Genomic DNA, 144,179 nt, shown 5'->3' with positions numbered 1-144,179 from the left:
ACTTGCAAGGATGATACATCTAAGGATACATACTACCATACTTGCTTCGGATGCTGAATCTGAACTACATTTTCTGGACGAGTGAACAGGTTAAAGTTTTTGGTGGAGGATCCATTTCCAAGTAACATTGAGCCCTATAATGACCAAACTTGCATGGATAGTGCATCTAAGGATGCATTCTACTAGGCTGCCTTCGGATGGTGAATCTGACTTACATTTTCTGGATTAGTGAAAAGGTTAGTTTTTTATACAGGTTTCATTTCCAAGTAACTTTGAGCTCTATGTTGAGCAAACTTGCATGGATGATACATTTAGGATGCACACTAATGGACTTGCTTCAGATGCTGAATTCGACATACATTTTCCAGATAATGGACCTCGTAAAAGTTATGGGTGCAGGTCTATTAACAAGAAACAATAAGGCTTATTTAAACCAAACTTGCACAAATGATGCATCAAGGGATGAAAACTCTCAAACTTGCTTCAGATGCTGGATTTTAATTACGTTTTCATGATGAAGAACTACTTTGAAGTTTTTATATAGGTCTATTCCAAAGTATAAAATCAAAATTGCATAAATTTTGCATTTTTGAATATACACTTTTTGTTGGTAATTGTGTGACTTTGCCTTACTTAAAGACAACATTCGTTGAGATGAGTGAGCTCTGTAATCTCTGATTACCTATGTTTATATTGTATTTGAAGTTTAGAAATCCTCAACAGAGTAGGAGATAAGGTAAAATGTTAAGCTGTTCCTGTAAATACCTTGTGTTCTTTGAAATACTGTGATAGATCTTCACAGGCGACGTCGTGGCACTCTGATATACTGTACAGGTTAATGAACCTGATCCAGGGTAACAAACTGATACATCTCTGCATCAACGCAGTCGTCACAACTTCTCCACAGAACCAAATCTGTCTGAAAATCAGTACAAGTAATGTAATTAATAAAACACTTTAGAATTTTCATTCAAACACTCCTCTACAAACTTCTTTCCCCTTAGTTTTTAAAGATTTTTCTAAACATATAAAGAATGTCCTTTAATAAATATCACATTTTTCTTACTTGAATGACTTGAACATATCCTGGAGCTGAAGTCCTGGTGAGTTTAGGATGGCCTCCAGAAGAGAGGGGGTGAACAACATTCGAGTGATGGCATGATCCTTAATGAACTGACACAAGAGGGGTGGATCATATATTACTGTGTTTGGAATTATATACATTGAAATTCCTGCCAAGAAAAGAAGCATATTAAAATCTATAAATATCAAAATATGCTAATTATTAAAATCTTTCTAAATTTCAGTTGCAATAATATCCTCCAGTATCTTCAGTTTCTTAAACTTAGAACTGCAGATTTTGACCTAAGTTACCTTTGAGGAGGGGTCGTAACATTTCCCAGGTGAAGAAGATGTTGGACGCTTCTCTGTCTTCCGTAGCATAAGGGAAAGTCATGTGTCTGTGATGATAGGAAAATACAGCCCCTCTGTGTGGACACATGATACCTGTCAGCAAAGCAAGGTTATTTCTCACGTGTGTATATGTATTCTTCTTTTAAAGTCAGTTTTTAAACATTTCTAAAATTATAATAAACTAGAAATATGTCCATAGGACATGAATGCCCCGCCAAGGTTATATCAGTAATGCAACATGAAAATTCGAATCTGTGTATGAAATTTCAGAATATCTTGCATAGTGATGCAGTTGAATTGCTTACCGTACATCAGTATATATTTCCATTTCTAATTTTTTTCTCTGTGATAACTCTTTGAAAGTTAGGGGTAGTTAATTTCTTGATAATTCTGCCGGAATGTAAATTAGGCAGGTCGATAGGTCGGGAGCTAAGGAGGCCTAATACACATGCAATTCTCGTGCGCATCTGTTTCTGTGTCTGACGCTAAGGAGGCCAAATATGCATGTAAATCTCGTGCGGCTGCCTTTGTGTTTGACGTCGGTTGGCGAGGACTATTGAAATTGGCATGGAAGTCATCATGTGATTTAAATCTATTTATCTACATTTTTAAAGTCTAAATCTACAATTTTATTTCACAATGAAATGGAAATATAAGGAATCACTGTCTAGTTAGGAGGGTATGTCAACATCAACAATAGTGGGAAACATGGGATAATTTAAGCATAACGGGCTTCGCCCGTTATGCAAATTATCCCATGTTTCCCACTATTGTTGATGCCCTGACATACCCTCCTAACTAGACAGTGATTCCTTAAGTATCAGCATATGAAGTTTGACACTAATTCAAGAAAAGTGAGGTCAAGGTCAAAGGTAAAGTCAAGGTAAAAAAAAATGTTGATGCAGTTGAAAAGCTCTCATCAGTATGTATCAGCATATTAAGCTTAAAAAATATTAATGGTTTCTTTAAAACTGACTTAATAACAATTTGAAAAAAAAGTGGGGTACGTCAAGGTCAAATGAAAGGTCAAAGTCAAAAATGTTGGTGCAGATGAATTGCTTACATCAGTATGTATCAGCATTAATTAGTTTGACACTAATTTATGAAGTGAGGTCAAGGTCAAAGGAAAGGTCAAGGTCAAATGTTGATGCAGTTTAATAGCTCTCTTCAGTGTGTATCAGCATATAAAGCTTGATAACACTATCTTGAATGGTATATTTAAAACTGAGCTAAACACTCATTTAAGAAAAGTAATGTAAAGGTTAGAGGAAAGATCAAGGTCAAAAATGTCGAAACAGTTGAATAGTTCTCATCAGTATGTATCAGCATATGAAGCTTGATAATACTATCTTGAATGGTATCTTTAAAACTGAGCTAAACACTCATTTAAGAAAAGTAATGTCAAGGTCAAAGGAAAGTCAAGGTCAAAAAATGTTGAAGCAGTTGCATAGCTCTCATCAATGTCTATCATCCTGTGAAGTTTGATGAAAATATCTTGGATAGTTTCTTTGAAACCGAGCTTTGAACTGAGCTAAATGCAAAGTGTAACAAAAGGACAGATGGAAGGACAGAAGGACGGAAAGATGGAAGGATGGAAGATGGATATGACAAACACTATATGCCCCGGCCATATTCATGGCGGGGCATAAAAATGAAACTGAAAATGTATCCATTGTACATGAATGCCCCAGGCAAGTTATATATATGAAATTCTTCAAATGGAGCCTTACATATGACACATACCGGTAATATTATATTTGAAAACAAGAGGCCCATGGGCCTTATAGGTCACCTGAGTATTGTGTAACAACTTTCAAACAAATAAATCTGGTTTGTGTTTTAAACCAGAGACCATGAAATTCATAATTCACAATTTTGAAAGAGGCACCATTACTTATTATAATTATTAACTTAGCATGCTTACTCTATTTACTTAATACCCAGAGGTAGATCAAAGTAACAAAGAGAAAATGCACTTCCACTTTATACCCAGTTGTGCCCCTCCTCCCAAAGGAACCACTGACCCAGGGGCCACATATTTCAAAATTTTGCAAATTTTATCATAAAATGGTTGATTAATACCAAAGAGCAGATTTCAAAGCATTACTTTATTTTCAGACTATGTAATCCCCCCCTCCTCTGACCCAGGGGGCATAAAACAACCACTTTGCTAAATGCACCTTTCTTCATCATAAATATATATACTTGGATCATTGGCATAAAACCCAGAAGCAAAGGAAAATATTTTCAAAGAATTAATGTATTTTTTTATATAATCAATAGAGCCCCGCCCTAACACCAGAACCCCTGACCCTGGGGACATAAAATTCACAATTTTTGAAGAGGCACTCTTGCTCATCATAACGATGTGCATAGTTAGTTTATTTAATTCCCAGAAGAAGATTTTCAAAGAATTGATGCATTTTCACTATATGATCAATAGAGCCCCGCCCTAACACCAGAACCCCTGACCCTGGGGCCATAAAATTCACAATTTTGGAAAAGGCACTCTTGCTCATCATAACTATGTACTTAGTTAGTTTATTTAATACCCAGAAGCAGAGAAGAAGATTTTCAAAGAAATAATGCATTTTCACTATATAATCAATAGAGCCCCGCCTTAACACCAGAACCCCTGATCCTGGGGCCATAAAATTCATAATTTTGGAAAAACCACTCTTGCTTATCATAACTATGTGCTTATTTGGTTTATTTAACACTCAGAAGCAGAGATTTTCAAAGAATAAATGCATTTTCACTATATAATCAATAGAGCCCCGCCCTAACACCAGAACCCCTGACCCTGGGGCCATAAAATTCATAATTTATGAAGAGGCACTCTTTCTCATCATAACTATGTGCTTAGTTAGTTTATCTAATACCCAGAAGCAGAGAAGATTTTCAAAGAATTAATGCATTTTCACTATATAATCAATAGAGCCCCGCCTTAACACCAGAACCCCTGATCCTGGGGCCATAAAATTCATAATTTTGGAAAAACCACTCTTGCTTATCATAACTATGTGCTTATTTGGTTTATTTAACACTCAGAAGCAGAGAAGATTTTCAAAGACTATATAGTCAATTGAGCCCCACCCTAACACCAGAATCCCTGACCCTGGGGCCATAAAATTCACAATTTTGGTAGAGGCACTCTTGCTCATCATAACTATGTACTTAGTTAGTTTATTTAATACCCAGAAGCAGAGAAGAAGATTTTCAAAGAAATAATGCATTTTCACTATATAATCAATAGAGCCCCGCCCTAACACCAGAACCCCTGACCCTGGGGCCATTAAATTCATAATTTTGGAAAAGGCACTCTTGCTCATCATATCTATGTACTTAGTTACTTTATTTAATACCCAGGAGCAGAGAAGAAGATTTTCTAAGAAATAATGCATTTTCTCTATATAATCTATATAGCCCCACCCTAGCACTAGAACCCCTGACCCTGGGGCCATGAATTTCACAATTTTGGTAGAGGACTCAATGCTCATTACATTCATGCCAACAGTTTGCCTGCTTGATGTCCAGGAGTAAAGAAGAAGATTTTTAAAGATTGCAATAATTTTAGTGGTTTTGGCCCCACCCCTCAGGCCCCAGGGGGGCGGGGACCATGAAATTCACAATTATTGTTCCCCTTCCCCCATATATGCTGTATACCAAATTTGGTTAAAATTGGTCACGTGGTTTCAGAGAAGAAGCTGAAAATGTTCAAATGTTAACACACGACACACGACGCACGACGATGGACGAAAACGGATAGCAATAGGTCACCTGAGTTACTCAGGTGACCTAAAAAGATGACATTAAAGTTTTCAACATTTGGTATACATGAATTCTGCATTCCAACTTAATTCAGTGAAGGGAATGGATAGTAATTTTTCTCATTTAATCTACGATCTCAGCATCCTCACCTTTTGGACGACCAGTGGTTCCAGATGAGTACACTATATATGCAAGATTGTCCAAGGTCAAATCAAAATTTTTGCATTCCTTGTCTTTATTTTCTTTTTCTTGTCTCTTCTGCCACCCTTCATCTAGTAAGATGACATTCTTCACACCTGAAATATCATGGAGAAAAGAGACATATCCTTTACTTGCTTAGAATCACTGAACTATCCCCTGGAAAGACAGCAATGCAATACACAAATGTTAAACTGTATGCCTTCAATGAGGTTGACCAGGTCAGGGGAGGTAACTACAGCCACTGGTTCAGCGTCGTTAAGGACGGAGCCCATTAATGAAGCGGGGTAGGACACATCCAGCGGTAAATACGCACCACCTACAATAAAAATTTTAAAAAATGTCTTTTACAAAATCAATTAGACATTTGTTGGACATGTTTTCACAATCAATGCTGGGTCTGAGGTACTTACCAGCTTTCAAAATAGCAATATAGGTAACAGAAAACTCAATGCTTTTGTTGAGGTATATCCCTACACAGGAGTCAGGCTTGACCCCTTTTCCTCTGAGAGATTTGGCCAGTATGTTAGAATCTCCATGTAGATCTCGAAAAGTAATTTGTCTGCCCCCAGCTTCCACAATGGCGATTTTGTCAGGGGTCTTGTCAGCCTGCCTGATGAACATCTCATGGAGGAGGCCCTCTTTTTCATAGTCCATTTTTGGTTTCTTATCAATTGCATAAATAAGAAAAAATCCTAAATCAACTTTTAAGAGAATGGACAGGTCAATGAATAAAAAGAGAGTGTGAATTTTTAAGTCTTTTTTTTTTTTTAATTTGAATACATCATTACATGCATGTATGATTCCTTGATTTTCAATTTCTGTATTTACTTCTGGATGGACATTATATAGTCATAATCTGAGTGTATGTGACATATCTATAGAAAATAATTATGAGATGCAATTTCCCCCCCAAAAAAGTTTTAATTTTTAAATACTACCAAGCAGAAGCATATATAGTCATAAATACCTTCACTGTCTTCTGATAAACATATGTAGATTCAGAGTATTCAGAAGCTGGAATTAACAAATCTAAAAACTTTGTCCCACGTGTTGTTTATTTGTGAAGAGACAAACTTTGTCCTCAACCAAGGTTGATATTTTTCATCAATCAAACCTTTACTATACATGATGAAACTGATTCAGGGCAAAGTCTAAGGATAATGAGATAAAAGATTAAGTGCTACAATTATAGACAAGTATGTGACATCAGCTTACACCTATGGTCATGTCGATGACTTATTTATCTACAACCGTTCATAATACCCATATCAGTGTTTACAGTGCTTCTGTATCGTGCAGGTTCCTCCTGTACAACAATGTGGTTAAAAAAAAATCACTTGAGGTATCTGTAAGAAATGTTTTAAAGGATTTTCATATCTATATGCAAAATTTAAAGTAATCATTTCTCTGGCTTAGAATCAATTAAGTCATTGTCATAATGAATTACTATTTGGGGCCAGGTGAGCCAAAAAAATTGTGTCATCCATGAAGGGGATTTTTAATGAAGTTTTGCAGCTATTTAGAGAAAAAAAATTATATTTACGTATGCTAATAAGTTTTCAATGAGGATCATATCTATATATAGGCATTTTACAAGTACGTAATTTTCAGCTAAATATAATCACAACAGTATTATCTTAAAAACAAATGCACATAATTCATGCCAGAAACAAATAAAAAATACAAACAGGCCCATTGGTTACAATGCTCACTTTCTTTCTCTTTCTGCAAAATAAACACATTACCTGAATTTTACAATTTACCTGTATTACCTATATAAAATACCTGTATTTTATAATTTTTCAGGTTCATTAAACATAAATAATCACATATATGTGGAAACAACATATGCATACATGCAAATTACCATAAAATATTGTAACTGTACTAGACATTCCCCCCTACGTTTTCAAATGCAAAACCTCTGTGGGTAAATGATTTAAGATCACAAAGGTCAAACTCATTTGGGAAAGAATCAAGAAATTAAAAAAAACCATTGCCTGGTTTCATAGGTTCAATTACACTACAACTATTTGTGTATTTTAAATAAGAAAATACTAAACTGACTTCAACTTCCAATTAGCTCTAGGCCCCAGTGTTTAAAAATTGAAACCCCCTTTACCCAAGGATTCTTTGTACCCAGTTTGGTTAAAATTGGCCCAGTGAGAATGTGAAAAGTTTACAGACGGATAGACGGAGGACAGTTGATCAAAAAAGCTCACTTGAGCTTTCAGCTCAGGTGTTTATGATACAGTGTTTTTCTTTTAGTTGTTTTTCATGAACCTTGCATGAAAACTTTTTATTTGATATTGTAAACAATGACTTTGTTATTCTTTCTGTTCAGATACAGTATGAAATGAGAGAATTTTGCCATTCTTTTTTTTTTTTTTTTGTATACAAGTTTCATAACACTCAACAGCTCAAGAAAGTGTGGTCCATCATAAACCCTTTCTCATCCTTTCAGACAGGTGAGCTAAAATAATTTTTGAAAACCAGGAAATTCTAACATTTTTCAAGTTCTAAAATAACTTAACTTCCTTATATAAATCTTAATCTTCATGCATTTTACTTGAAACAGCACTTCTAAATTTATCTCATGTGAAGAAAAAAAATCAAGGCTTATTTTTTGTTTTCATTTATTTGTGAACAAATGTCAAATATTTTATCCTTCCCAGATGTAATATTGCAATGCCTTCATCACTTTCACTTTAACAAGAACAATATGATCATTCCATCATATAAAGACATCTTTTCAAGCATAACATATGCAGCTTACACTATTCACATTCCAGTGATATGCTTCTCAGCAAGTAATTTGTCCCATACACAAAATGTTATGCAAACTGGTGTTTCTTTACAGTAAAAAAAAATTTTAAAACATGCACAGAAACGCATTTGTATGGATTTTGCTTAAATAATTCTTTTTATGTACACTTGCTACAAATGTTTTGCTCCAAGTGCCTTTCAATATACACTATTTAAAATCCTAACAATTTCACACCACAACTTTCTGTTGTAAAATTCCTTTTAAAATTGTTGTAATTTTTCTGAAAAAAGAAATGGAAGTTAAATCAAGAATGGCATACAGGTATCTGATTCCTTAAAAGCAACAACAACGACAAATCATTTCCTTTATAAAGAGTCAAGAAAATGAGTTAATTTAATCTGCCAGTTTTCATGTATCAACCTTCTCACACCAGAGTCAAAATTCCAGACGCTGTTCATTCACTGTTCTAATCTTTTTTTTACTGGCAACAGCTGGATATCAAATTTCTGACAGTAGTTTGCTTCTGTTCATAGTAAAAAGAAAATATCTAATAAGATTCTGCAACATTAATTCCACCAGTACTCTCACTTTAGGTATATATACTGTCTATGTGCAAAATCTTACTAAATTGTTTTCTGAACATTATAATTTAGCTGTCTCTTAGGTTCAATACCGTATTGCAAAGACATTTCTGAAAGTCATTTTTCTCTCTCCTCAATGACTTTTTCAACTATTTAAAACAATTCATCCTTTACTATTTATAAGAGATGTAAGACTAAATGTTTTTCTAAAACCTGAATTGACAGAAAAGAAAACTCGGTGGGAACAGATCAATAAAAAATCTTTAACATCACCCCTTTCTGGTATTGTCTGCAACTTCAAAAAGATAAAACATGCAGTGTAAGACTGCCCTTCAATATTTTTTTATATATATCAAATATTTCAAAAATCCACCATTTGCTACAGTGCAGGAATTTTCCCGATTTCAATATTTTCAACACATTGCCTTCAAAACACCTTTCTTTTTAACAAAGATGAACCACCTAAAAGCGTATTTGAAATAATTTAGAAAAATGGCTTTGCCTTCATTTATACTTTGGATTTCACAATTCTTTGCAACTGTCATATCGATGCAGGCTTACAGTGCATTTATGTCGTAAATTTAACATACATCAGGACCTTGTACCAGGCTACTTATCCAAACGAAATTGTGCGACTTCTTGTATTTACTTTTCATTTATACAAAATTGAGTACAGAAATGAACATTCTAACCCTACATTATAACATTATGCAATTTACCCTTTACAAATACACTGCATACAACAAACTTCAATGTATGAACTGTTCATACATAGATTCTTCAAGTGTTTGCTCAAATTGCTTTTTGGAGAAAAAAATTCAATATGCAACTTACATTCTGCCAACAGTGATTGGTCATTTAATATTTACTTGGTAATTCTATCAATATTTAATAAACCTCTTCAAAAAATACACTTATTATGTGTGTGTGTAAGGGAAAAGTATATAAGATCAGTATTTCTAATATAACCTGAGTTCTCTTGGTACACAAGTCATAAATGTGACAAATATATCAATTCCAGATGTTTTTATTGTAGACTAATATAGTATACAAACAAACAGTCATTAACTGACATAAACTTGTACATGTATGTGTGTTTACACATAAACAGATTCTAAATATTCACATTCACTTTCCGACAGCAATATCCTACCTACAGCACATATTTAAATTACGTCACATGCTTCCAAGCAATATCATGCTTTACAAACTTTTAAAAAATGCTCCTTCACAACTTATAAACAATAATTTAAATTTGAATCCAAAAATAAAGATGGTTTTCAGAAATTAATATCTGTGATCTACAAGAACACAATTGTTTTCATGAAGAAAAAAAAAAGTGATGAAATACAATAAAATGAGAGGATTTTATTTCACGATGCCAATACATGTAGCACTTGATGAAAGCAATCGCTGGGTATAGCTACAAAATAAATAACTTGGCTTAATTTTCACCCTCCTCAATCCACCTCCATCTCTTGCTTGGATCCACCCTCTGCGGAATTATTTGTTTGATCCCCAGAAGCTGGGGCAGAGTCTTTGTTATTGTCTTTTTTCTCCTCCTTTTTCTCCTCTTTCTTTTCCTCCTTGGGAGGTTCTACTTTTGGTTTCGGTTTGTTCATAATGGGATGACACGTGGTGTCTAATGACTGTATAATTGAAAAATTTGATTAAAATTTTTCCATAATTTCATCATTTTTAATATCTTACAAAATTTTAAAAAATATTAATGAAAAGAATGTTTTTCTTATTGGATAAGAGGGTAAGCAAAGATTTTTTTAAAGATTGTCTCTGTGTTTTCCAGAAAAGAGTTTTGACCTATTAAAACTTTTTAACAAATTAAAAATAAAGAAATGGCATGAAAGGATAGATAAAATTTATATTCATTACTAGAAATTGTTTATTTTGACCATTATAAATCATGTGCATCCTCATAACTGACCAAATGAAGTCGTAATACATGTATTACAGAAGAGGAAACATGTGCTAATTTGTTTTTCTCACCTTCTTTGATGACAGAATTTGAGATGCTAACACTGCTGGTTTATCATATGGTTTTAGTTGGTTCTGGGCATTTAAATTTTTCTCATACCAGTCTGTCATTTCACCCAAACATTTCTTCACTTTTTCTATGTCCGCTGAATCTATATGATCATATTTTTCATCCTGTAAAATATCATTTTAAGCTTTTAGCTCCCATTCATACATATGCTAATCTTTTATAGTTTGATGCTAGATAGACAAAAGACTGGAAATAGGTTTTATAATTGTGATTAGATTTAAGCAGACTTTATTAATTAAAATATCTTATAAAACCAGTAAATCTCATCCAAGTTCCTAGAGCGTGTGCACAGTCTTATTGCCTTACCTTCTGCGCCACGAGATCCAGGAATTTGCGGGTGTGTGTGATGGATTTGGCCAACTCCTCAAATGCCGCTGGTCTCTCTGCGTGTTCCCTGTGTCTGTCCTGTACAGGTCTGCCAATTTTCTACAAAGAAAAGATCAACAGTTACTTTAATAATAGTAAAAAGTTTACTCTGATTACTCTTGACTACATAAAGTCTACGAGGACATGACGGCATACCCATGTTCTTTGGTGTGTTGTTTGTATGAGAGAAGAGTGAGGAGAGTTCCATAAAGCTAACCTCCCCAAAAGCTCTCTGTATTTATCTAGCACACTTGGTGAATGTTTACCTCACATAATATGAGTAACAGCAGGAAGGTGCCTCTGTATGCTTTAGAAATAATCAACCTCTGAATTTTTTTCTTTCATGACTTATCAATTAGGAAGGACAACAGTTTTGGTTATCAAAAAGGCTCTTCCCTTTTTCGATGTACAGTATTTTAACATTTTATAGCTTACACTTGAAAATGACTAATCCTGACTTTCCTGTTTCTTCAAAATTTTTTAAACACTTCTGCAAAATCCTATAAATTCTATCCCATCCCTCACCTAGAATGTTGATTTGAACAATCTTAAATTTACACTACCTGAGGATGCTTCTATAACAATATGACTATTCTTTATGCATGTCTGAGTAAATTTCATGATGGGAGATTTGCTTGGCGGTGTTTACTTGTAGATAAACCACAGTGGTTTTCTTAGAAAATAAAGAAGAAAACGTTCTATGGATGTAGATGTAAACTTGTATCACTACAAAATGCCACTGACATATTTCTTTCACTTATAAATCATTTCATTACTTGTTTGTATGAGAGAAGAGTGAGGAGAGTTCCAAACAGCTAACCTCCCCAAAAGCTCTCTGTATTTATCTAGCACACTTGGTGAATGTTTACCTCACACAATATGAGTAACAGCAGGAAGGTGCATAAAAATTGATGCTATCTTATCTTGTCAATGATGCAAATACATGTATTTGAAATACAGTAAAACCAAGTTATCTCAAACTTAAAATTGATATCTGAGGTTGTTTTCCAATGAACAATCTGCATGCTAAAAATTTGAGAAAGAAACAAGCTTATTCTCTCTATATATACTGTACATGTATTCCAATATACCTCAGATAGGGGAGTGTTTACAGTTATTTTGGGAAGCCATTCAGACACTGAAAATAAATCATAAATGGCAGTGACAATGAACTTGTCTAAATGAACTTTGGTCAAGGTCATAACATGCAAGTCGACTGGTTATGTTTCTCTATTACACAGATACTGGTAGGATATGATTTGTCGGACAAGGTATGGATACAATATTTATGATATATCCTCTTACATTCAATTCATCCAGTTTTTCTACGTAGACATGTTTCATCTGATCGTCTCCTTCATCATATAACCAGTCCTCTGTGTCCATTAACTGCTGGTGGAACTTGTCTGCATCCTGAAAAAAACAACATCACTTTTTAAATTTTTCCAATTAATATGTTTGAGTTTATGCTCTAGATAAAATACTTTCAAATGAAAAATACAGAGCCTTCCATATTTAATATGAGATTTTTAAGATCCAGCAAACTTTGCAGCTCTAGCATTTTATTCAAGAAAGGTACACAATGGAATATGTTATCTTCCAGCAGAATCACTGTAATTTGAACTTAATATCAAGTTAATTTTATTAATATATAATCATTCCTTAAGACTCGCAGTCTAATTTAGCATACTGTATAGGGGGAAAATAACTCGCGGTGTTAATATTCGCTATATTCACGATGTTAATGGATCCGTGAATTCAAGAAACAGTGAATAAGTTTTCAGTAGGTATAGATAAGGGAGGAAACTTTTATCATATTCCAATTCTGCGAATTCAAGAAACCGTGATTGTGTCAAAGAAGAGAAAAACGTGAAAATTACAACCCGTGAAATTAATCCCCTATACAGTATTTAGGCACGGCAAGAAACTGCCATCTCCTCTCCTTTTCAACCTGATATCTCATTGTTTTGATCTAAAATTTGTCCTTTATATCATTAAGACTTACCTCCTCCTTCATGAACTGGGCGTAATCACTCCTGATCTTGTCCCTCATATCATACACATACTCCTCCACCGCGTTCTTAGCATCACTGCGTTCCTTCTCCATCTTATCCTGCATCTTCATCTCATTCTATACAGGCGAAAATATAAATCAGTGTCTCACGTAAACATACTAATGAAATAGTGATGCCTTACTTGACATTCTAAACCAGTGAAGATACACATATAAACATTAAGCTTAAATCAATTTAGTAGAACACGACTTTTATCTCACCTCGCGTTCCACTAGTTTGAGAATCTCCTCAGGTGGCAGTTGAGGTACCAGCTGCTCCACAGGAAGGTCTGTTTTCTTTACCTTCTTCTTTACGGCTTTCTTGGTGTCTTTTTCATCTTTACCCTAGTAGAGGCAAAAATAATGTTCACTGTTATTCAACACATATTCAATATGCAAGGCACACGTACACATTTTCTCACAGGTTACCAAAAATTTTGTGACATTGTTCCTTAGACTCCTAAACCAACATCTGAATAATTTACTTTTTACTAATTAGTCTACTAAGAATCAATCATCATTTTTTAACTATCGATCCTGTTTACCTCTTCCTTTTTCTCTTCTCCACCTTCAGTTTTCTCGGCAGGTTTTTCTCCTGCTTGGTCAGTTTGCATTGGTGTCTACAATTCAAATATAACACTATAATTAAAGCTTTTTTTTTTAATTTGGTTTACTAGTTTATAACCATTGACTATCCTCCAGGACTGTTGCAAATTTGTCTGATTGAATCAAGTAGAGAATGCTAATCACATTTCAGTACATGAAGGGTTAATTAAAATAAACATTGGTCCTCCTTTTTTTTGGCTGTCCATTTTAAGTCTTAAATAAATTAACGCTACAGACACAGGTGACTAACTGCAAATGATTTCACCTTCAATTTCTGTAAATATAGTTTCACTGAAGAGTTGAAATTTTGCCAATTACAGTATATCAGATTCATGTGGGATACACAAATCATACCTCTCCATTAACTTGGGCTTCTGCCTTTTTCTCTCCATCAACATCCATGTTTTCCTCCTCTTTTCCATCCTCCTCTAATTGTTCTGTCTGTGTGGCTGACATTACAGAGAATATACCATGATTATTGATTCGAACTTTTACTTTCACTTTTGCACTTTCCCCATTTGCAGCAGGTGTGACCTTTTGTATATTAAAGCACCCTGAAACAATAAAATTCATGAAATATTAAAATGTAAGTATGCTATGTACTGGATATCTTCCTCAAATAATTCTCACACATTCTTAAGAACTTTTCTCAAGCTTTATATAGCTGTGCAAAGTTTACTTAATTAACCCTCTATGTGGGACAGCGGACTTGAAAACATTACCTAAATATGATTCTTTATGTGGGACAATCTCTGGTGATGTGTATCTTGCCTCAAGTTGGAATGGTTCCTTACGGTAGAAGGTCAACATTTTTGAGAATGGGATTTGATGAAATCTTGGGAAAACCTCCAAAGAGCTGCAAATTCAATACATGAACTTTACCATTAAAATAATGGAACTCCTTCCATTACATTCCTTTAAATTTACCAAGCTGAAAGATTTTAATTCTAATCTAGCTCCAACCTCAGTATTAAAAATTCACCCTCCATTTCCCACTACTTCGAACACTTCTAATGTAAATATAGATTTAAGTTCTTTTTATCCTCATTATTCCATAAAATCTAACTTTAGGCTGAGTATTTTAAATATACAGCAGTTTTGTCCTTACGAGTCACTTTCTGTTCCCCCCTGCCAACAGAGTGTGATAGGGTAGGGCTGTGTATCTATGATGTTGAAATCTCGAACACGGAAAGTTGGAGACAAGATAGCACACTGCAGAGCACAGCCACGAGCAACAGCTTCATCTGCATTCAGAGTTGTGCTTGGTTCCTTGCCAAATATTTCCTGCACCAAGTTCTTCACTGCTGGGATACGTGAAGAGCCACCCACAATCTCAACAGAGTATATGTCTTCTGTAAGCAAAATTTTAAGGTTTTTTTTTATTAACTATACAACAAAGGTGTCAGTTTCTCAAAATAATCATGCTCAACTCTGATCAAGAACTTTTTGATTTTAAAAGTAGAAAAAATTTAAAATGTAGACATTGTGACGTCTCATCTCTATTTTCTTCATCATATCCCAAGGTAGCTAAATTACCCCAAAATAATCCTCCAACACTCTACTTCTGCCTTGTTTACACAAGAATTACATACATTCACATATAAAACACTTTCCCATCTTATAAAACAGTACTTACTACATTCATTCTTGATTTTTGTGAATAATGTTCTTGCTTTTGCCAACAACTGTTCTGACAGCTCTTCAAATTTGGTCCTATAAAATAAAAACTTTGTAATTTGAAGTTATCTTTTAGTGCATTCTTTACTATGAAAATGGATAAATTACTGAACTGGAATGTCTTTAGCAACAATAAACATTGCAAGCCCTCTGATGTTGGTGAGATGCACATTGATTTGAATGAGGGAGATATTTCTGTCCCATAACAAAATATCTCCATTTTATTTTAACTTTGTCTCCAGTTCATCTGGCATACATAATTTCACAGAGAGCACTACAGCTCTTTATACACATGTATAAATAAATATTAGAAATTTCTACCTGTCCATTTTCCCTGACACATCCTTGTCATTCATGAAACACTCAATGTTTATAGGAATGTTTGTGGAATTTGCACTCATCAACTTTTTCAGTTTTTCACATTCTTGAGTCAACCTCACATAAGCCTTAGGATTAGTGTGGGCATCAACTTTGTATCTTGTTTTGAAATCTTCGGCGAAATACTCCACAAGTACTTTATCAAAATCTCTCCCTCCTAAACAAGGATCAGATTCTACTGCCAGCATCTGGAATATACATGTACTTCAGCTATCAGAATAATCAGATCCTATATTTTTCAATATTTTAAACCTACCGTTATTTGTTCATCCACATCTACATCCTTTCAAAAACCTTGAAATCACAAAATTTTAAGCAAATTATCCTCATAATTAATAAAATTTTCATAATATCTTCAATATAAGCATGAAATATCATACAATACTCCAATACATATTTAGATGAAATTCTGTTAAATTTCTGTGCACTTTGCCATACAATAAAACAACAATTTTCCTCATTTGGAGATAATGAACATCTTTAAGAATAAAGTTAGTAGTGCAAATAGCAAACAAAGAGCCTGTACACCTTACCTTTAGTTTTCCCTTATTAAATGCCACAGCTGCAACCTGGGTGGTGGAATACCCCATGTCCACAATGATAACATTCCTTGGTTTTTCATTCTCTCCAGGTAGGTCTTGCTTGTATATACCATATGCCAGTGAAGCTAAAAACAATGTGATGAAAACATTTACTTCACACAGCAGAGGAAAATTAATTTCCAAAACATTCCTATATTCACAATCTTTAAAGAAACAATTCATTGCAGTACATTTCAAGTGACCGAGGAATCATTAGATTTCACAATGGCCCAGTATTTGTGGAATTTATGAATACCCTCCATCAACCCAGTGTTTCCTTTTATTTCAAAGTAAAGGGTTAGAGATCAGTTGTAAAACTCTAGGGTATAAGGTTTATGAACAAAATCTCTGTGGACCTTACAACAAATTGTTATTTCAAAGCGGCATTTTTGTCAATGGAAGCGGTCAATTTGGCTGGTTGCCGGTTCTTAGGGAAAACACTTTCAACAAATTCACATCCCCAATGAATCAATTCTTGGGGTTTTCAAAGGCTATTTTTCCTTTTGTAGATACAAGCTAATGCATAAAATTATGTCTACTTGAACCTGTAATATCAACGCAATCCACAACAATTGCCCCCCCCCCCCATAAATTTCAATGATTCATCAATATCACTATTTTTTTTTTTTCAAATCATGTATACCCTCAATATGAAATAATGTCACTGACTAGACTAGTGGCATTGACTTGAAGTAAATGCTGGTGTTCCCAAATAGACATTACCTGCAGTGGAATCATTCATAAGTCGGAGACAATTTAATCCACTGATCTCGCAGCAATCTAGCATGGCTCTCCTCTCGACATCCGTGAAATAGCTGGGTACCTGAATAATAGAGATCATATAAACATTATATAGTACTCCACGACAACAATCTACAGCAAAGCTTCAGTATGACTTTGTTCTAAGTACTTACAGACACAACAATGTCAACAACTTTGGTTTTAAGACCATTCTCTGCCGTTTCTTTTATCTTGGTCAGTAACATGGCCGTCACTTGTTCTGGTGTCCATGATTGCAACTCACCCATGTATCTGGCCTGTAGAAAGAAAGTTTGTTTTTTAGTTTCACTTCCCACGTAGAATTTGCTAAATAACTAGAACATATTTTCAAATGAGAACAATGTAAATGAAAACTACAGAAATGAATTTAAATTTAAACTGAAAACATATTTATTTGTAAGGTTACCTGTAGTAAAATGCCTCCTGTTGGACTCTTAGTAACCAAAAATGGTTTAGGATGATCCTGCAACTCTTTTTGCACCAAGGGATCATCATATTGTCTACCAATAAATCTTTTAAAACAGGAGAATGTATTTTTCACATTTGTGATACACTGATTTTTGGCTGAGGTTCCAATGGATCTTGTTTTCTCATTCAACGATACATAAGCTCTGAAAAAATGAAATGAACACATAAATTATTTAACATAAATGCAAGTCTAAAGAACATTTTTCTCTATGATTTTTTAGTATTTTACATAAAAGTTTAATTTTGCCACTGGTTTAGGACAGCTGAATCAGAATTTATAGTTTGCATTTCCCAGGTTTGGAAAAATTTCAATACTGGATTTAATCATGTGCAAATGAATACACAAATTTCACATTCCTAAGAGTTATCTCCCGTTGTCGGTGTAAAACTCATTTTTCCCACTTTGTCCTTTGCAAGTTACCTGTTAATATTTTTAAATTTCAAACGTTATAGGACAATTTTAATCTGTACCTGTATATGCCAGAGTATGGGGAAACATGAAAAACACGATGAGCATATTCATGTAGATTTTATTTAGGGCTGTGTATTGAGCAAAATTTTTCCACTGTAGATCACAAAATTTTCAGGACACCTTATTTTCGCAAGAAAGTAATTGACTCTTAATTACTGAGACAAAATTTTCGCGAATTCTGATTATTGCTCTATATAATCTTAAGGAATACTATTACATGCGAGAATTAAATTTTCACGAGCACACTGTCTCATGTAATTATGCGAAAATAAAGTTCTTGTGATTAAAAAGTGATTTACAGTATACGATACAATATTTTATAAAGCGATATGTGATATATTGGATTATTTATTAAGTAAATCAAAAATGTCTTGTAAATGACATTTAATGCATAAATTTGGTAAAAACTGGTTGAGTCTAATATAACATTTTAAAATATAGTTGTCCATGTATTTTGTAATAGTATTTAAGATGTGCTATCTCCTTTAATGTTTCTTTCATTGTTGACCAGTTTTAATTCAAAACAGTTAAAAATAATCTTTGATAACTGAAATTCCCAACTTTTTAACAGAATATAAAGAAAAACTTCCTGTCCGATACTTATTAGAAGTTATTTTTTCAATACGATACATTCCTAAATATCGATACATATTGAATATTTGTTATATATTGACACAGTGAATGAGGTTACTGCAAGATTTTCCCTGTATGAAACAACAGCATTTTTTAAATCAACTAAATCATTCTGGACAGAATATGGTTCCTTTTTTGTATATTTATGTGATTACCATTATATACAAAATCACATGGCCCTTGTGAGTTGAACAACCCGGTCCTTTTTTTTCCTGATCCAGAACATTCCGCTCCAATTTTTCTTCAATATAACTTTGAATTCTTTGTTATGACTACTATTAGACGAAAACTCTTTGTACTTACGGTGTGCAACGATCACTGTACTCGTTTGCTATGGTCTCAATGCCCCCCGTCCTAGCTACAGCTGTGAAGCACGTGAGACTACCCACATCAACTCCAACGACCGACATATCTGTCACTGTACGACTTTGTTTCAATTATGAGAAGATATTCAGTAGACTTTTTGTTCAAATACTCGTATTTTCTAGAAGACACGTGAAATGCAGTCGGCTAAAACGCCTCAATGGCTGTTGTTGAATCAGTCCCGCAGAAATTTCCAGAAAATTCAAGGAAATGACGTCATTGGATAAAATTATATCAAACTGTCTAGAGCAAAGAAAATCGGTAATATTCACAACTTTTCTAAACAAATAGTACGAGGAAACAAAAAAATTTTGGAAATATTGTCCACTATAAATATATTTTTATAAGATAAAGGAAAAATAAGAGACCCTTAGGCTACAAGGCTCACAATATGACCTCATGGTCATGGTAAAGACAGACCCAATCATAAGTGAAAATTGTGTTTTAGCTTATAGTATGGATTTTCGTTCCACTTGATACTTGTATGGTATTTCATAGAATATCATCTTTGCTCGATCAATTCCGACTTATACGTAGTCGGGAGCCAGGGACGTAGCAACAGGGGGGCAGGAGGGGCCTGCCCCCCACTTTTTTTTCCAACCTTACTTTTACTATTGGAAATGTCTATGGAAAGGCTGGTTCCCCCCCCCCCCACACACACACACTTTTTACTACAAGCTAATGATATCAAGGAAATGTAGTATTGAATGCCCAAAAAATTGGTACGTATTTTTAGAATATTTTTTTTAGAATATTTATTCAATCAATTTTGGCCCACAGTGATGTCCAAAATCATCACAGTTATACAACAAAAATAGAACAAAACAAACATGGTATAATGAACAGAGAGTTAGCTATCTTCTTTTAGGATGTATAAAATGTACATTATAATTGGCCTTTGTATAATATCTGCAATATGCCTATATTGAACTAGGTACTGAAAAAAGTTGGCGTAGAAAAATTTTCTCCGGCTTCCCCCCCCCCCCCACTTTCAAAAACGATGCTACGTGGCTGGGAGCATTCGATCTGAAAATGATTGACCCATTTCTAGCTAATGATCTAAAGAAGAAATTAAGAATGCATAGTGGAACATGTTTTTAATAATCATTTAGGGTCAAAATGGAAATTCTCCCCAAAAGTGCGCAAAAAAACTTCGCGCCGTAAATTGCTCCTTTTTTGCCTTTCGGGATCTGTAGCGTTATGGTCAAAGACAAATATATAAAACCATAACGCTATTCAGATCTGCGGCTATAGTTTTGTGTGCCGAATTAAAATTAATTACAGAATATACAACGCTTATTATACCCCCGCTTGAAAAACATAGTAATCGGTATGTCCGTCCGTCCGTCTGTTTGTACGTCTGTCCGTCTGTTACGCTTTGGGGGTACCCATCTCTTATCCGCAACTCCTCTTATACCACTAAATGAAACTTGATGAAACTTTCACAGAATCTTTATTACTTATTGCTATTGTGCACCTCCTATTTTACTTTTTGATCCGACACATATTTTGGGTTTCCCATAGCAAGACATGGACACCGCCATTATATTCATATGGGAGGTGGGGGTTTCATTTAGTGAGCTCATTGCTCACAGTACCTATAGTTTTAATCCAAACAGTTTACATTGACTGAGACAATAACTTAAGAAAGGGAGTCGAATCACATTCTTTGTTCAAAATACAAGAAGAAAAGCTCAACTTACCTCGGAAGCAACTGCAAAAAGTATCTCAAAAGTATAGATGTCCTTATTACGAAATAAATACTGTTCATATCATATCGAACACTCGCAAATCCAACATTTAGTAAGTAGAAAGTACAAGAATAAGAGCCCCCAATCGAAATAGGATTTTAATGTTTGAATGGTCACTTTTTTCCCTAAATTTGATTGTTTCATTCATTTATTTTTTTGCTTGTCAGATTTTTTTTTGAAGAGTTTGTCTTCTACTTTTAATACGCTAAAACCACTGCTGCTGACCTAATAATATTTAATGTAATGATCCTCCTTCACCATCAATGTCATCATTGGCCAATACACTTTGTGGTGTGTGGCAGGGACGTAGCAACCGGGGGGGCCAGGGGGGGCCTGCCCCCCCCCCCCCCACTTTTTTGGCCAACATTACCTTTACTATAGGAAATGTTCACTAAAAGGAAGGTTGGCCCCCCCACATTTTACAACAGTATAGGAATTGTGGAAAAAAATTGGAAGTGAAAGTAATTTGGCTTAGGAAAAGTTGGCCACTACCCCCCCCCCCCCCCCCCCCCCCCCCCCCCCCCCACGAAATAGGATTTTCGACTTTGGGCGACATTTAACTTTCGTTTTTTTTTGTGCTTGTCAACTTTTTTCAGGTAAGTAAAAAAAATTTTCTCTGGTTGGCCCCCCCACTTTCAAAAACGATGCTACGTGCCTGTGTGGGGCAAGTCTTTGTCCCTCCGCTGTCTTTGACCAGCCTCGTCAGCAATCACCAAGATTGCATGTCTCACGTCCCATTCTCTCCGTCCCTTCGTCGTGTTGTTCTTGTCATAGGCCTAAAAGAGCTGTTCTTGTGAATGATTAAGGCTCTCTCTGAAGAACATACCCTTAATTTCCATCTCCATCTTCTCCTGGTAATGATTGTTTCCATTACCTACTAGTATTTTCCAGTGGCGCACTGACTCTAGAGTCGCGAAGTAAGGAGTTGAGCGTTACGTCGCAGGTTCGAATCCCACTGTGGGACATGAAGACCGGTCCTTCGGTTGATACCGTATAGACCGACTTTCCGTGTCGCAATACCGGTAGGTGCTGGCACAAAAAAGATCCCTCCCAGCTCAATGGCCCTAAGATTCGAGTATAGGACAAAATTTGCAGCTGTCCACCGGCAAGAAGTGGCGTCTCCATATGAGTGAAAATTTTTTGAGAGGGAGGTTAAACAATATACAATTAATCCATTATTTAGACAACGTTATAAATAACATCTTAGAAAACAATATGTATTTGTGAAACACCACGTGCCCGGCGACAACAAAGTTCGAAAAAATTATTATTAGCATATAAGTCAAGGTCACAAGGTCATTGACCTTGGTGTCATTCGAAAGAGCTTAATTAGTGGAATATGCACACAAATATGAAGTTTCTATCTCCTATGGTTCAAAAGTTATGGTGAAAATTATAAATAACATCTTAGTACAAAATGAATATCTCTTTAAAACAAAATCTTACAGAATTGTGGAATTTTTATCTTAGTCGTAAGAGTTTTTGTGAAAAGGGCCATTGAATATTCGTAAGATTTTGCGAGGTTATGTGATATGGAATGAGCACAGCTTGGTAAGATAAGCTTCTATCATCCTCCAGCATTCGGATTAATTAACACAGAAATGTAGATATGGTGCAGCTCTAATACTAGTATACTAAGCAACTTGAGCTTGGTGTTGATGGCATATTTCGCCGATCTCCATTTGTTGTTCATGTTCCTGAAAACACCCCGGCCTTTCCTAGTCTGTAGCACCACCCTCCGTCTTCGCTAGTCAAGGGTTTTCGGGCCACTTTTGGGGGGCAGATCGAACCGAAAATCCTTGACTAGCGAAGATAACCACTGTCAGGTTTGATAATGCTTCCAAAGTTTGTAAATAAGAATACTCGGTGAAAATATTTTTCATCCACTTTCAAAGAAGCAGCGTCCAATTCGTTTACTCTCATTTCACGAGGATAAACGAATCGGACTCCTGGCTAGAGAAGATGGGGCATCAACGTTTGGTACCAATCTTGCTGTAATTTTTGATGTTGATTGTTAACCCTACTGCCGTCTTTGCAGACATGCACCGGTGGGTAAAGGTGGGTGACAGGGTGTTCGAAATAGTCCCAAATCGGCTACAAAGTCCAGGTCTAGCGTTGAGAAGAGGATTCAGTGGATTCCTCTTGAAATAGTTTCTGTTGTTCTTCTTATGAATCAGTCCTTGACCAAGTTGGAAAGAACGGCTGAAATTAACCATTCTTGCCTGACGCCGGTCCTGGGATCAAAGAACTTGTTACTTCTCCCTGCCACTCTGTGCAGTGTTCAATGATGTTAAGATGTTAAGGGAAGATCAGAGCAGTACGTTAAATTGCAAGCATGAAACCAGCTTGTTCTTTCCTCGATGACTTTTCCACAACGCCTGATATTCTCTTGATAATCATGTTAGCCAAGACCTTACTTAGCAAGGAAAGCAAGCTGGTCTTTCTCTAGTTGTTACAGTCATTCAAGACACATTTCTTGGTGATCTTGACTATCATTCCCTTGGTCCAGTCATACTGGTTCTTTCTCCCTCTCCCATTTGGCTGTGAACATTGACTGGGGAATGGTGGCTGCTAGCCAAGAGTCCACCTCGAAAATGTCTGTATGAAGGTAGCTGCTATCCTGTTCTTGGGAGTCCTTATGGTAGCCACTTTCTTTCCTTTCCCTGCTAGATCCATACTGTATATAATTCAAGGTCCTCGGTGACCTCTGGAATGTCTGCTGTTTTCTTGGAGGGGGTTGGTTGGGTACTGCCTAGAAATGTTCTTTGGCTATTTTTATCATGTTTTTTCTCAGTTGTCATTATTTTTTCCTTTTTCTTGAGAGGCCCATCTGTACTCCCTTGAACTTCCGAACACAACGTGGATGATCTTGCAAAGTTTCCCATGTTTTCTTTGTTGCTGCCTGTTCTGCATCCACCTCTCCGTTCAATGCCCCTCTCTTGTCATTGTCTTGTTTTCACTTTCTTGTTTGCTTCTATGTATAATGCATTCTGGCATCCTCTCAACGTCAGGGGTCTTGAGTCAACACGTTGCCGTCTAACGGCATCCTCACGACGCCAGGGGTCTTGAGTCAACGCGCTGCCGTCTAACGGCATCCTCACGACGTCAGGGGTCTTGAGTCAACACGTTGCCGTCTAACGGCATCCTCACAACGTCAGGGGTCTTGAGTCAACACTTGTCGTCTAACGGCATCCTCACGACGTCAGGGGTCTTGCGTCAACACGTAACCGAATAATATTTACATTCAGTGTAATTTTCTTTATAAAATCCATTAGAAATCCATGACGTTCAAATCTATTACACACGCGAAACCTTATAACTGCGCGTTAGAATACACAGTAGGAAATATTTGCATGTTCAATACTTTATGAACACCAAAAGGTACATTGTTTGACACAATTCAATAAAAAAATAAGCGTTAAATTAACGTTGAAATACAACAAAAGTGCATTTAAAATTAATTTGTCACTTTTTCCCTCGCAACGTTCGTTTGCGTTATTTAAATTTACGACGTCACAAACGGCTCTTACGTCTATAAAGCACAACAGTTTTGAAGGGCGCTAGATTCACAATAAAGATTACTGAAATAAACAATTATGAAGAGGAAAAATTAAAGAATGTAAATATAAGTATTGAATTCATATTTTGGTATGTCTTCGGTCCTATAACACACCTGGCCGTGCCGACAAAGTATCAGTCCGCGCTAACGCGCGGTATTCAATTTGTCGGCACGGCCAGGTGTGTTATAGGACCGACGACATCCCAAAATCTGAATTCAATGCTTAAACAGCAACGTGTTGACTCAAGACCCCTTACGTTGTGAGGATGCCCCTAATGGTACATAGCCGAAACCTCATATGTACCCCTTTACAGGGTAAACATTGGTGTCTAGGGTAGATTGAAAGAAAATTGATCTTTCTAAAAAAAATGTGTTTATTTTTGTACTTTATACTTTATTGGGTTTATATATCAACATTTTGCAAGGTCGTTTCCAAGACTTCAAAAATCTTGTATTGCTCGAAAAGATCTCAATTCTAAGCTTCATTCTGAGGTTTTGTTTTTTAAATAATTTTTAGAGTTATCCTTCCTGGATGAGATTCGGATAACCTTAAACTGCATATGTGTAATTTTTCCTACCAACTTATCAGCTTTAGGGGGTCCGAGTTTACTAGGGGTCCCATGTCATCTTTTTAAATTTGCTTTAGCACAATATACATACATTAATAATTACGGTTTTCTTCAAATCCTAGGGGGATCTGATCAGACCTCTCAATCATCTCCTCGATCCCTTGATCCGCACATATTATAGAAAACTGTTTCTGCAATAAAAAGAAAAGAAAAGATATAATAAAACAAACACAGTAGATGCATGCATGTTTACAGGTATAAAAAGTCAAACACCCAAGGCCAGGCACTCAGAATATAGAATGCCGTGTTTTACGGTGACTATACACAATTTGATTATCATCAGCCATGTACATGTCTTTGGTTCCGTTTTCTGCTAATCACACAACAGCACCACCAAAGTATGGCATAGCATATACTGTGTTCGTCGCCAAGGATGCACGCCTTAGATTTGTACATGTAGTTGATTCTGATCACATTGTCTTAATTGCACTATTCGGGTTGTGTGATCTTTAATGTGGCTAAATTCATGTCAAAGAGGAATTTACATGTACATTGATTCAAAGAATGTCCCGCGTCTCCTGCGATGGGAGTATATTCATAAAAGTATCATATTATAGCAGATTTTTAATTTAATGGTTGAAAAAGTTATCATACTGTAAATTTTACATTTACCTTCACCTAAGTAAATAAAAAGTTCACGAGTGGTAACTTTGTGAGGAACAGAGGTTAACGGAAAGCGAATTACTCTGCAATCTCAGAATAAATTATAAAACCAACTTTACATTTTCAATTTGCCAAATTGAGCCAAAATTTCGGGTATCAACCTTTGTTTCTGAAATTACAATGTCATAAAATGTATTTTAAATGCCATTCTAAAAAAAAAAAATACATGATTCATTTATATATCTCAGGGGTAAATGTCAGTTTCATTATACGAGCATATCAAAGGTAAATTTCAAACTCATTTGCAAGCTCACATTTGCTTGCAAGAACAGGTTATTTTGTTTTTCCCTGTTTGAACTGAAAAGATGATACTCAGAATAAAATTTAATTCACCAATTACAATCTAGATGGCTGAGAAAATTATGTCTTAAGTCTTAACTTTTGATGTTGATACGAATATGGGAAGGGGGAGTAAACGCAGGCACGGATCCAGGAATTTTTGTCAGGGAGATCCGCCCCAGTGCAAATCTAGTCCTGAATTTTGTTGCAATGAAAAAAGTAAAGAAAAACAAATAAAAATAAACTAAACTACTTGCCCAAATGTGAAAAACCTATTTCTGGGGCGTTTTCTTTCATTTATACTGACTTAAAAGCGTCCGTGTTCTCTTGGGAGGGGGCCCAAGGTTATCTTTACTTATTTTACTATAAGATATACATATATTGACTCCACAAATTCATGAAACGTGCATCATGTTGTACAAATGAACATAAAGAGGAATTGATCAATTTTTTCGTTAGTTTAAAGGTCCCTGAATTTCTTAATAAAAGCCATTTTAGCAATATTGATATGTTGTAAATGTTGTTTAACCAGAGACCTGTATACTAAATTCTTTCTTTAGTATATAGGTCCCTGGTTTAACAAATTAATCTTGCCTTAAAGTTTTACATAAACCGAATCTAAATAAATGAAGTGGAGAAACAATCCGAGAGAATCGGGAATTGCGGTACTAGTGTTACCCCCGCCCTAAAAAAAATCCGTAATATCCGTTTTTAATTTTTTTTCAGTTTAATAAAAAATATATTATAATTTAATGTAAAAAATAAGAAAAAACATCACTATCAGTTTAGTTATTAATTAGTCAATTATCATAACTACATATCCCACTTTTGTTATTCGAAACTGCAAATTTTGTATTTGGTGCGGACCTAATGTTTTCAAGTTGAAGCGCGTTCGTAAACTATTTCAAATCAACAAACGTGGGGCAATATGTGAAACTTGACTTTGTCATGAAATGTGTAGAAGTGTGTACCAATTTTCACATTTTGGTTGTAAAGGGCGTTTTGGTGCTATATAAGGATGGCTGATGCGTTCAGCATGGGGGAATCTATAGACGTAAGTAAATTCATGTCTGATTCATTCACTCATTCAGCGTGTCTGGTCCTGTCATGTTGCAGATCAGTCCTTAAGTTGTCATCTTCATACTTTATTTATATGAAAGTTAGTGTGTTAACCAAGATTATGTAGAAATGTATACTTCAATGATGTCTCATCCTTATTGATTTTGTGCAAAACGCCAAAAGCACGCTGTGAGCTACCCCTCCCCCTTTATTTCAGGAACTTGCTATACGTTTATGTTTTACATATGTGGTATTACTTCACAGGAAAATTTTTGTATATAATAAAAATAACCAAGTACATTAAACATACTGTTATTATTGATACTTTTTGATATCCATGATGGTATGATAAATTTTTGCAATTAAAAATACTGTAGATCAGTTAATTTTTGCGACACCTTATTTTCGCGAGATAGTCATTGACTCTTGATTAGCGAGACAAAATTTTCACGAATTCTGGTTATTGCTCTATATAATCTTAAGGAATAATTCTATTATGTGCGAGTTTTTCAATTTTCGCAGATGTTGCAATTACGCATATTGATAATGAAATTTCGCAGAATAAAAAGTGATTTACACTATAAGAAGACTTCAAGTTATAAAGTAAACAGATACATTGTCTATTTACAGGCACTGTGACTGAGGGATACCTACTTATTTATAGCACAAAGTACCTAACTCTCTTTTAGTTTTAGCCACACCCTACTTTCATCTTCGCTAGCCAAGGGTTTCCGATCTGAAATCTACAACTGTAGTAGGGTAGATTTTGGATCGGAAACCCTTGGCTAGCGAAGATGCCCTACTTCAAACTCATATTTTATTTACAATCAGTAATGTACATAAACAAGACATTGTTATGCCCTACTTCAAACTCATATTTTATTTACAATCAATAACGTACATAAACAAGACGTTGTTCAGGGCTCTATATTAACTTTTTTTCCTACTTGTCAATTATTTGGAGAGGGAGGGCAAGTGACCAAGATCTCTTGTTATTTACTTTCCTGACCTTCAACTTCACTTGCCCGAAAATTTTTCAATAAATTTTGATTGATTCATGATATTATCATGATTATTGGTAGGGCTGGGACGATACAACTTTTTGTATTTCGATATGTATCACGATATTTGAGCCACTATACGATATGTATCACGATATGTTTAATTGCTTATAAAATCTTTTTTTGCATTGAAATAAACAAATTATTTCTTTGCAAATAAGAATAATTTATTCAAAATAGTTGTTTATATGTTGTAAAACAAAAATATTTTACTCAAGTGGTGTTAATTATTATTTATTTCATAACTATATTTATAGTTAGCTAATTTATTTTAGATATTAAATCCCAAATGTTAAGTAAACAAAGAAAAACAAAAGTCAGTTTTTGGGGGCGATATTTCTTCATATTTATCGATATACGTATCATCCTCACAGATATCTCGATATATCGATATCTCGATATATTGTCCCAGCCCTAATCATTGGTTAATACAACAAACACATAAAACAAAATTTTATCTAGGCTTTCTGTCCTGACAACATAAATACTGTCAACATCAAACAGAATCTAAACTTGGAAAATTTCATGTCTTTCCAATAGTATGCAACTAGTGAACTTCAATCCCGATCAAATGTGAACTTAATTGATAGCAATTCCTATCGGGATTGAAGTCGGGTTTTATGTACAGCTTTCGTCATGAAACTACCAATTAACTTTCAACAGTCATTCTTTTTATTATTTAGAGACTCCTTTACATTAAAATGCACTTGTCCAATATTCTTTTCAGTGGTACTGGACAAGCGTTAATGTCGAGCCCTGCTGTTTGCTTTGAGATACTTTCTCTTTTCTTATTAAATCTTTCTAGGCGTCCTAACTCCTTGCTTGATGCAAAAAAAAAAAAATTTTCAATGAAAATTGTTTCATCACATTTTAAATTTTAAGAATTTAAACAAGATACAACAACTTCCAATGAGGCTTATAAGGTTGTCTTGAATAAAACCAGAAACCTCCAAGCTTGTCATTCTGAAGTCTCTGGTTTTATCGTATAAACTAAGGTTGATGTATCATGTTTAAAATTTTAAAATATTCTGGATTAGTTTTTGAGGAATAAATTTGTAGAAGTGACCTATAGATGTTTTTTTGAAGTAGATTTATCATTGATTAGTAAATTGAACAAATACAGTACTGACTTGGGGTGGTGGTGGTGTTGAATTAGGTACTTTGTGGTAAATATAAATGGGTGTATTCTGTGTATGAAACAAGTACCTGTAGTCTGTATAGCACCTGTAATGCAAAATGTAATGCAATTTACTTAATTTCGATAGTTTATCAAGGATGTGATAGTCTATGTGAATGTTTGTGGGATCACACAGGACATTTAGTTCTCTGTAATCAATAAACACATTGAACAGAACTAAATTTTGTCCGAAAATGTTTTGTTAAAAAAAATGAAACGCATGACAATGCAAAAAAAGAATATCTTATTACTTTAAACAGTCCATTCAATACCAATTTTTTGGCAATCCCTAGTCTCTATATAACATGATATTATGTATAAAAGTAGTTGCATAACAGTATATAAACCTGTAATAAAAAATTAGTTTCATATGATGTATAAAATCAATTGTTTTTATAACAATATAAGGCCCAACACTTTCAAAATATTTGAAATTGGTAGAACTTTTACAAAAATAGGAGGTTTGCTTTATGATTAAAATGTCCATTTCCCTCATATTTTTTGGCCAGTACAATTCTGATTTCATTCTGATAAAAGTACTAGGTAGCTGCAGATTTATAAAGACCTAAAGGCCACAGAAAATTCTTATTCATATTTTTCATTCTGCTCTTTTTTAATTGTAGGAGGGTGACAATATTTTATATCTGACACACAAGAAAAGAAATTCTGAGAAGGAAAATATTTGAATTGCAAATGGTTTTTCTTTACCTCATGTTAAAACTAAATGTAGAAACTGGTGGATTCTGTTAAAGGCTACAAAATTTCATAACCTTTACATATAAAACTTTACAATTAGGAAATTGTTTATACCTTGTCATTACAGTCATGTAAAGGAGTGTATTGTAAGATCACAGGCCTTAGTTTGTTTGTTTAAAAAAAAAATTTACTCTCAGACCAATACTTTTAAATCAAATGCTATACAATTTTACTTTCTACATATCTATTCATATATACAATCTTCATTACTACAAAGTTCATTCCGTAATTCCTTATACTTCTCGAGGACAATAATTTTTTTACTCGAGAGTAGTGTTCACTAATTGTAAAGCAAATAAGAAAATAGTTACTGAATGAATATTTGCTCATTTGCATTCAAGCTTTACAAGGTTTTTCTTTAATTTGATCATATGGTGTAACTAATTCATAAACAACATTTTAGCGGTCTAATTGTTTTGAAAATCAACATATAATGTGATGGACATGGCTTCATTCACATTTATAATCAACATGGCGGTAGTTGTTGATGTAGACGTTTTCAAATTAATTTTTCGAAAGGAATATTATTACGGACTTAACATTCCACTCTGGAGTAAGGAATCAACTTTAACTTGTTGAAAGATATTGCGAATACTATGCAACTCTTCGCCGCACTTCAAACACCATCTGTTTACATGTGAATGGCCTTCATTTCATTTTTGAAATTGATTTCAGAATATCTTAAGAAATACATGGAATTTCGGAAATTGGTAGAATGAAGAATGTTTATCTATGCCAGATTTAAATAAAAAGTAGAATTTTAGAGCATTCGAATAAAAAATATTTTATTAGCGAAATTAGGTACCCAGTGTAAGAGTTCAGTACCTTTATTTTTTTTTACACACACAATTTTTTTTAAGCGATCCAAAGGCCTGTGACCTAGGTAGATATTATTAAACCAAAGAAAGAAATATAATTCTTTGTGGAATTTCATTTATTATGTTATGTTCATTATTCAAATATATTTGGTATTGTTTTGTCCTTAGTAAAGCTTTAAAATTTAACAAAACATAATGCATGTATGAAATATACTTTTAACAATTTTAAAAACTTTAAAAAGGAAAGAAGGTTGGAGACCAAGAAAAGAACCCGGTCAATATTGATTGACCAATCTGAGATAATCAGCTGATAAAACAAAAATGATTGACATACTGTATATGACAATATCTGTGTTGTTATCATACAAAGCATGATGAATATTGGTATATATTTTGTCTTGCTTTTATAATTTATGTAGTACACGTTTTCATTTAGGTGGAGATTTTTCTAATAAACATGATAAACTATTAATGTTCAGTTGAGCTTAGTTGACTTGATTGTACCTACAAGTTGTGTATTATAAAATATTGAATTATATTTGCATATGTTGTGTACTTCATATAAATTTATTAGTGCTTAGATTTAGAAATGAGTGAACCATTACATTTGTACTCAGAAAAGAATTGTGGGTGAAATATTGTCAATGTCCAAATTTAGTGTATAGACAACAGGTAGTTAAGCAAGGTAGATTTGTGGGAATTTAGCAAGAAAATGACCACTTAAATAAAATTGAATAATATACATTGAACCACAAATCTGGTGTTTAAATCATTAAATCCTCTCAATTGAAATAATCTGAATCCTCAAAAATAAAAAAGACTATGAAGAATGTATTAAAACAAGGTGTATTGTGAGCAAGAAGCTCTATCTCCCCTAAGGTTTTATACTCTTTGTTTGAAATTTATTCAGGTAAAGAAGTACATTCTATGGGGGAAAATAATTAAGGAAACTGATCTCACCACATGTTTTTCCAGAACCCATTTTTAAAAATTAAAAAAGAAGAAGAAGAAGAAGAACGAAATCAATTCAGAAATGTTAACAAGTTCATTAAAATAAATTTTATAGTCATCTAAAATACAACTTTTTAATTTGTTAGGTTGAGAATTCCAAATTTATGTTTGATGCAAATGAAAAAATAGAGGTATGGTAATTTGTGATAAAGTGTTTTGTGGAATAAAATAATGTAATATGTGAATGTGTACAATAAATGTAATTATTAGTTGTAATTTCACATTTTATTAAGTTCAGCAACATATTCTAATTAATTAAACAAATAATTAATTAATTATGAATTGAATGCAGGATTAAGTACTTAATTGACTTAAGTTGTTTACTAACTGTGGCACATTGTAATTAAGTGATTATTGCTTTAATTGATTCCTGCACAAACTAGGACTGGACACATTTTCTTAATCCCTTCACTGTAACAGGCAGTGACCTGTAGGTCAGATTACAGGGAGATAATCCGCTCTCTTAACTGTATAAATATACAACTATTGACTTTAAAAGTTCACTTATTATTTTGTGGTCTCAATGAAACAAACATGTGTCAGTTAAATTATACAGGTGACCCCTGTCCTTGTAAAGTTTTGTGTCAAAATGACACAGAAGTTATTTGTCCACACAGTGAAGAACTTGACCCCTTTACTGAAAAGGCAATAGGAACAATTGAGGTTAAGATTTGTTTTAAAATTATTAATAGACCTAACACAATTTTACATTCTATTAGGTATAACCCATAAATGATTTTTTTTCACATACATCATTTCAATATTAACTGAGTATTCTAACAAAATAAAACTCCTTCATTGTAATTATCAATTGCTGTAGACACAGTAGAGTAGTATTGAACATTATACAAAAAATTTACAAAGAAACAATTTTCAATGTTTCACATCAAATTTTGTAAAAGTCCTATTAGTATGACAATGATGATAAAAAAAATGTCTGTGCTGTATTACAGGATTACCAAGTGCTGAACCTCCTGGGGAAGGGAGGTTTTGCCTGTGTCTACAGAGCCAGGTCCAACAAGACAGGCATGGAAGTGGCCATTAAAATGGTAAATATATAACATGTCAGAAGTGAATTAATTTTTAACAAACAATTTTTACTCTAATCAATTTAATGGACATTTATCTACTTTGTGTGCATTGGAAATTTCTTTTCTTTTTAACAGATTGACAAAAAGTTAATGAAGGCACATGGAATGGTAGCTAGGGTACGCAAAGAAGTTGAAATTCACTCTCGACTGAAACATCCATCCATTTTAGAGGTATGCCTTTTACACAGTTGTTTTTGATTGATTCAGAACTGTAGTTTCCTTGAAATGTTTTATTGTTTTAATGTTCTAATGTTTTATATCAATTTATATTACAGCTGTATAACTACTTTGAAGATAGCAATTATGTATATCTGGTGCTAGAAATCTGCCTGAATGGAGAACTCAACAGATACCTGAAGGCAAACTGCAAGGTTTTGACAGAAGATGAAGGTGAGTAGAGTTACAATGTCAAACAGATCAGAATTAGAGAGGAAAAAATCAATATGTCTGAACATTTATGCAAAGTGTCTTTGTTTTATTAAGCTTTACTGCACACTGAAACTTTTCCTTGCAGCTCAACACTTTATGAGACAGATAGTGGAGGGAATGCTCTATCTCCACTCCCATGGCATTCTTCATCGAGATTTAACTTTGGCCAACCTTCTTCTCACAAGAAATATGAATGTGGTAAATATTTTTAATTAAAAAATTTAATTAAAACATTCTAAAGAAGAACTAATGAATTAAAAAAAAAAAGAATTTCAAGAGAAATTATTCAAAGATGACACATATTTCTGAAGTTATATAAATGTTCTTTGCAGAAAATTGCTGATTTTGGCCTGGCAACTCAGCTCACAGTTCCAGATGAGAAACATTTCACCATGTGTGGTACACCAAACTACATATCTCCGTAAGTAATTAAATACACACAATTACATGATGTAGAGATTAAATTGTTTATTCAATGATTAATTAGTAAACTTTAGATGGTGAAATGGTGTACTGCATTTATAGTCTGTTTGAACATGCACAAACTTGTATAATTGATTTCATTGCATTGTTTTTTAGGTAAATTTAGCAATTGTTTTCCAAAATTAATCAATGTTTGTTAATTAGTATAATTATTTTTACAGTGAGATTGCCATGCGGTCTGCCCATGGTTTGGAGGCAGATGTTTGGTCTCTGGGTTGCATGTTGTACACATTCCTGGTTGGCAAGCCTCCCTTTGACACAGAGGCAGTAAAGAGCACACTAAACAGAGTGATCCATGCTGAGTTTGATCTCCCAAGTCATTTGTCTGAAGATGCCAAAAACCTCATCCAGTCTCTTCTGAAGAAGAACCCCAAAGAGAGGCTACCTCTCCCTGGTATGTCTTCAAAAAAAAATAAAAAAATACACAGTACACCAAGTCATATCAAAAATATTGCATGAATGTTAGGGTCACTGTTTACAGACTATAAGTGTATGATTTATAATTTCAGATATATTGAAGCATCCTTTTATGACCTATGACAAAGAGGCCTACAGAAAAGTTTCTAAGGTATGCTGTCTGCAATTTTTTTTCTATTTCCATTAGTAGATAAAAATATATGGTGAAACATTCTAAGCTTGAATTTTACAAATAGTTAAAATTAATTACAAATACTGCTTTACAGAACTTTGGTGACACATCAATTGACAGTGGAAGGGATACCATGGCAACTATGACAACTTCCACCTCCTCCAGAATGACCAATGTCCTGAAGCCTCGCCCCTTTCAGGCATTTCCTCTGGAGTCACATATTTCTGAGGATGCTGAAAAGATCTTCCAGAACAAGAAGTTCAGCTATGAGGAGAATGAAGTGGCTAACCTGAATCAGAGAATTCCTCCAAGTACTGCCGTGTCGCGTCATCCACCCTCCCCTCCAGTTCGTCTGCGGGATAGGTGAGGCTCTCTTTCTCTTCTTTACAAGTTTGTTATTTGTACCATAAACATACTTATTTTTGTGGCAGTTATATTGCACTGCTTCATGTGTGCTAATTTGCATTAATATTAATAGATTTTCTAAAACAAATACTTGTCATTTTCAAGACATAGATGGTGAAATGTTCAAAAATTCATTAGTATGCTAATCAGTTGAAATGGTAGGCTTGCAATAAAATTTTATTACACTAATCTTTATTTGCATTTTTGTAAATTAGTAGATCTTTAGTTGAGGAGGATGACTTATCAATCAAAGTAGATTATCTAAATTGATGTTGTATTTGATTTTTAGTGACAGAAGCACTGAGAGACAACAGTTCCTAAGAAGTAACAGTCAAGACAAAGGTAGAAATATGGAGCTTTACTCTGTAGAGCGTAGCCTAGAGGAAATCCATGGAGTCAAGCAGAACAACAGGCCCCCGCCCCAGTTTGATCCTGCCAAGTACCAGGATAACAGGTCCAACACACCCAGCAACTCCTCGGGGTGGTCCTGTAGCCTGTCACTCCATAGCAACGACCCAAAAGCCGTGGCCAGTCCCGCCATGCATGGATACAGTGACACTAGCAGCCACGGAATGACCAGGCCTTCTGCCAGTGATCTGTCCTCACACAGCAGTGAATTCAGTCTGTACAACACCAAGAAAGTGCTCAACTTTGAGAGTGACAGTCTGCACGTTAAAAAAAGTTTTGATTATCAGAATGAACAGGAATATTTTTATGGCTTACGAAAGCCATATAGCTCCCAGTGTGTCTTTACGGCAAAGAGTTCACTGTGTATTCTAGTAAACATGACTGTAAAATTCCTCGTCACACTGTAGTGCCAGTGCCAAGCAATATAAACCAAATATAAAAACTCAAACTCAGCAGCGGGACTACGTGTAAACAGCGCCACAGTTTGGGAGAACTCTGAGTAAGTCTGTGATTAAATGTATTTTGCCTTACAAACTGTTCAGCTTGTGGTTTCCTAAGATTTTTGCAGTGATATAGACACTAATGCCAGCAGCAAATCAGAACAGTTCAGTAAGCCAGAGGTGACTAAAAGTGTAAAGGGTGCTGCTTAAAAAAAAGTTTCATTATTTAATCACAGAACATTTGAGACAATTTTTTGCATTAATGAAAAATGGGCAACAAAGGTGTTACCCCACTCTCTGCTGTCAGACTGTGTCCCATTCGCCAAAAAACCAGGAATGCTGTGGTAAGTAAATCAATATGGAAATCATGGGAATTTTTTTCAGCCATTGTTAAAAAAAGTTTTGATTATCAGAATGAACAGGAATATTTTTTTCATTAGCAATCACCCAATTTTTTATTCCTGCAGGTGAACATCATGGAGAATGGAGAGGTGTGTCTGGAGTTTGTGAAACAGAAGCAGAAGGTAGACAAAGTGATGGAGGTCTTTGTCATCTCACCAGACGGCCTGAACATCAAAGTCTACCAGCCAAACTCCGGGAAAGGGGAACCAGTCTCTGACCACCCAGTGCCCCTCCCAGAGACTCCCTCAAAGCAGTTCTCTTTTGAGGAGCTCCCAGAGAAATACTTCAAAAAGTACCAGTATGCTGGAAGGTTAGTCATTATACATTTTTATTTTATTTCATGAAAGGGCAACTTGTAGAAGGTAAATTTAAATGACATCTAAATGTAACAACATCGTAATGTTTGTATTTATCTCTTCAGGTTTGTGAAGCTTGTGAGATCCAAGACACCCAAAGTGACAATCTACACCAGTAAAGCCAAGTGTATGTTGATGGAGAATTCACCGAACCATGACTTTGAGGCGGTGTTTTATGATGGTAGGTGTTTAGAGTCACCCTTTCATTTTCTTTCAGACTTGCAGATTTTTTCTCTTACCCAAAAAGCCTTTTGATAATACATTCAGCCAGAGTGAATAACTTTTTTTTTTACTTGATCAATTTTTTGTTATTTCTACTGAGTGCATTTTTTCTATACATCACACAGTGTGATACTATTTTTTCAATCTTTTTTACATTCCCTTGGAAAAATATTGAATAATTTTGAAAAATTAAATTGAATTACAAAGAAACTCATTATGTGAATTTTATAACAAGGCAATTTTCCTGGAGATGACCATACTAATTACTGTGATGAGTGTTTCCCGTGGAGTAAGTTTGTCTTGTAGCAAGTTTCTGTCACCCTTGAGCACTCATACTTTTTGTGTAGCATAATAACACCTTTTGCTGTGGATCTAAAAAATATATATTTATCATATATTGAATAATCCATAAACCAAGAAATAATTAGAAATCTTCAATCCTTTATAAAACCATGTAATTTTACATATTCAGTCTTTTCTTTTTTATTGATTTTATTGAAGTAATTTGGTGAACTTTATTTTTTCCTTGTAGAAAATGTAAAAAAGAATTTTTTAAATCTGTTATTATTATTTTATATAGTGTTTGCTTAAAATTGGTTTCAGATTTGTTTTTATATTTTTTTTTTTTACTTTTGTGGAATATAATAGTGTTGTGAAGGTGTTTTTTGCACTTTACTCAGTTTACTGCATGCTGCTTGAAAAGTGAAATGTGCATTTTGAGGAGGATAATTTCTTAACAGAATCAATTTTTTCATTGCAGGTGCTAAGTTTACAATGAACTCCACAAACATTCGGATCATTGAGAAGACTGGTACCTCGCTGGTCCTGGACTCTGGGGATACCCAGCAGAGGCTGGCCGAGGAGACACAGCAGCTGCTGGAGTACGTCAAACAATGTCGGCAGCAGTGCCTAGAGCTGGAGTCTGTCATCGAGGCCGTACAACAGAGGTGCAGCACCAAGGGCCAGCAGTTCTTCCCCGTCATCATCGGACGACGACCAAATGTGAACCTGAATGACTCTCAGAGATCTCACTCTACAAGTGACCCTCCTAGTTCCCTCGGGATGGACAATATCAGCACCCCCTCTTCTGGATCAGGAAGGCCCCCTACAGTAAGTACAGAACATTGCTTTCTGTATTCTATTACTTCCTTTTCCCTGTTTATTCCTTGAAGCTGGATAATATTATTGTTCCTCTTTTACAGATGTCTTCTTTTGATGGAACAGTGGTCAGCACTGTAACAGAGCTAGTGGATCCCTCCTCTGCCTCACGACTGACGGATGACTCTCATGACCAGACACTGAGGGCTCAACAGATAGCGGAGCGCCTGGGAAACATCAGCCCCACCTCTACTCTACAGAGTGAGAGAGTCACCAATACCAGTCCTACCTCTAGTCACAGTAGCAGCACACAGTTACGCAAAGCCACCGTCATACGCAGTGTTTTTGTCAAAGATATTGGATGGGCATCACAGGTAATTTTTTGATTTCTGAATTGGAATTCATGTTTTGAAATGATTTGATGTCTGAAACGTATTGAAGTCACAGAGGACAAATTATTTAGGTTATCTATAATGTGAATGCTATTTGCTTTCAGTTGTCTAATGGAGAGATATGGGTGAAGTTTGATGATGGGACCCAGATAGGGGTGAAACCAACCACTACCACAGTTAAATATGTGGATGTACAAGGGAAACTTTTTAGGTAAGATAGAGAAAACTTTTTAAAAAAAATATAATTGTTGATTTCAAATTAGTTATAAGCTGCTCTCTTAATCTTGGAAAAAATTAAATGTTGTTTCATTTTAAACAAAAATGAATAATATTTATGTCAATCGAAATGAAAATATTTTAAACTATAATGATAATGTTATTTCTCTTTTAACAGATTTCAGAGAACTGACATTCTTCCAGAAGCAGTGAAGGTGAGATTGGGGAAGGTCCCTGTGGTGCTGGAGGCCCTCATGCAGGACACCCCGCCCACCTCCGCCCCCTCAAGTACCTTCCGATAGGATGAGACTCCCCCTCACCTAGAAATCTCAACCTTTACCTGTCTGTGATAGTGCCATAATTGACCCATTACTCATTTCTCCTTAGTGCTGTGATATTCTGTAGGCAGCTAATGTCATTGTACATATCTCTCAAGATATAATTAACAAAGAATTAGGAAGAAGATTGACGCTTTTAGTCAGTTTGTACAGGGTTATACATAATGTACATATCAGAAGATAAAAGAAATATTAGTTTTCCAGATTGTACATGACAGAGATGTATATATCATAGATTTTTTCTGGTTCAGTATAAATTGTTGCTGTTATTTATAGCTTAAGTCTGTAGTTTAGTGCTATTGGCTATGGTAGGATGGATTGTTTGTGCTGGTTCAAGTTTTATTTATTTTTAATATAGTACAACTGTATTGTGTTCATTTCTTTATTTTTGATTTTTTAAGCATAAATAATGTTCATTAAGCATTGGAGTTTCTCCTTACACATTTTATTATTTTAACAGAATTTTATTTTTCACACAAGCTAGATTTTTATTATCACAGTTTTTTCTCTTACACATTCACAAATGGACATTTTTTTCTCACCTTGATGTCAATTTTAAAAGGAAAAAAGCTAGCAGGTTATTTTTAAAGTTTTCGATTTGTTTTAAATGGTGTTTTACTAATAAACTATTTGAAGGAATTCTTAAATTCTCATTGTTTAGATCAAATAAGATATTTGTTATATTGAATTATATGATTATTTATTGTTGAATACCATAGCCAATCCCATGCTTATATTGTTACATATTTAACTAGTCTTCATATATATTATAGTTATATGATATGAATAAACTGAAAAAAGAATATAATTCATGTTTTCACCCTGTTGAGACTTAGTTGATATTCAGATGAAGGTGAGATGTTAATATAAACTAGAAATATATACATAGGACAGGAATGCCCTGCTGAGTGTATTTTACTAATGCAGTATGAAAATTTGTATTAGTGTATGATGTCTGGTGAGAATCTTGAACAGTTTCTTCAAAACTGAAATCTAAAAAATAGGATATAAATTTTCACCAAGTTATGTATAACTGCATGCTTACATAACCAGTAGTCTCTGTTGAGGCTGAAGCTCTATTGGTTTGTACTTATAGCAAAGGAAGAGAAAAGTACTTAAGCAGTTGGAAATTGAACCTTTTCAACAGCAATAAATAGAATAATGATCCTTGATTAAGTCTCTTTTTGTTCTTAGTGCAGTCTACTTGCATGCCACATTTATATTATAATCAGACTAAAATTGTATTTGGAGTAGCATTTTGAAAGAATTTCACAGAAATTTCTATTTTTAGTAACCACGGCAACACCGTTCATTGAAATCAGACTAAAACTGTAGAAGGAGTAGCATTTTGAAAGAATTTCATAGAAATTTCTATTTTTAGTAACCAAGGCAACACCGTTCATCGAAATCAAAAACCGATACACAGAATTGTGTATCTTAGTGTAGTCTACTTGAGTGCCAAGTTATATTGAAATCAGACCAAAACTGTAGGAGGAGTAGCATTTTGAAAGAATTTCACAGAAATTTCTATTTTTAGTAACCACGGCAACACCGTTCATTGAAATCAAAAACCCACAGACAGAATTATGTATCTTAGTGTACCAAGTTACTAAGTATATTGAAATCAGACCAAAACTGTAGGAGGAGTAGCATTTTGAAAAATTGTTTACAGACAGACAGACAGACGGACGCATTACTATCGCATAAGCTCTTCTGGTCTCTGACCAGTAGAGCTAAAAATATCTTAAATGGTTTCTTTAAAACTAAGCAAAATACAAATTAAAGAGAAGGGGGTCAAGGTCACAGGAAAGTGCTGTTGAATAGCTCTCGTACTGATCGGCATATGTTAAAGAATGAATTTAATAGCAACCCAAGTTATACTGTATAACCTGGGTTGAGGAAGTTTACTCTTTATATACCGCAAAGCAAACATCCAGATAAACTTTCCTGTTATGAAGGAATTCTGTACCAATACTGTATTAATTTAGGGATGAGTTTATGAAATTTTTTTCATTTAAGAGAAAACTGAAAAATTGTTTTATTTTTTTGCTCCCTTTGCAAAAAAAAAAAAGCAAGGCTGGTATTTATTCAATTTTCTTTTGTAGCTCCTCTGAACCAAAGGCTCAAAGAGTTAATGCAATGGCCATTTGTACAGTATGTAGTATCTGTGCGACTGTCCCGTGGTACGACCTACTGACAAGGTGACGTCAGATGGCGGGACAGTCGCACGGGCCTCTTTCTCCCTGACGATGGCCAAGAGAGAAGACGCAACTAGAAGTTGGTGAGTCTAACCCCCGGGCCAGGACCCACCCGGCATAGAGTTGTATATTGTAGCATATATATAATAAACCGTTGTCACATTATTTTGGGGTTTACTTTACTGGCGCGCCCAATTCGCGGGGCCCGGTGCTATAGATTCCCGTACTTCTGTCAAAGTTAGTTTTTTTTTTTGGCCATCACCCCAGCCGCCATTTTTGTTGCAGAATGCGCGGGTGATTTTTGTGTACTTTTTTTTTGCAATCGAATTTTGATTTGAATCAATTGTAACTAGTGCTAATTGTAACGGGGACCGTTACAGATGTTCCCCAAACGCTCCCCAACTCCCTTTTATAGTCATATTCGCTGTAAGCGTAATTAAATAAGACAAACTCTATGCATTTGAGACTTTAACAACGTTTACCCAAAAGTGTACCATGTTCATTCAGATTTTATTATTGCACACTTGCGCATGTAAATGCATGTGCGTAATGACCATATCATATTGTCTACACAATCTATATATTTTAATACGCTAAATATTAAAGTATTTAATCCAAAAGTTTTTAAAAAAAACGCTCATTCAAGTGTATTTTTTATTTTACCGATTTCACGTGCACGCACGTGCATACATGAGCATGATGACCATACCTTCTTGTAGAAGTCCATTACATCTATCTATGTTCTAAATCTCACCCCGTTTGGTTGAAAACCAAGGGAGTTATAGCTATTTAAAGTTTCAGCCAATCAGATTGCAGCGCACATACACGCACATGTATGCATGTGCATGGTGACCATACCTTCTTGTAGAAGTCCATTATATATATCTATGCTCCAAATCCCATCCTGTTTGGTTGAAAACCAAAGGAGTTATAGCTGTTTAAAGTTTCAGCCAATCAGATTTCAGGGCACGTACAAGCACGTGCATGCATGTGCATTGTGACCATACCTTCTTGTAGAAGTCCATTATATATATCTATGTTCCAAATCCCATCCTGTTTTAGCCAATCAGATTGCAGCGCACGTGCATACACGTGTTTTCATGATAATTGCTATATATCATGTTGTAGGATATCGTAATGCATGGCTATGTTCAAAATTTCAAAGGATTTCGTCAAAAAACAAGAAAGATATTGAGACTTTAGTTTCAGCCAATCAGAGCAAAGCGCACGTGCATGCGCGTGAGATCTTGCTATTTTGACCATGTCGTCTTGTCTATTCTACTAATATATCCTTACATTATGAGTTTCAAAGCATTTCATCAAAAAATAGAAAAGTTAAGGCAATATACATTATATTGGCCATTTAACGTGTTGCACGTGCGCGCTCTTGCAAGCACGTGCGCGCAAAATGACCTTTGTTCGGCAAATCTACATAACATGTCTACTGACCCTAAAAACATTTTACCTTAGTCAGATGTGTAGTTTACAAGATCACTCAAGGACAAAATTTTCCCAGGAATAATAATAATAATAATAATAATAATAATAATAAGAAACAGAGTAAAAACAATATGTTCCCCAACTTCGTTTGGGGAACATAATTAATTTGTATCTGCATTTATAGCAAGTGATTATTATTGCTGTGATTTATTTGACATTTATTTTTTGCATTTTCACATTGTATGGATATGTCTTTGGAGGAAGCCGCGTCGGCCTTAGGTCTGGGAAGTATCCCGGCGGTCACGCGGGCAAATGTCATTCCTCACACCCCGGGTAGGGTGGGGGGATACCCCGGGGAAGGGGGTTATTCACCTTATGTATATAGCGGGAGCTTTACATCCCGTCACACATCTCCATTTGCTCAGTTAAGGTCAGGCCGTGTGGGAGGGGGGTTGCCCTGGGGGGGTCCCTCTGTACTTACGCCCGGTCTGAACTCGGGCATTCCCAGGGGGGAGGAGAGTGTGTCACGGAAGGAGGTACGGTTTTCCCAGCCCCAATTTAGCTCACCAGGGATGATGTCCACTGATTCTCTGGAGTCCTCTTTAGGTAGCCTGTGTAGGTGTAGCTCACCTGGCAGCACTGTGGGTAGTACCCCACCTAAGTATGAATGCAGTGAGGTTCCTCGGACTTCCGGCATTGAACCGTATTCTTTAGGTTATGTGCGGCCGGCTAGTAGCCAGCCTGTCCTTGTAGGAGACACAGCTAACCTGGGGGGTCCTGCCACTAGGGGATTCCGACCAAGCCGCTTAAGTGGGGGTGTATACCCCACTCCTGACCCCGCCCTTCCACCCTACACACCATTTGAGGATCGACAGCCTGAGAGGCCCATGTGGCCTGAACCGCTCACCTACAAATGCGATTGGACGACCGAGCGGCCTATGAGGCCTACACCACTTACCTCCAAACACGACCAACAGTCTCAGAGGCCTATGAGGCCTGAACAGCTCATTTCTGAGTTTGATCCTGTTCGCGCTACAGAGCTCACCTGGAACCCTACGCCTGTACAGACTCAGCCTAAACTCGCAGACTTCAGTGTGCCCTTTTTCCCCGGGGATGATTTGCAACCCCGGACCTCCATGTCTCACACTATGCCTGCTCCAGTCCCTATAAATGCGGGAGTGTCCCCTGTGTTGATGCAGTCGGAATCACCAAGCAACCTAGCTTCGTGGCCTTTGGATACCGGCATGTCTGCACCATTATACGCAAACTCCACAAGCACGCCTTACCAAGTGCCCCCATCTGCTCACATCAACCATGGGGGTGGGCATGCCCAACCCCCAATCCTAGATCCAAGTTGAAGGTCAGCTTTGAGTTGCCGCCCTCACCAGAGCTGTTCTCGGCTGAGGAGGAAGAGGTCGAGGAAGTGGGGATACATGTGACCCCCCACTCAACGTCGGAGCCTCTTGAACCAGCCCAGGAGAGGACAGGAAAGTTAAAGGGTTTTGGGCGAACCAACCCTGGTAATCTTAAGTTGGAGACGCCATTGGATGAGGGGGTCGAGTCGACGGTGCCCATAGGACAGTTGCGCCCATCTACAGGCTTCTCAGTCAGTCTATATGTGCAAGGCTTGCGGGTAAATGCTGTGGTGGATACGGGGGCAGAGGTTAGTGTCCTGTCGACGAAGGTGTACGACCGCTTGGATCCGAAGCCCCCCATCTGGAGACATGTAACTATGACGCAGGCTGGTGAAGATACCAAGCTCAAGGGTTTCATAGTGGGGCCCGTGACTTTGAGTTTAGGGAGTCAAACTTACGAGGTTGACCTTTATGTAGCCCCCTTGCAGGACCCTATGTTGCTGGGCATGGAGTTCCTTCACGCCAGGAAGGCCCGTCTAGATTTAGAGCATGGGACCTTGACCTTGGGAGGAGAGGCCATTAGGATGAATTTTGGCAGAGCTGAGGAGATTCCGGAGGCGAGAGTGACCTTAGCCCGGAAGGTACGGGTCCCGGCTGGCTCTGTTGTTTTATGCCCCAGTCATCTGGATCGGAAGCTGAAGGATTTTGTGGTGGTCCCTGGCATTGATATGCAGTCGGATGTGCTCCTTATGCCCCATACATATCACGAGGGAGGGGACAGTGCAATAGTTTGCATAGTGAATGCTTCAGATCGGGGAGTGACATTGACTGAGGGCAGTTACATAGGTATGGCGGTGGAAGCTGATCCTCACCAGCCAGTGCCTTACCTGGTTAGGACCGTGGGCAGCGAAGATGTAGGGGACCTGGGGGTGACAGCCCCCACCCAAGAGGTGCCAGAATTCCTACAGGACTTGTTGGAGCGCTCCTCTGTAGAACTCAGCCCAGAGGAGAGGGCTATGTTGGCCAGTCTGCTGACAGAGTTTCAAGATGTCTTTGCTCGCAGTGAGTTTGACTTTGGGAACTTCACCGCACTAGAACACGAGATAGACACTGGAGACGCACCCCCAGTGAAGGAGCGGATGAGACGCACTCCCATGTTCTTTGCTGGTGAGGAGGAATCCCACCTTAAGAAAATGCTGGAGGCCGGAGTGATACAGCCCTCCATGTCGGAGTGGGCCTCTGCCCCCGTCCTGATCCGGAAAAAAGACGGCCAGGTAAGGTGGTGCCTGGACTACCGCCGCCTAAACAAGGTGACCCGGAAGGATGTTTTCCCCTTACCCCTGATAGACGAGTGCCTGGACACCCTCACTGGGAATGTTTGGTTTTCCAAGCTCGACGCCAATTCTGCCTTTCACCAGATTAAGATCCGCCCCCAGGACAGGAAAAAGACTGCCTTTTCGACTAAGTATGGTCTGTTTGAGTTTGTGCACATGGGGTTTGGTCTATGTAATGCCCCAGCTACCTTCTCCAGGGCGATGAACCTTGTACTCAGAGGCCTTACTTGGAGTATTGTTCTGGCCTTCTTAGATGATGCCCTGGTTTTAGGCCGAGATTTCCAGGATCACCTTGAGAACTTGCGTGCTGTGTTCATGCGCTTCCGGGAGTTTGACTTGAAGTTTAAGCCGAAAAAGTGTGAACTTTTCCAGACCAAGGTGGAATTCCTGGGGCGCCTTGTGAGTAAGGAGGGCATCGAGATGGGGGATGACTACATCGCCGCAGTCCGGAACTGGGCCGTTCCTAGAAATACTAAGGAGGTGGAGAGGTTCCTTGGGTTCGCCAACTATCATCGAGGGTTCATTGCGGGTTATGCGGAGTGGGCACTGCCCCTCTATAAGATAACAGGCAAGAAACCATTCATATGGGGCCCAGATCAACAGTCAGCTTTTGATGGTTTAAAGGGGGCCCTCACATCTCCGCCAGTCTTGGCCCTGCCGATTCCCGATGGAGAGTTCATACTTGACACTGACACTTCCAATGAGGCCATAGGGGCAGAGCTCTCACAGATACAGGATGGCCAGGAGAGGCCCATATCTTATGGAAGCCTCAGTCTATCCCCAGAGCAGCGCAAATACTGCACGACCTGGAGCTGTTAGCAGTTATCCGCTTCACTCGACTGTTCCGCCATTACTTGCTGGGGAGGAGATTTATTGTCAGGACTGACCATCATAGCCTTATTTGGTTGTTGAACTTTAGGAACCCGCAGGACCAGCTCGCCAGATGGATGGAGGAACTTAGTCAGCACGACATGGAGATACAGCACCGCCCTGGGCGACGCCATGTTAATGCAGACGCCTTGTCTAGGTTACCTCCTCAGGCCCTCTGTGCCGGATCAGATGTCACCATACATCCTAGTGACCTGCCTTGTGGAGGATGCCCAAAATGTGTTAAGGCCCACCAATCTTGGAACGCCTTTGCCGAGGAAGTGGACAATGTTGCACCCTTAGCTAGTCCCGGAAGTTGGACGTATACACCCAGTTCGGAGGTGGAAGCTGTAGAGGAGTCAGTTTTAGACCCAGAGGGCAAAACCAGTGATTCGCCCTCTCCCCTAGGACTAGCATAGCCTTCTGTTAGTGAGGTGGCCTTCGGTTATGTTTCTGGGGGATTGCTAGGACGTATTGGTCGCTTTGTTCCCCCAGAAGTGGACTTCGATGATGATGAGTCAGTGGATGGCCCCCTCCAGACCCAGGTTCGTCTCACGAAACATCCCCACTTTGTGGCAGTGGTGGGGGTACCCCCCGAGGATTCAGGTGGTTCTTTGTCGTTAGTGGGTCTAACACCAGAGGAAATGAGCTTATGCCAGTTAAGGGACTCGGAGATCAGTCAGTTTCTTGATTGGGTAGAGGGTGATGCAGGTCCAGAGGAGGGAGTGATTTTCCTTGCCAGCCCAGCAGTGAAGAACTATTGGTTGAATAGGGCGGCCTTCACCTTAGACCAGGACAAAGTCCTTTGGAAGGAGGTGGGGGAGGGGAATGTAAAGAACAGGCTATTGGTTGTCCCCGAGGAGCTGAGGAAAGAGGTGCTACGCCTGTGCCATGATGTCCCAGCAGCTGGCCACCAGGGCATTGATAGAACCAAGGCTCGCTTGCGGGATAGATATTTCTGGTATGGGATGATGAGGGAGGCTGAACAGTTTGTGAGCACTTGCGGTCCATGCAGTAGAAACAAGCACCCCCAGCGCCATGCAAGAGCAGAGATGATCAAGTACCACGCAGGTTCCCCTATGGAGAGAGTCCACCTTGATTTTCTTGGGCCCTTGCCCCGGACCAAACAGGGTAACGAGTATGTCCTTGTCATGGTGGACCAGTTCACCAAATGGGTGGAATGTATCCCCCTGCCAACCCAGACTGCGGAGGTCACTGCTACCGCAGCGGTTGACGGATTCTTCGCTCGCTTTGGCTGCCCCTTCCAGATCTTCACGGACCAGGGTAGGAACTTTGAGAATAAGCTCTTCACCGCAGTGTGCTACCTGTTGCAGATCCATAAGGCCCGTACTACCCCTTATCGTCCCTCGGCTAATGGCCAGGTAGAAAGGTATAACAGAACCTTGATGGATGCTGTGCGCTGTTACATCGACAAGGCTCAGAACTGCTGGGATGAACATCTTGCCCAGATAGCAGGTGCTTTGCGCTCAGCTGTTAACAGGAACACCGGATTTACGGCCAACAAGCTCATGTTGGGCAGGGAGGTGAATATCCCTGCTGACCTGATGTTTGCCCCACCCCAGAAGGATCCAGCCGTTGACCTTGAGGGCTATGTGGTCAATCTTGAGAAGTCTATCCAGTCAGCTCATGAGACAGCCAGGCGTCGTCTCCAGACCTCTGAGGAGCGTATGAAGAGAGATTATGACCTCAGGGTTTCTGCTCGCTCTTATAACGAGGGAGATCTGGTTTATGTCCTGGACACAGCCACTGTAAAGGGGAAGTGCAGAAAGTTGAGCCCCTCATGGAAGGGACCAGGTATAATCTTGAAGAAGTTAAGCTCCCACCTTTACCGAGTCAAGACCAAGCTCACTGTGATGGTTGTCAACCATGATCGCTTGAAGAAGTGTGTAGATCGGGACATACCCTTGTGGTTGTCCCAGTATCAAGAGAAGTTCAGAGCCCAGTCCCAGGAAGGTAGTGATGTGAGTGGTGCCCCATTGCTAGAGGGGGATGCTCCCTTGAGTGAGGCCACTGGGCCTTCCTACCCGAGTTCGTCCTCCGACAGCCCTCCCCGTGCACCGAGAAAGCGGGGGCGCCCGCGCAAGGTACGGTCGCCCTCCTCTGAGTCTGCCAAGTCATCAGATGGGGAGCTAACTGACTCGGAACTGTACTGTTTCTGTCGTAAACCGGATGATGGGGGACTCATGATCCAGTGTGATCAGTGTGACAGTTGGTTTCATGGGGTTTGTGTGGGGGTTACTTCCCAGGAGGCTTCCTCCCTGGATCAGTACATATGTCCAGATTGTATGGGGGGGCCCCGGGTAGCTAATGTGGGGTCTGCTTTCTTTTGCAGTTCACCTGTGGAAGGTCAGTTTTCTGACCTGTCATCTGACGAAGCAGAGTCGCCTGTGAGAGGCTGGAGGAGGGAGCGTTCTCCCTCCCAGTACAACCAAAGGGTCCCAGAATGGGAGATGAGGCCCCCAGAGTCGTCCCCTGAGAGGAGGGTACCCTCACCCCCAGAGCGCCAGGAGTGTCCAGAACCAGTGTTCCAGCCATATCCTAGGGACACCCCTTGGCCCACATCGCCACCACCATCCGGAGGGACTGATGGATCCAACCGGGCCCCGGACAGGATTCCCGGACCCCAACCTACTTCCCGTAGGAGCAGAGATAGAGGAGCTAGGAGGGAGCATCCTCCCTCTCCCTGCCCCCTTCTGTGTGGGGCATTGACTAGGAAGCTGAGGGACCACATGTTGCGGCACCACCTCCCCGCCGTATTTCGACGCGGGGTGCCCCCTACCCCGGAAGTCTCCGCCCTTCATATGGAAGCCCTCAGATGGTTAGCCCGCCAGGTCCTGGGCGAGGATGGGGACGTTCAAACTCTGGCGGATGGTATTCGGGGGGAGGCCGTTTTTCCTGACAGGAACAGCCTCGCCACTCAGGACCTCGTTCAGGCCATGGACGCCCTATGTTATCACGTTGGGGAGTCCCCCCCAGCTGTGTACATCATGACAGGGCCGCTACATCCCGCCTTGCTGCTGCACTGGAGGGTCCACGCCCACGTCTTGCAGCGCGTGTCCCCCCGGCTCTGATGGGCATACCTTACTGCCTTCAACGGGCGTAGGATTGGAAGTCGGCGGGTGACGAGCTTCAGCATGAGTTTGCCCACCGGTGTTCCTGGAGGACCATCCGACAGATGCGTGTGGCGTCAGCCCACTCCCTCAGGAGCCCTTGTTCCTGTCCGCCGTCATGAGTATGATCCCCAGGAGGACACCGACAGCGAGGAGACCTCCTCCACTGAAGAGATTCCCCATCCCGAGGAAGACTCTGCCCCCGGCCGACCTCCACCTGGAACCATCACTGGGGGCATTATCACCGCGGAGATGCCGTGGCCTGGGGCTAGGAGGGTGACCCTCGCCGTGGTGCAGGAGTGGTGAGCAGGTCAGAGACCTGGACTCACCCCTGTATTCTGTATTCTCAGTATCCGGGAATTATCCCGGACTTAGGACTTTGAGTGCAACTGGGAGCAATCCCGGACCCTCTTTACTCAGGAATCTTCCTGAGTTTGCATTATCTGGGGCTTGCCCCGGCCTTATTGTTCCTGGGCAGCCTGCCCGGGCGGGCGTTAATAGCGCCCCATCGCTGGAGATGGTACCGGACCCTCCCCCCAGTGAGGACCGACGCCTGTTAAAGAAAACGGGGGGGAGTGTAGTATCTGTGCGACTGTCCCGTGGTACGACCTACTGACAAGGTGACGTCAGATGGCGGGACAGTCGTACGGGCCTCTTTCTCCCTGACGATGGCCAAGAGAGAAGACGCAACTAGAAGTTGGTGAGTCTAACCCCCGGGCCAGGACCCACCCGGCATAGAGTTGTATATTGTAGCATATATATAATAAACCGTTGTCACATTATTTTGGGGTTTACTTTAAGTATATGTCAACTTTTTGAAATATGCGCCACATCTCAAGAACCCACTGGACAATTTTGTCACATTTGTTTCAGAGTATCCCTGCCCCAGAGTTTTTATTAGCTCACCTGAGCCGAAGGCTCAAGTGAGCTTTTCTGATCACATTTTGTCCGGCGTCCGTCTGTCTGTCTGTAAACTTTTCACATTTTCGACTTCTTCTCAAGAACCGCTGGGCCAATTTCAACCAAACTTGCCACAAAGTATCCTTGGGTGAAGGGGATTCAAGTTTGTTCAAATGAAGGGCCACGCCCTTATTCAAGGGGAGATAATTGGGAATTAATGAAAATTTAGTGGTATATTTTAAAAATCTTCTTCTCAAGAACCACTGTGCCAGGAAAGATTAAACTCATGGGGAAACATCCTCAGGTAGTGTAGATTCAAGTTTGTTCAAATCATGACCCCCCGGGTAAGGGCGGGGCCAAAATGGCTGACCAATGTTTTACATAGAAATATATAGGAAAATTCTTTAAAAATCTTCTTCTCAAGAATGACAAAGCCATTATTCATCATATTTATATGGAAGCATGTTCAGGTAGTGTAGATTCAATTTTGTTCAAATCATGACCCCAGGGGGTAGAGCAGGGCCAAAATGGCCAACCAAAGTTTTACATAGAAATATATAGGAAAATTCTTTAAAAATCTTCTTCTCAAGAATGACAAAGCCATAATTCATCATATATATATGGAAGCATGCTCAGGTAGTGTAGATTCAAGTTTGTTCAAATCATGACCCCCGGGGGTAGGGCGGGGCCAAAATGGCCGACCAAAGTTTTACATAGAAATATATAGGAAAATTCTTTAAAAATCTTCTTCTCAAGAATGACAAAGCCATAATTCATCATTTTTATATGGAAACATGCTCAGGTAGTGTAGATTCAAGTTTGTTCAAATCATGACCCCCGGGGGTAGGGCGGGGCCAAAATGGCCGACCAAAGTTTTACATAGAAATATATAGGAAAATTCTTTAAAAATCTTCTTCTCAAGAATGACAAAGCCATAATTCATCATATTTATATGGAAGCATGCTCAGGTAGTGTAGATTCAAGTTTGTTCAAATCATGACCCCCGGGGGTAGGGCGGGGCCAAAATGGCCGACCAAAGTTTTACATAGAAATATATAGGAAAATTCTTTAAAAATCTTCTTCTCAAGAATGACAAAGCCATAATTCATCATATTTATATGGAAGCATGCTCAGGTAGTGTAGATTCAAGTTTGTTCAAATCATGACCCCGGGGGGTAGGGCGGGGCCAAAATGGCCGACCAATGTTTTACATAGAAATATATAGGAAAATTCTTTAAAAATCTTCTTCTCAAGAATGACAAAGCCATTTTTCATCATATATATATGGAAGCATGCTCAGGTAGTGTAGATTCAAGTTTGTTCAAATCATGACCCCAGGGGGTAGGGCGGGGCCAAAATGGCCGACCAAGGTTTTACATAGAGATATATAGGAAAATTCTTTAAAAATCTTTTTCTCAAGAATGATAAAGCCATTATTCATCATATTTACAGTGAACCTTCAGATATTCGGACGCCAGATATCCGGATGCTTCAGTATCCGGACGATTTTTCATTGGAACGAAATTTTTAAATGTTATTTTGTCTTGTTTAACTGGTGATTCAGATATCCGGATGCTTCACATATCCGGACAAATTGACTGGGAACCAAAGCGTCCGGATAAATGAGGGGCCACTGTATATGGAAGCATGTTCAGGTAGTGTAGATTCAATTTTGTCCAAATCATGACCCCTGGGGGTAGGGCGGGGCCAAAATGGCCGACCAAAGTTTGACATAGAAATATATAGGAAAATTCTTTAAAAATTTACTTCTAAGAATGACAAAGCCATTATTCATCATATATATATGGAAGCATGCTCAGGTAGTGTAGATTCAAGTTTGTTCAAATCATGACCCCAGGGGGTAGGGCGGGGCCAAAATGGCCGACCAAGGTTTTACATAGAGATATATAGGAAAATTCTTTAAAAATCTTTTTCTCAAGAATGACAAAGCCATTATTCATCATATTTATATGGAAGCATGTTCAGGTACTGTAGATTCAATTTTGTTCAAATCATGACCCCCGGGGGTAGGGCGGGGCCAAAATGGCCGACCAAAGTTTTACATAGAAATATTTAGGAAAATTCTTTAAAAATCTTCTTCTCAATCATTTTCTAAAAAAAGCAAATCCATGATTGGTCATGGGACTACTTTTGGATTTAAACTTTACAATAAAAAGCCATTTTATACTAGTCCTACCCTTGGTGCTCAGGTGAGCGATGTGGCCCATGGGCCTCTTGTTTATACAAAAAATAGGGGTGTGACTCGAACAAGGGGAAAGAATTAGAGAAATAAATTAGAAAGTAACCACTGTGGAAATTATAATCAATTGTTACGCATAAGGATGAGAATATGTTGTTGATAACAATTTGTTCCCAGAACCCCTGACCCTAGGGCAATGAAATTCACAATTTTTGAATAGGCACTTTTCCTCATCATAACTATGTAAATGCATTTTCACTAAATAATCAATAGAGCCCTGCCCTAACACCAGAAGCCCTGATCCTGGGGCAATGAAATTCACAATTCTAGAAGAGGCACCCTCTCTCATCATAACTAGGTACATAGTCAATTTGTTTACTACCAAGGAGCAGAGAAGATTTTTAAAGAATTCCTGCATGTTCACTATATAATCAATTGAGCCCCACCCTAACACCAGAACTGCTGATCCTGGGGCCATGAAATTCACAATTTTAGAAGAGGCACCCTTCCTCATCATAACTATGTATGAAGTTAGTTTGTTAATACCCAATAGCAGTTGCAGAGAAGAAGATTTTCAAAGAATTAATGCATTTTCACTTTACTATCAACAGAGCCCCGCCTTAACACCAGAACCCCTGACCCTGGGCCATGAAATTCACAATTTTGGAAGAGACAACCTTCCTCATCATAACTATATACATTAAGTTTGTTTAATGCCCAGGAGCAGAGAAGAAGATTTTCAAAGAAATTATGCATTTTCACTATATAATCTATGCAGCCCTGCCCTAGCACTAGAACCCCTGACCCTGGGGCCATGAAATTGACAATTTTGGTAGAGGACTCAATACTTATTACATTCATGCCAACAGTTGGACTCCTTGATGTCCAGGAGTAAAGAAGATTTTTAAAGATTACATTTATTTTAGTGGTTTTGGCCCCATCCCTCAGGCCCTAAGGGGGTGGGGACTGTCAAATTCACAAATTTTGTTCCCCTTCACCCATATTTGCTTTATACCAAAATTGGTTGAAATTGGTTGAGCAGTTGCAAAGAAGAAGCTGAAAATGTTCAAATGTTAACGAATGACGGACAAAAATGGATAGCCATAGGTCACCTGAGTGACTCAGGTGACGTAATAAAGTGATCTAGGACATGATTTTTATAGGTTAATGCAACCAAATAAACTGTATTTTCAATGAAAAATGAAGAAAAGAAGTTAATAAAAAGTGTTTTTCCACATATCTGACATAGGAAACATATCCAGATTGCCTATAGTCTCTTTAAACCAGAAGTCTCTGTCGAGACTGAAGCTCTACTGGTTTGTACTTATAGCAAAGGAAGAGAAAAGTACTTAAGCAATTGGGAATTGAAACTTTACAACAGCAATAAATAGAACAATGATCCTTGATAAAGTCTCTTTATGTTCTTAGTGTAGTCTACTTGTGTGCCAAGTTATATTGAAACCAGACCAAAACTGTAGGAGGAGTAGCATTTTGAAACAATTTTACAGAAATTTCTATTTTTAGTAACCACGACAACACCGTTCATGGAAATCAAAAACCGATAAACCTAATTATGTATCTTAGTGCAGTCTACTTGTGTGCCAAGTTATATTGAAATCAGACCAAAACTGTAGGAGGAGTAGCATTTTGAAACCATTTTAATGAAATTTCTATTTTTAGTAACCATGACAACACCGTTTATCGAAATTAAAAACCGATATAAATAATTATGTATCTTAGTGTAGTCTACTTGTGTGCCAAGTTATATTGAAATCAGACCAAAACTGTAGGAGAAGTAGCATTTTGAAAGAATTTCACAGAAATTTCTATTTTTAGTAACCACGGCAACACTGTTCCTCGAAATAAAAAAAAATCGATACACAGAAATATGTATCTTAGTGCAGTCTACTTGTATGCCAAATTATACTGAAATCAGACAAAAACTGTAGGAGGAGTAGCATTTTGAAACAATTTTACAGAAATTTCTTTTTTTAGTAACCACGACAACACTGTTTATCGCAATCAAAAATCGATACACAGAATTATGTATCTTAGTGTAGTCTACTTGTGTGCCAAGTTATTCTGAAATCAGAGCAAAACTGTAGGAGGAGTAGGATCATTTTGAAAGAATTTCACAGCAATTTCTATTTTTAGTTACCATGGCAACACCGTTTATCGAAATCAAAAACCGATATACAGAATTATGTATCTTAGTGTAGTCTACTTGTGTGTCAAATTATATTGAAATCAGACCAAAACTGTAGGAGAAGTAGCATTTTGAAAGAATTTCACAGCAATTTCTATTTTTAGTTACCATGGCAACACCGTTTATCGAAATCAAAAACCGATACACAGAATTATGTATCTTAGTATAATCTACTTGTGTGCCAAGTTATATTGAAATCAGAGCAAAACTGTAGGAGGAGTAGCATTTTGAAAAATTGTTTACAGACAGATGGACAGACAGACAGACAGACGGACGGACGACGGACGCATTACTATCGCATAAGCTCTTCTGGTCTCTGATCAGTAGAGCTAAAAATCAACACTTATATTTTCTTGTCATATCTTCTTTAAATATAGGTATTTGGATTACTTTTGACACGATTTCAAACTAAATGCCGCAAAAATCTTCACAATATTTACATTATTCACTTGTATATACGAGGGTTGATCCAAAAGTTCGTGGAATTTCTTTCTAAAATTTTATGTGATTTGATAAAATCAATCAACAGGCATATTCATAATATACAGTCATAATACAACAATATTGGAAAATTTCACCTCATTCTAATTACCAGTAAGGTCACACGAGCTTTCTGAAAATGGATAGTTGGAAAACCCGGGGGAGACTTCGACGTAACGTCAAGTTAGATATGTCACGTCACGTTATAGAAGCATCTGGCCCAATTCCAGTTTTAATACGTAATTCTACAAAATGCTGCCTTTTTTCTCCATTTTTTTTCTTAAGAAAAGCCTGGGTATCCTCTTGCACCAACTTATCTTCATTTTTTACTCATATTTCAAAATACATGTACTACCAATCTTTCTCACTCAAAGGTCTAGAAAAGATCAAGCAATCGTAATAATGACGTAGTTTTGTTTTACATACCACATAGGGCAGTTTAATTCTTATTTCACACATTAAGAATTAAAATGATAATAAACATGTTAATGTCTCCCCCGCATTTCCAAACAACCGCTTCTATGGCAACTGCCATAAAGTTACCATCAGAGATATCTAAAAAGTTTTTTTAATTAAAAAAATTCATCAAGTGTCTATATTTTCATTTGTAATTTTCAACCAATTCCACTTAAAAATAAATAAAATATGAAGAAATTCCACGAACTTTTGGATCAACCCTCGTATAGTAAGGAAAAATAAAGTTTAAATAAATTAATGACATCAGAATGAATCTAGCAGCAAATGACAGCCCTACTCAACATTTTAACCTTACTTGAGTTGAAATTGTATGATGTAAACATTAGTATTTCTGCAAATACACCTGTAAGAAAATTCTTTGTGGGTGAATCTGCCTTTAATATTCCATTAGCAGTTAATTAGTAGAAATATCAGGCAAACTGTAAATTGTCTGAATTGTCTGACGCTGCATTTGCATCAACAAGTCAGTATCCTTTTGAAATCCTGTCCATTGCACTTTTAAAAATGCAATATTCTTGAGGTATAGACACCTAAATTTTCCTTATCAATCATTCAAACTCCTGAATAAATTATTAGAGCATGTACTTCTTGTATCTTATCCCCAAATGTATTGTTCACTAAAGGGGGATAACTTATTAATATACCTTGCGCGATTTATTTCACCGTTTTATATTGTGTATCATAAATTAGTTCATTAGGTTAATGAATACAGTAAAACTCGGTTATAATGAAGTCACAGGGACCTATGAAATTACTTCGCTATATCCGTAATTCATTATACCCGTATAAGAAATTCATTAAATTTATATAGTTGGGGATCCAAGATGACTTCGCTATATCCGTAAATTTGCTATATCCGTGTTCGTACTAAACGAGTTTTGTATATTGTTTTAGTCAATCTAGTAATTTTAACAATAACAAGAGGCCCATCGCCCACATTGTTCATCTGAGCACTGTGGCTAGGAAAAAAACAGAAATCAGTTTATTATTGAAAAGCTTAAACCCAATAGTGGTCCCAACCAATCCTTAAAGGGGAGAGGGTGTGATCTGAACAAACTTGAATCTACACTAAGGATGCTTGCATATTTCCTTGACTACCTGTGGCTTTATTGCCCTTTGCATTTGAACTTACATTGTGGCCCTGCCCTACCCCCAGGGGTCATGACTTGAACAAACTTAAATCTACACTACCTGAGAATGCTTCCATATACATATCACTAATCATGGCTTTGCCATTCTTGAGAAGAAGAGTTTTAAAGAGTATTTCCATATATTTCAATGTAAAACTTGGATTCCCTGTTGTGACCCCACCCTACCCCATGGGGCATGATTTGAACAGATTTGAATCTACACTATCTGAGAATGCTTCCATATGAATATGACTAATCATGGCTTCGCAATTCTTGAAAAGAAGATTTTTAAAGAATCTTTCTATATATTTCAATGTAAAACTTGGATTCCCTGTTGTGGCCCCACCCTACCTCCAGGGTCATGATTTGAACAAACTTAAATCTACACTACCTGAGGATGCTTCCATATAAATATGACTAATCATGGATTTGCTATTCTTGAGAAGATTTTTAAAAGAATTTCCCTATATATTTCTATGTAAAACTTTGACGGGCCATTGTGGCCCCGCTCTACCCCCGGGGGTCATGATTTGAACAAACTTGAATCTACACCCTGAGGATGCTTCCATATGAATATGATCATTCATGCCTTCGCTATCCTCGAGAAGAAGATTTTAAAGAATTTCCCTAAATATTTCTATGTAAAAATTTGACCAGCCATTGTGGCCCCGCCCTATCCCCGGGGGTCATGAATTGAACAAACTTGAATCTACACTACCTAAGAATGCTTTCCTATAAGTTTCATCTTTCCTGGCACAGTGGTTCTTGAGAAGATTTTTAAATGTACCACCAAATTTTCACTATTTCTGAATTATTTCCCCTTGAATAAGGGCATGGCCCTTCATTTGAATAAACTTGAATCTCCTTCACCCAAGGATATTTTGTGCCAAGTTTGGTTGAATTATTAGCCCAGTGGTTTTAGAGCAGAAGTCAAAAATGTGAAAAGTTTACAGACAGACGGACGGACACCGGACAAAATGTGATCAGAAAAGCTCACTTGAGCTTTCAGCTCAGGTGAGACAGTGAGACCAGAATAAAAAGTGAAAATCCAGGTTATGTGCCATAAAACTGAGACAAGCTCTATTTTGATCTCAGTCTTACATTTTCAAAAGGGATAAATAGTGGTAAAGTGAGACTTAGATCAAAAGTGAGCTCATCTCATTTTTATGGCCCGAGAGCCTGGATTTGAGATATCAATGAGATATACAAAAAGAAAACTTGGTTGGAAATTTAAACTCACTTCAACATATCCATGATATTTAAGATATTGGAGTTCAAGATATGGGAGTTAAACTGTAGTCCTTAAATTTTAATCTGGGTAGGATTTATAATGACTTGGGAGTAACTCGGATATAGAGCATACAGATACCAAGAATTTTGAAACAAAACTGCCCAAAAACGAAGGGTGCCAAATAGTATAGTACAAGCTACCCGACTTTGTCAAGCTTAACCAAAGAGATGTGTGCTTAGGAAGTCAGTTTGTATCCTGTGTAACAAAAAGCATTCTAATCCAACTGTTTTGTCAAATGCATTTGGACTCGTTAATGCAACTATGTTTGAAGCAGTAAAACAAGCATAAACAACAGTGAAAGTTTTTGATTGTGACGTCAAAATAGAGCGATGTAAAAACCCAACACTTCATGATGTATTTCAAATAATAAAGATGTAAATATCAAGCAGTGTGCATGAACTGAAATAGAATGGGAAAAACTCATTTCTCATTTGGTATTTGGTGTTAATGCTGATTTAATTAAAGGTCACAACCATCTGTTTTACCAGAGAAGGTAAAACTCAGTGTGTGACCTTCTAAATCAGCAATTACCAAATGAAATAATATTTATTCTCTAATTTTAAAACATTTCTCCCAATGCCATCACAGTAGCCTAGTCGTAAAAGCTCTCGCTTTGTGATCAGAAAGTACTAAGTTAAAATCTCACCCACTACAGTGAAATGACCTATGTTAATAAAAAATAGGTAGCAACTGTTCCTTCACCAAGCACTCGACACTTTGAAGTGAAAATTGCGAGTCCTTTGGAAGAGACCTTAAATTCAAGGTCCCGTGTCACAGCAGGCATTGGCACAATAGAGATCCCTCACTGATCAACGGCCCTGAGTGATGAGTTTCAAAATTTGAAACCCTTCACCAGCATATAGTAACGTCTCTATTTGAGTAAAAAATTCTTGAATGGGATGTAAAACAACTTACAATCAATCAATCAATTTCCTCCCACAATGACATCTATCATCAATTATTTATATTTAAATTCATAATAATCATTTTCATATATCGCTGTTTGAATATTTGATTTCTTTACACATCATATACATACATGTATTACATAATTTATTAATTTTACATATCATTGACACAAAGCATATAACTAACATAATATCATATGAACATTAAGGCAGTGTAACAATATTAAAATAAACAAATCATAAAACTCTATATAAACAAAGGGTTATTGCAAAAGCAAAATAATGTCAAATAATGTATAATGCCAGACAACCTTTCTTTGTAGTCATAATGGATTTCTTATGAAGGAAGACAGTAACAAAAAATATGAATAAGCAGATAAAACTGTATGATAGACAAGGAAAAATTTGTAGGATTTAATTGTGATTAGGTTTTAAAAGGTTTTCTTTATCCATTTTGTAATCCCTCAATATTATGGCCTAGGCAATGAACTGATCACTTCCTTGACAGTACATTTTCTTTGTTATTAGTTCTATATTGCACATCTACTTCCCTGGTTTCTTCTTTCCGGATCTACAAATATTAATCATGTATATACAAAGCACAATTTATTTGGTAAGGTCAAATGCACATTGTAAGTTAGTCATTTTCATCTATTGTGATTATTCATATAAAAGTGGTCATATTATGTATAGAGATGTTGAATTCTTAGTACAGGTGACATTAGATTTTGCAATGTTCAAGGGACCTTAAAAAATTTAAAAGATTGAGAGGGGAAAAAAATAGGGGTGGGACGATATACTGATACACCGATACATATCGATATTTTCCTCTAAGATACGGTTTAAGATACAAGCATTCAAATATCGGTACGAAACGATACACGAACGACCTATCAAAAATTGAAAATGAAAGTACCTGTCCTTGGAAAATGGCGGCTTGTACGAAGCAAAGAGACGCTGATGATATTGAAAACATAGTGTAGAACTAATAAGTCGTTGATTAGGGGTAAAACGTTTTCACTTTTAAGCAGCCTCGGAAGATTGGACAAGAAAAGTTCAGTATGTAAAGCGTGCTATACACAGAAAGAAATGTAATTGTTAGGTTACTCCATCTCGTGCTTTTTTGTAATCTCAACTAGGCTACAGGCTTTCAGCAATTGATTATAATGTAAATGTGCTGTTTTTTTTTATATGAAATTTTAATCAGTGTTCTTTGATGAACTACACAGCTGTTTGTAGACAACTTGTTTACAGAAATTTGGTAACAAAAATATGTACATGTATTATTGTTTTTGTAAAGTTTTAGTCAATGAAATTCATGAACTTCAAGTATTAATTTCAAAGCACACATGATTTTATATAGTCTAAGAATAATGTTGATTTAATGTCAAGACAAAAAAAAATAAAATAAAATAAAATACTAATTCTTTTGCATAGTTTTAAAATTCATCATGTAACAGTTGATTTAATGTCAAGACAGAAAATGAAATAAAATACTTTTTAAAAATAGTTTTATAATTTATCAAAATATTGAGATACGTATCGTATCGTGCTAATATATCGAGATACGTATCGTATCGCAAGATCTGTGTATCGTCCCACCCCTAGAAAAAAATATGGAATATTCAGGTCCAATCACTTATCGCAGTTATCTCAACTTGCCAGTATATCACATTTTCATTTATTGTCAAACCTTGATTCATGTTACCATAATTATGAATTAATTTACTTAAATTTGAAGTTGTTGCATATTTAACACCAGTGTACTATAAGACTGTCAAACTAACTTGCTCAAAATTATTCAATAATTGGCTAAATTAAAGTACCGGTATTAGAAAAATACATTTTATTCTTATATATTCAAAATCAAAGAAAGGATTTAATTTCTTTGCCTCTCAAAGTGCCAAGTAAATACAAGAAGCCCATGGGCCACATCGCTCACCTGAGCACTGTGGCTAGGAAAAGTAGAAATTGGTTTATTATTGAAAAATTTAAATCCAAAAGTAGTCCCATGACCAATCATGGATTTGCTATTCTTGAGAAGAAGATTTTTGAAGAATTTTCCTATATATTTCTATGTAAAACTTTGGTCGGCCATTTTGGCCCCGCCCTACCCCCGGGGGTCATGATTTGAACAAACTTGAATCTACACTACCTGGGGATGCTTCCATATAAATATGATGAAATATGGCTTTGTCATTCTTGAGAAGATTTTTAAAGAATTTTCCTATATATTTCTATGTAAAACTTTGGTCGGCCATTTTGGCCCCGCCCTACCCCCGGGGGTCATGATTTGAACAAACTTGAATCTACACTATCCGAGAATGCTTCCATATAAATATGATGAATTTTGTCTTTGTCATTCTTGAGAAGAAGATTTTTAAAGAATTTTCCTATATATTTCTATGTAAAACTTTGGTCGGCCATTTTGGCCCCGCCCTACCCCCGGTGGTCATGATTTGAACAAACTTGAATCTACACTACCCAAGGATGCTTCCACATAAGTTTCAGCTTTCCTGGCACAGTGGTTCTTGAGAAGAAGATTTTTAAAACATGCCACCAAATTTTTATTAATTCCTTATTATCTCCCCTGGAATGAGGGCGTGGCCCTTCATTTGAACAAACTTAAATCCCCTTCACTCAAGGATGCTTTGTGGCAAGTTTGGTTGAAATTGGCCCAGCGGTTCTTGAGAAGAAGTCAAAAATGTGAAAAGTTTACAGACAGACAGACGGACCGACAGACGGACAGACAGACGGACGCCGGACAAAATGTGATCAGAAAAGCTCGAGCTTTCGGCTCAGGTGAGCTAAAAATTCAATTTGTAAATTTTATAATATCAAATCTCTTAACCATTCTTGCAATAATTATTTTCAGATAAAGCAAGTAATGTAATGAAATGGGTGTAGAAAGTATCCTACTTTTTCTTTGACTTTGCATCAGTAGACTGGAAAACGCTGCTTGCTGTCATTAAGTTCTCTATGTATTGTCCTAAAACTTGGTTCTCAGATTTCAGCTTCAGATTTTCTTCCTTTACCGAGTCAACCCTTGAGGACAGATCTACGGTGGAAATATAAAGCTTGATTAAAGAAGCTGTTCATTTGCTACAATACACACCTGAGGCACATTTCTCTGTCTAATCAATGAATATAAAGAATGTTAAATTCAATCTCTTATCATAGCGCTGACCTAAGCAACTAGGTCTGATGATAAACAATTTTAATTAGTAAATCATACACAAGTACACCAATGCTTGCAATTAAAAAGTCTTGTTGTTGATAAAACTATATTTTGAGTCGGACCACCTTAGACACATTGCCACACTTCTGAACTTCAATGCAATGACTATAAATATTAGAAGCTCTCAAAAAATGATATCTTTTTTTAAAGACATATTCATACAACACTGTCCATCTCATACCATCAAGGGTGTTCTGCAGTTCCATGACTTGATTTATCAGTCTTTGTTTTTCTTCCAGCTCATCTGGATTAGCATCAGGATCTAAACCTGCATATGTAATACAAAGTCCAGTTAAGAAAACAATGAAATTATTCTCTGAATGTACAAATTTCTTTAAGGACATTTTACAGACCAATGTATTCAACGAAATTGACTGTGGAATTGTTATAATTCATAAAGGGGCAATGTTCATGGGCAAGGAAAATTTTATTGGTTTGTGTGAACAAAATTTCAATGGTAAACTGTATCAATCCGACAAAAGCTAGACCTCTGTTTATGCTACATATGTATCACACAGAGGTATGCAATAGTGTAAAAAAAAGGTCTGGCTTTAGTTGGATTGAAACTGTATCTACAGGAAATTCAATGCATAAATATGTTCACAATATTGTTCATATAAAGGATGTAAACTTGTGGATGAAGGTGACCCACAAAAAAATCAAACATTGATGATCCCACAGTATTACACTGTGTATCTTTTCAAAATGTAAGTTACTTCCCCCTTACTTAAATCCTCACCCAATGTCCTCATTTGAGAAACACTCTGGTTACTGTTAGTTGATTAGTATTTGTTTGACTCAAAAAATATTTCAGATTTTATTAGATTGACTTTTAATGAGTTGTGATGAGCAGCAACTTACTGTTGTATCCTTCAATGGACAGTCCTGTCTGGTTGAGGAAATTTTTATTTGAGACTTCACCTGCCATGAAAACAAGAAAGCTTCTATTCACAGATGTCAAAATATAAAACAAAATACCTCCTGTCCAATATTTTAGTTTTAAAGTTTAAAAGGTGCAGTTCTCAGGGATTAATCTAAAGTATATTTATTTCCCAAAGAGAAAATATCCCTTGAATATCCCCCCCCCCTTTGAGGAAACTTCCCCTTACAATTCCGAAAAGCTCAAATATTTTCTTCCTTTATAAACCTGGATATTTACACAATAATTATCAAAATTATCAGATGTGAAAAACGGTTTACTCCACTATTTTATGCACTCAATATGCTAAATGGTCATCATAAAAAGCTGAAATCATTTCCCCCCACCCAACCCCACTTTTCCTGCAACCTCTGGGGATTTGTACTGGTATCGAGACCCAGTCACCCTCAGCTGATTTCACCAATTTCTTCAGACCTAGATTAATCCCAGGCTGTATGGAAAATACATGCACAGTAAATTAAGTGAGTGGGATAGTATTGGGGGGGGGGGTCAAAGCTACTTTATTTTTGGAGACGTACCATTGTCACTATCACTTGACAGCGGTATACTGTACAAACTGTCTCGATTAATGTCCGTCATTGGGATTACTGTAGATGATCGGCGAACTGGCTACTAGTGGATACTGGACAATGTAAACAGTGACTGAGCAGTCTAGACGAACTCCAAAAACGGCGTGAACTCCAAAAAAGAAGTCTTTGGCTCCGTCATGCATTGCGGCAAAATGGCTTCCGATGTAAACAAACGATGGATTGTCGTTCGCTTTCTCCACAAATACGACTGAATAATGGCTGTATTTAGTAAACTGTGACTGGATTTCAATTTTTGTTGAATAAATAATTGTACCCATTAAATTATTTAGTGGTTATTGACTTATTTATCACTCTGTACTCTTGCAAAATAGTGATTTGAGATATACGTACGACACCGGGATTCAATAAAGTCGGTAAGAATAAATTTTCTAACTTGTCCCCTTGATTTAAATTTTATGCCATAATTCCTACTGTAAAGATGCTTAAATTTTACTTCTAAGACACTTATATATATCGTTTTTTTTTTAATGAAAAACCGCACAATTTTGGCGGCGGAGCAGAGATATTAACAGGTTCGATTTGAGAAGACTTTTTTACCGTAATTTTAAAAGAATGATTTTTTTAAGTTCTTAAACTCATAGATTATAATTCTAAAAATGTTTTCATGATTATATCTATTCATATGTGAAAACATTAGGTATATATATAGCGATGGTGATAACTAACGCTCTCAATATTCAGATGTCATACAGGATTATATGACGAAATAATATTACAAATAGGTAAAAATTCGGTCAATGTTTAACAGTTACAACATATATATTACATGTTCAATTTTACATATTTTTCCCTTTTATTATATATTTAATTCCCAAACGTTTATTTTTCTTTGTATTTGATCTAACTTGAAACGTGAACTTTCTTCAAAAAAGCCTCGGAGGAAATGTGGAAACTGATTGGATTCTCATGTAACTGTCACCTGATCGACTCTTATTTATGATTAAAACCATCAATTCAGTACTTTTTTAATTATTGGTAAGATGTATTTACAATGCAGTTGCTCATTGCTGATCTAAACATCCTGAAATTCATTCGTACACGATAGACATGAAAGACAGAGGAAATTCGAACTGAAAATTCGCTAGCGTTCCTTACTTACAAAAAAAAACTTCTAAATTCAGTAAAAGTAGTTCTAAAATGACTAACTTAGTCACTACAAACAAATTATCAACCACAGAGATGTTTTCATAAGATTACGACTGTTTAATTTGTATTTTGTATCCTACTTGTACGATGTCTGGCTGAACCTCGAAGTTGGTCAACTTTGACTTGAAATTAAAAACTATTTGCACATGAAATCAAAATTCTAACAAATACGTTCTCTAAAACCATTTATTATTAATCATTTCTGAGTACTTACATTATTGTAAGGTAATCCAATTTTTTGCAAAAACACTTTTTATAAGAGCCCACTTTTCACGATTTTTCACCGTTTTTTTATATAACTGCGCATGCGTTGGACTCGTTTTTTGGAGTCTTTTCTGGACTGAAATTCTCACTTCCGGTAACGCCGTTTTTGGAGTTCGTCTAGACTGCTGAGTGAGCTGTCAGTTGATGGGTCGAGATGCCTCGATGAACGTATTTACATCCCGTTTCTCATTTAGCTATCCTATAAAAATAAAAGAATTCGTGTAAAAGACGCAGGATCCACTAATTAAATGTCTTAATTGCCTTAAATACTTGATAATCAAGCCTTATATACAAAAATCATAATTGCATACTTATTTTCCGGTGTCCATAATATCTCGCCAAATCACGTGATTGTGACGTCACGGTAAGGTGCTCGTTCACACACGACTTCATTCAAGTTGTCAACATAGAGGCAAGGTGTATGAGACAACTGCCAATTACTTGTCCACTGCAGAGTGTTTGATCAATTGAAATGCGACGAAAGTGTACAGATATATCAGCAGTTATGTAAAAAGTAAGTTTTTAAAGTTATTTCTGCTGTCTCTTTAATTTTGAAAGTTTAATTTCACCTGATTTCTTTTTAACATGTACCACTGCTGGTAAAGTGCGAATCGAGAAAATCTTGGTTTCGGACACCAGCTACTATTGGTTTACATCATTGAGGCAGTTTATGTCAACTTAACTATCAGAAATGATAGAACATTTGATTATGACGTAATTATTAATATACAGTATGGTTTCATGCAGTAGCATTGCTTGTTGGTTGAATACAAATAAGGAGCAATCCAGGAACTGCTTTAGATTACACCCGTTCAATGTATTTTACTAGATTATTCATATTTGCTTTTAACGTGTTAAACTCGATTAACGCTACGTTATTTGTGTTAAAAGTGATATGAGTATATACTATATGAATCATTTATGATTTCCTGTTTCTTTTATGTTTCACAAGATTAAAACTTTTGATGTAATATAAAGTTTTCTGATAACATTGCGAATATGGTTGCTGTATGTGCGACTCTTGACACGTGTAGTTGCTACGACTGGCTTCTGTTCTGTTTCAAGAGGTGCGACGTTTTACTGCTGTATCATAAATTTATTGTTATCCGAGAAATACGTTTAAATTCAATATCGACACATCAGATAGTGCAAATTTCTTGAATAACCCCCCAAATATATACCTCCAATTCGAGGATTGGTTGCTTCTATTAAATATTTAAAATGCATCGCATATATAACCCCCCCCCCCCCCCCCCAACATAAATTGTGAAAAAAAATAAAGGATTGAAAAATGCAAAATTCACTCTGGTTAGTTTATATTGGATAACATTCTTAAAAATCATGAACTTGCTTTACTAAAAATATGTTACTGGAGTATTTATGTTCATTAAGGCTCTAATCCAAAAGTTGTATTCAAGTCATCTTCGATTGACTATCTAGAACTTCAAAGTTACAAACTTTCTATGCATGCAGAAGAAACAAAAAAGACCTTGGAACCCCATACCCCCCAAGGAAAAAAGATTGACCTCTCTTTAATAAGAATGGGAGTCATGACCCTTCATGTATTTGAAGGGAATAGACGTTGATACATGTAAGAGTGTTTTACTTTTACATCTCCTCCATGGATAGTTTTATCCTTTGACTTGGAAAGATGGCATTAAGTATTTCAGATAATTAACTTGTATGGAATATTTTAATATCTCAACAAAATATTCTCATATTTGAATGACATAAAGACACCGGTCTATTTATTAAACATACAGACCCGTGATATTATTTTTCAATGTATATGTAGGAAGGATAAGGGCCGCAGGTGATTGACAACCCAACAAAAAATGTCCAATCTCGGGAGAACACAGCTCCAGAACTGTAGTGTTAACTTATGGTTTCATGTTTTCATCTTTGACTATATAAAGACTTAAATAGAAAACCATAACGCTTCCGTTCTGCAGCTAGGAAGAACAGTCCTATTTTATCCTGTGTTGGGGACCTTTCTCTAACTATTCCATTTTTCCACAACGGCCATCTTTGCTATCGAAGGGTTTCTCATACGCTACTTTCCGCATAAACTGAGGAGAGTAGCGTATTAGAAACCCTTGGCCAGCGAAGATGACAACGGCTGGGTTTGCAAATCTTACGGTTAGCTGCAGAACTGTATCTGTCCGAAGACGGGAGAGCTGGAAAAAATGTATACCGGTATTTATTGTGCATGAAAGTGTGCTGCTTCTCGGATTCAAACTGTCATATTCTAAAAAATATTTCTAACTGTTTTTCCACTTACTATTTCCACAACAAATAACTGTTGTAAATAACCCTCCATGAAATTGAGACCAGCCAATTTCGCTTTTTTCTGCAGATGAGAAGAGACAAATCGTATCAATTGCAACACACTTCGTGAAGAATTCTAGAGGTCATGATTTTTTTTTTTTAGCTTTTGTGCAGTTGAGATAAGAATTTGGAGGAATTAATCAAGTATCAATCGCAGCTTTTGGGCGCAATTTTTTAACAGATTTTTGTTTGGGTGGCACTGTAGCACTTCAGTAGTCTATCTCATTTTTTTTCTCAGACCAGCGAGTTACAGAAATGCAGCTACCTTACGGTTACAAAAAAGTTGGGGGGCATGTCTACATGAAAAATTATAAACATGAATCAAAACTAAGCCAAAAGACTATTTTCAGAAAATAAAGTACACCCCAACTTGCATACTTCGTGCCTGAGATGTAACTGGATAAATGTAGACTACATGCAACACAGTTCTAAGGATGCAAACATCATGCTTTGAATAAATATAAATTGCAAGGAAAAATATTACCATTATGCATTCGTTTACTGCTTCAAAAAGTTTGATCGCTTCATCACGACATTCGTATATGTATACCTGGTGCAGTTCTAAATTATTTGGTGTCATTATCTTGCTCATTTATACCATATCATTCCATTTAAAAGTAACAAAAGAATATAACAAAAAAACACAATATCCGTAACAAGAATTGATGGAACATTTCCTATTGCTGCAAGAAATGGTCAGAGATGACTATAAACTACAAAAACTATTATTCTTTTCATGCAATTTTGAATAATTTCATAATATTTACTTTAAGTAACATAAACCAACAGTCTCAGAGACATAAACCAGTTGTCGCATTTACACAAATAAAAAGTCGCCTGGGTCAAAATTTTACAGAAACCAGTTGTAGCACCTACAAAATGAATTTGCTAGTAATTGACTAATTCCATGAAAATAATTAATTTAAAACAAATTGTCTGTGTTCACGGCATTAAATAACGCTGAATCAAAGTTAAATTTACCCTCTTAACTGTCCAATCAGTCCTGTAGCACTTAATGCATCATTCGAATGAGAGTACATGAAAAACACGACGTAAACAGCCACTTACATGTAATGTTTCGATATTGAGCATTTTGGGGTATTAAAGCAATCCAACCGCTTAACATTTTAATAAATTTGCTTTCTAGAAAGTGATTTTATTGTTTTATATCAAAAAACATGTATTTAACTAGATATTTCACAGGAGCCAATAGTAGCTGGTGTCCGAAACCAAGATTTTCTCGATTCGCACTTTACCAGCAGTGTGTACAGCGTCGTACTCCAATGAATAACTTCATACACATTTGAAGTTTTGATACCTAGTTCTTGGAATGTTCAGATATATAGCAGTATTATATAGTCATGTAAAACGGTAATGATAGTTCTATTATTTCTCAAATTGTGTATGTAATAGTCAATAATTTTTGCAATTTTTGAAATTTTTAAAATTGTTAATGGAGATATAAAACCCTTGGAATTGACCTGTTCTCAAGATAATTTAGATAAGAAAAACGCACATGAATGCATAATAAATAAATATTTGAAATGTATATGAGTTCAATTCTATTGATCCAAAAATTCTGCCCAAAAATTATAATTATGTCTATTGATAATGAGCACATTTAATTCATTAAATGATGAAATTGATGAAATTTTGTATTTCTATTTATGAACTGCAATGTTATTAGTTTGCTTCTAAAATGTCAGTATTTCGAATTTCTACTGAATAGCCATATATAAGCATATAATTAATTGAAAGGACATTAATGGGACATAAAATTGTAATTCTTCAATTAGAGGGTATGAAATCTGATCAGTGAACAGATGACCCAAAGTTAATTTCATCTTTGACAGATTGGGCAGGGTGTCCTCCCCTTCCAACTCTCTCTCTCTCTCCCCCCCCCCCCCATCCCCAAAGAAGACAGCAGAAATTATTTAACAATTAATGTTTGCATGAGTTGGTATAGCTAGTTGACATGATGACACAAGAGTTTAACAATAAGTTATCTAGTAAAACTTTATTCAGAGCAATCAGAAAATATTCAAGACAATCTTACAATACATACCTAAATAATTTATATATTATGACCGATCTTTGATACCATTATTTTTTTTTAATGATTTCAGCATATTTTCAACAAGAACAGGAATTCTTAGGGATATATATATTTAGGAATTTTCTGTGATTTGTCTTGGATTATAAGTGGCACAGATTCCCATCTACATGTGGAGTTACCTCTTTAGGCCAGGAGTTGGGAGGTGATGTAGAACCTCAACCATGACTGAGGTGCACAGTAATCACCTCCAGCGCCTCAATGCTGCACTGCCTGAGGGATGGGAGGCTCGCCTGGCAGCAGAGCAGGGCAGAATATATTACCTCAAGTAAGTCACCAAAAATATTTATATTTATTCCTTGTTGATCTTCATGATTACATGCACTACCATATTGGGAAATTATGGAACAGAATTTGCTGAAAGTCTGTTAGTGTTAAACAAATTAAATTTAATTATGAGTTATTCATTTTTCTTTTTCACTTATTCATTAGTTATCAATGCATGCTGTTTATTTTATTAACTTGAACAGTTCACATTATTGTTTAAATCATCAGCTTGTACTGGGCTTTAAGGTTATTTTAATAATAAGAATTAAATTAGATCAATTGTTTGTTGAATATAAGACTCAATTAATATGATTAATGTTAAGCAATATGTGGCATAATTTCATTATTGATATTTCTAACATCTGTCACTTTGTTTCATTGGAACAAAAACTGAATTGAAAGGTTTTTCATGTCCATATATAGAGTAAAATATACAAACAATTACACATGTTCTATGTACTTAATGTACCCATATTCTCAAAGCAGGTTGGAAAATTGTTGTGTATATATACCCTTGGAGCAATACAAAAATTGAATGATATCTAGTCCTCATAATCATGATAATGGCATACAACTACGTCATTTCTAATAGATGAATAAGGACACATTTCATTTGAGTATCCCCATGTAATAATATTTATGAAGATAATATTTTTGTTTATTCATAGAGACCAAAAAATCCACAGGACTTCTCAAAAGATACATTGCGCATTTTATTTCCTACTTTAAAATTTAACCCATGATAGTCTTTTCTCTGCATGCATTCCTTTATTATGTTTAAAGGAGTTTGAAGGAAAATTCAATGGCTTTTCATAGACAACTGTCAATAGAGATATGGTCTACAGGATGTTTTATTGCTCATTTTTTTTAATGTACATTAATGAAATCTATTGAAAAACAGTGATAGAATGTAAAATTGACCCTCTGCCCTGCTGTTTAAAAAAGAAATCAAGCTACAAGTTATTTACAGTGTTCCTTTCATGTCAAGAAGCCAGCCACACCATTATGGCCCCTATTGTACAGTGAACAATGTCAACAATTTCATTTTAATCCATTTTAATATTACTTTTAGTTATTTAACATTAAGATATGCAAGCTCTCCCATTGAAATCAGGCTTAGGGAATGTTTAGATATGGACAACTAATATTCTGGCATTCATATACAGCATTGTTTGGATATCCAAGTTAGGTCAATAGAAATGGACCTTTGGAAAAACTGATTTAAGCTGGTCATGGTTGTAAACTTTTGAATTTCAATAAAGAGGGATCATGTAGATTATTGGTATGATCTTGAAAAGGTGATAGTTCGGAAGAAGGACAGGGCATTCCATTAGTGTCCGCTTGTCTGTTGAACAGTGAAATATTTCTATAAAAGATTTCACCCCCCACTAGCCACTCGCTGCAAGACATTGTGAATTTCAGAAGTGAATGTAAATATCTTGTGCAAATATTTTAGGCAGCTATAGTATGAATATATCATTTGTGCACAAACAATGTTAAAATCTTTGCACGCTTGTTGAGAAATTATTCTGAATTGCTTATTACATAGAATTAGATTTAAAGTAAGATTTAAAAAGTTTGTAATTATACGGTATGTCAGGTGGAATTGCCCCTTTACTAAACAGTAACTTAACACTTAGCTCTTTCATAAAGGAGCATAATAGCGAATATAGTAAGTTACTGTATTATGACCTTAACTATCCTCTTTGCTCCCAGTAGAGCAATATATATGTCAATTATTAAGTCAATACTTATTTCAATTAATAAATGTTAGCTAGTCTGTCTTTGAAGAATCATTATTTTAAAAAACTTAATAAAAACATTTTATGTCACAAACTATCTATCAAATGTCAAACATCATTAAATTACCTGTATAATTTTGTACTTATGACAGTCAATTTCTTCACTCATTGAAGGTCAAGGTCACAGTAAAGGTCAATGTCATAACAAACAACTAGTATAAAACAACATATCATAATTGTTGCACAAGATTTTCTGTCAATATAGATTTATTTTTATGAGATAAATAACTGTAAGATATTTGTCAAAAAAAAAAAACCGTTAAAACAGCAGAGCATCGATCCCCTCACAAAGAGCATATCTAAATCAAGCCAGCATTAGACATTGATCCCAATGCAAATTTTGTCACTTCTGTTTTGCACATGCAAAGAACAAACTCCCCCTCCTCTCTCCCCTCACTCCCACCCCACACATATAAGTGCATAACTATATCCCTTCCTTATCTGTTGCAAGGGGATAAAAAAAGAGGAGAGTTTTATTTGCTTTTAAACTTTTCTAACCCAAATTAACACTATGTGTAATGTTGAAATAGACAGTGATTTGATTTGTACGACCATTCATCTTAATATTGACCAGTCTGTGGTCATTACATGTCAAATAAATGTATGTACAACCATTACATATAAAGGTAACAAATATTTAGAGATTAACATTGTAAGTACCTGTTCATCAGGTGTGTGCTGTTTTGTTTCTAGACTAAATATCCCGAAGCAGTTTTTATTTGATTGCAGTTCAAATGTTCACAGTATATAATTGTTTTTAATGGAGAGATACTCGTACTTTCCCATCAGATAAAATATCCTTGCCCCAAACCATGAAGATGTTAACATTTATACAGTGGAATGTTAAAGAAAACACCTGACAATAGAAATACACCTGAGTGTCATTGCACATATTTTATCAAAGATTCTTAATTAGTTTTGTAGGGCCAGGTGAATATTCATTGTTTTCATTATTGTCATGGTTGGATAAAGTGGATTCTCTCTCACATATGCAAGCAGCATGCAAAATTTCACTTGTGCATAAGTTAAATTATATAATAGTGTCAAATGTCATGTTTGGAGCTTTGATAAAAATCAAATACTTGTTTACAGTATTCATTGTTTTGGCCTGTTGAAATCAAACACCATGTTTTAAGCAGTGAAAGAAAGCACAAAAAACTTCACCGTTTTGTATTTGACAATTATCGGAAGGAGGTATTCAGTTTTGCCGGATTGTCGAGGTGTTGGAGACGTGTGTATCCATCTTTTAGTCAATTTAGTCCGGTAGTCTTTCAGAATGAAGCCTGGGTTTTAACAGCTTTTTGTTCAATTATTTATTTAACATTCTTTTTAGGTTAAGATAACTTAAGATAACAGGGGACTCCACATTCCATTGTTGAGCTATAACCAGAGACAGTAATAATAGGGTTTTATGTCTGCTAATTACCAAAAGTACATCAATTGGATTTCTTCCTTTGGTCCTCCTGAGCTTTGTTTATTTAGAAAATATTTTGAAAGGTGATGTTTAAGATAATTGAAATTTTAAAAAAATGTACTGTTCTATATGTTTTATGTAAACATGCTAGAGTTGTAAAAAAAATAAAGTGGGTTTGTGACCATGCATTAAAAGGTGCATTGATTATAGACCATCCTCATTCCGAACCTGCTGTCAATTGAATTTCACAATATGAAATCTTGTCTACCAAAAATTCTTGCTGTATGAATCAGTGATATGTTTCGAATTGATCAACATGTAAAGTGCATGCTTTTTTTTGTTTGTATTTACACCTGTATGTCAATAAAATTCCAGGTGCATGCATACAAGAGGGACATTTGATAATTTAAAGATAACTGTTCTTTACCTTTTTTACCCTGTTTATTTGGAATTCTCCCAGGGTTCTGTTTGAACACCATCATATTTTATAGATAAGGACCCTAGAAAAAGCCCTAGAAAGACAAGATGAGGGTCCCTGAGACTCACTTTGCCTATCAGTGTCTGGGGGTTTTGAGATCTGCGGGATACACACTGTTCCCTTTATTGCAGTTTAGTATCTATCTCTTTATTTTGGGTAAATGATTATATTTCACTTTGAAGTGGTCAGGAGAGTATAGGTTTGTCAGCAGTGATAAACTTGGGGCCTGTACTGTCATATGAAATCATTAATTTTACCTGTCATCTCAGGTATGCCTCGGTCTACCAGGTGAGAGAGAGACAGTCAAATGTGCAGGCCTTAATGTGCATCTGTCACAGTGATATAAACAACCAATTATATCTAGTTATTGGTCCATTTTGAGACCATTTCAAGGTAAAACATATGTTTTGACCTAACTGCCGTGTCAGTATGCCTGTTTACTGGGGGATGTCACAATCTTTCATGACAATTCTCTAGACTTCCACTATCAAATTCTTCACACTGTAAGATAATGCCCTAGAGATTGATATCTATAATTTACTTCTGCCTTTCTTGTTAGGTTTGGCTACCACCCATTGTACCACACAGTAATTTTCTTGTAGGTGTTCAGTTGAAAGAACATAGGAGTGACACATTATGCTATTAAATGTACTTGAATATGTTTTAAACAGACCCCCATATATAATGGTGAAGTTTACAATTATATATAATGCTTCCCCAAGATTTCATCAAGGAAATGGCATGGTTTTAAAAAAAGTAGCATTCAGTGCAGTACTGATTACGTATTGATTTCTTTCTGCATTTTTTTTACTTGTCCGTCTGCAGAGTTTAAACTTGAACTTAAAACTTACTATGCAATGACTTTTTCCTCATGGACCTCAACCCCCTGCCCCCCTCAAAAAAAGTCCATCAATTAATGTATTCCATTCAGTCTTTTCATGATCTACGGAGTGTGTGTGTGATCAAGTGTCATTGCTTGCAGTTTGCATATGAAATTCTTACCAATCAAAAAACATGGAATGAAGTAAAAAAAAAAATTGATTCTATAATAAACCTTTTTTTCCTTTGAAAAGTGCTAGAACTTTGGCTGACGTACACCTCATAATCAGTTTTAAGACTGGATTAGGATACAACAGTCAAGTTTATACAGAATTTTTATTCCACTGTCCCATTTCTTTTTGAAAGCTTATTTGGAAGACATTGAGTAACACGCCGCCATTCATTATTTCTGGCAATTCTATGTTGAGCTGGTTTTGACATAATAAAGGATTTGACCTGATATTTTTTTTCGTTTTAAACAAGGAAAGGCTTTAACTGGGTCTATATAAATATATATATTGGTCCTGACACCTTTTTATTTTGAACTTATTTATAGACAATTAATTCATATTTTTTAAAGGGGAGATAAATTATCTTAAAATTTAATTTTCAATTCAATTTATTTTATTTATTGATTCACCAAAAATGTTGGCATACAACCAAGCTACATACAGTGTGTTTTCACATTACTAAAATACTAACCAAAAGTATATACATACATACATGCAAGTGTACAGATCAGTGAAGTCAACTATGCAGTAGTTTACAACTTTAAATTATAATTATCATAATAATGTACTACTGGCTAATAGAAAGAGAAATTAGCAACAATTGTATCTAGCTGAAAGAGACAGAAGTTGATACTAAATTAGTAATTATGTAGCTGCAATTATTTCATCTGGGGAATTAAAAAAGTAAAAAAGTAGTAATTTTCCCGAAAAGTAAGATGAATAAATTCTCCTTGCTCTGAAACTTGTCATTGAGAAGGATAAAAAAGCATTAAGGTTGGCCTCTTTAGCTGTTAAGATCCCTGATTTTTCTCCGGGAGTCCGAGATAATACTTTTTTTCTCCCATATTGTGAACAGATAAATCAAGTGAATGCAAAAGGGGGCTTAGTTGTCTTCAAGTTGTACATATGGCCAAAATACTTTTGTCTATTGATTTTCCTGTAAAATAGTCTGATTTTGGTTGGATAATGAAGTTGTTGACAAGATGATCAATTTTAGAAGTTACGCTAGCAGATACAAGCTTATAATTGACCAATTTACATGTAATGATTGAGACTATATCCCAAAGGAGATCCTTTCTCAGTGATATTGCCTGTCTTAGTCACAGCTAGGCTACATAATTTAAAAGATTGCCTTTTGCAGCCATTTGTATAGAAATTCGGAATTAACCGTTCATACTCCATTTCCTTCATGGAAACTTGTGAACCTTTTGGTTTCATATATACAGATGAACTCAGAAAAGAGTAGCATGAGTCGTCAATCTCTTAAAGTTTTAAAATCACAGCATGTTTATTATAAAAGGGATCATGAAAGTATTTAAAATTGGTATCTTCTTGAATTTTGAACCCTGTCCAAGTCATACATAGGTGATAAGAAGCATATAAAGGTTACACTAATTCAATGTATGGCCAACTTTTCTTTAGAGCATGTTTAAAATAAATCTTTTAAAGTTTTAAGTCTTGTTTTCTTGAAATATTAAATGCATTCCATGCTATGGAGTCTATTGATGTTGTATGTAGTATAAATGCCTGTTTATGTTGGTATTTTTCCGATTACCATCAGCACAGTTTGGAGTCTTCATGCCTTATCAAATATTGGTATAAAGCAGAATAACAAATTCTCAAAACAAGTCTGTTAAACGTTTTACAGTATGCTATTAAATGAAGTTTTTGTAGGGAGGCTATGGTAATAAATCATTTAACGAAAAGCCATTTCAGAGTACATGAACTTGGTGCTACATGCATTCAGACTATTTTTTAATGAAATGAAGGGTAGAGAATACATGTGAAATATTGCTCTTTGAAGATGATAAATGCAAGTCTTTTTAAAATTTTACAAACTCATTAAAATTATTCATGTTTTATGAATTTGATGAGTTTAAGATGAAAAGGCTGCTCATTCTGAAAGACTTTATCTAAAACACCATCATTAAAGGTGATCAGGAGCATCAACCAGGGTGACTGTCATCTATTAACACATCATAAGAAATCAACATTGTTTAATAGCAGTTATCTCAAAATTTTGTCAATAACTAAAATTGTATACCATTTCAACTCTTAAGATAATGAAAATGTTAATCACACAGTATAGATATCATTTATTATACCCGTGCTTGAAAACTGAAAAGTGGGAGGTTATACATGTGTAGTGATCAGGATGTCCGTTCATCTGTCTGTACATGAGTCTGTAAGGATTTGGTACCAATCTCTTATCTGCATTACTCCTCTTATACCACTGAATGAAATTCAATGAGACTTTCACAGATTGTTTGTTACATAATGCCTTGTATTACTTATTTCGAGTCTCCCAGAGCAAAAACATGGACTTTGTCATTATAATCATATGGGAGGTGGGTGGTAAAATTTAGTGAGCTCATTTCTCACAATACCTCTAGTTTACAGCTGCGTCCCATATTAAATGTGCAGTGAATAATATAGAACCAAATTAAGCTTGTCATCTCCAGTGGAGATGGCTAAACAATTATAAGGAAATGTTCCTATAGTTTTCAGACCTATCGCAAGAATTGGTGGACCAAAAATAATTGCAATGTATAATGAGACATTTGTTGACTTTAAATGTCATGAATCTTAAAGTAACTATGATTTTATGGATTAGGGAATATTTATATCCCAGCCCTGCTTTAGGCCATCATGATAGTTCTATAATCTATTCCAAATAGTCCTTGGAGGGCAAATAATCATCAGGAATCAGAAAGTGTGCAAATACAGTATCTTTTTATTTATCAAAAAATTTCACATCAATGTATATAAAAAAATAAGTAGTTTGGACTTCCAACTCACTTTGACAATCAATGACATTCAAATCTCGATGTTTTAAAGATCCTGGCCAGGGGATCTTTTTAACTCTTACATAATTAAACTTTTTGGTCTTTTGGGGATATTAGCTGATTTTGACCAGATGAAATTTTTAATACTTTTAGTATTGACAATAACTCTCGGTAGCCTATTGATGTTTTGAGATAATACAGTGTCATCAATCGATGGGAAGAATGTATATACATGTATGCTGAAGTTTAAGAGGTGGACATTTTGAACTTTCCTTAGGGATATTTATTTAGTAAATAGAAGCCTACATCTCATTTAATGAGATGGAGAAGCCAGGCTAAGCTGTTACAATGATGAATGCCTGCGAGACATATTCTCTCTTGTTCTCTAAGTGAGTTTTAAGTGCGATATTTCCTAAGTTTAGTCCTTGGGTAAACAGCGGGCACATCAAGACACGTTGATATTGAGACACTCGAATGACAAGTCTATATCGAATATGTGCCAGACCAAAGTTTAAATAACAGAAATTTAAGAATGCAATGGTGTTCAAACTTATTCATTTTCGAGATAATAATTGAGGATAGGGTTTCAAGTTTTGAAGCATTTAGAATTTATATACTTTACCTTATTAGAAACTTGATACAATTTCAATAAAAGAAATATGTATAATTTAGTAAACCATATGTAAGCACTGCAATTTTAATAGCTATTTGTATGAATAAAATGGTAATCTATCAATATTTCTAATAATGTGATTTTGACTTCTGGTTGGTATATGTACTGGGACAAGGGGCACTTGCTGTTGGTGTGACAAATTTAGGGTGGTTGGAGACAAAGAAATGATATTTATATGTTGGCTACAAGATAAGCCTAGGGATTGCACCCCACCCACACTCTCATGCAATAACAAATCGTGGAATCTTAGGTAGAGCCAGGTCAAAGGGCAACGAAGGTTTCTACCTGGCCATACCTTCAGATGAGGTAGAGAGAAATGTTCTCATGCCCAGAAAGACACAAACATCACCAAACAGAGCTTTTTTGCTGTTGTATCTCCCATTCTGTGTTGTCAAAGTTAGAAGTCCTTCTATGAAGCAAGAGAGTGTTCAGTTGGGAAATCTCATTAGAGTTGGTCTGATGCTTCGATTCATGGTTAGGATATTTACAAAGAAAAAACACAAATCTGAGGAAAGGTAAATTTCTTTGGAATCATCTTGTATCACATGATTTGATTTTATGCAGCTTGAGCCCGAATTATTGTAAGTCAAGTAATTTCTGATGATGGCTTCCTGTAGTATAATGCTTGGACTGTAATCTATTGAAACCTTATAAAATTTGGATAAATTCCTCAAAGTCAATGATGCACTTCATGCTTTGCCTTTTAACTTTTCACCCACAAAAGAGACATATTTGTTATTAAAAATGATGAATTATGGTGTACTTATGTGATCTCACATTAGATATTGTTGTAATATCAGATTAATTCTTCCCATTTAAACTTTAAGATGAATGAATTATTGGCATAATTTGGTTAATGTATTTTATGTAAACACTTCAACTGAATACATTAAATTTTCAAACATAACGGTTAGGTGTAAGATTAGTCTTGTCGTTAAATTACAAAATCAGAAATTTTGGTATTGTAAAACCATAGTGAGATCAAATATTTCAGCAAGCTTATATACTGTACTATAAGACTACTTTAAGATATTAAAAATACTAGAAAATTGAGGATTGCGGTATTTATTATAACCCCCTGGCCTTAAGTTGGGATATATAGTGATGGAGGTATCTGTCAATGCATCCTTCCATTCTTTCTTGGGGGTAGTCATCCCTTATCTGTAATTCCTCTTATAACCACTGAAAATAATGTAACAAAAATGTCACAGAATTGTGAGTATATAGCAGCATTATGTTCATCTCCAATTTTTATCAGGTACATTTCAATCAGACAGTTTTTTCCCCATTGCAAAACATGGAGTTTACCATGGTACCTTGGTACATTTTGGGGTAGCCATCATTTATCTACAACTTTTCTTACACCACTGAATCCATTACACAGTGGCATTGTTCACTACTCTTTTATGTTTTGATCAGACAGATATTTGGAGTTTCCTACAGCAATGCATGGACTTTGCCATTCTTAATTGGTACACTTTGGGGATAGATGTACCTATATATCTTTCATTTCAACTCCTTCTATATACCACTTAATGAAATTTAATGGGACTTTCACAGAATCTTAATGTCATAGTGGCATTGTGCACCTATTTTACATTCTGGTTGGCTATGTATTTGGTGTTTCCTATAATAATAATAAAAAAAACATGGGCTAAGCCATTATACTAAATAAAGGAGGTACTAATTTTTTTAGCATCATCTAAACCACTGAATGAAATTCAATGAAACTTTTACATAATCTTATTTATATATATACTGGCAAAAAATGCACTTTTCCATTATTCACATGTGGAAGTTGGGGTATCATTCTTTGAGCTCAGGGTATCCATTAAGTTATGCTGAAATTTTGTTGGCTCAATCTTTTGAGTTAATATAACTAGATATTTTAATTTTTTTTCGTGTTGCCTTTCGATTTGATAATTCAGGGTACCTTTTATTCACATCAGATTCATAATTATGATAAATAAAAAAAAATAAACAAAACCTATACAGAATTCCAGCAACAGGAAACATACAAGCACTAAAATGCAGCTTTTTTTATGTTTTGGTATCGAAAACGAAAAGTTTGCCAAAACCATTTAGTACCCTGTCTTCCGTAGAGAGACACACGTACCGGCCGGTATGTCACACCAAGCCTTCTTGATCCCCAGTCAAGATATCAGATTTCAAACCCCAGGGTGAACACAGAGTGACATCATCTTGTCATAAAACTGTGATAACATGAAAAAGCCTGGGCGATAGGAAAGATAATTTACAATAGACTTGACATCTCCGTCTATTGGAGTTATCTATCCTCCTATCTACGCTAAGCTTTGTATGGAATACACAATCAATATATGGACCTCCACACCTAGTGTTCAGTTAAAATATTATAAAATAAAGTAGGGGGGAGAATATGAAAGGACAAAGTTGTACTGAAGAATTTAAAGGAAAAAATCTTCAAAAATCTTCTCTAAGAACAGGAAAGCTGCATGCTTAATCATTTATCTATGGAGGCATCCTTAGGTATTGTGGATTCAGATATTGTGTTCAAATAATGATTGAGCCTTACCGGTAGATCAAAGTTTTATTTAAGAATAAATGAAAGAATCTGCAGATCGAAGTACAACACTTAAGAAAGGCAATAGTAACCCAGGGTATTTGGGTGAACATTGTGGCCAATAGGCTAATTTTTAAAATTACCTGCATTATTTGATTGAAATGAAAACTAAAAGACAGAATACTTTGAAAAAGTTGGACAGAATTGAGAATATTGAGAAACTAAAGAACTAAAGAATTAAATTTTATGTTGGTTCAAAGGTTACTGGGTAAGTCTGGTCTTATAAAATATGAATAATGATGTACCTAGATATTGTCATATTTATACATAAAAAAATACATAAATTATAACATATTGTATACAAAATTTGTTTGAAAAATATTTGTTGGATTAAACATTTCTTTTAAAAGTTCATGAATTTAAACAAGTGAGTTTGTGGGTAGCGAATGAGGTGGGAGTATAAGTCATTTAATATCTATATGTGGAATCATGTAAATCTTAATGTTGAAGCATTACTTGATGACATCAGTTGATGAATCTGTTAATTATCCCTAGTTCAGTGACCAATACAAATCTTCATACTTTTTCCAATACAAATTCTGAATAAACCGATCGAAAGGGTGTTGCAGAGCTTTCTATTAATATTAAGGCTCTTGAATCAGAGATGTGTTGTGTTTAGATAAAAAAGGATTCAATACTGCTTGTGTATTCCTAGAATTGTGTTTAAAGTGAGCATCTGAAAAATAGAAATTTGATTGCTGCATTAAAAAGTATGGGAAATAAGCATGCATCTGGAAAAGGAATATCTAAGCACTGCAACTGCATGTCAGCTGCTCAGGTTAAAGCATATCCAAGTGAACAAATGTGAGTACATTGTTTTGATGTGTCACATCAAAGTTTACTTAATTGAGCATTGTATGCAGTAATGTAATAACTGAAATCCTTAGCTGAAATATGGTAAATTAAAATGGACAGCTTGTGATAAAACTTTAGAAGTAAAATTACACTTCAAAATTTCAAAGCAAACCAAAATACAACTGCACTTTTCAAAAGCAAATTGATAAGATTTTTTTAAAAATTTAAATTAATAAAAGGTCAGAAATCTGTTCTAGAAAAAGTCTAACCACTTTTATCTTTCTTGAAGCACCCCCTGTCCCCCCCCCCCCAAAAAAAAGATTGTTTTACCTGAATGTGTTGTAATTTTGTTTTGTTTGCCAGTGATTGAAATGAATTTCATGCTGATTATTTACCACTAACAATCCTGGTTAACTTAAATAAAGAAAGCAAAAAATAAAATTTGGAATTCAAATTGTCAGGGTTTTTTTTTCTTATGCTTCTGGGTTTAATTTCTCACTTTATAAAAAGACCTGAAATATTTCAGTGATTCCTTAAATAATTTTGCTCCTGGCTTCATGCCACTGCTTAATTCTATTTTAAATTTGCTGTGTATCGTGTCAGCCTAGGAATCTTTGATTTCACATGTAGCATGCAACCTCTTCATGAACATACATTGATTTACTGTGGAAAGAGATTATGGAACATTAATCAACTTATTGGAAAATGAAAGTTCTTAGGAAGATTGGAAGTAAATGAAATGAAGTGGCAAAAATCTTTTTACGGAAATTAATCAGAAAGTGATGGATGCTACACACATCCAAGACAAATACTTCTCATCATTCTCTTCCCCTAGTGTTCCCTCATGGCAAACCCCATGCAGAATTCAAGTTGTTTAAATAAAGTACAGTGCTCTGTCTGTCAGACAGACCTTCCATGATGATTTTTAGACGGAGGCTGTATGACAGCCTCCGTGTATAGGGATTGTCTTGCCCATGGAATGTAAACAGGAAAGATTTCCCAAGCACCATCTATCGGTGGAATTGTTTTCATTACCTTGAGAATTCCATTTTTAGAGCGACTCTGCATTACACCGACCTGTTTTCATTACCTTGAGAATTTTATTTTTAGTGCGACTCTGCATTACACCGACCACAAGGATAGGCATAGTCTAAAACAAAGATCGCGTCACATACAAGTATAAACAAACAGTTCTACTTTTTCTAAATAAACAGGATTTGTCAAATATTTTTTTTAAAATGACGTGTGTATAAATACATTTCCTACGGAATATGTAAAAAAAAGTGTGATTTACTATTAATTTTTTAATTATATTAGAATATTAGGAGATTTTTTTCCAACAGACGATGAGAAAGCATGTTTTACAATATGCTGAGCCTTTTCCCGCCGGTTCTCACACCAAAACAAGAATGAGAAGAAATGAAGTGGCGGATCTAGAGGGAGTTAGGGGTGGGACGGGGGGCTTAAACATCCGCGGAGAGTGAGCGAGGAACCCCACTTATCAACTGCTTCTTTTATTAAAGTAAAAACTATCTCTAGTTACAGATAAGATTAAACTTTAGTTTTATATTTAATTGTAAAAACTTCCACCTGAATTCGCCTGTGTATCAAACAAAGTGCGGAGACGCAAATGTACCTGTATTATGTATTGAAGAAAATCCCGCTATGTCGCATGCAAATGTTTTATGTCGCAGGTATAAATATAAGATATTTTAATAATAGATCAAGCATTTCAGTTTTAATGGAATTTTTTGTGCTTGATTGTTGTTTGTAATCTCATTTTCATTCCTTTTCTAATTTCTTTTTATTGAAAGGACCGATCAATTGGTTTGCGGCCGATTTTTGACGCTTGCATCAATAGGTTTCAAGGAGTTTTTTAATCTGACAAGGATTGATGAATAAAGAAATGCATAGTATTTTTATATGTAGGAATATTAACAGTCTAGTTTTGAATTGTTTATTTGATACTATGTATAATTTCAGGAAACACATGAAAATAGATTTACACTTTTTACAAGCGGTTTGAGTGTTTGGGGTACCCTCACATTTAATAGATAAGAGAGAAACAAACGGCAACTCTTATATTGAGATCAAAATGCATTTGTAACGTTTGACCCTTGGGTACATACAACCCAAATCTTGGTTCAGAGGATTTACATGATTTATCACATAATATCCTAATTAATAATTAAAAATCATATCTTCTGAAATAAGTTGTCTTATTGTCATATCGTTGATCCTTATTTGCATTTGATACTTGTGTTTTTCCTCTTTCACATCCCAAACTTTAATTATTTTTAATATACAAGATTACATGTATTTCTGATCATTGGTATTCATGTCAATTTCTTTTCACCTACAGCATAGGTAAAGTGATTGTTTTAACAGAGTTACTGAAAAGCAGAAATCATAGTTATATATTTATAACTTTTCTCTACGTAATTTGTAATAATGTCTCATTGTTAATGATTGTTTTAAACAGATAAACTGAAAAGGACAACCATTTCCACTGGTATACGAATAAAGAAAGACATTTTTGGGTTAATCTGTCATATGATAAAGTACTACATTTAATAATTCCAGAAATATTGGTTGTCAAATTTGTCAAGATATACCGGGGTATCTTTGTTATTGTAAGCAATACTCCAGTTCTCCAAAAACAATTTAAACCTGTGAAATAGCGAGTCTTATGAACTTAATTGTTCTGTTTACATAAAGTAAGAAAGTATATTTTATTCCACTCAAAAAATTGTGTTCTGGCACGATCATTTATTGCATGTTAACGAAGTTGTATTACTTAAAGAAAATTCTGTGTTGCTTTCATGCTAGTTCACCCCATTTTGTATCACAAAGGTTTAAGACAAACTGTACTATATTATTTTGTTTATGTCCAATTACCTCAATACCTGGCTGCTTCTATCATAACATTATTAAAATAAGGCCCAGAAATTTTAATATTAGTAGCTGTTACATGTCATAATTATGTTAACAGTAGGTCTCTGTGACCTATAAATAAGATATCTTGAAACCTGGAAACTCCTGACTGGCTGAGGCTTAGTGCTGGATCCAGAAAATCTGAAATAGGGAGGGGGGGGCAGTTTGAGGTCAGAGAAGGGGCCTACAACCACAATTAAAACACTCATTTATCAAATATTGGATATTTTTTGGACTCAAAAGGGAGGGGGCCAATTTTAGTCCGCCAGTGGGCTCATGACTAGAACATACTAAACCTACATTCATCAAACCGGGCATGGGGGCATACAACTTAGACAAGCTCACTTTTGATCTCAGTCTCACTTTTTCACTATATATTCCTTAAGTGAGACTGGGATAAAAAGTTATAAGGTTATGTCAACCAGGCCTAGTCAATTAATGTTTCTTACGTTGAAATTAGGTTCAATATTGAAACTATCTCATCTAAATAACAGTGAACTTTAATCAAGGCGACCTGGCGAAGTTTACATTACAAAGTTGAAATTATAATATCCCCAAAACCTCATGAATATTGGAGTATCCTTTGAAAAATGTGTTGAATTGAAATAAAAAAAACTACACATTATTTCTCATAATATTCTTTACAGCAATGTATGACATATATATTTCTTTTGTGTTCTCTCATACATGAAGCCTCCGTCTAACAGTACTTTCAGTACTTTGATTAAATATCCCACAGTTCTTGGATTCCCAGGAGACAGGAAAGGGACAGTAATTAAAGTATTAATGTTTATAAAACTATGGATAGGAAAACCATTTAATGGCATATCAGTAAAAAAAAAGTTTATATCTTGTCAACTTTGAAAACATGTAAAAAAAACATTCTTGTGTGCTGTTGAATTGTAGACAGTACATCAACCCCCCCCCCCCCCAAGGAAGTGTTTTAGATCTAGGTGCTGCTTTTCTTTTCAGGGCATAAGACCAGTAGAGCTACATTCTTATCAGGAACCACTGGTTAATTTATTAAAAGAATGCAATTGTAGCCTCCAGTTGCTTACATGCATTTATCATTTTATGATGGAATCATCAAAACTCATGTAATATCATATTAAAGAATTCGTAAGTCTGTGTCTTTAGATTAATTTAGATTAGAGAAATAATGACAATAATTTGGAACTTTGTAGCCTATGGTTCATTTGTTTGTTTGTATTATTAATGAATGTACTCTTGTATTTTCAGTCACAACAGTCAGGTCTCTTCCTGGATTCCTCCCCTGGAGCACTGGGACCCTGGGACAGGGGGACAACCTTATGGATGGGAAAGTGCAATAGACAAGAACGACAAGCAGTACTACATCAAGTAGGTACCTCAAATATACCAAAACAAGGTTACATGTAAATGTCCCCAGACAACCTTATAACCTTATAAAGCACTGGGACCCTGGTACAGGGGGGCAATCATATGGACAGGAAAGTGCAATAGACAAGAACGACAAGCAGTACTACATCAAGTAGGTACCTCAAATATACAGAGGCAATATAATTTTCATCAAGAACAAACCTTATAAATTAAAGATTGGAAAGTGCAATAGACAAAAATGACAAGCTCTACTACATCAAGTAGGTACCTCAATATTTTTGCTTTCATGGAAGGATATTCAGTGTAAGACATTATAGTCTACCCCACAGTATCACATGACAACACTTTCTATCTGAACTTTTCTGAACCTTCTGCTTTGATAGGAACCCTTAAATTCAACTAAATGATATTGATATGGCAGCAAATTCAAGGTTTACAGAGATTTAACATTATGTAGATGGCTGCTACTATGGAAAGGGATACATCATTATTCCTGATTTTCCATTGCTTGTCATCAATAACTTAATGATGTAGAACACATTCAGGATCAATTAGCTGCAATAATGTAGCCCTCTCCGATTTTTTTTATCTGCATGATGTTTTCTCCCAAAAAAAAAAAAAAAAAAAAAAAAAAGAGGGAGAGGGCTACATTATTGCAGCTAAGGATCAATCGATACATCACTCTCAAAAAATATGTAGAAATAAGGACATCTCCCTCTCTTGCTTGCAAGCAGTGGCCAACATTTACATTGTATACCTGTAAACTTTGTAAAAATCTTGTAGTACTCAGGATTGTTCTTAAGTACTGAAATTAACAGGGGACATTTGAAAGTAGAAGGGTTCTGGGTTCCAACCCTGTGGCGATTACATTTTATAAGCAGGAAAATTCCTTGGCTTGGGGACAACCCTCTACTTGTTTGTTTCCATTTGTAAGTATCTTTGCAATCTAAAACTGGTTTGGATATGTCCAAGCTAATGATATCTTCTTTGAAAACAAGTCAAAATTTATTATCTTTTTTTATGTGGTTGAAGTATTTACAGTCAATTCTAGAATTATCGCCATTCGATTCATCACCATTTTCGAAATACCGCCATGATTTCCCCCGAATGTTTTTCGTGGTTTGTTCCCGTTTTGCACACATTTGAATTACAGGTAATTAAAAAATGTGTGCAATACGGGAATTTGACCAGGTGAGATAATCACTTAATTGCTATAGTCTATACCCTACAAAGTAAAGTAGGTGAAAGGTGAACTTATAGTGAAAAAATAAGAGAATAAATACAAAGTTATTTACAATTTACTAACATTGAAAGACACAAATTTTTAATAATTAAAATTTTTTGTAAATACTTTGATCTTCGAATTATCTGATGATCTTAACATCTTCTTGGCTTAGGCATTATTTTTCAAATTAATTTTAATTCCCTTTTTTCTAAATTATTTGTTATATCTTTAATTCATTTAGAATTTTATCAAGATTGAAAAGTTTTCCGGTAAATATATATAGAATTTTAATAAAATGCTTATAAAATTGTGTTAAACCTCTCAAGAATACATTAAGCTAAATCAGGTATTCACAGGTAAATCCAGGTAAATCCAAACCAAAAAATCAGACTATAATTGCTATCAAAACACACTTCTCGCCTATTGTTCTATACTTAATTATCCGAACTGTTATAATAATTTTGTTTTCTGTGTTTAATAAAAATCATTTAGTCACACAAAGTGGTCGTTTTTGAGTAATAACATATTATGTTGTTCTCTGCTTTAAGCAATAATTGCTTAAAAAATAATTATACAGTATAAATGGTGAACGTTTCATTAACAATGATCCCATAAACAATGAATTTATTTAAGAATTCATTTTACAATGTATATTATATGGCATGATATTTCACATACACATGTACATTCAATTTTAAGAAATTTACATAAAAAAATTACTTGAAGTATTTTCAAATTTAGAAATATGTTTTTATATGTGTATGTACATGTATAATAGAATGAAGAAATGGTATTTCGAAATATTCTTGAAAATGGGATATTCAATTCATCACTAATTTGCACTGTACAAAATGTCAAAATTGAACAAAATTGCTGCATTTTTCTCTCTTTTTATCAAATAGAGAGTATAATGAAGGAAAAAACAAATCACAATTATAGTTTGTGATGTCACACAAACTATCACATGTACAACAAAAATGTTGATGTTTTCTCTCAATCATGATACAATTTAAAATTTTTTTTTAACATAGATATATTGTGTTTGACTATTATGGGTGCAGGGATAGGCAATTATGTCTCTGAAAGAGATTTCTTTTGGTACATCCTGAATATATGTGTAAATTTGCTCTGCCTAAGACTTGCCTTTTGTTGACAGATTTAAATTCAAACTAGATTTCTTGTTTTGATTTTTCTTATTTTATACTTGACAACTTAACACCAACATTTCACATCAGGATTTAAGATTTCGTAGAAGCCAGAGATTCAGTATTATCATTTCATGGCGTGTAAATGTTTTCAATGAAATGGACATATCCTTTTCAATCTTCGAAACGTCAATATGGCTCTCTAGTTTTACCATGGGTATTAGGCCTGTCCAGTCCAATTTAATGGGAAAACGGGGGCCACTGCCCTCTAACGTCTTGTTTGATTAGTTTCTCTTGGCCAATCAATGCAAAAGCTTCACTTATCTCAATCATATTTTTCCTGTGCTGCTTCAAACTCCAAATCCAGTGATTTTGGTGAAGGAAGAAGGGGGGTGGATGATGGAGAAAAAATACCATAGAACACTAAAGACAGCTCAAATTATGTTTAATTTATATCTGTTTTCTGAGAGCCCTAGTAGGTGGTAAGGTAGAACAAATAAAGAGCCCTTTGGTACCATGAGCCAGGCTCATTAGAACACGATATCATAATTAATGTCAGAGAGGTGAGATGTATGTCTCTTCTATACCTATGATAGAGAACATTAGAGGCCCATAGTTGACAAGTCTACTTATGAGACTGTTCATCGAGTAAGATATCCACAAACCTAAGTCAATTTGAATCGGTTATATGACATTTAAGTCTATATTTGACTTACAGTCAAACCTTGTTATCTCAAAGTCAATGGGGCTGATGAAAAACAGGGATAATGAAGTATTTGATATATCAAAGATTAGAACATTGATATAGGTATACCTGGTAAATATGTTCTAACATATGTTCTATACCTCTAAGTTTCTTTTTAAGCGCTAAGCGCGCATGCGCAAGCGATTACTAGGGTGTCTTCAGATTCCGTGATGATTTGCATGATCTTTTTATCAACGACCTCTACCGGCCGTATATATGGCTGCGTTCAGTACCATAGTCTTTATCTGTATTAAAATATTTTGATGCAGAAAATTCCTTTAGACTGAACGCTTGGGTGTTGTGGCTATTTCATTCTTGTCAGCATGTTTTACATAGTGAAGAAAAAAAACTGAAGCATTTTAAAGTAAATCCGCCAAATTGAGTCAAAGGAAAATACTCACGAATTTTAAAATGATATATTTTTATTTCTAAGTAGAAGAGTACTAGTATTTAATTTAACATTTTTATTTTAAAAAGAAATATTGAGCTTCAAATATTACACGAGAAAAATAATGGTCAAACGTTTTTAATTTTCGGTACAAATAAATTATAATTCATGTGCGTGAGAGTCAGAGATGAAGGATGAAGGATAAGAATGTTTTTTTTCTTATCAAAAAGACAAAATTTAATGCAATATCCTTATACCCAAAACTGATATTATAGCAATGTAATGAAAAAAAAGAAGTAAAGTCTTCGGGGATTTTTGTTACATGTTGATATCAAGAAATATTGAAAAAAAAAAGTATTGTTGTGTTATTCAACTGTAGCATATTCAATACAAAATTTAAAAGTTCAATTTCTTTTCATTATTTGTATACGCAGTAACTTTTATTGATTGCATTTATATATTACAAGTTGCCATGCTATGATTTTTTTTTAAATTTTGATATATTTTTGGCAAACACACCTGATTACCGTGCTTATATTTACATTCTCTAATTTTCCTTCTTCATAATTGCTTATTACGTTAACATTTAATGTGAATTTAGCGCCCTTCAAAACTATCGTGGTTAATAGACGTAAAAGCCGTTTGTGACGTCAGATGACGTTAAGTGACGTTGCAGAGTTAAATTACGCAAACAAACATTGCGATTAAAAAAGTGACAAATTAATTCTTAACGCACATTACGTTAATTTCTACGTTAATTTTTCAGGGTTGTAGTTTTTCATTAAATTGAAATAAAACATTTTACATTTTGGTGTTTCTAGAGTATTGAAAATGCATATAGTTCCTACTGTGTATTCTAACGCGCGGTGACAAGGTTTCGCGTGTGTTATAGAAATATATTTACATTCGCTGTGTTTTTCTCCTAAGCCAACTGTGAAATTGAAAAAAAGTGACAAATTAATTTTAAACGCACTTTTGTAGTAATTTTACATTAATTTAACAGGATGATATACTTTGATTAAATTAAGTCAACACATTGTACATTTTGGTGTTCCTAGATTAAAGAAAATGCATGTAGTACCTACTGTGTATTCTAACGCGCAGTGACAAGGTTTCGCGTGTGTTATAGAAATTTGAACGTCGTGGATTTCAAATGGATTTGATCCATGTAATGTAAATATTTTCAAGGGAAATATACACTCTACAATGAGACTGCAGTGAATTCAGTAAAAATGCAACAATATAGAAGGGAAATTCAAATTTGGTATTTTTTGTTGCTTCCAAACATGTAAAGTGTAAATATAAGGAGTTTTGTGTGAATTATTGGCGCGCAAATATGCCTACGTGGTTGTGTGATTCACACACCAATAGCTTTTCCTTAATTGTGTGGATTTCTAATGGATTTGATAAGGAAAATTATACTGAATGTAAAAATAACCGTTTATATAAAAATTATAACTTTATAAATATCTATGACTAAATAAAAACAGTTCAAACAAAATTTTAAGGCATTTTAAAAATCTTTTATTCATAATCCTAATTCTATTTTATCATTAAGGATGTTTTAAATGGACCAAATAAAAAATAATATCTCATTTCTCCTCGTGCGCTTTCAAAAACAACAGCCAATAGATCGATTACCTATGCAGCCGATAATAACAATGGCAGACATGGTCGTCGACCGTCAATTTTGAATTTTAGTAAGTACAATTTTTTTGAGAGAAAATTTATTGTTCAAAATTTCACTAGAAGGTTTTCAGCAACATCTTTGGTATTCAAAATTTGCCCCCCCCCCCCCCCCCCAAAAAAAAACTCCAGCTTTCCAGCTAATGTAGAGCTATATACATAATCTGAATGAGATGAGTCAGAAGAAAAAAATCGTACTGTAACATTGATATAAATTTAATTTTATCGCAGAAACCTTGCAACACAAGTAATCTTGTTGTCCGGACGGGTAACTGTGTTACTGCCCTATGGTGTGACAAACAAAGAAAAGTTATAAAAGTAACTCACTTGCGTTAAAAAATTGCACAGAGATAGTAAATTAGATTCTCTTTGTTAATTTTTTTTTGCATGTTTAAAAACGTTGTTATTGTAATACAACTTACATTCGATGTTATTTAATGTAACAGTCAAGTCAATCAAGAGCTGGGTTAATTTCAATTAAACAATTGAGTTCTCCGCCCCCCCCCCTTCCTTTACAGCTGCACCGTCAAAATATTACATGTACCTATTCCAATGCGATAAGGAATTTAAATTCTGATGAATTTCAAATTAAAACCATGCTTAGCGCTTCCCAGTACTCTCAGTACTTTGATTATTTTTTGCAGTCATTTAGAAAAATATACAACACGAGATGACCCACGAGATGATCCAGATTATGTGGAACCTCCCAAACCAAGGGAGATAACTCTAAATAGGGACCCTCAGAAGGGCTTTGGTTTTGTGGCAGGGAGTGAGAAACCAGTGGTTGTGCGCTTTGTGACAGATGGTCAGTACATGTACATGTTCAAAGCTTAACTAACCCCACCCCATCCCCACTATTTGGGTTTCTTTTTCTATACATTTTTTAGAGAAAATGTTTTCATCAGCAGTCTCATATTCAGATTTTTTAAAAAATGCTTATTAAATGATTACGAAATATTTTAAAAGTATTTGACCATCTAAATGTAAGCTTTTGATTGTTTTATATGTTGAAAGTTTATAAGGTCATATTATGTGTGTAAATTTGAAAAAAACAGATACAGTGTATGGAAATTTTCCATATCGTACTTTATTATTTATTAAATATTTGTTCTAATTTTTAATTCATTTATTTTTTTCAGGGGGTCCTAGTGTAGACAAACTTTTGCCAGGAGATCAAATTATCAAAATCAATGGCGAGGATGTGAAAAACTCACCCAGAGAATATGTTATAGATCTAGTCAGGTACAGACAAGAAAACGAGTGAGAGTTGGCACCCCCTGTCCTGTTTTAAAAGAGTTGATCTTGAGCATTTTTTTTGGCGATTTTGTTCATACTTTCTTCAAGTGTTGTGACAATAGGCATCTACTATCGAAAAATTGACTCTGAAGGCAACACATGGGTGACATTGATAGAAAACTTAAAACCATTCAATACCCTTGGCATCAGCATTGCTTTAAGCATCTCAGAGTAGTGGGCTATAGTGTTTTTCCTAAGAACAAGTCTTCTGACCAAGTTGACTTCAATTGACAAAAATGCCTCTTTGAAATAAAAAATTGTTGCAAGGTCTACAGAGATTTTGTTCTTAAACTTCAGCCCTTAGCCTATTAAAACTGGATTTACTGAAATCTTACTAACTGATACTCTAACTCTTATTCTTTACTCTGAAATAAAGGGAAAACACTGCAGCCTAAACTTGCAAAGAGGTTATACATTTGAATGTTTGCTGACTTCCTTTAGACTTTTTACCTAAAATACATGTACTGGTAGATTTTATTGATGATAAAACTCTTATTTAAATATAAGTTATCTTGTTATAATGCTCAGACCTATGCTAATTGAATATAAAAACTTAAAAAGGAGAATAGATTTTTAAGGGATATTTTTGTACAGTACTATTTTCATGTTGCAGATCATGTAAAGTTTCCATTTCACTGACTGTATGCCAGCCTTATTCAGATAATGTAAGTATTTTATTTTTCCAAATTTTGCTTCAAAAAAAAAAAGATTTAAAAACATGTTGCTTCAAGCTTACATTTATTTAATAGAATGTTAAGATATAATATTCAAGTAGTTATTATATAAATTTTAACAAACTTGTATTCAAAAAGTCAAAATTTTTCCTCTGTAGGTAGAAATACAGGTTAGTAGAAAAATAAACAAGCACTGACAAACTCATAGCTATTATTTCAGTGTGTATTTTCAACATTTATAAAATATTTTGATTGACAATCAAAAATTAACAAATATCACAGATATCTTATTTTATGTATATAAAAAAATAAAACCTTTTGAAGTTTTGGTAAAAAAACTAACTTTACACTTGGCTTGGAATGAAATCTTATGTTGATTCAATTCATTTCTGTGTAGGAACACGATTAGGATGTAGATTATAATTGTCTCTAGGAATAACAAAATATCACTTGCATGTGATAGAAATGTAATTTCTATGATTGTTGTGGCACTCCAATCATCATTGCAAACTGCTCTACAATCCTTATTTACTTGCATTCATTTTATTTTCAGTCCCTTTTCTGCTTGCTTGAAAAAAACCATCATTTCCGTTATTCTAGTGAATTTAACGATTTTGTAACATTTTTTTGTGTAAAAGTTTGGATTCTGTAATGAAGTGGGGAGAGTTGTGATTTAATTACTGTTTTATTTTTACAGTCCACAAAGAAGTCTTCATTATTGACAGCTGCTAAAAAAGCCCGGCTGAAAAGTAATCCAAGTCGCGTCCGCTTCTCAGAGAATGTCACTGTTACCATGGTGAATGGTGCTCCACTACAAAATGTAAGCCATGTGATTTTTCTCCACAGAAACAAAATGTCTGCTACCATTTCAATATCCTAGACTTAATTTCAAGACAAACTGTGTCTTATTTGTTGTCATTTTTTATATAACATGTATGTATTTGTTACAAGGAGAACAATTGGTTAAGTAGTATTTTTGGTTTGTGTTTAGACAAAAATAAATTTTATTGTTTAAACGTACAAATTACTGAAGAACTTGGGGAAAGTATTAAATATCAACTTTTAAGGGATGTTCATGTATTACGTACTTTCCATTAGCATTGTGTTATGATTTAGCTTAACAGTTACTAAAGACTCAAGATTAGAGTTATACAAGTATTTGCCTTTTAGGGCTGCACTAACAATATCAATTTTGCCAATTTATTGCAGCTCCTTGACAAAATTTTTGCATAGCAATATATGTATATTTTTTCACTTTCAATATTATTGCTTACTTTCAGCCCAATTCTGATGAGAGTTACATCCCTTTCATGCCAAATGTTTTAAAAGTTTTTCTTGAAAATGGACAGACCAAATCATTTAAATATGACAACAAGACTACTGTCAAGGTGAGAAATAACATACAGAAATTGTGACAATTAAATTCATTACCAGTATTGGTGATTTTGCCTTTAAATTGTAAATGTCACATTTTTACAACTTTTGTCATCACAGGCATTTGACAGGCATTTCTCATATTTGTTTCTTTGGGCATTGTTTTGTTTTGTTAAAAAAATAAAAACAAAACTAAGAAACAAGAACAAACTTATTTTAACTTTTCAGGATGTGGTACAGTCGTTGAAGGAGAAGCTGAACATTAAATGTGTCCAACATTTTAATTTGGTGCTACAGAACATGAAGTCCCACAGTCCAGGTCACATGACCCTCCTCCAGGAACAGGACACTCTCGCAGAGGTAAGAGTTGTATATCTCAATATATATGATTGTTACTTTTTTGATACCTAGACAAGTAACTCTGTGAGGGATTTTCTGTGTGTAGGCATTGTTAAGATTGTTTTGTTAAAAGTTGTATGATTTAAATTTATCATATATTAAGTAAAAGCAAAATTGAGAAAATTCATTGTATTATTCAAAACTAATATTTTATCTGATTTTATGGCACAGAAATTACAAAACTATTCACTGAGGGGTATTTGTTTGACTTGAATATTAACCTTGACTGCTAAATCATTTCTCCGCAGATCGCTGCTAAACCAGGTGCTAAACATTTCCGCTGTCTTTTCCGAGTGATGTTTGTTCCAGTTGATGCATATGATCTACTCAAAGAAGATCCTGTAGCTTTTGAATATTTTTATATGCAGGTAAATATTGTTTATATATATTGAGTGTATTTACCTGTACTTTTTCCCATAGATCAAGTTTACTATTGAAGGACCCCAACATATTTGTGTAGCAAAGAATTTTACTAAAAATAATCAATTAGAAAAATATGAAAGAAGAGTTACAGACGTCTTTATGATGAAATATTGATCTTCTTTTTCAAGACTGATAAATTTAATTGCCTAAGGCATCAACAAGACTATGTCCATGATTTTTATGGCAATATTTCATTTACAAAAAGTTCTTTCTAAAGTGTCTCCTCTCTGATTTGATTTTGTTTTCATTTTTGCAGTGTTGTAATGATGTGGTAAATGAAAGGTTTCCAGAACTGAAGGGAGAACTTGTGTTCAAGCTCGCAGCACTGCACATACAGCAACATGTGATGAGCAACAATAATGTCGCCAGCAAGATCAACATTAAAGCTATTGAGTAAGTTACAGCAATAGCAAATGTTTGCTTAATTAAATCATTAATCAATGATCAGCAAATAAAAGCATGTGCAAATCTGACAGTAACATATAGCAATGATATAAGATGAGGCCTATGTGTAATCCAAATCTGCTAAGTTTGAAAATATATAGGGCATATGTAAGTACATCTAGCTTTAATCAGACTGAAGAATTTGATTCAGCTACCAAGCACAATCCTAAAAAACTTAATACTTGTGATACATAAGTGTTTGTTTATCTCGATCGACTCTTAGGAAGGAGTGTGGGATGGAGAAATTTGTGCCATACAGTCACCTGGAGCACCTGAAGCCTAAAGAGCTGAGGAAGATTCTGACCCAGCAGCTGAAGATGAACCAGAGCCTGACGCCCCCCGGACAGAAACAGCTGTCTTCCATGCAGGCCAAGCTCCACTACATGAAGATTGTCAGCGAACTCAAGACATTCGGCAGTCGAATATTCATGGTTACTCTATTGGTAAGAGGGGTTATCTCCCTTGATGGAGTGAACTTTTAATTAGTAAGACTTTTTGATAAAGTAATGCTGCACAGTTTTTGTGAAATTTCATGTTTTGACACATTTTTAAAGCAATTACTAGCTTATTCTTTTTGTTTTGTAGGATAAAATGACAGAAGCTATGATCTTGGTTGGTCCCAAGTCTGGTATTGGCCTCATAACCAACATCAAACTTTACTCGGTAAGTTATCAGTGTATTTAATTAACAGATCCTCTAATTAAATGAGTATCCTTGCATGTACCTTTGGTGCAAGTTACTTTATTGTAACATTTTTTTATTCTATGTAGATGTCTGTGCTGGCTGAGTTTGACCAAATTCAGAAAATTAAAGTTGCCAAAGAAAAGGACAATATACAGAGAGTAGAAATCACCATCAAAAGTGACAATCAGGAAGCAGTATGTATTTGATTGTAAATGTTGTCCAGTGTTTGATTTCACATATAGAAATAAATGTCCAGTTAGTTTCTTTTTCTGGGTGTTTTGACTTACAGCTATAATTAGATAGTGAAGCAAAAATTGACTATTTTCAAAGTGATATGGTTTTATTCAAATTTCCAGATGTTGAACTTTGGACTTCTGAAGGACGACGCTATGAATTTTGTTGCCATGGTAGAGGGTTACTATCGGATATTTGTGGATGACAATGTCTGTCTGGTGGAAAAACCTGCCAGTAAACAGAGCTCAGACCCCGATGGTGAGTCTGTCTGTAAATCACAGCTTCTATTGCTCTCATAAGCCTAGTTAATATGTCATTCAGACAAGGATAAAAAAGAAAAGAAGTAAATTCTTTTTACGATATAATTTTCAGAAACTCAGAATTATTTGTAGTTTATTGAAGACTAGTTTTAAAAAAAAAACATTCCAAGAAAGACTGGTTTAATGAATGGTTTTGATAAGGTCAAGGTCATTTACAGGTTCTTTTTAATCATCGTTTTGGAGTGAAATTAGTGGAAGTAAACATGCATATAGATGACCTTTGTATGGTGAATTATTGTTGAAATACTTAATGTGTAATTAGACGAATTGCAGTTTTCTTTGAATCATCGTTTTGGAGCAAAATTAGTGGAATTAAACATGCATATAGATGACATTTGTATGGTGAATTATTGTTGAAATACTTAATGTATAATTAGACGAATTACAGTTTTCTTTGAATCCTCGTTTTGGAGCGAAATTAGTGGAATTAAACATGCTTATAGATGACCTTTGTATGATGAATTATTGTTGAAATACTTAATGTATATAATTAGACGAATAGGTTTCTCATCCCAGGAAGTGATTAATCTCTAAAAAGGTACATACAGTCTTAGTTAGGGTACAGGTGTAAAATTATTTTGGTGTACTTTTATGTATTTTTTCCATGGGGTCAAAATTCTGCAGAATAACATTTTTAGTTTAATCCAAGGTTGGATTATATAAAGTTGGTCCTTTGCACTTTAAGTACACTGTGAAAAATTTCCTCAGAAATCTTGTGTCTGAATACATAATGTGATTTATTCCCATGCAGAATAATGTTTATATTTTATAGAGAAAAATTGGGAAATGTTTTTTGGAGAAATATTTAATCTCTCATACCAGATAATCTTTAACAATTATTGATGTTTAGATTATAGTATTAATGTAATTAATCCCCATAAACAAGTCATGTGCTGGCTTGTTTTCTTCTTTGCTTAATCTGAAAAACAAAAAGCAAATTTTTAAGTTAAAGTTCATCACCATAAATCCAACATCAAAGGAAAAAAAAAATTGATCATCATATTGTACAGACTGATTATATACAGTTAAGGATTGCTATTAATGGAATGGAAGACATTTCATTATTGATTATCAAGTCCTTGTAACCAATGAGAGAAGTTTTAAAGATTTACCCAATGGTCGATGCATGTATTTTGTAATTATTCTGTTATTTGTAATCTATGTCACCAATTAAAATCATTTAAGACATAAGTAATTTAACTTTTGCCTGGTAAGATTGAAGTGTATGACTAAACACAGCATGTCATTTTATAACTGTCCTACAAAGCAACCTTACTTCAGCTCCCCCCCCCCCCCCCCCCCCCCCGCCTCAACCCCAAAACCAACCCTTTCAAACCCACTGTAAACAAATGTTCTAAGCTCTAAAACTTTTAATAGGCAAAAGTGAAATTTGTTTTAAAAATGTCATGGAAATTTTATAAAGAACTTAGAGACTTAGAAGGGTTAGTATGTAAACCTTGAAAAAAATCTCACCCAATATGAATTACTGTAAATCACTTTTTATTCGCGAGAACTTTTTTTCACGTAATTATGCAAGAGAGTGTCCTCGCGAAAATTAAATTCTAGTGTATAATAGTATTCCTTAAGATTATATAGAGCAATAACCAGAATTCGTGAAAATTTTGTCTCGCTAATCAAGAGTCAATGACAATCTCACGAAAATAAGGTGTCGTGAAAATTTAGTGATCTACAGTAATTTTTTAAGGATCTAACCCATATATTTCAGCTCTACTCCTCTGTCTACATAATTAATTTATTGCATATGCATATGCTGTATACAGTAGTTTGACCGATTAAGTGGAAAATTGATCAGGAATAAAAATTTTCCAATTCCGCTTTTGTTTTCATCTATTGATAGAAAAAGTAATCATCATCTTTTTTTCAGCAGAACAGACTACCATGATATCACTAATTTTCATGGGGATTTAATTTTCATTGCTTTCAAGGTATAAAAAGACCCCAAAAATCATGTTCACCATGAAATGTAAATTTCATATACATAACTATACTCAACAATTCTTCATCCACGAAATCAAATCCCCTTGAACCCATAGTTTTTCTTCAAACCATGAAAATTTTTCTCAAACATATCAATAAAAGTTAATTAAGTTAACATGATATGAAGATTAATTGAAAGTTCATCACTTATTAATGGAAAAAGAAGTCTGTTGTTGTTAAAGATTTGCATACTGTAAACTAACTAAAATTAGAGATACTGTGAGAGCAATGAGCTCACTAAATGATACCCCCCGCCTCCCATATGGTGGTAATGGCAAAGTCCATGTTTTGCTGTGGCCGGGAAACCCAAATTATGTGTCGGATCAAAAAGTAAAATAGGAGGTGCACAATGGCAATATGTAATAAAGATTCTGTGAAAGTTTCATTGAATTTCACTCAGTGGTATAAGAGAAGTTGCGGATCAGAAATGGGTACTGCAAAGCGTAACAGACAGACGGACGGACGGACATACCGATTACAGTATACCCTCCCACTTTTCAAGCCGGGGGTATAATGAAATAGTTTTGATAGTAGATAGAAAGTGCCATATTTAGTTTGGCTTATTTTATGATATTCCTTTTTGGTCTTCAGAGGTTTGGTTTTCTGTATGTTACATGTATAAAGATTGTAATTAAACTTGGTCCAAATTTAACTGAATGAAAAAAAAATTCAGATTAAGGATAAGTGTACTTTATACTACATATCAGTTTATTCCAATCAAAGTAGCAATGTGGTGTTGAATAAGTTACATAATTCACAAACTGTGTATTTGAGTCGCATTAATACATAACTATATAGGGATCATTGGCTAGGTTTAATAAATTCGTTTGTACTCTGCATTTAGCACCTTCTTGTGGAAGGACTGGGGGGTTGTTGTAAGGGATCACAATCTTCATTTGTTTGATTTCCTCCACTGATCGCCAATAAAACACTAATCATGACGCCTTATTACCCGCTAAGCCTATTGTCCCTGCACCATTGAACTCCTCAGAATGAAGGCAGTTATGCCAGATTACAATAACATTTTGGGTAGTAATAACATTACACACATCCGCTTTAAAATATTTTTTATGCCGATTAATTTGTCACAAGTCAGACACACAATATTTAACAATTAAATTTTAGTCATTGATGAGTTATGGGCCATAGTTTTGTTTAGCCTTTCACTTTTCTTACATTGGAACTTTGGACCCGGTGTTGCCATATTTATATGAGTACTGACATGCTGCGTGTGTCCATATAGATACATAGATAGATGCCTATGGAATTTCATGGATGGACAGTTTATGAGTAAATAGGTGTGAATCCATTCTAAGCAGTATCTATAGTGCTTAATTAGGAAGGACTGTAGCTGCCAATATAGCTAGAATTGTTTAGGGGTAGATCCATTATTCTCAGTCTACAGTTACAGTTGAAGTTTAATTGGAGAGATACCCTCTGTGAAATGTAATTTTACTCTCATAGTTGTCTACATTATTAATGGACACTTTGGAAACAGATCAGTGTGGGGTATTTAAAGCAGAGATCGATATACTAATTTAAAACAGGACACCACCAAAGGGAAAATTAAAATGTGGTGACAAAGGACTGCTTGAAAAAAGTTTAATTCTTCAGCTGTTTGTTTTAATTTTCTAATCAATAGTGCCTTATTTAAAAGTCAAGGTAAGTAAATATAATTATTTAATTAAATCTTTAATTCTCCTCTTTCTTTATATTTTACATTCTAATTTTCTTTTTTTAGTTCCCCCGTACTTCGGAACACACCGCGTGTCAGCTTCAGCCTGGAGTTACCCGGAGGACGTCGTGACCCACGTAATCCAGGCGGACCACGATTCCACAGAGATAGCCGAGAATGAGAGAATCGTCAACTTTGCAAGGGGACCGCCAGTATATGATGGAAGTGACAGCAACTTTATCACAAAAATTAAAGAGGACCTAGGCATCCAGGTAGATTTTGAGAAATGAGAGTTTTGTCTTCACTCATGTTATTTTTTCCATATTTCTAAAAGAAAGTCAATTTTGCTTGAGTTATAAATTTCATGTTCCCTTTTATGAAAATTATTAATTTTACTAGCAGTGTAATTTTCATGTTTTTATTTACTGTAAATATAGCAAATCAGCACATAAATTTTGGCCATGTGTAGTATGAATACTGTTTTTTTCCCTGTCAAGTACAGGGATATGCAGGCTAAGCTGGATAAATATTTTTATCAAAAAGGAATGTATTAATTGAATTTGAGGTCTATAGTTGCAAGCTTAAATCTTTCAAATTTCACCTTCTCAATGAATCACAAATCAATAAACTTTTTATGACTTAAAAACACTTGAACTTTGATATTTAAAACTGAAGAAGTGGAAACCACTCTTTAAAGTGTGCCAGATTATTCACCTTGAATATTTTCCCCTTCTTTCAGCCGAAGAATTCTGAAGTGAGTGAAGGAGTAATCTCCCTTGTAAAAGATTCAGAACAAAGTGACACTACTCCCAAGCATGTGAATAAGGGTGTGATTGTGATTGGTTCAGATCCTAATGACATTCAGGAGTACCTAGCAGCCAAAGAAAGAAAAGCTCCAATCAAACGACCTGAAACACAAGGACAATTAACTCCACCTGATACCAAAAAGCCAAAGACGACCCCACAAACAAATGGAGAGATATTTGGAGATCACAAGATCCACTCTACAGTGAACGAGGAGGAGTCATCTGATACAGACAGTGGGGTGGAGTCAGAGAAGAAGGTTCCTCTGGACGATTATTCTCCCCCGGGGGGACGTGGACAGGAACCAGAGAGCAGTGACACGGACAGCTGGGGGACCCCCGCCAATAGTCCCGCTAAAGGTAGACAGTCCTCTCTCACTGACCCCCTGTCTGCTCTCAACCTTTGTAAGTACTAACCTTACTAACCTCCACTGCTCTCTCTGTCACAAAACAGCCTAATAATGTTTTATATAATCTCCTTAATTTTCCACTTCAAAACAGGGGAAGCTATCCCTATTTGCATTTTTTAACACAGTGTCCTAAACCTTAACATAGGTATTATTTTTATACTATCCCAATGCTCTATGAATATTAGTAAAAGGTGCTGATCTTTAAAATCCAAGTAAAAAATTAATACCAGTAAATTGTTTAATTGTTTTTTAATATTCTTTGTATTGTAATAATAAGTGAAACATATATAAAAGCTCTGAAATAAAAAAAAAAATGAATTATACAAGAACACTAAGTACGTTTTGGTATGTTTTCTCATGTCTGAGGCCCTATATTTAGATGCTGATCCAGAAAGTGAGTTACCTAGAACAGAGTCTGATTTTGAAGTCATTGCATCTAGTTTTGGTTTGCTGAGTCCAGACAAAATCCCTCCAGAGATCCAGGAAGGAATTCTCAATCCCAGAATGTTCTCAGAAAGGAGGCTTTATCTTGATCCAGATATCATAGGTAGGTCATGTTAGAGTTATTGGACTTGGATGTGTGACATAAATAATATTGGATTTCTCAATGATGAAATAGATATTATATTGATATATGATGAAAATATACTGGTTACCACATGGTGTACACAATTAAAAAAAGTATCCATGCTCTCATGTGATTCTGGCTATGAAATAGAAGTTGATATTGGTTTTTTTTTCTTCAGATTTGACCTTGATGCCTCCTCCCCCACCCCCTCCCACATCTGAGCCACCAGAACTAGATCAACAAGCTTCTATGAAACTCTGGCAGTATTCCTCCACATCTGATGGAGGTCAGACCCTAGAAACAGGTATTGAATTAATTTCACAAAGCTCAATATGCAGTCCCTGATTTTGAATAAGAATCCATCTGTAAAATGTATGTAACACCTTGAGAAAAATTTCTAGTGATGCATTTTTCTACACTGTAAAATTTGCCTATTTATAGCAGAAGAGATAATGCCCAGTGATCAGGCACCACATCCTGTCACTCCGCCCTTTGAGAGATCAGTCAGTGATGGCGCCACCCCTGACTTCTTTGACTCAGACATTGATCAGCTGATCGCCCAGCTAACAATACCACCCCCACCATCTTCTGAGGAGTCAATAGAACACATAGATCATCTTGCTCACACGTGGAGTGGACCAGACTCTGTCCATTCAGGAGAGGAGGAGTTCAGTTTAGAGGCATTTGAAGAGGGCCTGGAATCTTTAGTCATTCCACCTCCCCCTGGGGAAGCCTCTGTGTCACTTGATCAAATCCCCATTGTTCCCCCAGTGACCGGCATTGAGGATGGGGAAAACAAAAATGGTCGGGGAAGCCATCGTCGTTCAAATTCTATGGATACTTTGTGTTTTAAGGTAACAAAGGATGAGCATAATAATAATGATGTTAATAGTAAGAGTGGTGAAAATGTAAAAGATTTGAAAAGTGAATCTGGTGCATTATGTGACCCAAAAGTTATTGCTAGTGAAAAGGAAGCAAGTGATTCAAGCAAATCAAACTGTTTGACAGAGTCCGGAAAAGCTACCTCAAATGTTAAGGATGGTCAAGAGAATGATTCCCCTGGATCTGTGTCAGAAAAATTAAACACCTTGTTACAAATGATTCCAAACTTAGGACCAAAGTTAGAAAATGAGAACGATTACAAATGGAGAAGAACTTCGTCCTTACGTCTTTCAAAACCTTCCCCAATGTATGACAAGGACAAGGCAAATCTCCCTAACGGGATAGTGAAAACTGATGTGACTAGTGGCAAAGTTGTGAAAATGCATTCAGGGGACACTCCAAGTCAGGCTGAGAAATCTAGTCAGGAAGTGAGACAAACAAAGGGTGAAGTGACAGTGAGCTCTAAATATTCTAGACATCTACGCAGAACTAATTCATTTGACATCCTTCCCAAAGAGGAAGATGCAGGGGAAGAACCTGAAAAAGCTGTGACTGAAAGTTTTTCCTCCCTGAAGGCTAAACTGCAATCATACAGGGATTATCTTTTAAACAAGTCCAACAATTCAAAGAAAGAACGAAAAACAGAGGAGAAGAAGGAAGAGGGACCCCTGAGGAGGTCCAACTCGTTCACCTTAAATTACCTCAGAAGAAGAAACAGTTCCTCTGATTCAGATGATCAGAAGTCGTCAGGTAATGAGGCGGTATTGAACAGAAGCAGACGGCGAGATAAGAAATCAAAAAACAAGGAGGACAAAGACGACAAGAAAACTCCAGCTCTGTGGAATCAGTTGGCAGCTCCTAGATCATTCCGACCTCATACCTCAACAACTACACAGGTAATTAATCAATTAATCAAGAAAAAAATCATATTTAATTATGCATACTTTAATGTAATCAGATCAAGCTTATCACCTAGAACACATCACCAAAGCATAACAGAAATTCCACATATCAATAGTATTCAGTCATGATGTCATTCATTTGATGACTGCAGGTTTATTAATATAATATCCTGTATGTTTTTTTTGTTTGTTATTTTTTTTTTGGTACATAATTCCATTGATAATAAGCATGATAACTTGTGTAAAATGCATGTCACTAAATGTATAGTTGCAGTCTATTCTTGAGGAGGCAGAAAAGCTTGATTACACTTGTGTATGGCTGGTATGTAGAGTACTTTCCCCTGACAAACCTCTCAAAAGAGGGAACTGATTGTAGCTCACTCTTCAGTCTCTGCCAGCACCGAAAAAAAAAAATCTGGGGAGGAGCTCTCAATGAATGTTCTCTCACACATTTTACCCTTTTCTTGCATGTAAATAAACGTTTTCTATTCCAGCATCACACGTTTCCCCTTCAGAGGAAGGTCAGTAATGGTTAATGAAACATATCATGACACCTTTACCATAACGTGTGTGTGCCACCAATTTCATTTAGACTTTTTTTTTAAAGCAGTGTGTGTTTTTTGCATTTCACTATATATTCTGTATTTCTTTTATCTTGCAAAAATATAAGTGTTGATTCAATCATTATAAATGTAATTTTACAGAAGTATGCTAAATGTATATGTTATTAATTGGGTGTTTTACTAACATTTAGGATAGGGAAGTTCCTATGACAGTAATTGAAAAAATTATCCCATAGACAAATAATAACAATTGTTAGAACTCCAAAATTCACTATAAAGAGGGTACGTCTTTTAACCACAATGAACCACAAGGAACCACAATGAACCACAATGAAACCACAATGAACCACAATGAACCACAATGAAACCACAATGAACCACAAGGAAACCACAAGGACATCTTAATTAAATTTTAATGAATCTATATATGGTTTATATGCATTTTTTAGTCATCTGAGTCACATAGGTGACCTATTTCTATCTGTTATTGTCCGACGTTGTGCTTCCTGTCCGTCTGTTTCCTAATCTTTTGAACCATTTCAGCTCCTTTTCTTGAACAGCTTATCCAATTTTAACCAATTTTGGCAGGGTACAAAGCATCTATAGGTAAAGGGGAGCAAAACTTTTTGGATTTCAAAATCTCTTACCCACAGGGCCTGAGGTTGGGACCAAAACCATCAAAATTAATGCAGTTTTAAAAAGCATTTTCCTTACTTCTGGGCATCAAGCTGTAAAAATTTTGGCATGCTTTAAACATAGGTAATCAGAGATTACAGAGCTCACCTCAACGAATGTTGTCTTTAAGTAAGGCAAAGTCACACAATTAACCAACAAAAAGTATACATTCCAAAAATGAAAATATTTTTAAAAGCAATTTTGATCTGATACTTTGAAATAGACCTACATAAAAAATTTAAACTACTTCTTCTTCATGAAAATGTAATGAAAATCCAGCATCTGAAGCAAATTTGAGAGTTTTCATCTCTTGATGCAGCATTTGTGCAAGTTTGGTTTATACAATGTTATATAAACCTTATAGTTTTTGGTAATAGACCTGCAACCATAACTTTTACCTTGTCTATTATCTGAAAAATGTATGTCCAATTCAGCATCCGAAGCAAGTCCATTAGTGTGCATCCTTAGATGTATCATCCATGCAAGTTTGCTCATTATAGGGCTCATAGTTTATTGGAAATGAAACATGCATCAAAACTAACATTTTCACTCATCCACAAAAAGTAGGTCAGATTCAGCATCCGAAGCAAGCCTGGAAGTATGCATCCTTAGATGTATCATCTATGCAAGACTGGTCATTAAAGAACTCATAGTTCCTTGGAAATGAAACCTGCACCAAAAACTTTTAACTATTCACTCAACCGGAAAATGTAGGTCAGATTCAGCATCCGAAGCAAGACTGGTAGTATGCATCCTAAGATGTATCATCCATGCAAGTTTGGTCATTATAGGGCTTGTAGTTACTTGGAAATGAAACCTGCACCAAAAACTTTAACCTGTTCACTCAACCGGAAAATGTAGGTCAGATTCAGCATCCGAAGCAAGCCCGGTAGTATGCATCCTTAGATGTATCATCCATGCAAGTTTGGTCAACATAGGGCTTATAGTTACTTGGAAATGAAACCTACACCAAAAACTTTAACGTGTTCACTCAACCGGAAAATGTAGGTCAGATTCAGCATCCGAAGCAAGCCCGGTAGTATGCATCCTTTGATGTATCATCCATGCAAGTTTGGTCAACATAGGGCTTATAGTTACTTGGAAATGAAACCTGCACCAAAAACTTTAACCTGTTCACTCAACCGGAAAATGTAGGTCAGATTCAGCATCCGAAGCAAGCCCGGTAGTATGCATCCTTTGATGTATCATCCATGCAAGTTTGGTCAACATAGGGCTTATAGTTACTTGGAAATGAAACCTACACCAAAAACTTTAACGTGTTCACTCAACCAGAAAATGTAGGTCAGATTCAGCATCCGAAGCAAGCCCGGTAGTATGCATCCTTAGATGTATCATCCATGCAAGTTTGGTCAACATAGGGCTTATAGTTACTTGGAAATGAAACCTGCACCAAAAACTTTAACCTGTTCACTCAACCGGAAAATGTAGGTCAGATTCAGCATCCGAAGCAAGCCCGGTAGTATGCATCCTTAGATGTATCATCCATGCAAGTTTGGTCAACATAGGGCTTATAGTTACTTGGAAATGAAACCCACACCAAAAACTTTAACCTGTTCACTCAACCGGAAAATGTAGGTCAGATTCAGCATCCGAAGCAAGCCCGGTAGTATGCATCCTTAGATGTATCATCCATGCAAGTTTGGTCAACATAGGGCTTATAGTTACTTGGAAATGAAACCCACACCAAAAACTGCACCAAAAATGTTAACCTGCTCCAAAAACATTAACCTGGTAATTCCTTTGCTGAAATTGCAGCATCTGAAACTTTGTCTGGTACAATAAAACACACTAAAACCATCTTCCATGCATGTCTAATCAGTATAGGACACAGAAGTAATTAAAAAGAAAACTGCTCCAAAAAACTTAACCTTAACCTGGGACGCCGACGCCGACACCGACGCCGAGGGTATCACATAAGCTCCCCCCAACTTCGTTGAGGTGAGCTAAAAATGCATTTAGTCTACTACAAAATATGCAAAATTTAAATTAAAAGGATAAAGAACTCTGGAGACCAGGTATTAAATTATTAACTTTTTAAAAACTGTAACAATAGCTGCACTAAATAAGTATTGAGTATTGAGGGCTTACTTACATGGACAAGGTATGCTGCGCATTCCCCATTATAATGTGTTTGGACTTTTTAGGAACTTTAAAAAATCAAAATTTTTCTCATTTAGGCAGGCCCGGGACTCTCTTTTTTTTTTTTAAGGACAGACGAGACGTTCCTTAATAATAGATAAATTTTTCTAAGAGTTTGTCATTGAAGTATTGCTACTTAAACATGTTTACTCACAAAAAATTGAGGTACCTTACCAGGCATTTCTGCGAGATACCAGGGGTAGTTTTTCTTATATAATCCTTTGGGGAAGAAAAATAATTTTCGAATTTCAAAGTTTTAAGTGTTTGGATATTTTAAAAACGTTTAGAAACTGCTTTAGAAATCATAATGTTATTAAAATTTTGAACATTTTTCATACATTACGAAGATATACAAAACATAATTTGAGGAACATCTCGTCTGACCTTAAATTGCATGGAAGATGGGACAGGCACCTTTGATGCAAACTTCAGATAATTGACATCAGTATTTAAAAGTTTCATGTATATTGCCATTACAATGTACTTCAAGTTTTTCAGTTAATATTTTAATCGACTCTGAATGAAATATACAAATAGAATAGTTATATGTATTTAAATATGTTATGTACAAAGAAAATGTTTTTACCTTAAAATATGAATTCTGTCAGATATCATGAGTGTATAGGATGATTTTTGTACAGTGGAATTACAGAGTAAAATTTAGAGACAAATTAAGATGTCCTTGTGGTTCCTTGTGGTTTCATTGTGGTTTCATTGTGGTTCATTGTGGTTTCATTGTGGTTCCTTGTGGTTCATTGTGGTTAAAAGACATACCCCTATAAAGACATTTAAAATTTATTTACCAGGCAGTAGATGTTGGTGTATTAAATTACTAGATTTGTGTGTGTTAGAAGTACCTAGTAATTGTTAGAACATTATGGACTGACTGATTTTAAAAAGCCAACTCTAAAAGCACCTTTTCCCTCTAAAACAACCAATACATCTAAATCCAACTGAACACATTTCTTATACTCCATAGCACAGCACTGGTCTTTTATTGTTAATTTTTTTTTAATATGTGAATATTAAAAGTATTTGAGATGTCTCTTTTGCTAAAGCACAGGTCTCGCCTTCTGTGCCTTAATTTATTAGCCACCATGGCATCGCAGGCTGCCTGTTGTGTTTTATAATTTATATGCATGTCAAGTTTGAAAATTTCATGTATGGTGTATGATTAACTTGCTTTGCTTTCATCATACTGTGTATGTTTTGGCTTCAGAATCAATTTTCAGACCAATAATGGCCATTTGAAGAAGTGTTTCCCCCCAAAGTGTGTCTTTCTCCCACCCCCAAAGTCTAAAAATACATTGGGAGTGTTTGATTAATATTTTTAGAGGAACCATATAATGTCTTTGATATTAATGTTTTTGTAACACCCTGTACTCTTTCAGGAAGCAGACACGCCCACCCCATCTAGTGGGGAGGAGGTAAACTAATGACTTACTTTTTTATGTCTATAAAAAGTGCATGACCTAGTGGTTATGGTGGTGTTATTCAACTCTGTACTCTGTTTTACTGAATGCAGTTTTCTAAAACAAAAAAAAAATGAGCTAGAAAAAAAGAAAGAAAATTTTTAAAATGTTTTTTTAAAAAATATGCTATGAATTTGTAAGATTTCCAATCTGTGAAACAGAGGCAGTATTGTCTGTATGTCCAGCATTGTGGTTCTAAGCTCGTTGTCTTCTAACATGTGTCAGGAGTGAATGTATGGAAGCCTTGTCTTGTTATTACCTTTGTGTTTTGTAATGATCACAATACAATGTAAGCTGAAGTATACCAATATATCTAGAATTACAAAGATCATAGTCTTCAAGTAGTAGATTGATATATACATTAGAAAATAAATACTACCTAGTAATGTAAACAAGGCCTGCAGAAACAAGTGCAATATCTGGTTCACTTGAGAGTCACTTGAATGTTCATTGAAATTCACTTGAATAAGCACTATGTCTTGTCCATAAGTAATATTTTTAAAAATTACAGTTGTTTCTGCATGTGGGTTAAATAAAAATTGGACTGCATGGGCTAGTATATTGATACAACTCAGGGGATATATTCAGTATGTATTCTGGAATATTAACTTCAATCAACTTTTATTATGTTCTTACAAAAGTCAGTAGTTGCATGACTTCCTGACAATACTAGCAAATAAAATATTTGAAGAAGGTAAACTGAATCTTGTATGTAAAAATACCTTTAAAAGTAATCATTGTAGAGTCAGTGTGAGGAACACAAAAAGATCTCTATTTCTCAGCTAGTTTGAAGTTTTAATTAACTGTGCAATAATAAAGATTTAAACTTAAATTCCCATTGTCAATATTGATTTTAAAATATCTTCTGTCCTCATTTCTGATCTGTAAGAAGCTTGTTTTTAACAATGGATGAGTTAAGAAAACTGTTTAAGATCAAAGTAAGTACAGTATAAAATTGTGTAATATTTCAGCTTTATTGAAGGGATGTATGTCCATTTTTTAAACTAGACTAAAAGTAAAGTCTGACTTGAGAAAAATACAGATGAAAGAACTTAATTTACCTCTTCATCTCTTACAGTTATTTGGCCAGTTCCGAATAAGAAATCGATTTGACGGTGCTACAAATATATTAGGAATTATTTCAAAATCTAAGTGTTTTGTCAAGGTAGTTCGATGACTTGTGGAATTAAATATTGTTTCATAAAAGTTCAGCCTTCCCTAAAAAAAAAATATCTCGAAAGTTACCATAGGTGTCCATTTTACCAGTTACGAATAAGCCGACGGGTTCCAGATACCCTAGAGATTCTTATTCAATTCAACCCTAAATTTAAAAATATACGTCCCAGACATTATCCATCGGCATGCCTAAGAAAAGTTAAATTAATTGCTTACCAATAAATTATTTGTATTTCCAAAGGTTGAAGAGAAACTAGAGGTACTGTGGGCACTGAGCTCATTTTAATGATACCCCACGCCTCCTTTATGATTATTTAGGACAAAGTCCATGTTTTACTCTGGGAGACCCGAAATAAATGTCAGATCAAAAAGTAAAATAATAGGTCACAATGTCACAATGCAATAAAGAATATGTGAAAGTATCATTAAATCTTATTCAGTGGTATAGGAGGAATTGCGGACAAGAGATGGATATACCTTTCAATATTACAAAGAATGGCAGTATATATGTTTTTTTCAGGGAGCCCAAATTATGTACCAGATCCAAAAATAAAATAGGTGCACTTTGGCACTGTTAAACAAAGATTCTGTGAAAGACTCATTAAATTCTGTGAAGTCTCATAAAACTTCATTCAGTGGTAGAAAAGGGGTTGCGGATAAGAAATGGATACCCCAGAGCATATCAGACGAACGGACGTACAGCTAGACGGACGGACGTACAGACGGATGGATGGACAAACATCCCATTACTGTATACCGCTTCTTCCTGTATTTCAAGCAGGGGTAGAATAAGTCATGTTTACAATGAAGAAAACATCGAAGAGTGAATTTATAATAGTGTTTAAAATGGGTATTCGGAACTAGTAAAATAAGAGCACGGAAATATTTCGATATCTTCCAGTGTTCTAAATATTTATTTTTGACAAGTTTTTAGTATATGTTAGAGTACATATCAAACAAACTTTTGATACCTAGAACGTTGGATTATGTGAAAAATTTATGCATCTACAGAGGTTTTTCTGCAGACTTACACGTCGCGGTGATTCAGATTTGTTGCATTGTAAAAGTATGTCGACTGTTTCAAGTACGATAACGAAACCAAACTGAGGGCAAAAAATCAAAACTTCACATAATTCAAACACTCATGAATAAGCCTTCTTACCATAGAAATCAATTTATTTTTACACCGTTGAATTTATTAATTATCAGTCCTTAAATTACTAATTATTCGGAACTGGCCAAAATCCGGAACTGGCCAAACGACTGTACATTTTTTACATATTTCTAGTGCATGTCAACTTTGAAAAGTTCTCAGGCATTGTTTACAATATTACCAATAATAGGATGATACTTTAAACAGCAGTAGGCTTAAATTTGTATTATATGCCTTCCAGAACAAAATTCTTTGATTACTACATATAGGAGATAGGAAGTAATATCTACTGAATTGTTTTTAGAGAGCCTTCTTAGATTTAGGCAACTAGACTAAATAAGGGGTTATAATCAACTATGGTTATTTAATACTATATACATCATAGACCATTTGTTGCTAGATTAGTAGTCAACATGAAAAAATAAAAATAATTTCAAGGTTTTATCACAGATTGGTTTTCCACTAAAATATTTATAAATTAGTCAAATTCATATTGAATTTGATAACTCTATCCAGTTGAAGGTACTGCAAGGAATTTCTAGTCTTTTGTTCCTAATATGGAGAATGAAGTTTCATTGGGTACTTCATGTCACATATTCCTTGATTTGAAGAATATGTTATCATAATATGTTATTTTATGTCTTAAGCACAAATAACTCAAACATTACCAAAATTCAACACCAGTCATTAACAGAGTTTTGTGTATAACAACAATAGAATGTCCACTGTGATGTAGTACTGAGTGTTAAATTTATTTGCATTTTGCATCATCTTTGGTGACATTTTCTTCATTATAAAATTCTAGGTACATTCCTGTTTTGAATTAAACACATATTTTGTGGACAATCACATTTACATTTATCTCTTTGAAATTTCATGCGAGAAAATTTAATTTACTTTGTTTATTATCTCACAAAAGTTATGTTTTCCTTTTTTCAGAAGAGCAGTGGTTTGCGGAAGTCTGGACCGTTAAAGGCGCTGTCTACAGTTTTCACCTCATCGTCATCTACATCATCTCCTTCTTCATCACCCATCTCATCAGAGCAGACCCCCTTAACACAGACAGCCCCTGTCATTCCATCAAAAACACAGGAACCGGTCACCACCACAGAAAGCAAGGACGACATTTCTCTGGCTGTACAGCCACAAAAGAGACCAAAGGAAAATCCATTTGGAACTGTGTCCAACATGTGGAGACCCATGTCCATGTCTAAAAGCAGCATAAGACAGACGGAATCAGAGGAGACAAATTTCAGAGTGTATAATAACTTTGATGCCCTCCGTGATATGTCGTCAGGGAAAACGCCACCGAAGGAAGAGACGGTAGTAGTGACACAGAGCAAGTCCAAGCCGCAGGTGATACCAACAGAAGTCACGAGGGAGAGAAAGGGGTCGTTATCAGAGGAGAGTCATGCCGTGGTGAGAGACAGTATCAGTGTGAGGCACTCGGATTCGGTCAAACAGATCATGGCTAGAACTTACAAAGCAGAGGAATTTGGAAGTGCTACCAAAGATGCAGACAGACTGCTCTCTGAGCTCAAACAGACAATGGAGACACTGAAAGACTCGCGCATTGACCGAAAGTCAACTCAGTTTGATATGTGTAAGGATGAACTTACAAATCAAGTGAAAAAATTTGTTATGGATGTTAAATGTTTGGTCAGCAATGCATCACAAACCAAAGAAAAAATGACTGTGAACTTAAATAACAGCATGCACACTCTAGCGAGAATCTTTCTTCATACTCAAGCCACCATGATAATGATGGAAGCCGTTCATCAAGCACAGCATCTGGGTTTTGAAGTCATCAAGATGACCAATGCTTACAAGAGCACGGTGAATGCGGCTCAAGCAGCGGTGGGGAAACCAATAGCAGATCCTCATATGAGATATCTCATGAGACAAGCCACAAATCTCGCACAACTCATCAGTGGCTTGCTCAAATCACTCAAGGCTTTAGAGCAAAAATGAAATTTCAGAATTCAAAGTGTCATCTACAAACACTGCATTTAAATTGTCAACATAATTCAGTTTACTGGATTAATCTTGGTCAGTATCCAATTTCTTGTTTCATGGAGCTGTTTGATTGTTGAAGTATTTATATCATTTTTTTTTTCATAGACAAATATGGTTACTATCATTATGGTGTTTCAATTTTGCGTTATTTGTGTTTAACTATGATCATATAAAGTTTTGAACAAAACATAAAATTACATGGTTGTTTTTTTTAAATCAATTTTCATTAAGTTTTACAAAGTTCAGAATTTTTTTTTGTTTATAGAATATGGGAACAATTAGGGTTTATATAATGGTTGTTTTTTTATTAAATATAACTAATATATAATGTGCCAATACTTAGTATAGGTTGTGTCGTTTCATGTAAATTATGATGTATCATATTAAAAAATGTTTTTCTCAAGAAAGATGCTTTAGTATGGCAGTTCATTGGTGTTCTTTACAAAATCAGAATTATTATTTATAGTGAGACACCAGAAAATAATCTTTAACGATAACATGAAATTTTAGATTACATCTGTTTCTTTAGATACAATCACCAAAAGAACTTACAATACAATGTTTGACTGTGATATATTTGTTTATATATATAGTACCAAATTTTTGTTTGATACTCAATATTCTTTTGTTATGAAATATAAATATATTTATTATCAATATTATGTTATTGGATGTACTGAAATGTAATCGGTTTCTATAGTCTTATTTGTTATACCTCTTTACTCTTGTTCAAATTTGATTGATAATTAAATGTTCATCAAATGATTATCAAAATGCCAGATTTGTACCACATGTTCCTGTTAATTTTGCTGGTAATACATTTAATTATCATTTTTCATTTGTTCTGGTTGGTCTTCATATCTGATTAATTTATCTGAAGTTCATTTTTTGTGTTCATGAGAATTTTATTGGTGTTTTGTATGCATATTATCCTCTTAATTGACATATACAATCAAAATAAAGTTTAATATAACTTTATTTCAATTGAACAAATAAAATTTAACAAAGTACAATACATATGCATGTCCACAGAACCAATTTAAATATATATGTAGATCTGCAATCATTGGCTTACAATCCTTTAATAGATCTTTTTTTTTACTCTCTCTCTCTCTCAGTTTATTTTGTTTCTATTTTGAATCTCTTATAAATGGACATTTTAAGCAAAACATATTTGATACTACCATATATTTTCTTTTGTAACAACAAAATTTTTTTTTAGTATACATATACACCCATATTGAATCAACCCATCTCATACATAGATAATACAGCAATAATGTCACTAATAAGTTGTTTTACTGAAGGAGTACAGCAGCTTTATTTACAGATTTTTTATGTATGTCATTCAATATATGCCAATGTAACAAATTAATAATTAAAAATATTTTATAATGTTTATTTGTGTTCATTTATTGTCTGTTGGTTATATTCTGTCCCAATTGTCAAGGATTTTCCCACACTGAAGTGGTTCCTAAACTTCATAAAAACCTTTACACATAAAGATACAATGACAAGTCCAGTAAAAGCTCTACTTTGCCCCTTTCTTAACTTCTCACTAAAATATTTACTGCTTTCACTCAAGGACAAACTTCAGATTTGTGTGATGTCTGTACACTCTATACAACCATTCCTCATGATGAATTAAAAAGTAGGCTTTCTGATGTCTTAAACAACTGCTTCTTTAATAAAAATGTCATGTTTTACATAGGTCATCAACAAAATAACCTAAAAATTACTCTGATTCTACACAAATGTACTGTTTACATTTCTATCTATTACCAGAGACCATGTCTTCAAACAAACTGTTGGAAGTCCAATGGGCACTAAATGTTCTTCTTTATCCAGCATATCTGCTTTTACATTCTACAAAGCTGAATTTATTCATAAACTTGGTGTGACCTTCAACGGCACATTCAGATATTGACTCAATATTTTCCAGTGAACTTGAAATAAGTTTGACACATACTAGTACATTTTATTTTACAATAGAAAAAGGTGTTGCTGGTAACCTAGTGACCAAAATTTTTGATAACTTGATGACTTCAACACTATCAACTTCCCTTAATTATGAAGCAGTATACCCTTATCATCTGAGTATGGGGTTTATCTCTTCCTGTTGATTCGATAAGAACATGCTCTGAACAATTTCTTAACCGAGGGAAGCTATCAACAAACAAGTTGATAAAACAAGGAAACAAGCATTCTTGTTTAAAGTCATCAGACTTATCAATTAACAAAATGTATTTCCATTCATATGTTGATTCAATGCCTCAAAATGAACTTATAATGAGGACTCCACTGAGTATTCTGTATTTGTTTCATACTTTGGTGTTTTACTGACTACAAAGCATAAGACCAAACGTTTGAAACAAAACGACTTCAGCCTTTCTGTCGTCAACCTTTTTGTGCAGTAATATTTTGTTATCACCAGCATAAAGTATTTATGCTGTCGAGGTAGCTCTGGATAGAATCGATTTTTAACTGAGGAAGACTACTGACAAATAAGTTATGTTCTCCTTTGTTTCACTTATCCGAACATAAAATATTTCTATTCTAAGTCTTAGAGAATAAACAACAAAACACAGATATATAATGTGTTGTACGCCTATCAACCAATAAACACGCGAAATTATCAGAGATGTACTGGTAGCAGACCTCAAAAGTCAAAAAGTATTTTCAACTACAATCTACAATGTAAAATATTGAACATACATGTCAGAATTATGCACCATTTTAACAATATTTCCATAACTTTTTGAAAGTTAATTTATTTAATTTCTTGATAATTCTACTGAGATGTAAATTTCTCCAAGCGAAAAGTCAGAAGCTAAGAGGCCTTACCACGAGTGCAAGTTATACCACTTTTCCAGCAATCATTGACAGGCACGTAGCAACAGGGGGCCTGGCCCCACTTTTTTCCCAACAGTATCTATGCTATAGAAAATGTTCATTGAAAGGCTGGTTGACCCCCTCCCCCCCAACTTGGAACTGAAAGAAGTTGGCATTGAAAAAATTTGGCTTCTAACCCCCCCCACCCCCCACGAAATACAACCCCCTTGTTTTTTGCTTGTCAACTTTTTCAGGTAAGTAAAAAAAAAATTCTGGATGCCCCCCCCCCCCACTTTCAAAAACGATACTACGTGGCTTATTGATGCCCTTGCAAAACCTAACAAACAAAACAGTGATTCCTTAAATAAATAAAAAAAAAGTGTTCGAAACTGGTTGCTTAATAAATTACGCGTACAGAAATAGTTCGAATAATTCAACAAGTAGAAAATGATTTATGTTATAAGAATTTCAACAACCTCGTGGTCGTATAATGACCTTGTTGACAATACAGCCAATCATATATGTCAGCCTTTATTTGACTGACATATATATACCAAGTGTTATGTCTTTGCTTTTTACTAAATCTGACAAGTGAATGTTTCGTTTGTCTGACTATAGTGCGTGGGGCTCACGAATGGTGTGATCAGTCAAAGGGATGTTTGCTCCTCCTAGGCTCGTGGTTCCACCTCTTCAGTTTCCATATTTTTAATACAAATTGCAAACTTTCTCTTTAAAATACACAAATATCATTATGGTTTTGTTGGGCTTAAAACCTTATAAAAAAGAAGGCTCTTTTATAAACACCTGTTTAGAGGAGAAGAAAATAAAACTATATGTAATTAAATGCCTATTAATTTATTTCATTGATGGATTTATTTATTGGATTATAAAATGCTACCATTTTATAAATATTGGATAACATTCTTCCAATCAGAGAGGAAAATTATCTCTAATTAAAATTAACCAACCCAGAAAAAATTATTCTAATGTTTTTTTTTTCAAAGTTCAGAGCTCAGTTGCTGAAAAACGTGTCTCGTCGGCTCAACTTCACATTAGCCAGGTGTCGATAGCCATATAGAGTAAACAAAATCATAAAATGTTCTTCTTAAAAACATGTATTCAAAAAAATCTTTAATTCTATTGACTCTTTGAGGGATGAAAATACAGTAACTTGAAAAATATAAAGGGAACAATATCGCAGTCTTCTTTTTACGTCCGTCAAGCAGACATAATGTTTAAACAACATTTGATTGATTGAATCGGCCATCATTAAGTCAACTGAAAGAGGTCAAAAGGGTGGACCATCTATATTCCACGGCACATTGGAGCACGGGCATATAAATGGTGAAAAGAAAGCCCGATTTATGCGCCCTCAGATCGGTGCATCCCTCCCTTGAATGGGGAGGATTAAGCGCGATCTCACGCATGTGATGACTGAGCCCCTTTGAGTGTTCCCTGTGGACCGTAAAAGAAGTGTTGGCCATTCACCGCATCGCTTCTATCAATGTGGCAATAAAAACAGCGATTTCTCATTTGAATTGCCGATAGGTAACATTTCCTTACAATCAGGGAATTATGTATAAAAGTGGTTTCTCATTGTAAATATAACTACCAGGGCTAGGACGACTTCCTCGCATCATTCTACAACTTGATGCAGACAGCGAGCACCCGGATCACAGGATGTTTGGACAAGTACAAAACCCCCAGGTACTGGACATAGGACAATCAAACCAATCAACGAGTTCTTTGCTGAATTTTGTGGATGTCGCTTCTTGTAATATAAAAATGGCACTAGATAGACCTTCCAAGTCAAAGAGGAAAGTCAACCATCGAAAGTACCTCCAGAAACAGTTGAAGGGCTGCGGAAATGTTCAGCAAGAGGATACTTCTCGAAGAGCGCCACCTGGAAGTCAACAAATCAGATTCGTTAAAAAGGAAAGCACACAGACTGGTCGTCAAATGAAATCCCTTCAAGCTTTATTTGACCCAAGAACTCTACACGAAAAATGCTGTGCAGATCCCGGTACCAACACTCGTGGATCTAAAGTGCCCTTGCGAAAGCGAGATCTCCCTCCATCCTTCTTTTTGGAGCCATCAAAGCTTGAACATAGAGACAACCTGATGGAATCTTTAATGTCGGTTGATGATGAGTTACTGAATTCGCTGAATCGTGTCCCGGATCTAGACACTCTTTCCTCGGATACATTGGACTCTATTCTCGGTAACAATGATTTGGACGACTTCTTGAACGTTGGACAGTGGAGTGATTCCAGTAGAGACAGCTCCGAAAGTGACCCTCGGTCTCCAAACCCAGAATACGGTGTCTGGAATAGTGCCGTCCATCTCAATGAAAACCGTATTCCCGAATACGCACAAGAACATTGGTCACCCAATAATTCTTCACAGGTGGCGTTTTCTGAAAATGTTGGTCACTTGACGTATCACCCAGCACATTCACTTTTAGTCGAGGATTCAAAATCAAGGGAACAAAAGTTTAACAGCATAGAACCATATCGGGAATCCTCCAAACTACCTACATTTCCACAGGCATTCTTGGGAAGAACAGATTGTATTAACCCGAACTCTGGACATTGGAGTGAAACTTCTATTCAACAATATTACACATACCTGTGACTTTTTTTTTATATTATACGAAGTATATTGTGTTACATTTAAGTTTAAATCTTAAGTTGTTTAATTTTTTTGCATTTATTTATGTGATTATAATGATTGCTTTTGTTCTGTAAAATTCAACTAACATACAAAAGTTAATAAAATTTGTTAAGCCATTTCTGTATTTCTGAGTAATTTGATTGATTTTTTAGGGGGGGGGGTGTAGAAGTCTAGGGCGCATTAAGAAACATCACTAAGTATTGTGAATTTTTAGCTCACCTGAGCCGAAGGCTCAAGTGAGCTTTCTGATCACATTCTGTCCGTCGTCCGTCCGTCCGTCTGTAAACTTTTCATATTTTCGACTTCTTCTCAAAAACCGCTGGGCAAATTTTAATAATCTTTGTACAATGCATCCTAGAGTGAATGGTCAAGTCCCCTCACAAGGGGAAATAATTTAAAAAAAAAAAAGACAAAAATATAGAGTGAGGTAATTAAAAAATCTTCTTCTCATAAACCACTGGGCTATAAGAGCTGTAAATTATGCGGAAGCATCCTGAGATATTGTTGATTCTAAATTATTAAAATCCTCACCCCCGAGTGTAGGGCAGAGTCACAATAGGGAATTCAAGTTTTACATTGAAAGATATAGGAAAAATCTCAATAACTACTAGGCCAGAAAAGTTGAAACTTATACGGAAGCATCCCGAGTTATTGTAGATTCTAAATTGTTCAAATCATGACCCCGGGGGTAGGGCGGGGCCACGATAGGGAATTCAAGTTTTACATTGAAATATAATATAGAAAAAATCTTTAAAAATTTTCATCTCAAGAACCACCAGAAAAGCTGAAACTTATGTGGAAGCATGTTGGGGAAGTGTAGATTTTAAATTGTCCAAATTATGACCCATGGGGTAGAGTGGGGTCACAATATGTATTACAGGGGGTAAATCTGGTAAAGAACAGCATGGTAAATGCTACTCAGGTGAGCGATGTGGCCCATTGGTCTCTTGTTATGACGTTAAGGTGTTAATGAGTCCAGTATTTTCCATAAACACCCAATAACTGATTAGTAGGAACTTACCTAGATTAAAAAAACAACAACAAACTTCATCTAAGGTAAAATATGTTTTGTGGCAAACAAGATGTGATTCCTGGAGATAAACTGCATGCATGGTATCTCACTGTGGGATTAATGAAGTTCGGCAAAATATATTTCTTCCAAAGGGCAAAAAGGAATATCTAAAAATCGGGGGGGGGGGGGGACATAAAAACAGCAAAAAAAGAAAAGAAATGGAAAGTTAACAAAAGTAAAAAAGAATTCTTTCAGTAATTATGGTGATGGGTCCTACAACTATGCTTACGTATATAAGATCGTGTTTGTCAAAAATTGTTTTCCACTCTGGCCCCGCCCCACCCGGAGGCTCATGATCAAACTCAATCTACACTACGCAACGAAGCTTTTGCATGCATTTGTTTCATCTCTAATGTACAGTTATATATAGGAGGGCAACCCCCAAAATGGACGGGGCTAGCTGGTCTTTAAATAGACTGGTCTCAGATAATGTCTCAGATTATTTAAGATTTCTAACGCATCTATACTGCTATAGCTATCAGGTTAAACTGTATGATTTAAAATTTTGATATTAAAAAATGCCCTCCTTTCATACTATAGATGTAAAATATGAAGTACTCTTGTAAATCGTGGAAACATATATTTTAATTAATTAAATTACATGTAACATTAAATGCCTTGCACATTCTTAATATTCCTTACGCCCTCATGTACAATGTTACATTCCTGTATAAAATTTTGTATTTCGAAGAGATGAAATAAAAAAAAAAATCTGATACACTACTGGATGTTCCATTCTTTGTATCGTGTGTATATATACATGTATTTTATAGACAGTTCTCATTAAATCTCTGTTGAAATTACTTGGCAAATTGATATTTTTGTTGACTAATTCGCTCAAAATGAATGTCATGCATTTTTTTTGGGGAGGGGGGGGGGAATACGTGAAAATTCCGGCGCTATATGTGTGAATCTGTGCTTTTCTGCAGGTGCCCGCTTCATGAAGCACTCAATTTAAATAATGCTCCTCTACTTTAAAACCCCTTTTCTCATCTCTACAAAATGTGAATGGTTGATTCTTGGATTCACTTTCAATGTTTAATCGTTTGTTACTGTCAAGAGCAAAATAGATCGGTTGAAAAATGGGCTCTTGTGTTAAAATTTATTCAGGAATTAAGATGCATAAACTGACATTAAACACTCGGTCCAGCGATAGTATTTATTTAACGACACCTTTAAGAGGTGTGAACTTCATTCTCAAACTCAGAATCATTTGTTATTTAAGAAAAGTTTGTAAAATAGCTTCTATCGTTCATTGGAGTATGCATGTATAACTTACTGTAAATGGTCAGCAAAAACAGTAAAAAAAAAAAGGGGGGGTTGTATACGGCATACAGTTACACATTACTGTAATAGATCACCCCAAAATCAATCTTATCTTTTATGTATTTTGTACATCAGGTCAACATGAAAACATAAAAAAACATTTATAAAACACAGATATAGGTTAAATATTAATTTCTTACCGTATACATGTAAAAATTAAAAAATTAAATGAATAAATAAAAATAAACAAATAAATAAAAAAAATAACTTGGCGCCTAAATAACCAATTGTCAACCAACCAACTAAATAACTAACAAAACTGATACCTTAAATAAATAAATAAAAAAATAAATAAACAAATAAATAACCAACATGTTTTTTTCAACGAATGCTGAGCATTTATATATTTAAAAAAAAAATCAATCTTATCTTTTATGGTACATCAGGTTAACATGAAAACATAAAAAAAAAACATTTATAAATGAATTAAAAAAAAACGGGCCTAAATAACACCTGAAATATGAATCTGTAGGAAATAATTTACTAAACTCGTGGTTTTTGAGTTTGCGGAAATGCCCGATTTACGAAACCGGGAAAGGAGATCAAGCATTGACATGTTTATATCAGAATCTCTTGTACGTTTGTTTACAATGCGTTCATAACGTGGGAATAAGCAAGCGTCTTTTTGACATCGAAGGAAAATCACCCGGATAAATAACAAAACGGTTTAAACTTGACAGCAAGTAAAATAACTATATTTTGGTCATTTCCCATTTCCTCTCATTTGCAATGATATAACAGGCAGAAGCTCTGAAAGGAAGGAGAATGGCGGCAATTGATTTATCCAAAACATTTGATGAGATGGAATCGGACGAGCTCAGTTTGGAAACTTCAGTTCCGACAGATTTGACTCTTTCCCCAGACAGAGAAAATGGACATGCAGAGGATCGCAGGGATCGGAAATCAAAAGTAACTCGGCAACTAATAGAAAGAAAACAACTCATGCACGACATGCAGCTTTTAAGAATTGAACTATCTCAGAAAAACTTGACATTAGAAAACATGAAAGCAGAATCTCTGAACAAAGTAGAGGAGCTTGAAGAAAAACTGAATGATGCATTACACCAGAAACAAATTCTTGCTGCTCGTCTTGAATCCCAATTAGCTATTCAGGAGCAAGAGTCAAAAAGGCGTCAAGATTTGATCAAAGGAGAGATGGAAGAGGTTCGCCAAAGGCAGAAACATTTAGAGGCGACAAATGAACGTCTGGAAGAAAAAGCCGGGAATGTCAGGAGGACCCTGAGAGACTTATCTCTTACAGAAGATAAATATTATGAACTTAGAGGACAAAGTGAAGAAGATTTATCACTACGAGATTATGTTGCTGTAAGCATTTAAAAAATGCATTGATTTCAAGTGAAATGTTGTACTAAGCATTCCTGTTTATGCAGAAGTTATAACTTCATTGTTTTTAAGGTTTAAGGAAAATTTTGATATTAATTCTTAATAAAAAAAAAGAAACTTCAATTCATAAAAATCTTATTGCCAGTAAGTTTTGTATCCTTCACACTTTGATTTTAATTTTAGATGAAGTTATTTGAGGCAATCCGTCCATTGGAAACAGAGATTGATCAGATGAGGTTAAGAAACAAAACTTTGGAGGATCAGAATAAGTCATTTTCAAAAGAAGTACTGGAGTTGCAGGAGGTATTTTGGGAATCTGTTGCCATTTTAAAAGTGAAAAAGGATTTTTTTATTGCAAATACAATGAAATGCTATATCTAGTTTATTTGTGTCATTATAATTGTAAGTAACTCTTAAGTTTTGTTGCTATGTAGAAATTAGATGGAGAGCGCCAAGAACACGGTGAATTGCGGATAAAATACCAGAAGATGGTGATTGATTTCTCAGACACAAAATCTCAAGTCAAACATGATAACTTCAAAGTAGAAAATTACGACAGAGTCAAAAGGTTGGTATAAAATTAAAGAAGTTTGGGAAGCATGAGTTAAGCATATTACCTGAAACTTAGAAACAAAGAAAATGAAATGTTCACATAATTTTTGTCTTTCTTTAGTGAGAAAGATGGTTTAGAGCAGGATCGATTAGATATTCAGCGACAACTGTCAGTACTAGAAGGATCTCATCAGACTCTGACCAAGGAGAGGGATGATCTACATAGTGAGGTATAAACTCTGACAATATATATCATTAAGAAATTTATTGTGGTTTTGCGTATACAGTAGGTACTATCTGAAAGAGTTGTTGTCTAAGGGAGAAAATGAGCACCAGAATTACCGGTAAAAGGGAATTTCATTCAGAATTCAGAATAAACTTGCAAAATATTGAGTGTACTCTGAGATATGAAAGAATCTTTTGCACCAGAATTTTTTTTTTCATGAATATATGTTAGAAATGTATTAAATAAGGTAAAATTAACCCCTTGCACATATTTTTTCTCTCCTCAGCTTTCTGCAGCTAAGCAATCCCTGTCGTTGCTGAAGCAGGACAAAGAGTACCTGACAAAGCAGGTGTCTGACCTGACAAACAGGTGTACGTATGCCGAGGACAAGGTCCAGCAGTCTGGTCATCAACTGGAGGACGCCAAGAGGGCCAGGGAGGAGATGTACGAGAAATACGTGTCCTCAAGGTAAACAACGCATCAAATCAAATGGTGTACTATGAATTATAATGGATAATGCTGGAGAATAAGGGTTCTAAAGTTGGTTGTATTAGTGGTTTTAAAGTAAAATTTTAAACACTTTAATTTACATGTACCGCACTAATAACAAGAAAGATAACTTTGATCAGTTTCAAAATTCCTTTTTCTGCACTTACAGATGTTTTAGTTGGATCTTTAATTCATTATTTTTGGTAATTCATGATTTCAATTCTATTTTGCTGAAAAATTACTGCTTTGGGCATTTCTTGATGTATCTATAGTACCTGAATCACTCTCTTTTGAACTACTGTGTCTGGCCAAAAATTCTATCAGATTTATGCCAATATTGTTGGCATACCTTTAAGCAAGCATAATACCAAATTTTACACCCACTTAAGAACAGCTATACAACATTATGATTTTTTAATTGTATCTGTATTGAAATTGTCTTGAGGATCTTTGGGTATGCAATCAAAAAAAGTGTGCTGTTGCACCAGTGACCATGAAAAAAAGTAACAAGCAAGGACTTGGGGAAAAAAAGTTGAAATTTTATTTGCAATAAAAAAAAATCTGATTCTTAAAGTAAGAATGTCTTGTGATATTGTTGTACATTTATTTTGAAGGGATCAGTATAAAACAGAATATGAAAATAAGCTAAGAGAAGAACTTGAACAAATTCGACTGAAAACAAATGGAGAAATTGATCGACTTCGCACCAGCACTAAGGAGATGTACGAGAGAGAAAACAGGTATTTATACACAAATAGAACTACAGTAAACTCGGTTATAACAAAGTCTTTGGGACCTGAGAAAATTACTTCACTATATCCGTAATTCGTTATATCTGTATAAGGAATTCGTTGAAGTTATATAGCTGGGGATCCAAGATAACTTAGCTATATCTGTGAATTTGCAATATCCATGTTCACATTAAACAAGTTTTACTGTTTTGATATTGATATTTTTACACTAGACATCTGTTTTGGGGGAAATAGAACTACTGTGATATTGGTATTGACACATTTTGATTTTTGCAGAAACTTACGAGAAGCAAGAGACATGGCGATATCTGAGAAAGACAGAGCAATAGCAACAGAGAGAGAAACGTCAACAAAATATGAACAGCTACTCACAGAGTAAGTTACTGATGTTGATGCAAGTTATTTGGTACAAATTTTTGTGGAATATATTTACTTAATGGGTCAAATTTAGTATCAGAGAATGTTTTCATGGAAATTATGAAACAAAAAAAAAGAATTTTATATAAATTGACTGAATTTAAGAAAATAAAGAATTCTGTACTCAGTAATGTAGTTGTAAGAAAATTCATTTCCCAAAAAGGAATTTACAGAGGACATCTGTGATGTAACAGACAAAATATATCTGTCATTTTCTTCCAGCAGTAGGGAGCCAGAAAAATGATGTACCGTATAATCACTGTTAACCGCCCTGGGCACCTAGAAAATTGCAAAAGGGGGGCGGTTATTTTAGTATTCTCTTTATAATATTTAATGTCATATTTTAACTTCAAAAAATCTTTGAAAAAAGAAATAAATTCAAAGAACCACTTAAATAATGTTTAACTTTACTTTAAGTGAAGATAATCAACCCAAATTAAGCTAAATGATTCATTTTCCACTGAGAAATTGGATTATAGACAGGTTTCATTTTCAGTTTCTTCAAATTTTGGCAGATACTGTAAAAGTGGTTATTTACGCGTGGGGGAAATTTACACTACTTACGCGGTTAGCTAAAAACCGCGTAAAATACCCCCGCGCTTATGGTCACAATTTCAATCTTCTGGAATAATTCTAGATTATTACTTATACTGTTAGACGGGTTGAACCATTCGTATTTTTATCTTGGTATTGGACGCACGTGAATAGATAAATATATCACAAACTGTGCTAAAACGTAATTGTCCGAGTAGCGGTAATGAACTGTAATTTTAATTGATAGAATTTAGCGGTAATGCACATCTGTTTATTATGTTACTAGTGCGAAGAAAAACGCATCTTCATATAAAATATTTTAAAGCAACGTCACGCAATTATTTAAAGCTTCAAAACATCGATACTCATTTTCATTTCATTTGTATATTCGTTTTTAGCTTTCTCAATTTCAAATGATTAGTCCAAAATATTAAATAAACTCAAGGTCACTACAATTATACCTATTAAATTAATTGTAAAAACTCGACACCTAGACACAGGTAAGTAGATTTCACTTTGAAGTTTGAGCTTGCGTTAATAATTACAATAAAGCGTACACCAGTTGTTCACACTTCACCGTATTTGACTGTACCCATCGACATTATATATTTATTAATCCAACAGTATAAACAGTATAAATTCTTATTGATTTGTTTAGTTTGTTTGTAATTTTTTTTGTGTCATTTTCAAAGGGGAACAACCCGATGTTAGTTACGATATCGATGGCCGCGTAAATTTTTCTCAGTAACTCGTGCGACCGCGTATATTATACCCACGCGTAATGTTTGATGGTCACAATCGCGTACTTAACAACCAGTGTAAATAACCACTTCTACAGTATACTAATACGATTCTAGATGATTATAATCACTGTACAGGGGGCCCTTATTTCCTGACAATTGAAAAAGACCTAAGGGGGCACTTATAGGGGGGAGGCGGTTAATAGGGATTATACGGTAACCATTTTACTTGATTTATCATGATAATATCAGATTGCACATGCTGAATTAAAACAGATCTTCAGTTGGTAACACAAAAAGGGGTATACCATCTAAATCCAATGTGTATTTCAGGTTTCGTCAAGTGCAGATGCATGGAGACAGTAAAACAGCTGAACTACAGAATGAGATGAAGTTGAAAAGTTTTGAGTTGGAGAGATTACAGATGGTGCACGAGGAATCTCTACGCAACCTAAGCCAGGCCAAGCTAGACATAGAGAAGCTAGAAAAGAAGGCGGAGGTAAGGTCTTATTGACAGTAAATAAATACTATGTTTTATCTATAGATGAATCTTAGATCTTTTCACTTGTATATGAAAGTAAATTTCTGTATATCGGTGGATACATGCTACTTGTAGCAAAAAAGTTAAGAATTATTTGATTGTGTGTGTTCTAAGGAAAGTTTTTTATCTTAGCTACCAATTTTTCCTACATTATGACTGTTTTCAGGTTTTAACTAAGGAGTACTACACTCTCCAAGCTGGGATGGATAAAAAAGTGGCTGAACTTGAGGCTCTGATGTCGGAGAAAAATGCCAAAATCCAGATGTACGAGCGAGTGGAGAAGGAGCTGGATGAGGTCGTTCTTCAAGCTGCGCAAGGTTAGATATAAAACAAGAAATCAAGGGGGATAATTCATATTCTTTTTATTTTTGGGGGAGGGAGGTACCTGTTTGCATCAAAGGTTTTGATAGGTACCTGTGAAATTTTTTTATGTGTAAATTAGGAATATAAAAATCAGATACCATAATTCAATATTTTGATTTCAGTTGAAGATGACCAAGAAGCAGAAAAAGTTTTGTTTTCCTATGGTTATGGTGCTAATGTTCCTACCACATCTAAAAGAAGACTGGAACAAAGGTATTTTTCCCATCAGGAAGTTATCTTCTTCATCTTAAAGTAGGATATTTTTCTTGGTGATATGGAAGTAGGATAATTGTCATGATTCATTTGTTTTTAAAATAAAGCCTAAGGTCATGGTCAAGGATTTATGTCAGGCTAATACCAATGTTATATATGTTTCCAAGCCCAGTGGGGAGTCAGGGAGAGGGAATGTATGATTCACATATAATTTTTCAGAAAAAATATTACTTAATAAAAGGATATGAAATATATTTCTTCCCATAATATTCTTTTTTTTGAGAGATTGAAAAATATGTCTTTTGTAGTGTTCATTTAGCTAGAAGAGTGTTGGCTCTTGAAAAGATAAACACACAACTCCGACAAGATTTAGAAAGAGAAAAAACCAAAATAAAGCAATTGGCAGAGGAGGTATGTTTATAGATGTATTTTATGTTCTGTTTTGATATGAACATAATATGAATACATAAATTTGTAAAGTGAGTAATATAATTTTACTTCTTTTCAGCTTAAAAGCAGTAATTCAATATTAGACCAAGCACAGCAGCCCTATAATTATTTGATAGACAGTATACGTCAGAGAGATGCACAAATAAATAAAATGAAAGAGCACGTAGCTAACTTGGAGGCTGACGTACAGTGAGTGTATATTTATGGATATTAAAATTCTGTCGTCTTATTGTAACTTGTTAATGGTCTGTGGTCATCCATGTCACAGAAAGTTAGAAAATTTAAATTGGAATTTCTTTTCTTTATTAGATATACCAAGCATTATTAAAAAAAACTTTTTTCTCTATTTAGAATTCTTTTTTTATGTGCTGTACATCCTTTTCTTTCAGACAACTTGAAAAGGAGAGAAATGATCTTGTCAGGACTAAAAACAACATGTCCTTGGATTTAGAACGCTTATTGAACCAGAAAGAGGTCAGTCATCCAGGAAAATTCATTGGAATATAAATACACAAGGTGTAAATACTCTATTGGTTGGGCAATGTTGGCTAGGAACATGTATAATTATGTGTTGGGTTGGGTTACTTCCCTTTATTAAGCATTTTAAATTGCAAAGATAAACTTAATAGTCGTCACTTTACAAAAGAGCCACCCTTTTGTTTGTAAATGAAAAGATTGCTACATTTGGACACATTTATGAAGAATTCTTTTCTCTGGTCAAATAAGTGCACAAATACCAAAGTAAAATTTCAAGAAAATATGTGATGCAACTCATATTTCAATGATTATCCAACTATATTAATTTTTTGTTTGAATTGCTCTGTAGTTTTAAGAATTAATAAAAAAAATTCTGTTTGCCTTTTTAGGAAATGTCTGTCATGAAACAAGTGGTGATGAACTTGTCCAATCGTCAGTATGGAGAGAAGAAGACAAAGTCACGTGACCTAGCAAGACCCAAAAGTCCATCCTCACACAAACCGTTTGGATCCTTCGAGCTGCATGATGAACCAGAAGTTGTTAAACCTGGCTTCATAACAGTTGTAAGTACTTAATTAATGTGTCTTGTCATGTGCTTACAGATTTTCATGATTTTTATTTATGTAAAAAAATGTCGATATGGTTTACGTTTCAGTAAAAAATGAAATATCAAATTCACTTGGAAAGCCTGACTATTAAAATCATGACCCAGGAAGTTAATGTTAGACTACTGTAGGGGTAAAAGTTTTACTCAGAATTTTTAGACTTCTGCAAGAACAACAATGCTTCATTAGTTAACTTGAAGTTAAACCTAAATATACTGATGTTTCAAATCACAATGTAAGCATTTTGAAAGGGGGATGGGGGTAGGGGTGTTAAAATATTTATTGGTAGATGACTCAAATAAGCATTATGACCAATGAGTTTCTTTTTTTTTTTCAGACAAATGATAAATCTCATTGGTCGAAGAAACTAAAACAGAAGAATGTAGAACAATCCACAAAATTCTCTAAAGTTTACGCCACAGCCAAGTCCTGACCAGAGTAACAAAGGATGACTCAACTATACAGTACCTGTAGTATCCCTGGTGTCTGGAAAAACATCTTAGGAAAAAATCCATACTGAAAAGTAGGACAAATTATTGACTGAACAGAGCCAGGAAATGAGCAGAGCCAGGAAAAATGGTTTTAATGATTCAGAAACTTTGATGATTACATGTATGTGACGAGAAGGGCCCCAGAGTGTCTTTGTTTGAATGTGTTAAGAATCAAACAAATATTTCTACGATTATGAATATGAGGAAAAAACCTTGGGTTGAAGAACAAATGACAAAATCATGTTCCAGATTTTATTTTAATGATAGTTATGTATTCATATACAACATATTAATTATATTTTTAATTCATTCAACAAAAAATAAAGTTTATAAATTTTTATATATATACATGTTTTGATTTGAATATTGTATATTCTTCAGTCATTTATCAGGTAACTGAAAAAAGTATTGTTTTTCCACGTATTCTAAGAGATATTTTTTGACAGTAAGATGAATTGATAGTGGTTAGGACTAGGTGCCTTGTTAATTTTATTTCAGTCATACCCCATTAAATGGGATGTATATCACTAATTATTAGTGTTGTCAAGTTAAGTAAGAATATGACTGAGATCACAATAGGATGCATGCATTTCCACAAAAACTTAACACAAAATAACAAACAAAAAGCCATTCTTAATGGTGTGTGAACAAAAATGTTGACCTGTGTCTGTAAATGACTAGAATAAAACAGTAAACTCTCTAAATTTTACAGTCAAGCACTTTTAGGGTTTAAATGATTGGTGGATTCCATCTTCTCAGAATGGCTCATGTTAGGTGGTGGTCTGTGTTTAAGGGTTGGTGTTAAAAATCTGTAAAAATCTTTATATCCCACTTGTTGAGCTTTGTTTCTCCTTTCATCTTCAAATGCTATATATCGGACTTCTCTTTCTATTACTGAAACAAAAACAAAAATAGAAAGATAAACCTTAAACATCTAGTGTAATGGATTGAGATGCATGTCTATGAAATTCAATACTAGTATTGACAATTATGTAATTTCAGTGAAGCACCATTACTTCAGGGCAATGTAATAAGTTAAATCCCACCTATGTCTGGTTAACTTAGGGGAAAGGTGCCTGCTATTTAATATAAATGCAGATGAAAATGCCTGAAACCTCTTGAAAAACCCAAGACAAGATTATAAATTATAGATTGCTTTAATCTTCCTCAATTGTTCCGACACTTTCTGTCTATTAATCACACAAAAGCTGGCCTGTTATTGATTTAGGGGGAATCTGTTATGTACATTCCTCTCCTTAGTTAAAATTTTAGTATTATTTTGGTCCCTGAGAAGATCCATAAATTCAATTATATTGCAGTGCCTCTTCCTTTGCCTTAGACTTCTTGGGTATTAATATTTTCATCCAGATATTGATGAAGAGAATTGACTACATAAAGACACATTGGAATTCGATATTTTTTACTAATCTTTTGAAAACAGGGATTAGAACTCGTGATAAAACATTTTAAGTGCCAGTTCATTTTGTGTGAATTTATTGAACATTTTAAGAATTATCAGACAACTGAAACGGTAGGGACAAGTAAGAAAATCATTCAATGGTGATAACGTTAAAGCGGAATACATACTATCTGCATTTATCTTGGGCCAAAGGATACTAAACACATAAGTATACTTCAGATACTAGTCATATCAGTTAAAACAAAGTATCATACTTTGATTAAATACACCTTAACTTTAGAACTTAATACAACTACAATAAAGAATTCAGGGTGAAATATACATGTTCACATAAACTTTTAATGCAAAGAAAAGATTACATATGTACCCCTCCCCCCCTTTCATCTGAGGAGAAACTTACGTTCTGGAGAAGGTAGCGTGTTATGGATTTCCGTGTTCGATTTCCTAAGGTTGCCATAGAGATTAAATTTCCTAATTTCTACTTGAACACTTGGTGGTCTAAATATTCCTGGGATAACCAAAGTCTCCTCCGTCCGCGGGCGCTGTCTGCCCCGCCGGGTCTCTAGAAATAGCCGAGATCTGTCTGGGAAATAAATAAATTAATCAAATTAATAAATCAATTTACATTTCCTTAAAAAGAGTGCTCAAGAAATATTGGAATTCTTATAAAAATGAAAACAAGTCAATGCACCTCTATAATTCATAATTTTAAAATTGATCTTTTAATATGCATGCACAACATTAAATGCAACTAACAATTGCAAGATTACAAATCAAATCTACTTACCTCTTGATATGTCGGGGAATTTTATGACCATTTCTACCCCGATAATTAAAATGGTTGCGTTTGTAATTTTACCCACGAGTTTTAACGATCCGACATAGTAATTTAAAAAAAAAATCTGGTAAGTAAAAGATCACATTTCCGAAACCAAAGATTTATAAACTGACGCGGAATTAAAAGGTCCACCTAAGTCCTAATGCTCTTTATTGCCAGCACATTAAAACGGCTTAAATGTTAGGATTTTAAAACTTAACTGTTTACCCGTTGTTAAAAAGAGTTACAGTATATCATAAGCGGGGTAAATCAAACAATGGCGCTAAATGATTCTGGTCTTTATAAGATTTATGGCTTTTTAAGTGAACATATCCACACCGTGCGCTTACAGACAAACAAATGTCAATACAATGTCCGAGAAGCCCTTTCTGTACATGTATATTGTCAAACCCGCTGCTGCGCTCCAGGCTCATTTGCAAACCTTGCTATGTAAATACACATTTAGAACAAAGAGCCTTTACAGGTTTATTTTCTGGCCATCCATTGATTGGAGTTGCACGTAGACTATTATAATAAAAGAAATCCGTGTCAATATTTTCTCTGCTGTAACTTCAATTTATACCGGGTTTAGGCAAATACAGTTAAATCCGCTCTCAAATGGTAAAGTTCGAAATAATTACTGGAGGTCCTATTTTTTCCTTTGTATCTTGTTTATATGTTAACTGAACGGCGCTACTTTCTAAGACTACCAGAGGGGGCTTTGTTTGCAAAAGAATGAACAACAGAAACATGGTCAGAAATCGAAATCTTTTCGACATTGTTATTACATATTCAAACATAAAATAGGACCTGCCTCCTTCCTAGGGATGTGTATTTAAAGTCACATTTGAAAAATATATTCTTCCGTATCTTAAAAAAAGGAATTCGTATAAAATGCATGTAGTTATCACCCCTTGCAACGGATTGTAGAGGATATAGTGAAGCGCTTGTGTGTGGGTTAGTTTGCACTAGTGAGCATAACAATAGTCACGAAACTTGCCGTGGGGACTGACGTCGAATGCTGCCTTGATTTATATAATGTACTCTTTTGTGCCGGGGTCAAATGCTGGTATGGGTCTTGAGGGATGACACTAAATGTCACTAGGTGTCATCACAAAAACCTCGAGTCAATGCACACGGTCTCAAATAGATTCTGCCAGCTAGTCACATGTCACACCTCCACATTTGGTGACCATTGAAATGCTCAGGCAGCTGAGTGACAGTGGCAAAAAGGCGAGTCTCCGGCGCCTTTTAGAACCAGTGACTAGGAAAGGAAAGCCCCAACAGAAAACCACCGGTCCTCCGGGTCCAGGGGGTTGGGCATGGGGCTAGCAACTCCATCCCATAAAAAACCTATGCTACAGAAACCGCAACAACACCACAACAAGTTCGAGACCTAGATCTGGAAGATGGCTTTCAAGAAGAGCTCATGACGTGTTCAGGTGGGAGACATCAGGAAGCCAGTTCACTGACAAATCCTCTGTCGATGAAGGCAAAAACTAGGATAGGGACCTGGAATATCAGAACCCTATACGAGGTAGGAAAATCTGCCCAAATAGCTAAGGAGATGAAAAGATATTACACCAAGGTACTTGGATTATGTGAAGTAAGGTGGAATGGAAGAGGACTAGTCTGTTTTTAATCAATAAAGACCATAATTTATGCAGAAAATAAGAAAGAGGACCATGCACACACTGAAGGGGTTGCCTTAATGTTGTCACCAGAAGCATTAAAACCAATGATAGCGTGGAAATCAGTGTCATCAAGACTCACATCAACCAGATTCAATTCCAAACGAAGGAAGGTAACCACCATTCAATGCTATGCACCAACAAATGCAGCAGAGGAGCAGGAGAGAGAAGAATTTTATTCTGACCTACAGTAATTGATAGACCGTGCATCCTGCAGAGATATGAAAATTGTGATGGGAGATTTGAATGCGAAGATGGGAGATAACAACAGAACAAAGAACTCATCATTGGAAAACATGGCATCGGTAACTCAAATGACAATGAAGAACTATTTACAGATTTCTGCACTTTCAGTGTTGTGGTCATAGGAGGTACCATCTTTCCTCACAAGGAGATACAAAAGACAACCTGGATTTCCCCCGATGGAAAGACAGAAAATCAAATACTAGTAGATCATACCCCGGTATCACTATCAAAGTTCATCATGCGAAAGTGGAGAAGAAGTATGCTAGATGTCAAGACAAGACGAGGAGCAGATGCAGCCTCAGATTACCAACTTGTTACAGCTACGCTGAGGATGAAACTCAGAGCATTCAAAGACAAATCTAACACACCGCACTACAAGTTCAACATCCAGTTTCTTAAAAACAAAGAGAAGAGAGATAAGTTCAATATTGCAAAAAAAAAAACCAAAAAAAAAAAACAACAAGTTTAAAGCACCAGAGAGTCTTGCAGAGGCAACCATAGAAGATCATTGGGTAAAGCTCAAAGACACTTGGAAAAGTGCATGCTGTAAAATTCTAGGAAAGAAAACAAGGGAAAACAAAGAGTGGATGAAACAAGATCATGGGAAAAAGTGGGGGAAAGGAAAGAATTGAAGCAAAAAATAAACCAATGTAAGAATACTCAACAACTGGAGAAACTGAGAACAGAATGTAGAAAAATAAACAAGTCAAAAAGAGTGCTTGGAATGACAAAAGACAGTTCGTCCATGACATGACTAAAGAGGCAGAGAGAGAGAGAGAGAGAGAGAGAGAGAAAAAGAGAGAGAGCAGCTAGACAGAACAACATGAAAAAGCTCTATGAAATACTAGTAACCAGAACACTCTGGAGAAAAAAATCTAAAAATCCAACAGCCCAGTGAGGGACAAACATGGCAAAATTATTACTAGCGATGTAGGACAAAGAGCTAGATGGATGGATCACTTTAAAGAAGTTCTAAATCGACCACCACCACCCAGTCTTGCAAATATACCACCAATGAAAGAAGAACTTCATATCAATGCAGGACTACAATCTAGAATGGAAATCACAAAGGCTTTAAAGAATCTGAAAAATGGAAAGGCAGCTGGTCCAGATTGGTATCCCTCCTGAGGCATTCAAAACTACTCTAACAAAATCGGCAGAGATGTTACAACAACTTCTGCAAAAGATATTGGAAAAGGAAAAAATACCTGATGGATGTGTGAAAACTACCTTAGAAAGGGAACCTGTCGCAGTGTGGAAATTGGAGAGGCATCATGCTTTTGTCCATTGCCAGTAAGATTCTAATAAGAATAATGTTGGAAAGAATGAAAGGAGCATGGGACAAGAAGCTAAGGTCAGAGCAAGCGGGGATCACATTGCCACACAACGCAGTATCATTGAACAGTCCATTGAATGATAGCCCCCTCTTTACTCAATCTTCATGGACTTTGAGAAAGCCTTTGACAGTGTGGACAGGTCAACCATCTGGACATTAATGAGGCATTATGGAATTCCATCAAAGTTCATAAGTGTCATCAGAAATCTGTATGATTATGCCACCTGTCATATCATCCATAATGGGAAGCTCACAGATCCGTTCAATGTGAAAACAGGAGTACGGCAGGGCTGCATCCTGTCACCCACCATATTATGATAGTTATTGACTGGATCAATCAGGAAACAACAAAGGGCAGTAAAAATGGAATCCAGTGGACCTTCCCAAAACAGCTTGAGGAGTTGGATTTTGCACATGACTTTGACCTGCTCTCGCACAGCTACAAGATGCTCAAGAGAAATGACCAAGATTGGAATCAGAAGCCCAAAAGACTGGCCTTAAAATAACTACTAAGAAAACAAGGCGATGAGAACTACTAACAACAAACAATAAACATCAATTTAGTTACTAATCTTGGAAGTATTGTCAACAAGGATGGTGGAGCAGATGACGTCAAAAGCAGAATTAATAAGAAAGACATGCTTTCCATACCCTCAGACAAATCTGAAATTCTAAAGCTCTCTCCATCAACAGCAAAATCAGTAAAAAGCAGTTCTCTAATATGGTTCCGAGAAAAATTAACTAAAACAATAAACAACAAACTACAGTCTTTTATCAACAAATGTCTCCACCATATCCTTAACATCAGATGGCCTGAGACCATATCAAACAACAACCTATGGGAGAGAACCAATCAAAATCCTGTAGATATTGACATCAAGAAGAGAAAATGGGGCTGGATAGGCCACACTTTACGCAAACCCTCAAACAACATCACTAAACAAGCTCTGGATTGGAATCCACAAGGAAAGAGCAGGGTTGGGAGACCAAGGCAAACCTGGAGAAGGTCTGTAGAAATGGATGCAAAAAAGGCAGGATTTACCTGGACCCAATTAAAAAAACATAGCCCAAAGCAGAGTCCGATGGCACAGTGTGGTTGCGGCCCTATGCTTCCCAAGGAGTGAACAGGAATAAATCAAAGATGTCACTCTTTTGCACCACTTTGTGATATCATTTTTAATACCGATGTATTGTACACAACGTACTAAAATGTTTGGTTTTGTGCGGAACAAAATAAACCTGAAACAGAGAAATTCCAAAGGAACAAAGATGCCTAGTGATGCCTCGCGTTTTGAACAGATATCAGAAAGCCACCCCTCCCCCTTTTGCGCTACGGCTTATTTTCAAATCATCAGATTTATTTTGGTTTGTTTTTTTAACGTCCCTCTCGAAAATTTTTCACTCAAAGGAGACGCCACCACTTGCCGGTGGAAAGCTGCAATTTTTCAACAGCAAGGTGTTTTTTTTCGGGCCAGCATCTACTGCAACACGGGACCTCAGTTTATGCGAAGGACCAGTCTCCACGTCCCACTGTGGGATTCGAATCCACGACGTAAGGATCAATCTTTACTTCGTCACTCTAGAGGAGACGCTCTAACCACTGCGCCACGCGGGCGACAAATCATCAGATTGAGTGAACAAATTGGGCATCTCAAAATTAAATGCTTAAAGCTTATTCATCAGTAAATGAATTTTATATATTTGATTAAAATATGAAGATAACGAACATCATTAAAGCTCAAAATACCATTCAAACAATAAAAATCAGGAATGGGCAAACAGCCACCTCTCAGACATAGAGTCAGGTGCTATGGAGGAGTGATTTCTCCTGCCGACCGGGCACACCGCCGAGTACTTCTTGTCATGATTGGAAATTATCAGAAAGATAAGTGTGTAAATAATGGCCCAATAAAAACTATGAAAAAAAAAATCAGTTAACATTCGACTTAAATTATAGATTAAATTTGCTGACAAGGCCAATGTGACTGTGTCGCCCACAAACCTTGCGAAATGGTTACTTTAAACGACAATGTTGATATTCTGGTTTCATCAACATGTTTTTCTATAGTTTGCCTCGTTATATATATTTTTTCTAAGTAGAATATAATCGAATCAACTGAAAAACATATAAACTCCATACGCTGCCCCTTGGTAAGGTATGTTGCTACATTAGTGAGGACAACTGAAGATAGAAAAGATTGTCATCACGTTTATTATGTACAAAAATTGTACATACATATGTATTTTATATAACGTATTTTTCTAGCAAAATATGCAAATACCAGTATGAAACAGATGTGTCAGAAACTCTAGTTTCTTTTATGTCAAATTCACAGTCAATATATGAATGGAAGTAACTATTTTTTTGATGTGTCTAAATGTTTCGTTGAAGGTAACAGCAATTGTTTTCTGTTTCTTCATAATTATATGTTTTGAAAAATTCTGCCTCATTTGAATACCATGCAGTGCAAAAATAGATCTATTGGTGACGGGGCGAAATTGGTACCCATGGGTTTTCTGAGAGATTGTTGGAAGACCTGAGGCCTGTTCAACAGAGCGTTCGCGAGCGCTCGCCAAATTCTTTATACACTGTACCCACTGCTGGTAAAGTACGAATCAAGAAAATCTTGGTTTCGGTCACTCGCTACTATTGGTTTACATCAATGAGGCAACACAGATCAATTTGACTTTCCGGCATGGCAGTTTATTTGATTAAGAGGTAATTATTAGTGTTTGAAATGTTTTTTTACTGTATTATTGCTTGTTCCATGAATATATACCCCGGTACGCGAAAAACACCAGTAACTGCTTTATTTACACCTTATAAATGTTTGTTACTTGACTTTTCCATATAAGCAGTTTTCCTGTTTTACACAAATTATATTGCATTAGTTATGTTAAAACTGATTTTTGTGAATGATATTCTAATCGTAAGTGATTTTTTTTCTTTCTTTCATGTTTCACAAGACTCACATCTTGATACAATATTAAATTTTCTGATAACGATGCGAATATTATTGCTGTATTTGCGACTTTCGGCACCTGTAAATGCTACTTCTGGCTTGTGCTTTTTTCATCTGGTGCGACGTTTTGCTGCTGTATATATACAGTACAGTGGCTATAGTACATACAATACAATTGTCTTACAGATGACAGAATTTGGTTGTTTTCGCTGTCAATTCACAGGATCATCGTTTGAAAATACAGTTCATCACACCATCCATCATCACACAAAAGATCAATTAATCATCAAGAAAAGAACTCTTCCAAACAGAACATTCCAAAATATAAATTTTAAAGTAACACCCGAAATAGAATTTAAAGCTGGTAGAAGCATTATTTCAAATGAAAAGAAAAGAAACATTAAATTAGTCAACATAGAAGATTCTTTGGACCTCCTTCAATAAAAAAAACAAAAGGTTTTAGAAACTGAGAATGAAGAAAAGAATGAAGCAAATGGAAATCCTAAGATCCAAGATAAATCAGACAACGGAAAAGAAGATGAAGCAAATGTTATCATCGATTGTGGACAATTAACCGACAAAGCAAAGCATTTTATCAAAGATGTGTCTGGTTATCTACCCAAAGTGGCTGAATACATAGTTGAAAATGAAGAAGTAAAGGAATGGACAAATCTTATCAGAATTATGGCAAACAGAACCCTTCCTCTAAACAACATTTCCTATAAACTGTTCATGAACGTCGTTACATGGTTTGCAACACGCAATTCCTGTGGACTGCGATACGATTCCAATGTGAAACGCTTCTGGAGAACAGGAAAGTAATTGTTCAAAGATAAATTTTTGAGATTTATGTCAGGACTAAAGCACAAAGGTAAATCGTTTGAAGACGGTATTCAGCTAGGTCAGTTTGAAACAAAGGATTCAAAGATTAACTTTATTGTTCCAAGCAAACAAGTTTTAGAAACAGAGAACGACACAATTAAAAAAAGTTGTCAATCACCTGGCATTATGATTCCAGTTATAGAACATATTGCATCGAAGAGTGAATCCAAATTAACTGCTTTTAAACTGAGTATGGACTTAAAAAAACTAAATCTAGGGTGCAAATTTGAGGATGTGAACTGCTTAGGATTCGAGAAAAAGCCCACATTTATTGAGAGAAATGAAAGATTACATGAAGAACTAGATGTACTTACCAATGCAAGAACTCTACACGAACAGTTAGAAATTGATAAAGACAACCAAATTAAAAAACAACAATTCACCGCAATGCTTGCTCAATTTGTGGAAATACTAAGTAGAAGACAAAGAGATCTCCAAGAGCTGAAGACTAAAAAAGAATACACAGTCGAAAAGTTAAAATCTGAAGCTGGTCCAAAATGGAAGGAGTCAAAAGTGGCGTATATTTTAAGTAAAATTCAGATTGCACTTTGTGACATAAGAATTGCTATGTCAGATATTAACAAGACAACAAGCGATATATTGCGTATTGGCTCAGTTATGAATGGAATACCAAATCCAATATCAAACAAGGTAGATTTGGATTATCAGCCTAATTACAAGTGCTTAGTTGCCATGGATAAAGACTTCGTACAGCGCTGCAACATTCCACTGCATATTTCATGCAAATATGTCAAACAGCGATCCCCTGAATGGTTTGATATCCGCAGCAATGCTTCCATAACTGGAAGTACAGCATATGCAGCAATAGGTCTTGAATCATTAAAACGGGAACAGGAACATTTTGATCAGAAATTCCGCAACAAAGAAAGGGATCCTGTAAATGAGGAACAAGGAAAAGAATGGCACACGGAGAACAGAATGAAGTCAATGGAATGGCAACTTTGAAAGCTTCAGTTCTTCCAACCTTTTACCCAGATTTGCATTTCCAAGAAGAAGGCGCTCACATTATTGAAAGAAATGGTAAACCATTTTGTGTTGTCAGCCCTGATGGCAGTCTTCGACGAAATGACAAAGCAGAGAAAGCTATCGAAATAAAATGTCCTTATTCATCTGCAGCTGGGCCTTACTACAGAATTCCTACCAGATATGTATTGCAATTGATGCTGGAAATGCAGGCTATGAAAGTGAAATCAGTATTGCTGGTTTGCTGGCTACCAAACGTAACAACTGTTATTGAGGCAACTTTCTCAGAACACCTTTGGCAGAAGATGTGTTATATTATAGTGGATATTTATGGAGATGCTTGTCCTAAAAGACCAACTAAGCTTCATCCAAAGTTAAAAGAGCTGAAGTCGGATATTGCTGAATACATTGAAACGAAAAGCAATTTCATTTGTGACGTAGGATCATTAACAGCAGATTCTTGTTCACACACTTCTGTTCATATCAATAACGTGCAAGATCTTTACTTATTTCACGGAAGAAACGAAGATAACGATTTTTTTGTGGCAACATGGAGATGGTATGGACAGAGGAAATAGAAACAAGCTTTCGGAAGTACCAAAATTATATATTGGCTGCAAACTCACTGACAAGAGATATTGCAAAACAAGTGCTAGTAATCATGCTGTCTGACTTTGACCGTTATTATAAACCAGAGATTCCACACTCATGTCCAGTAGCATATTGGCTCACTGGCTACAGTTTTACTTGTCAGCAAGCTTCAGATATACTCACAGAAGTAAGAAAATCTTGTAAAGAAAGGGGACTCAACATTGTTGCACAATGTTTTGATGGTGCGTTTGCTCGATTAGCATTGCGTGGAGAGAGAAATGAACCTCTTACCTTATTACAGCTTTCAAAAGATGTCTGGACAGAAGCGTGTACTATGCCAAAACACCAAATTGTGAAAAACATCATTGATTCATTTAAGATCGATAGTATCCAAAGTTATGAAGATTTGAAGAGTAGATTCGATGTTCAGTGTAAAGACGTCCGTATAAAAAATGGCATAGTTCATCAATTCTGTATTGGCTATCTTGGGGAGGAGAAAAATACACCCAGAACTCCATTAAACTGGAGGAATCTTCTCAATTAAACTGGAGGAATCTTCTTAATTCAAAAAGAGAGACAATATCAATACATCCTAAAGAAAACGGAGAAATTGCTGAAGATATAGAAAGAGCACAAAATGTCAAAGAAACCTTAAACCTTCTGGATGATTATGACAAGCATGCAATGTGGATGGGTTTCTGCGAAGATGGAAAACGGAGACATTGTTCAAAAGAAGAATTTCTCGACATTATATCCACAGCTGCTTCATTGAACAAACTGACTAAGCAATAAATAATTTCATTTTGTAGACCAATAAACGAGAAGCTAAAGAAGAATGGCATGCAATCGCTGTCAAGTATGAGGAAATGTGAAATTGTAAACAGATTTTTGGAAAAGTTTGGTGATGGACCCACTGTTGACATTAAAAGGAGGATATTTCAACCGCAATCGTTACGCTCTATGGTGAAAACTTTTGTGCAGAGAAAATTGCCCAAACACTTTTTGAATGCAGTACAAGCAGCTTGTATTTATCCTCGTAAATTACAGAAGTGGCGGAATGAAGCAACATTTCAGGATGGTTGCACGATCAGTGGTTCACAGAAACCACATTTTTGGTATTGCCAGCCAAAATATATACCTTCTGAATCACAACACTTGCTTGAGTTCCTAGATCCTGAACATCTTTTGACAAACATGAGAACAAAGATATGCATGCAGTATTTCAGGCATGCCAAAAAATGCAAATATTTCAAGAAAAAAAACGCATGGATAGAAACACCACGAAACGCAAAAAACATGTATATAATTATATATGTGTAACTGCATGTGGACATTTTTTACTTCAAATGAAATTTATATACTAAGTATATAATATAGTTCAAGCACTTGTTAATATAAAATTTAATTACTGATAAATTTTGCTCCTTTCTCAGTCTAATGATGTATTTACATGTTTGCCAGCTGCAAATATGCACGAGCTTACTTATAATTTCAATATGTGCAGTATTTTCTCTTGCACTAGTATGTAAAGGCTCGTTTATGTACGACATGGTTGATAAACAAAATGTTGGATTTGCCATCAAAACGTTTAGCTTAGAAGTTGAAAATGCCATTTAGCGGGAAATCGGATATTGAAAACGAGGCAAACTTTTGTTCTTTAATGAGGAATTGGTACAGGTAAAAATAGCATATAATCATTCTGAAAGATGATTTCGTTTCGTTTCGGTACGGGGCCTTACAAGTCTTGTCCGACATGAATACGAACAAAATTTACGAACATGGTTACAGATACAAGATAACTGGATTGCCAAACTTCATAGAAATCCTTATAAACTAGAGGTACTGTGAGCAGTGAGCTTACTAAATGATACCCCGCCTTCCAAAGCGTAACAGACGGATGGACGCACAGTATACAGGATACAGAAATACAGTTAGACTCCCATTGTGAAACAGTGACAGCTGCCTTCCAGGGCAAAAGCCTAACGAAGCCTCTGGTTGTAGGATCAGTCTTTAGCCCACCTTGCAGTGACACCGGCTTTATATGGATCGATTTTATGGCGTGTAATCCTTTTTTTGTCCAACAAGTATAATGGTTCAATGCTGAGGTACGGATATTTCACAGGTGCCAATAGTAGCTAGTGTCCGAAACCAAGATGTTCTCGATTCGCACTTTACCAGAAATGTTAGCGGACGCTCGTTATGTTGAACAGGTCCCAGATCTCTTTAAAAAAAAAGCTACAAAGATGTTGTCAATCAGAAACTAAAACATCTTTTTAATTGATATCAACTTCGGTGTACCCTTGTGTAAAATCAGAATGTTTTTCTGTTATTAATCAATTACTGAGCTTTGTATCTTTATCCCCCCCCCCCGCTTGAAAAGCGGGAGGGTATACGGTAATCCGTCCGTCCGTCCATCCGTCTGTTACGCTTTGAGGTACGGAGGGGACCTGAACTGATCGGACATTGACTGCAATTCAGCATTGATCACGGGGCAAACCAGAACCTTCATTGTCACCATTCATCACATTGGCAGTGAACAGATTGTTAACTCACCAACCCGCAATGAAAACATACTGGAGGCCATTATCACTCACCACCTCACACTTGTTAATAAGTGGTGTCAAGATCCCAGGCCTGTGTGATCATGATGCCATATTGTTCGACTCAAACATCGTATCGCCGAAATATGGCTCAAATATTGCCGACTAAACAGCAATCAAACAATCAATCAATCGTACCAACTAGACAAAAACCAGTGCGACACCTCATCAACTTGTGGAAATAGGAAAACTTCGATCGCATGAGAGAGGACCCCAGCCATTTTTACACCAAACACCCAGCTAACCATAGCACTGACTCACCAGTTAGAAAAATCAGATTATCCTTCAAGACAAAGTGCTTGAATTCACAACAGAAATATGTGCTAAACACGTTAGTCCATGTTCAATTCCGGACCTGCTAAGCATATTCAACAGGCAGGAGAGCAATAGAATATGGCAAGTGGTCCTAAAGAACTGCCCACGCCCACTCATGGAAATGGCCAATGAAATTACATTGAAGCCAGTAAAATGTTTAGGGAAATTCTTCAATGACACATTAACAGACAAGCAAAATGTGAAAGAAACCTGTAGACGGCTGAATGAAAACTGTGGACAAAAGTGGACTGCCCTGTGAATATAAAATATGGATTTATTAACATGGGGTACTGCCTCGCTTGTTATGGTCGCTACTGGTGTATGATGTACCAATGAGCACCGTGAGTAGAATGAATGGAAACAACGGTAAGCAGATATCTGAGGATATGGCTGGAGGTTTCAGCAGCATTGGTTTATATAGCTAAGTGACTAAGCTACAGTTACCTCTAAAGTCAATCACTGAGGAATTCAAGGTGACAAAGGTGCGTCAACACTTTATGTTATAGAATAGCAAAGTCCAGTGAAAGCCCAGTCAGCACAAGTAGATTTTAGGAAGGGAAGAAAGTGATCAGTTAAGAAAACTATAGAAGAAGCAGAATCCCGTTTCAGACACAGCGACATTGTTGGAAGACTGGTAATAGAAAGGCAAGGGCTTGATGACACACCAACAGCAAGATGGGTGACAGCTTCAGTAGGAGAGAAGCGCAGTTTAGTGCAGAGAGAAGTGCGTGCAATGGAGGATGATTCAAGAATCGTAAAAGTAAATGGAATGAAGAATCAAGGTAGCCGGTTGAAGTGGAAAATCGCACGTCAAGTGAAGTTGGGATGGAATGATATTTGGAAGATGGAACCATTCAGACTTGAGTTTAAGCTGAAATCAGTTTATGATGTTCTTCCCAGCCCAACTAATCTGGTAACATGGGGATTGACAGATGATCCAAAGTGTGTCCTTTGTGATTAACTTTGAGCACATATTATCAGCATGCTCAGAAGCTTTGAAAGATAGGAGCTACACTTGAAGACATGATAGAGTCCTAGCCAGAATAGCTGACACCTTGGAGAAAAGTATAAAAAAAAAAAACAAAGAACACAGAGGGCCTGAGATTTGTCAACTTTGTGAATGAAGGTGAAAAAAGGACATAAAGTTAGTGTTGAAGGAAGTGGTCTGCTGGGGATAGCAACAGATTGGCAGATCTGGGCAGTCCTCAAGGAAAGATTAGCATTTCCATCTGAAATAATAGCTACAAA

At 35.5% G+C, this 144,179-nt stretch overlaps 7 protein-coding genes across 12 annotated transcripts in view; 4 read left to right on the top strand and 3 right to left on the bottom strand.

The window, feature by feature from the left end:
- Positions 1-19,361, bottom strand: part of LOC134231199 (uncharacterized) — a 35,140-nt gene extending 15,779 nt beyond the window's left edge. The window contains exons 1-23 of the mRNA XM_062713119.1: positions 19,113-19,361; positions 17,643-17,847; positions 17,371-17,493; positions 17,180-17,279; positions 16,409-16,542; positions 15,819-16,063; positions 15,457-15,533; positions 14,929-15,172; positions 14,543-14,676; positions 14,175-14,374; positions 13,760-13,834; positions 13,437-13,559; positions 13,167-13,292; positions 12,467-12,574; positions 11,102-11,221; positions 10,738-10,899; positions 10,203-10,382; positions 5,796-6,048; positions 5,585-5,701; positions 5,334-5,480; positions 1,375-1,506; positions 1,067-1,232; positions 766-919 (exon numbers count right to left, since the gene is read on the bottom strand). Coding sequence (XP_062569103.1) covers positions 766-919; positions 1,067-1,232; positions 1,375-1,506; positions 5,334-5,480; positions 5,585-5,701; positions 5,796-6,048; positions 10,203-10,382; positions 10,738-10,899; positions 11,102-11,221; positions 12,467-12,574; positions 13,167-13,292; positions 13,437-13,559; positions 13,760-13,834; positions 14,175-14,374; positions 14,543-14,676; positions 14,929-15,172; positions 15,457-15,533; positions 15,819-16,063; positions 16,409-16,542; positions 17,180-17,279; positions 17,371-17,493; positions 17,643-17,847; positions 19,113-19,219 — 3,432 coding nt within the window. The 5' untranslated portion in view covers positions 19,220-19,361. The remainder of the gene's footprint in view (positions 1-765; positions 920-1,066; positions 1,233-1,374; positions 1,507-5,333; positions 5,481-5,584; positions 5,702-5,795; positions 6,049-10,202; positions 10,383-10,737; positions 10,900-11,101; positions 11,222-12,466; positions 12,575-13,166; positions 13,293-13,436; positions 13,560-13,759; positions 13,835-14,174; positions 14,375-14,542; positions 14,677-14,928; positions 15,173-15,456; positions 15,534-15,818; positions 16,064-16,408; positions 16,543-17,179; positions 17,280-17,370; positions 17,494-17,642; positions 17,848-19,112) is intronic.
- Positions 19,362-26,917: 7,556 nt separating this feature from the next.
- On the top strand, positions 26,918-39,527 carry LOC134231198 (serine/threonine-protein kinase PLK4-like). Its single transcript, XM_062713117.1, is given in 18 exon segments — positions 26,918-27,107; positions 32,889-32,984; positions 33,102-33,197; positions 33,302-33,416; positions 33,541-33,653; positions 33,788-33,876; positions 34,100-34,332; positions 34,448-34,506; positions 34,622-34,890; positions 35,222-35,674; positions 35,909-35,979; positions 36,027-36,124; positions 36,248-36,492; positions 36,604-36,719; positions 37,521-37,870; positions 37,963-38,232; positions 38,355-38,461; positions 38,645-39,527. Coding segments are annotated over 18 exon segments (2,940 nt in total). The 5' UTR covers positions 26,918-27,071; the 3' UTR covers positions 38,769-39,527.
- A 19,318-nt stretch (positions 39,528-58,845) lies between these two features.
- On the bottom strand, positions 58,846-63,541 carry LOC134231206 (short coiled-coil protein B-like). The gene is made up of 5 exons (XM_062713132.1): positions 63,418-63,541; positions 62,821-62,880; positions 62,141-62,227; positions 61,641-61,779; positions 58,846-59,292 (listed from the first exon to the last, which is right to left on the bottom strand). The coding sequence occupies exons 1-5, from the start codon at positions 63,476-63,478 to the stop codon at positions 59,265-59,267; spliced, it is 375 nt and encodes a 124-aa protein (XP_062569116.1). The 5' UTR covers positions 63,479-63,541; the 3' UTR covers positions 58,846-59,264.
- Positions 63,542-65,267: 1,726 nt separating this feature from the next.
- Positions 65,268-114,388, top strand: LOC134231205 (uncharacterized). 6 transcript variants are annotated; one of them, XM_062713129.1, is made up of 23 exons: positions 65,268-65,413; positions 69,354-69,608; positions 85,380-85,499; positions 91,333-91,493; positions 91,828-91,930; positions 92,598-92,649; positions 93,356-93,478; positions 93,939-94,046; positions 94,261-94,392; positions 94,680-94,799; positions 95,111-95,247; positions 95,522-95,741; positions 95,884-95,961; positions 96,069-96,176; positions 96,339-96,474; positions 100,276-100,481; positions 100,949-101,372; positions 101,802-101,969; positions 102,169-102,294; positions 102,432-103,768; positions 104,269-104,295; positions 108,564-108,599; positions 111,913-114,388. In XM_062713129.1, the coding sequence occupies exons 2-23, from the start codon at positions 69,505-69,507 to the stop codon at positions 112,942-112,944; spliced, it is 5,058 nt and encodes a 1,685-aa protein (XP_062569113.1). In that variant the 5' UTR covers positions 65,268-65,413; positions 69,354-69,504; the 3' UTR covers positions 112,945-114,388. The 6 variants fall into 6 exon arrangements, with proteins under 6 accessions (XP_062569113.1, XP_062569109.1, XP_062569115.1 ...); XM_062713125.1 differs by having other exon boundaries at positions 100,949-101,417; XM_062713131.1 differs by lacking the exon at positions 104,269-104,295.
- Positions 114,389-117,501: 3,113 nt separating this feature from the next.
- Positions 117,502-118,455, top strand: LOC134231197 (uncharacterized). Its single transcript, XM_062713116.1, has one exon. The coding sequence runs from the start codon at positions 117,502-117,504 to the stop codon at positions 118,453-118,455; it is 954 nt and encodes a 317-aa protein (XP_062569100.1).
- Positions 118,456-121,512: 3,057 nt separating this feature from the next.
- LOC134231204 (progesterone-induced-blocking factor 1-like) lies at positions 121,513-129,147 on the top strand. The gene is made up of 15 exons (XM_062713124.1): positions 121,513-122,218; positions 122,420-122,539; positions 122,671-122,804; positions 122,910-123,018; positions 123,301-123,482; positions 124,118-124,243; positions 124,532-124,630; positions 126,280-126,445; positions 126,654-126,804; positions 126,973-127,063; positions 127,372-127,474; positions 127,572-127,702; positions 127,903-127,987; positions 128,380-128,553; positions 128,933-129,147. Exons 1-15 carry the CDS (start codon positions 121,658-121,660, stop codon positions 129,026-129,028), a joined length of 2,328 nt encoding a protein of 775 aa, XP_062569108.1. The 5' UTR covers positions 121,513-121,657; the 3' UTR covers positions 129,029-129,147.
- Positions 129,148-129,460: 313 nt separating this feature from the next.
- On the bottom strand, positions 129,461-131,702 carry LOC134231193 (uncharacterized). Its single transcript, XM_062713114.1, has 3 exons — positions 131,294-131,702; positions 130,907-131,089; positions 129,461-129,980 (listed from the first exon to the last, which is right to left on the bottom strand). Exons 1-3 carry the CDS (start codon positions 131,322-131,324, stop codon positions 129,799-129,801), a joined length of 396 nt encoding a protein of 131 aa, XP_062569098.1. The 5' UTR covers positions 131,325-131,702; the 3' UTR covers positions 129,461-129,798.
- Positions 131,703-144,179: the final 12,477 nt, after the last annotated feature.

This window comes from Saccostrea cucullata, unplaced genomic scaffold, assembly GCF_032062105.1.
Source record: "Saccostrea cucullata isolate Sc308-1 unplaced genomic scaffold, CSIRO_AGI_Scuc_v1 ctg1020, whole genome shotgun sequence".
Lineage (NCBI taxonomy): Eukaryota > Metazoa > Mollusca > Bivalvia > Ostreida > Ostreidae > Saccostrea > Saccostrea cuccullata.
Note: the sequence above shows the minus strand (reverse complement) of the source record. Positions and strands in the feature narration are given on the sequence as shown.

Bases quoted from the DNA above. Each gene is read 5' to 3' on its own strand.
- LOC134231206 (XM_062713132.1), bottom strand. From the start codon at position 63,478: ATGACGGACATTAATCGAGACAGTTTGTACAGTATACCGCTGTCAAGT. The intron at 62,228-62,820 runs GTAAGTTGCTGC...TTACATATGCAG, and splicing joins GTCCATTGAAGGATACAACA to GTTTAGATCCTGATGCTAAT. The intron at 59,293-61,640 runs GTAGGATACTTT...TAATATTTGTAG, and splicing joins GATGCAAAGTCAAAGAAAAA to ATCCGGAAAGAAGAAACCAG.
- LOC134231197 (XM_062713116.1), top strand. From the start codon at position 117,502: ATGTTTGGACAAGTACAAAACCCCCAGGTACTGGACATAGGACAATCA.
- LOC134231205 (XM_062713125.1), top strand. From the start codon at position 69,505: ATGACTGAGGTGCACAGTAATCACCTCCAGCGCCTCAATGCTGCACTG. The intron at 91,494-91,827 runs GTCAGTACATGT...TATTTTTTTCAG, and splicing joins TGTGCGCTTTGTGACAGATG to GGGGTCCTAGTGTAGACAAA. The intron at 92,650-93,355 runs GTAAGTATTTTA...TTATTTTTACAG, and splicing joins GCCAGCCTTATTCAGATAAT to TCCACAAAGAAGTCTTCATT.
- LOC134231193 (XM_062713114.1), bottom strand. From the start codon at position 131,324: ATGGTCATAAAATTCCCCGACATATCAAGAG. The intron at 131,090-131,293 runs GTAAGTAGATTT...TTTATTTCCCAG, and splicing joins ATTCCCCGACATATCAAGAG to ACAGATCTCGGCTATTTCTA. The intron at 129,981-130,906 runs GTAAGTTTCTCC...TTTTTGTTTCAG, and splicing joins CACGCTACCTTCTCCAGAAC to TAATAGAAAGAGAAGTCCGA.
- LOC134231204 (XM_062713124.1), top strand. From the start codon at position 121,658: ATGGCGGCAATTGATTTATCCAAAACATTTGATGAGATGGAATCGGAC. The intron at 122,805-122,909 runs GTTGGTATAAAA...GTCTTTCTTTAG, and splicing joins AATTACGACAGAGTCAAAAG to TGAGAAAGATGGTTTAGAGC. The intron at 126,805-126,972 runs GTTAGATATAAA...TTTTGATTTCAG, and splicing joins CGTTCTTCAAGCTGCGCAAG to TTGAAGATGACCAAGAAGCA.